At 36.1% G+C, this 107,516-nt stretch overlaps 5 protein-coding genes across 12 annotated transcripts; 2 read left to right on the top strand and 3 right to left on the bottom strand.

Annotated features, from left to right (window-relative positions):
* Positions 1-389: 389 nt before the first annotated feature.
* LOC110374003 (GTPase-activating protein skywalker) lies at positions 390-80,683 on the top strand. Of its 8 annotated transcripts, none has more exons than XM_049852167.2 (14): positions 390-911; positions 1,287-1,582; positions 19,733-19,935; positions 36,506-36,710; positions 63,298-63,422; positions 68,465-68,608; positions 69,047-69,231; positions 70,204-70,369; positions 71,504-71,590; positions 73,760-73,795; positions 74,955-75,113; positions 75,467-75,570; positions 76,689-76,823; positions 77,751-80,683. In XM_049852167.2, exons 2-14 carry the CDS (start codon positions 1,471-1,473, stop codon positions 77,890-77,892), a joined length of 1,803 nt encoding a protein of 600 aa, XP_049708124.1. In that variant the 5' UTR covers positions 390-911; positions 1,287-1,470; the 3' UTR covers positions 77,893-80,683. The 8 variants fall into 8 exon arrangements, with proteins under 8 accessions (XP_049708124.1, XP_049708122.2, XP_049708121.1 ...); XM_049852165.2 differs by lacking the exon at positions 76,689-76,823 and adding an exon at positions 76,858-76,992 and having other exon boundaries at positions 68,462-68,608; XM_049852164.2 differs by having other exon boundaries at positions 68,462-68,608.
* Positions 80,684-81,088: 405 nt separating this feature from the next.
* LOC110374002 (uncharacterized) lies at positions 81,089-82,541 on the bottom strand. Its single transcript, XM_049852178.2, has one exon. The coding sequence runs from the start codon at positions 82,374-82,376 to the stop codon at positions 81,108-81,110; it is 1,269 nt and encodes a 422-aa protein (XP_049708135.2). The 5' UTR covers positions 82,377-82,541; the 3' UTR covers positions 81,089-81,107.
* Positions 82,542-87,458: 4,917 nt separating this feature from the next.
* On the bottom strand, positions 87,459-90,798 carry LOC110374001 (la protein homolog). Its single transcript, XM_021331514.3, has 7 exons — positions 90,638-90,798; positions 90,397-90,530; positions 89,643-89,809; positions 89,089-89,349; positions 88,559-88,708; positions 88,124-88,229; positions 87,459-87,983 (listed from the first exon to the last, which is right to left on the bottom strand). The coding sequence occupies exons 2-7, from the start codon at positions 90,518-90,520 to the stop codon at positions 87,649-87,651; spliced, it is 1,143 nt and encodes a 380-aa protein (XP_021187189.3). The 5' UTR covers positions 90,521-90,530; positions 90,638-90,798; the 3' UTR covers positions 87,459-87,648.
* Positions 90,799-92,314: 1,516 nt separating this feature from the next.
* On the top strand, positions 92,315-94,731 carry LOC110373994 (protein asteroid). Its single transcript, XM_021331506.3, has one exon. The coding sequence runs from the start codon at positions 92,462-92,464 to the stop codon at positions 94,703-94,705; it is 2,244 nt and encodes a 747-aa protein (XP_021187181.3). The 5' UTR covers positions 92,315-92,461; the 3' UTR covers positions 94,706-94,731.
* A 567-nt stretch (positions 94,732-95,298) lies between these two features.
* On the bottom strand, positions 95,299-96,000 carry LOC110373995 (androgen-dependent TFPI-regulating protein). The gene is made up of 2 exons (XM_064035081.1): positions 95,995-96,000; positions 95,299-95,853 (listed from the first exon to the last, which is right to left on the bottom strand). Exons 1-2 carry the CDS (start codon positions 95,998-96,000, stop codon positions 95,299-95,301), a joined length of 561 nt encoding a protein of 186 aa, XP_063891151.1.
* Positions 96,001-107,516: the final 11,516 nt, after the last annotated feature.

Raw genomic sequence — 107,516 nt, 5'->3', positions numbered from 1 at the left:
CCAAGCTAAATGAAAAATAATATGAAAACAAAGACTACGAATTATTGCCAAATCCAACTATATTATTCAGAAGCGGTATTAGGTACAATATAAAATTACAAGGAATAACTGGATCATAGTTGTTTTCGTCTTGATAGTACTAACGTATGAAAATTTTCCATAATGAAATTTGAGTAAGATACCTACTCCAAACCGTTGTAAATAAAATATTATTATTAAAATTATCAAATCAAACATGAACATTAAATAAACCTGTTATGTGCCACTATACTACCAATCGTCAATTGGCTAGATGTTTCACAACAAATAAATAATTTCTAAACAGAATCCAATCATGATAAATAAATAGGCAGCATATATCCGCCTGAAACGTGCAGTTCTATCTGTTTGTAACACGGCTATATAGTCTATGCTCTTCCTGTTCGACGGTCCGACGGGCGTGCGACGACAAGAGAATCGCGTTCTCAACTTCTCGCAAATCGTGGATATCGCAGTCGTGCGATCTCATTCTACGAACGGGATTTATTCCCACTGAACGAAAATTAAACTCGTAACACACCATTTTCAACACAATCGTGTATTACCGCATAAAAACGAAAACGACTTTCACCGGATACATCGATAATTTGATTAACGAAAGCAAGGGGGGCTCGCAAATTATCCCACATATCATTGAATTTATATGACAATGTATCCGTGCGTTTGTTCAGTTACCGATATATCTGTGTGATGTACTGTGTTGTTCGTTTAAGTGACAAAGCAAAAGCGTTGGCTCCCATTCGAGACTATTATCCTATTCGTGATTACGTTGGGCCGGGAACTGGCCACTTGGTTTAGTCGCCGCGGGGACTCCAAAGCGGTAAATACGGAGGCGCAGATCCTGCTTCGCATCATTTATCGTCAGGATTGCGGTGAGTACGGTGCCGACGCGGTGCGGTCACCTTTTCATACAATTATTGCGAGTAGACATCGAGGCGAGTTTTGAATTTTCGTACTTGGCATCTGACATTGAAGGCAGCCCGATCAGGTGCCTGTAAGTCTTAAAATAGCTATAAAATGTCAAGTCTGGCCTGGCACCGTAGCAATCAGCTGATCTGTAGCGTTTTAATTATAACGAATTAGGTAACTAATAGTTTGTTGAGACTCGCTAAGATGTCGTTATCGCCGCGTGCATAATCGTTTGATTATTATATTGTTGATAGTCTTATCTTGGAGATAAAGTGTTACATTACATAGATTGGCAGTCTTGACACATTTCCAGTGATTTGAACTTTGTCCTTTTTCAGATTTAAAAATGGTGCAGCAAGATTTGACTTAGGCAAGTCAGACTAATTGTTTAAGTGGTAGTCGGGAATGGCTCGGGGCGGCTCACGGGTGTGAGCTCCGAGAGAGCTAGGGACACGGGCCAGTCAAGTGTAGTGTTGTGCTGTGTCTAGTCATAGTGTGTGTGTGAGTGACGGTGGAGCCGGGATGCCCTCCGTGATGTTGTCGGCAGTGCTTGAAGAGGAGCCCGATTTGTACGAGGCGTTCCCACCTCATGTAGACCCCACCGGCATTACTATCCTGACTGATAGTCCTCCAGGTGAGTTATTATTATTTACTTTCATCATACAAATTATATATTCATCTGTTAAGGATTCTGCAATAATACTTTTAAAATAAATAGTCTCCTTTCAACATATCACGGTTGTTATTATCCATGAACAAATATTCTTATGAGATCTATGAATAAGAACATCTTATATAATTTGTATGAAGGTCACAATTACAGTTGTTATCATAGTTTTTAATTGAAAATGATTACTTGATTAATTCAATTTAATGTTGTTTGTTTAATTTAATTGAAGAAAAAAGTCTTGTACTATCATTACTACTATAGAATTGTAATAATCAGATGTTTGTAATTACCTAGTATCTTTATCAATTGATATGATTCTTACTGAATATCACTGATTAATTGAAAGTGTGGAATTTTACAATTAGATTATTGTAAAAACAGTCATATGACTGGCTAGTAAAGTATTATTACAAATTATTTAATCTGCATTATGCACAAAATACCTCTTGTTGTGCAATGATAAGGAAAAATACTGGAGGATTTTGAGTTCTAGAACATAATAAATAATGCTAATGATTATTTCTTAAAAACAACACTAATTAGAACCAATCAATGCTATATTATTTATGCCTATTACAAGTCCTTTTTGCACAACAATGTTAATTTATGATACATGAAATATTGTCTATGTGTTACAGTAATAAATCCTTTGTGGTCATAATCTACTTTATGATTGTTTATCAAAGACCAGACTAACTTTTAATAAATGAATGGGCATTGAATAAAATTGCGTTCTATTTTCGAATTGAACTGTAATTTTATTGTTTTCTTATCTGAGTCATGGTGTATCGTTTTTTTTTTTCATTTTACAAATGAGTCAGCTTACCAAAATAGTATACACCTTGACTTTTGGATGTTACTTCTCGTAAATAAGATAGTTCCGTTGTTTCGGGCAATAGCTCCGCCGTCCCGGCGCATTCCGGGAATGATTTTAACCGACGTTTTCACGGGAATCCTAGAGGCCAGCCGACGGTTTCTTTAAAAAAACTCACTTTAAAATATCATTCGTTTTTATAAACCTTGGACAATTGTATTGTCCTTATACACCCACACGAGAAGCTCTTCCGTTTTTTAAAACGAAGTAAATGGTTCTGATGTGACCATGTAGCTGTCCTATTATAGAGATCCAAAAGCGGCCATACGGAACAACGAATCCTATGAAAACTAACCAACAATATTAAAACAAAAGAAACAACAGCTCGAACATCGCCCGACGGCATTTTCGCTTGCGAAAAAAAATCCACAATATACGATTGCTTTTACAGAAAAAAATCTATCAAACATGAATGATGGCCTAGAAAATTCACCGCAGCTCTGAAATCAGGCAATAGATCAGCAAAACTCCTCACGTCCGTGTTTTTACAACCACCACATATTGTTGCGTGATAAACCATTATAATTTCAATTGCTATTAATTATGTGCTTAAAGAAATTTTCAAGGAATAGAAACTGGTGCGTAAAAGGCAAATTAACTCATTGAAGTAAAAGAAACGAAGTTTTTGTTGCTCCAGTTAGTTACGTGTGCAACGGATAAAAAAGTTTTTAGGATACAAGGAGCTTAATCAAAAAAGATGCACAATGCAGTTGGAAAGCTCTAGTAATTAAAAGGTTGGGAGTTTGGGACGTATAAGACGTCCATCTGACTTCCAAACTGTACCTTTGTACTAAAATCTAGTAACTTATAATAGCACCTTACGTCTGTAGTCTTTATTCAAATCAAGTCAGAAAATGAAGAACCACACCAATTTATTTAAACGTGTTGAATGATATCGGCCCAATAGATCTGATAAAGATCACGCATCTTGGATACTTCAAACTCCTGTCCTAGATGAACCAATAAAGCCTCGGTCTGCAAACTTTAAGACAGCAAAGAATTTTTATTGCATTGTAGTCCGAAGCTAAAAGCGAACCCATCGTTTGCCAAATTCTAAAGAAGTCAAGAGCCCTTTATGGTCATTCTTGAAGATGATACGTGAATAGAATTTTCCGCTCAGCGTGAAAGATACCCCGTTTTGGGGAGCACTTACTCGGGTTTCAAAGTGCCAGTAAAGGATAATTGTTACCACATAATGAGACTCTTGGGTCCCTTTAAATAGTCTATTTAGATAGCGGCTTGTAACTCGAGTTTATTACAGGCTGGGTCCATTCGTATCACAAATCTTTCCGCTTCCGTATCGATCACTCATGTTCTTTTGAATGAGATAACATAATCGATATGTAGTGACAGGTTACTTCGTTGCCAACCAGCCATTTATCAGGGATCGATTTAGATCGATTATAATTACTGCCGTACTTGCAGGATGAAAGCGAATGATAAAACTCATTTGAACGATTACATCCAAGTTGATTAGCGAATGGCAATTACTTTAGCAATCTGCCGATATCCCTTCATTATGTCTAAGTACGATTTGAAGCTGGGAAAGTGAAATGAGAACTGGTGTTCAACATTCGTACCACGATCGATTTCGCAAATGGTTCTTAAATGGGTAAAACTGCCGGAGCGAGTTAAAATACTCGTAGATTACAAATGGATAAAATACAACAGAACTTGCAATTGCTTATATTGATGTGAAATTAATATAAGCAATTGAAATTCCTGCCGCAGAACCACGAAGGGTCTTACACTGAAAACCAACGAACCTGTTCGATCCGCTTCCATATCTAGTCCTTTCGCCATTGACGATGTTCATTGACTTCATGTTTCTGGCCAACCGTCGAGTTTCCCTGAATGAGTGTAATGCTCGGATCATTGTTTGTGAAACAGACGCTTGTTGTGCATTGCGTTGTCTAAACACTCTTAACGTGACAATAGTGACTTAACATTAGCGAAGTAAGTTCATGTTAGCAACTCTGTTCTATGTATTGTCGACGTTTATTTGTGGGCGTGTTGAGGTAGGGTAAGGATTTGCCTGAGCTACGGTCTGTGCATTGAATTTTTGAAGCTTGAGTTTAAGAAGCGGCTGTCGTTATTTAAAGGAAGTTATCTATGGGTTAGTACCTAGTTAAAATTCTGAATATTATCACATTGTAAATATACTTACTGATTTACGTATTTACGTCGTTCTTCGTGAGCGATTCCCAGCCATTATACAAATGTCTGAGCAGGCTGGTTATGTCAAAAACGATCTCGATCTTACAACGTACGTTAGCAGAATGATGCTTATCGCCAAAAACCGGATACTAACCCGTGCACCTGATTAACGAGAGCGTTTGCACCGAAATCAGTTTAAAAAAGTATAGTACTGACTCAGTGCTGAGCAAGTGAAATGTTAGTCATTGGACTTGTACTCCTTGGAATAACTGAAGGGTTGTGCCATCGATAACGACAAACAGAATTAGAACATCGAGGTTTCGCAAATGGAAAAGTTGAAAATAACCCATTTTCTCAGAACTTTTCTATCACAGGTGCTCTCCGTCTGCAAAGTTTAAGACGACAGATGGGAGCATTTCGTCTGAAAGACTTTCACAATATATTTTAAGGTTCAAAGTTACTTCAGAGAGCTTGTTGATAATGTCTATCATAATATTGACGACATTTTCTTCGTGGGATAAAGTTGTCATTTTAAGGTCTGTTTACAGCCTATAAAGGAGAGAATGGCCAGTATATTATGGCAATAATATCCAAAATGGTCGCGCCTCTTTATTCGTGTTTGCTATCTCATTTTATTACGGTGAATTTAATGTAGGACAATGTTTCGAAGTATCCTTATCATTTTTTTAAACTTCGCGAACGTAAACCTTGTAAATATTTTTTACCAGATAGGTCTGATTAAATCTAGTTTCCTGGATATCTGTTGATCATTAATTTGGAGCAACTGGCTAATCATGTTCTCGTGTATTGTCAACTAACGCACTCTTAGTAAAATCAATTTGATATCGAATGTTATGTCAATATTTTTGTGAACGCTATCAATTTGCTCTATCATAGAAACTTCCGTATGTTCTGGTTGAATATTACTCATACACGGGTTCTTTTAAGCAAAATTTTGCAGACAAGTAAATTGATGATTGGAAAGCGTTAAGTTACTTTGTCTAATACATTTTCTTCTTTGTCTAAAGGCAGTACTGCTACATTTTCCAAAATACATGAACTGCTAAAATCTCTTTTTCGACAGAAATCTGATAAGAAACTGTCCCTCCAAAATCCATCTTAAACCTTCATAAAAAAACAGCTGATTTTGAGAACAACTCAACAGATTTTGCACAAACCCGTCAGATGTTAGGAGAAAGTTCTTTCTAATGAATAATAAGTGTTTAATGTCTGTAATTTATTCCAACCTCAGATTGAGAATGGTTGCAACTGTTTATAAGAGTGTTGCCAATACTAAAAATAAGTGCAGACAAACTACTCGTCTATTCAAGCTAATTAGGCGTGAGGTGTTTAGAAAAACATAATAAAGCTCTCACAATGTCGTACACAAGTCCGTTTCTTATTTTAATTTGGTTTTATTGCTCCATATTTACAGTTTTCTCCAATTCTTGTGATTTTTTACCCTTTGGTCTACACATAAGTCTTCGTCAGGTTCTTTTATCTATTTTCCGACCCCCCTTCCTGTTTGCCGTCCTATGCATCATTCTTTTTCATTACATTTCATCCAATCTTATATCACCTCTTATCCAAACAGTCACCGTCCAGACTCTGTTTTGCTTCTCTCATAGGCGCCACTTTCATGATGCTCCCTATCTTTGCTTATACTATCCATAAATTACACAATATTCTTGTATAATCACTCCCCAGAATCAACAAGTGAACCGGACCTTTGCATATGCAGATATTACTAGAATATTCTACTCAAAACAATAAACGCTATTAATATTCTAGTCCCATCTAGGTCACAGCACAATGTTTGTTATCAATGTAGGAGGCAAACAATTCTCATCTCAGTAATAAGCGTTATCAATGAAGAAATCTGAGCTAGTGATAACAGTATCTAAAGTACTGGTGATAAGACTGTGTGAATTTATAGTTCTCTTAGTCATTGTAAGCAGGATTATCTCTCGGAAAGAAAAAGTAATGCGCTTTTTTTAATGCGTTCGATTCGATGACGTATAACACTGTCATGAGTGAATCATCGAGATAAAAATCCCTTTTAAGGGGTTTCCTATAAAATGAGTGTGAAATGTGTGAATGTTTACTCAAGTACCTAAATTGGTGTGTGCGGTTAGAGGTTCAAATCGGTTAAATTGTTATTGGGATTTCCCATATACAATTAGAGGCCAGACGTACGTATCATGCTGTTGAAGTCTTCAATTACACAAACTTTTCTCTAAGGAGAATTATCAAAAAATCGGACCTCAAATTACTTTTACAGTTAAGTCTTTTTACCAAGCTTGCAAAGGTTCTATTGACCACGGTATCAATTTTCATTCGGCATGATAGGAACCACAATACAATGGCTTTTTATGTCCTTTCCCGGGTCTCGTGTTAGCTCAGTCTCAAATTTCATATGGTCAATCAACTGCTTTTGTTCCGCAGTTTGATCGTGAAAACGTCTCAATTAGATATCATTTACTTTACCGTAAATATCTTTAGTTGGACTTATAAGTCCAACTAAAGATATTTACCTCTATTATAGGTATTTCAGTTCTTTACTCAATTAGTAATTATTGCTTTTTTATCTTCCAATGTAATCATCTTTAACTTGTAATAATAAAATATGACCATATCCTCTTGTTTACCAAGATTTCCTATAGCTAGACTTAAGTACTTAAATCCTAGGAACGTGGCGACTGAGTAATAAGACACATCTTTTATTACACCTCATTGCGTATTGTTATGTTAAGACTAGTCTTCGTTATTTACCTTCCTATAAAATTGACATGACATAACGCACGTATGCTTCCTCATCTTATAGCTCATCTTAGCTACGTATCTATAATTATCTGTAGGTCTGAAAAACAATGTAAATAAACACGAAATAACAAACTAGGTGAGGTTGCATCGCAATCACGTGATTACGCTTTGTAAGATCAGCAAAGCGGTCCAGCGATGGTCCGATGCCATGCGCTCGCGCATAGTGGGGGTAACACGCCACCTGGCGAAAGTACAGACCCTAATCGACATGATTTAGCGAATAGAATCTTCACACCTGCTCATTTTGGATCGATAGCCATCTGTAACGTATGGAACTATAAGATAAGAGGGGTACAAATATTGGTTATACGGATGGACTATTATACCCATTTGAGTCAAACGTAAAGATTGGGCCATACACTTGTACTTCCTTAAATTATTGCGAGTTCTGGGGTTCTCATTCGTGTTTGGCGGTTGTGCGTGCCATCTCAAGGCCACTGAAGAAGGCGGGCCGATGCCATGCGCTTGCGCAGTTAGAGGGGGTAACACGCCACCTGGCGAAAGTGTAGACCCTAATTGCGATGTTTTTGTATTCATGAAATAATAACTGCGTTTGAATGGATTTTAGAAGGGGCAAATAGAGGGGTATCATTTAAATATTTTTACATAGCGAAAACTGCTGTATAATACAACTTTAAGTATTATAGATTTCGCGGATATAAGATAGCAGTACGTTGAGTGCTTATTAGAATCCAACCGGTGTTAGTGCGCCATACAAATTAGAAATCTTAATCTCAATAGGGCTTACAATGATTAAGATAGTATTATAAAATCTGTATCCTATTATTAAATATTTTGATGACAACACCATATTTAATAATAGGATACAGATTTTATCTATTTGTTTATAATAATAAAATGATTAGATACAAATTTCTCAAAAACATGTGGGAAATGGAATATTTTTGTTACAGTAGGTTAAACACCTGTCGTGACATTCAGTGTAAACTTTGAACTTGTTATAATGTTTCTTAATACTGAAGGTGTTATTAGTCTACAATGCCTATTGAAACAACAACCCCTTGGGGATACTGCTATCTCTAAAAATCCCTTAAAAATAAGTTACCAAATTAACAATCTCCATCAACAACTATTTTTATTGTCCGTACAATCATTGAGTACAATTAAGGATAACAAAGAAACAAAAGCGAACAGCGTAATCATATAAAATACAAAGAAAGTAAAATATATGGATACAGTCATTATATTTCCTGCTATTGCAGTTACACATTATACGCTAAAAAGATTTATCTCATGATTTCCGTTAAGAGATTCATCTGCTGTGGTCTACGTGACTCGAGGCACTGAGGTATAACTGGCTCCAACGACCTTTATAATTAGTATCTTCAATAGTTCAGCTACAAACTCATGTTTGTCAACTATTTAGCAGGTTCAAGGAAAGACAGGACTTTTGATCAATTTCACGTTCAAGAGAAAGGGCTCTTTAGTGTCCTGATAGAAAATGTGACGTAAGAAGTGATTATATTTTGCAACACTGCATGAGAAAAGTTGCTACATTGTGTTGCATAACTAGTTGAAACACCTAAGTGTAATTGCTTAGAGTTATGCTGTGATAATCTTTGTGAAGATTATGACAGTAAACTCTTTTGTAGTTATTTTTCTCCAGGTATTCTAACAAAGGTTGTATGTTAGACCAGAAAAGTATAATATAAAATAGAGGACAAAATTTGCAATCGGCTTAGTCACGATTCAGCATAAGAACCTACCAGTCAAGCTCGTGTTGCATTTTACCTCATAATTTGAAGTGAATTGTTTAATTAATTGCTCTAAAGACCTAATTTGGAGACCCAGTTTTATATCAATATTGGCAAATCTATGTTTTTTACTGCCTCGATTATCTTAAGTGTCGTCAGTCTCGAAGGAGAGAACTATTATAGTTTGAAGAGTGATTAAGTGACAAGATAAATGTGATTTATTATGGTGCCTCTTACGAGTTTGAGTCATACTTTGCAAGATAAAGTGGTTCATTCACGGTGTAACTGAATACAATGCGAGATCTTAGACTGTGCCTTTATGATGGCGTTGGTTGTACAAAAGATTCGCAAGTCACCTACGATGGAGGGGGTCTTGGTGTGGCCTAAGCGTAAGTCTTGTTTGATGTTGTAAATGGATTAACATTCTTCGTATCTTTTATATTCATGTTTTTCGGTCATAAAACAATATTTTTGTCGAAGAAGATTTTAAGTATCCTTTTAGTTTTACGCCCCAACTTCCGAAGTTCTCAGAATGCCAAACGCACAAAATGTAAACAATTAGTAGTCAGAAATATGAAAGGCCGCAATGCCAGGTCATAGAAGCAATACAATAAATCTTAATTTCGTTCGTTTGTGATGCATCGAGATCGCTATTCCGAGTATGCGCATGAGTTGGTGTTGCCGTGAATTTTGGACGCTTTTCAAAATGCAGGAACTTCCTTCCTGATTTCTGAGAATCTGAAGATAGTTGCCTTGAACTATAGAGCTGTTTATTTATAAACTTCGTTGATACATTTCTAGTTTGGTATCTCTTTACGTTAGCACCTTTTAATTTGTGATTTCATTCTCAGGTAGTTTTGCATTTCAAGGAACTACTCGTGTGTACCTAGGAGTAGGGGTTTTACCCACTTAAACTTTGAACACATTTATTTTCTATAATGTCATCCACTGTTATACCTACAATATTAAGGAAGATTAACCATTCCAAGAGTTATTTTAGCAGTATTAAGAATGCCGTGTGAATTCGCACGTACAGCAGATATAACGACCGCAATTAACAGCTCCTATTATGTCACCCATAATATTACAAGCTGAATAACTCATGGGAACAGCACGATCATCCAACGTCATGAGTGACGTCACAAACCCATAATAGTATTGCCCTGTTCCTCAAATTCATTACGTATAAGGAAGATCCTTTTCGTGTTGTGAATAAACGGTGTTCCTATGCAAAAAGAAAAGGGAAAATTATTAAGGAAAGGAAGGTTATACATAGTTGGTGAATCTTCGTGAAAGGCAATCTTTCTTTCTGTGAGTGAGGTCTTTTGATTAAGCTTGAGGCTTTCATCAAATAAATAATGAAGAAGATTATTTTTATTGCGTAGTTTTCGTGACTTTCATGTGTATGTTGATGATTGTGTTGTGCTTAGGGCCCCCTTGTCGTAGGTAAAACTATTTAAGGGTTCTTTTCCTTTCGACGTGTGTTCGATTCAGCACAAGGACATATCATACCACACCCCTTGTCTATTTCAACCTGTCCCACTGTTCAGTGTTGTATTGGCTTCTCTATTTATATCGGCCGTGTCCATACTGATGGCTTTGACGTCATTAACTGCCATAAGCACAGCTTTATGCCTTTCATGCAGGATTATTGCGTTCTAGAAAATTCTATTGAGGTCCGACTGTCCGACTGAATGAACAGGAAAACATTAGTAGTACATTTTCTTGGTTACCATACATGAAAGGTATGTCTGTTGATAGATTAGTTATAATAATCCCCGACCGTTTTTTGGTGTACTTGACAGCTGTCAATCAGTACAAAAACGGTATTTTCCCTAGAACACAGTCAGCTGTCTACTAAAAGTCGTGGTGGCCTAGTGGGCAAAGAACCTCTCGAGCAACCTCTCGAGTATGAGGGCGCGGGTTCGATTCCAGGTCAGGCAAGTACCAATGCAACTTTTCTAAGTTTGTATGTACTTTCTAAGTATATCTTAGACGCCAATGACTGTGTTTCGGATGGCACGTTAAACTGTAGGTCCCGGCTGTCATTGAACATCCTTGGCAGTCGTTACGGGTAGTCAGAAGCCAGGAAGTCTGACACCAGTCTAACCAAGGGGTATTGGGTTGCCCGGGTAACTGGGTTGAAGAGGTCAGGCAGGGCAGTCGCTCCTTGTAAAGCACTGGTACTCAGCTACATCCGGTTAGACTGGAAGCCGACCCCAACGTAGTTTGGGAAAAAGGCTCGGAGAATGATGACAGTCAGCTGTCTACTGCACAAAACATTCGGTACCCGATATTTATCTTTTCCGTAAAAGTGACAACACTTATCAGTCATTTCTCTTAAAAATTCGTATGCTAAGCTTACTAATTAATGTAATATTATTTTTAGGTAGGCAAGGTTTGTGACGATCGGTATAATCTAATCTATGCCTGACGTTTGTCAATGACGTTCGGTTTAATATTTTCGCATCATCTAGGATGTGATCTATATTTACCTACTAATATTATTAAGTTGATGAGTTGGTATCTTTGCTATCACGTCATAATCTCAGAAACGAAGTATATTATACCGGTACGATTTACAAAAATATGTCAGTGCTGGAGCAAGGCTTTAAGCCACTATTTTATAAAAAAAGAGAGATCAATAATGGCCTAAACGTTTACACAGATAATAATAGATTGATAGATTTAATTGCATAATAGTACTCATTAAGTTCAAATACAAAACAGCAACAAAATAAACGCCAATAGATAAAAACATTAAGAAACAACGTTGAATGCGCGTGAGCATAACAAAACAAAACAAAACAATAAACAAGATTAAAGTAAGTAGTGCCATCTGTCAATGGTGATGCCAACTCACAGTAAACATCTGATAGATTTAATTGCATTGAATCTTATCCGACCTCTGTAGATGTCAGTCGTGACTTCGTGAGATTCTTACCAGCGTGTGTTTATTTTTAAAGTAGGGTTGACGCCTTTTGAAAATTGAACAACGTTCTTTTTTTTAGGTTATCTAATAATGATTAGTGAGATTGTAATTAGAAGTAAAATTATTAATACTAAAATGTCTTTTTGCCTGGTTTAAAATTAATATTTTCTATACCAAAATAAGACTTTTTGATATGTTTAGCAACAAATCAACGCGAATTTAAACCGCATTCCTACACGTATTTCATAAATGTTACCATGTAACAAAATAAATTACTGAATTTGTAAATAGCAACATAATATACGATGGAAGTTGCCAAGTTTGTTAACAAAGGAGATCATTCATTTCGTACCCAAAACTGAAAGTGCCGGCCAGAGTAAAAAAATTCTTGATTCTTGTAGAGAATAATGCCCTGAACATTTTTTACTATTACAAGAATCGTCTACAATTAACCCCCCGGCTGCTATTTGACTTTGAAAATACCAAAAAATCCCACAATGTTTGGAGCATTACATTACGGCCACAAACTGAGGAAGGAAGCTGCTGCCTTCAAAGGACTCCTGCCCAACCTGGGAAGTAATCAAACGACCCCCGTCCAGACTCTTACTGACTAAAACCCATCATGGGGAAACCAGGGCCGGTGTAATTCATTCGAACAATCCTGCAGCCCCGATAGGCTTTGTCCCGAAAAAAATATCGTACGATTCTTGTCGAGGATGCCCTGAAGATTTTTTACAATTATAAGGAACCTCTTCGGTTAACCCCCAGGCTGCTGTTTGAGTTTAAAGTGGGAGAACCGTGAATAAAAAACCTATACTTGAATGTTATGGCAAATAACGTCCACAGTATTTTTTTAACCAACTTCCCAAAAAGGAGGAGGTTCTCAATTCGTCGGGATCTTTTTTTTAATGTATGTTCACCGATTACTCGAAGACGCCTGAACCGATTTGCATTTTGTTTTTTTTTTGGATAGGTTATACTTTCCAGGTAGTCCCATAATCACCAGGTCAGGATCTGATGATGGAAACTCTGAGAAATCGAGGGTAACTTTCGAAAATTGTAGGCGTGCATAGGTTAAAAACTTGACAATGAGGTGTACGTCTGATAACACTATGCAACAGTGAAGGTTTGGAGCTGACCTGATGATGGAGACGAGAGAAGGTCGAGGGAACTCGACAACTGAATATGTAAACTACCTCGTGTTTGGGCTTATATTATTCGTATTAATGAGAACTTTCCACAAATGTGGATAGTGACAACTATGCTTGTCACTGAAAAGCCAAAAATAAAAAACTTTTTACAAAAAAACACAGTGTCTAATGGATGTTCCTGAGTTTATACGCCACCGACTTCTAGGCCGATGCCTAGTTTTTTTTTTTTAGCCGAAGAATAGTTTTTTTTTTTCAGTGTTTTTGGGAGTCGGTTTTATTTTTTTTTGTTTACTGACCGAACGTCTACGATTACGGCCCCTACTACACTGATTAGCTCCGATTAGCCTCTTACTGATTAAAACCCACCATGTTCCTTCTGACCATGTAGCCAGGCCGCGGTAACTCTTTCGAACAATCCCGCAGCCCCGGCAGGTTTTGGCCCTGGTGGGCCACCTGGGTTTGCTAACTCTCTGAGGGGGGCGTAAACAATGCATGCCGACGACACATGTTGTCTCCAAGGAGACAGAGGGACTATGACCCACTCGAAATTCTATAGGGGCGAAGGGGATGGGATGCCTTCGTCTCCTTCTGTGTAGCATGCCAGAGAAGGAGGCGGTGGAATAACTGAGAGTTCGCGCATCTCATCCCAGCCGCTGCCGTGGACGTGGAAGACACCACGCGCATCGTTTGTCGAGAAGACTCCCGGCACCATAGATGTCGGTCTGTGGATGGTGAGTTTAGGGAGGCTCATCGTCCCTCCGCCTCCTTGGAAACAACAGGCCTGTGTCGGCGGCGAGCGTTGATCCAAGCCCTCCTCAGACAGTCAGCAAACCCCAGTGGGGCCCGCCAGGGCTGCGGGATTGTTCGAAAGAGTTACCGCGGCCCTGGTACATTATCAGAAGGAACATGATGGGTTTAAATCAGTAAGTCTCCTCGGTGTGCAGCAGGGGGGGGAGGGCATATCGTAGACGTTCAATTAGTTTAAAAAATACTATGGACGTATTTGTCGTAACATTTAAGTATAGATTTTATATTCACTTTAAACTCCAATAGCAGTCTGGGGGTTAACGAAGACGTTCCTTATAAAAGTGAAAAAATGTCAGGGCATCCTCGACAAGAATCCTACGATATTTTTAGCGGGGACAAAGCCTATCGAGGCTGCAGGATTGTTCGAAAGAATTACCACGGCCCTGGTTTCCCCATGATGGGTTTTAGTCAGTAAGAGTCTGGAGGGGGGTCGTTTGATGACTTCCCAGGTTGGGCAGGAGTCATTTGAAGGCAGCAGCTTCCTTCCTCAGTTTGTGGCCGTAATGTAATGCTCCAGATATTGTGGTTTTTTTTTGCTATTTTCAAAGTCAAATAGCAGCCGGGGGGTTAATTGTAGACAATTCTTGTAGTAGTAAAAAATGTTCAGGGCATTATTCTCTACAAGAATCTACAATTTTTTTCTTCTGGCCGGCACTTTCATTTTTGGGTACAAAATGTTCGAGACTTGAATGATCTCCTTAACCCTATTTGATGCGCAAGCGACGCTGTGCCTTTGACGTTGCTCTGACGTCACGAAGATATTAGTTGTGATATTAAGAAGTAGATTATTAAAAATGTCAGAGATATTTTTGATATTTAGAACTGTGAAACGGCCCACGAATATAAAGTAAGAGTAAAAATAGGTAGGCTAAATAGGATATTTTTAGTAGGTGGGTATATTTTTAAAGGATCTAATTAGGTTTCTTTTTATATAGCTATACATTGCGTTTATATACGTGATTGCCAAGAATTTTGAGAACCATTAAATAGATTCGTTTTTGGTTCAGATTCAGTTCTCAGTAATAAAAATGGTTACATGAAAATGAAACATTTATTTCAAGAAGTTAATTCATTTTGTAAATTGACACCCCTGCTATAGTTTGCACGCACAGTGGGTTCACACAATCTCAAAAGATAAAAATGTACGCTGACTTGTACTGCACTTACACTAAGAAAATACAGTTTATTTTCTTACTAAAATCAATGAACGGATAAGGCAACATTTTTTCATAACTTAATTAAATAATACTCCGGTAACTCGTCTTTTTTTACCTTTATTTTATTTATACCAACAAACAATTTACATTAGTGAAATGGATTAATTTGATAGGACAAAACATAGGGTTGGTTTTACAATATTTACTGTGCGATAAAAAAACACGATGTTCATATCGAGCAATTAATTCTAACATAATTAACAATGCACTCGTTGGATGCACGCCACGTCATATGAAATTAAAATACAAAGATAGCTTTTTGTACGCAGCTTTTAATGTTAAAAATACATCAGAAAGTACGGAAAGGTATTTTTTCTTGTTTTTGGTCATGATTCACAAAGCAGTGTGTAATTTCATGTCTGACATATTGTATGCAAAAGTAAAAACCGGTGTGCTACCAAATTCATGTAAAATTAAAAGGTTTTGATTGTCTCCCATGGTAACTGGTGTTATGAAGCGATCTGTCATCATAATTTGCCCCAAAATTTCTAAGAACACTAGCCAAAAAACTTTCACTTGCTTTTTGGACCAATTGCTAATATACGTGTGTAATATATATATTATGTATTTGCGCATTAAGATAAGCAGAAACAACGCAGTTTTCTTTCTAAACACAATAAAAAACAACTTAGGTACCTACTACATCCCATTACCAAATTACCGTGGAATATTGCTAAGAAAAACATTGTCGTATATCAGTGACTTGGTACATTCCAATCTGGTTGAATGCAAAAACTTTATAGAAATCACTGATAACGTACTAACAGTACTTTCTTTATATTCATAAAATACTTGTAAATATATGTCCCATAGTATTTTCTGCATCTTAATTCCGTAGGCATGGAACGAAGCGTAATTTAATAAATCCAGGGTTGTAAAAAAATGCGGATTTTGCGATAAAACTACGAGATAGGATGAAGAATAAAGCCCAATCTGGAAAATTATAGCTGATTGGATCTCCTTCTTCGATGGGACCCATATAGAAATAAAGCCTTCTTTCTGGGGCATTTATTTTCTTTTCATTCCACGGCAAAGATGTCCTGGATACGGCAACAGTAATGAACAAAATGAAATTATCTGCAAATTCTCAGCTTTCCGCCCGACCTTGGAAAAGTCAAATTGATGTGACATTCACATTATAACTCAATAGTATAGCCAGATGAAGTGAAAATAGCAGATTATCTCGATAAAAACAAACCTAAAATAGCCGTAAGTTTACTCCATCTGATAAAACAAACGGTATCTTAAACCCAATAATAAACTCTGTATGCTTACGTACTTGCATGGCTGACGTCATAATCTCCATATCAGTTCTTCGTAAATTATAATCAATACGAAAATCTGAGAGAAACTTGTTGTACTTACTGAATTTGGTTTGTCTAGATTTTAAGACATACCTAGTTCATGTTATAAAACACTTCTTGGAAAACATTGGTACACAGCTACATCCGGTTAGACTGGAAGCCGACCCTAACATAGTTGGGAAAAAGGCTCGGAAGAAGAAGACCTAGTTCATGTTATATTGAGCTGTCCTAATTTGACCACTATCTCAGTTGATGAAAAGCATTGACTTGGAAAGGTGGAAAATCCTTGTCAAGAAGTCACCTATTCACTGGATCCAAGATCCCAATATGTTGCTAAGTCCAGGAAACTGACTCTTTACGGAATCTTACTGCCTAGCTTTTCGCTCAATGCAAGTATTCCTATAACGTTTTGTACGTACGGGGGATGAAAGTCAATATAAAATTATTTTTATATTATCCTGTTTTTTGCTCATCTGTAGTTAATGTCAGCCGTATATCATTATATTTATCCTTTATCCTCCTTTCCACACGTAACCTGGTTTGATTGATGTGGTTTTCTATCAATCAAACGATCAATTATTTTTATACGGGTTAGGATTACATTGGATTTGGCAATGCTCCTCAATCATGTCTAATCGAAAGGCTTAATCACATTACCGGCCTCACAAAAAAACAAGTGAATATGTTTTTTTAATTGCGCTTAAATGGAAATTATATCACGAATTTCTTATAAATGAGCAATGTTCTCATTAAAATGATCATCCGCTTCTAAAGAAATTTACGTAGGTGTTTTTATTAGTTTCCATTTTTTCGTTCTATTGTTAAGACCACAGAGAAGCATCCTAAAAAAAATAATCCTAAAGCTATTTGCTTGAACTAGTAAAATTGTTTTTCACACTTTGAAGAGCAAACTAAAGAAACTATTATTTCTTCAAAGACGATTAAACGTGTAAATTGGCTGTTAATATAGAAAGAAGAAAAGTTTTATTTGTACAACATCGGAAGTGAACCCACACGCGATCGTTGGGCCGGAAATTAACTAACCGGCTAGACAAACAGTCTTCTCTGGAACATGACAGGCCAATTTATTATCTATCTATAAGAGGATTTTTTGAAGATGGCGATAAGAAATATGATATTTTTTATATAATTTCCGGAATTAATCAACGAACTGAGATTAAAAAGAGGTGAAAAACGTCCTAACACACTTTCCGAGAAGAAAGAAAAATACGTGTTTTCTTTGCCTTATAATAATTATAATATAACATTTATAGATTTTTCTACTATTACTCATTTACACAGTTTTAATCTGCAATTAGTAATCTTTTTTTAAAATGAAAACTTCATCTGGAACCACTACAGTCTATCTACAGTTAACTGTGGAAATACATCGGAAAATATCAGCATAATAATCAGGTATATCTACAATAGACTGCACATAAGTTAAACTTAACAATAACTAAACTAAGTAATAACTTGAAATAAATCGTCTACGGTCTATCAATCGCAGCGGCTGGTCGGCGACTGCATTGTAGATAACCTCGGCTTATCACTTGTTTACTTAACACTCAAATGCAGCTTGCAGGTATAAGCGGCCATGTTGGTGTGTTAGTTAGAATTGTGACGTCACTATTTTTTTTAGTTTATTTTTTGAAGAGTTCTTGGGTGGAAATGCGTCTTGGATTTTTTAGTGACGTCACGTTATTTTTTCTTAATAATTCTTGTTATCTTCTTTTTAAATAATTCTTGATAAGAAATGCGTTTGGGTTTTATAGTATTTTATTATATTTTTATTAGTATTTTTTTGTATTCCTATATTTATATATTTTTTTGTGTCTGTAAAATAGCGCAGTTTAAAAGATGTTTCTGGGTTCTTTATTTTGTTTGCAAATCGAACGTTTTATTTTTATAGATAGAGTGTATTCGTTATGGTTTACTTGACATTTTCACAGCGTACAAAGTGGTTAAAATGTTCTCGTTCAATCCTCAATTTATCAACGTCAGTGCGGGGTACAGAAGAAAATTGACTCCCATCTACCGAATTTAACCTCCTAAAAGCTTTTCTATTGCCTACGCGACACACAAAATTGTGTAGAAATGGGCCCTAAATTGATTTCTTTAGTACTTGTCGCTTCTGTACTTACAAATAATTTTGGAATAATAATTTCATAAACAGTTCCTAAAATTTTTTCAACTTCTAGTCTTGCCATATCTCCGTTATGAACACATGTTACACCATTAATCAATTTACCTGAACATAGTGGTTACACGGCACGCGGTGGTTTACGTTAAATGGAGTTATACAGAGCTATTTCAATGCCTGATGGATAATCAATACTCGTACATTTTTAATTTCGTGTCATTGCCCTCTTAACGATTCAGGTATACAGTAATTTTGATTTATTTACTTCAACGGAACACGTGAGGTATTTAGATCGTATGCCAGGTCGAGCAAAGGGCGTATCCTCAGATGTTCATTTATTTCGTTCAGCTCACAATCTCAACCTGCGATTACGTATGCAATACGAAAATTTCGTTTTATTGGCTCCCGGCCAAAACGTTGCGTTTTGCTTTGATTCTGTTACTATTTATACGACTGTTCATGCTGTTATCGTGTGATATCTACGTGTTGTTTACTTGACGTATGTAGCTACTTAGTTTTCATGAAAGTTTCAGTCTGTTCCTACGTTATGATAGTACAAGATTTCCAAAGCAGGAATTTATAATACAACTCATAGACACTGCACATAAATGCAGGTAAACCACAAATGTATTAATTGAAGTTCAACAGCCTGAATTAATCAAGTAACACTGTCCTTGAGAGTAAACATTTGTTTTAATTGAAAAACTAATTAAGTTAGGTTTGGTCTATTGTACCGGGTCGCACGTCACACGGTCAAATAAACAATGGAAGTGTGACAGTGTTGGGGCGCGCTATCGCATTTTCCGGAGGCTGGCGAGCTTGCGGCGGCGGGCGGCAGTGCCGGCGGCGCGCGCGCACCGAAAGCATGTGCCCCGCGCCAACAGTGCGATGTACATAGAACCCGCCGCGTTTCGCGCACCCAGCGCGGAGTCCCTCGCCGTCTCCGACCCGCCTATCTGGACGCAGTGCTTACCCTCTCCGTTATTCGCAGGCAAGAAAGCGCCCCTCAAAACATTCGAGGAGATCCAGCCCCTCATCCAACAGGGCCGCAAGCGCGAGCTCAAGCTACTCATCAGAGAGAACTCCTGGCCGATCAACAGCCCCGTCCGCGCCTCCCTGTGGCCCGCGCTCTGCAGACAACATCAACATGGAAAGTCTATGCTCGACGGATTCTACTGGGACATGGTTACACAGGTCAGTGCTCTTTCAAATTACGCAACGCCACGGCGATAGGTTTTTTTCCAAGGTGTGCGACCAACTTCACTAACTTGTTTTGCACGTAAAGAAATTCTTTTGAACTCGCAAGGTAACGCGCGGTGCGCTGCCGAGAGCGTTATCTCGCGAAACCGGCGAGCGCTTAATATTTCCAAGGTCATGTCTATTTACTTTACACAATACCGCCAAATGTTAGGTAGATATCGCGCCCCCCAGATAAGAAGGCGTCGTCCCCTGCAAGGTCTCGTGAGTTTTCGGCGCGTTTTATTCAGGTGCTCTCTTTGGCAACAAGTAACACTCGCGAGCGCTTCGTTATTCAAGTCAGGTGCCCGTTGTTGACCACAAAACCCACTCACACAGGCGCAACTTGTCCTTGTAACTGAAATGTGCGTGAAGTTGTCAATAAAAAGTCAATCTTGCCGCCGAGGCTACGTATTAGTGTCATGTGGAATATCACGTACTTAAACGTCTATTTAGTTAAAATTTGTTCGAGTCATAGGCCTGTCTATCAGAGCGCGGGTCCTTGTGTACGGCATCAACGTGCGCTCGCGCATCCTCGCGTCACAATGGGAGCTCTCGCGCATCTTAATTAGCCGCGGCGGCCTAACAATGGCAGACTAATTATACGACAGGTGGCTGTGGCTAACAAATACAAGTAGCGTGAATTTATTGTTTTTAACTTGTTGCGACGTTTATTAGGTCTATGTTTGATGACTTGATAAAAATAAGAAAACATATTGTTGTTTTGACAAAAAGTTGTGATTTTTTGGGTACTGAATGCACGGCATCATTAATATGCACGTAAGAGATTGGCACAGCGTCAAGTTAGCTTGCTCACCTTCGTTGCGCGCGCGCCGGTACCTCACATGCACGGCACGCGTATGTGGGCGTGTTTAACGATTGCATTGTAAGAGCTTTCCACGGTGGATGACTGCTTTTTAGTGTTTTACCGAGTAGGTTTACTTTAGTATTTGGTTTAATTGCTTTCTGAACGTCTAGCTTAGTCATAACCTGTATATAGAGTTATGGTAATTTTTACTCCAATGGTCAGCAAAGGCTCTATTTTCCCAGCACGTCCATTATTCTGACTAAAATATATTTGGAAATTATACGTGTCAAAAAATCCTGAACAGATTCATAAGCTATTGTAGTTTTTAATATTTTTTTCATTTTCATCTCGCACACTAAAATTCAATGTCTAAAAGTTACATGGGACCGTAACGTTTATCTAATTACTTTTTAAGTAATGTCAAAGTAATCATTGACACGATAATACAAGCAGTTAGTCCGTTATTCAATACGACAACAATTTTTCTACCAAAAATATATCTTAAGATTCTTTTAAAGTAACTTGTTGCTTTGGTTTGACAAGCCTTTTAGCTCAGCTTAATCCAATATCTTTCTTTTCGCAACAAGTGTCAGCAACCGGATTTATTTTATCTCCTAAAATAGAGCTCTCCGAAAAATCTTGCTTCGTTCATCCATGTTGGATCTAATCGAAGACGTGTGCCCAACTTGGAAAGGCGCCACATATTTACATAATTACTGGTGTTTATATTCTTGTAAACAAATGAAACACTATAGAAAAATTCTTCTAAGAAAGTGCAAGTGAAAATCTCATACAAAACAACTTGACAATTTCTCCGAAATCCCCATTGTTTAATGTTGGCCCAATTTATTCCCGTGACAAATGTGGTGGTATCAAAACGAGTTTCAATGTAAGCAGGATGAGTCAGAAGGATCCACGTGCTGGTCAAGGTAACAAGCGAACTGTTCCGGTTTTCTCAGTTACGGAGGAAGCATTCCATGACCAAGATCTTGTGTTGTTTCCGATTACAAAGATTTGGTAGCTGTGTGATGATAGAAAAGTTTCTAGTTTTTACAAGTAACTTATTTACCTCGAATAAGTAACTTATAAGGATTTGAAGTTCATGTATCAGTCAACCGAAGTAATCATTGCACCAAAATACAGCGTCGCCCATTTTTATTAGTTTGATTTTCCTTTTAGCAGTGTCAATTCCTTGAAGTCATATCGTTCACAATCAATCGTTTTATTAAAAGTCTAAATCATCCTTTACAGTCTTAAACGTTTGAAAGGATCGTATTCTATTGAAATGTTTTGGGAATCCCGATATATTCTGGGAACGACCATGAAAGCGAATTTTCTGGAGTACTACATGTGCCGTGCTCAGTGAGTGAAATGATGCAATGGACTGTCCACGTGCCACCTAAGGTAGCAAGCCAAATGTTCCGGTTTTCTCCGAATCGTAGGAGGCATTACATACCCCACATCTTAGTGTATGTTTTGTTGTTATCGTCAAATGCGAATATTTGGCAACAGTTCCAGTGTTGTTTATTCCCAGTAGGAAAATTTTCGCAGTGCCTTGGTCGAACATTTAAGTTTAATGAATGTGTTAGGTCAAGACTTCAAAGTCTTCTATGTAATTCGCGTATTTATGATGTCGTATGGTGAGTCAGATACTTCCACGTGCCGTGCAAGGCAAGGATCCAAGTGATCTAGTTTTTCAATAACATCATAGCGAAAAACTTGGAACTGTTCAAATCGTTATCTCCGATTTTTTGGCAATGTTTATGTATTGACATTGCAGTGTTATTCATGTTTCGGGTATTTTGTTAGTAATTTTTCTGAGATTTTCAGCAGTTTTTAATAAATATTTTTCTTATTCTTACGTTCGTTTGGAAGTACATAAAATATAGTCAATAACAGTACCTTACAGTAGTCTAGTATTGCGCAATATTCTCATACATCATTCATGGCACATTATGTATCTTCCTAGACTGAGAACTGAAAATCATGACTCATAAAGCCACCCATACAATTCACAAAAGGAACACCATTGCAGTATAGGCTTTGTATTGTAAAACTGTCTGCGGTTACAGTACGGTTACTATTCAATCCCCTTGACCGCAGTTTGACTGCTGGTCGTCTATCGACAAGTTCAGGCATTTGAAGCATCCAATTCTGTTCGATTTCGTCTTAAGGTTGAGCCACAACGTAGCTACAAGTGCAATAGTCACACAACCATTACATTAGCAATTGAGATTAACATTTATTCTAGGATTCATGAAGCACTTTGGCAATGTTCGTAAGACTCCATTAACCACTTCCAAGTGACGTTATATTCAATTAGCGCAACATTTCTCAGGCAGAGCAGCTTCTTGAAGGGACACAATGTAATTAGGCATTACGACATCATTACGGTGTGCGAGACTTTAGGTATCCGTGAAATTCGCTCGAGGGTCGTTTGCAAGAACTCGTCATGTGAACTCTGGTGCAGTGCCAACGACATACGCGCCTTGACCTCGCAATCCGTCACACGCTGTCACTTACCGATAACGGTGGATTTACAACGATATCGCTATCCGTCATTACCACACGTGCGAGTAGGACGGAGAAAGCCGACGAAAGTGTCCGAATGTCTCGCGTTGTGGTCTTCATGACCTAGACATTACGCCTTGATGTGACTATCTGATTGTAAACACGAGATATTTATGGACTCGATGAATAGATGGGAATAGAAACTAACGATCACAATCTTTTCATTTACAATAATATTCTCTCGAATCCGATAACTACAAATGCTTGGGTTGTTCTATTCTGCCCTCGGGTCTAATTGCTAAACGATCTCTTTGTCGAAATTGTTCGTTATGGAGCTTTGTTTCTACCCTCGGGTTTGCATTTACTGGTTGCCTATTTAGCTTCATTAATTTAACTTGTTACGTAGTCTGGCAACAGAACTCTGGAGTCTGAATACAAGCGCTAGTCAGTCGTCTCGCGTCAGACCATAATCTCATTACACCCAATCCGATTATGACGGACGAAAGCCCAACGTTCCGCTATTTCATATTAAAATACGACTCTAATTAAATCTCAGAGGGTAGAGCTTTACATATTTAGTCAAATAGAATCCTTGATTTAGGAAAACTCCGTAATAAGTTTAGGGGATCATCCCTTCTTATTTTCGCATCTTTCAGGCTCAACAAAAACAGTTTTCTCTAATGAGGAAAAATTACTCAGGTAACCCACTTTTTGAAAGAGGCTTTGCTTAATGAATTTTCATTGTTCATATCTTAATTACTTTTATTATGACTAAATGTCGGATTAGAGCCAACATTGTGATTAATATCACTTAGTATCGGTGCAGTATTAATTGGAATTATTTTTATCTGGGGATATTTGGAAACGCACCAATTCTTAATTAGTCCTCTTTAATCAAGTTTGCGGGAGTACCTATCCGCTTCGTCAGCGTTGCGGTTTGAGCGCTTGCGTATAAGTCGTGCGCCTGATTAATAACCGCTGATAAGACGTCAGAGGCGTGTCAAAACCATCCAAGAATTCTACTACGCGTTGTCAACGTCGTGTTTATGGAGTTTTATTGAGCCTGTTTTCATCTTTATTCTTGTTGTAAATGCTTATCCTTGTCGTTCGCGGAAACACCTTATTACGAGTGACTTTTATATTGATAATAATTATATGAGTTGTTATATGAATACTTAAGATCACCGTCAGTTGACGGCCAACATTGATTTTATGTGACATAAAATCATATCGTACCGATAATTGATATACTTACATAGGTAAAGCCGCACGCGCGATGGACGAGAGCCAAGTCTTAAAATAGACAAGCACCATTTTGTTTTTCTCACCTTCTGCTACTTGCATTGTGGTCACGTGAGCAGAACATCAATATTTTATTTAATATAACTGATGTATGTATTTCCATTCTGAGCTCATGTTTTAAAGAACAATGACTTAGGAAAAAATCCGAGACCTGCATACTTAAGTACAGTTACGGATGTTGTTGCGTATAAAGAGAATCATTCTTTTGTGTCGCGCAAATAACATACAATTTGGGACCTAGAATAACAAAGGTTTGGAAGAAAGACAAACTATGTTGAGCAAAAAGTTGAATCGAAAACATGTGAAAACAACTTGCATTACACGCTCGAGGAGGCACGTCCTTGTGGGCGTCGAGTCAGCTGATCTAACCGGCGGACCAGAGAATATTAATGACTAAGCCGAACGGCGACCACAGGAAGTACACAAAGATACAGACAGACGGACAGAGCCTATTTCCTGCACTTACAAGAGTTCGCACGCACTCCCTGCCGACCTTGAACGTTTATCGAGTTAATTCACTCATCTAGTTAGAACAAATGGTATTTAAAACGATCGTAGTATTATTGATTTGCGCAACGCCCATTGTTCCGATGTTAACACAGAAAAACAGGTTTATTTGCATATGGAATTTATGTCTGCGCTCAAAATAGAAATTGCAGGAGTCAGAGCAGAAACTGTTGAGTAACTGTGTAAAGTACTAATTTAATAACTACTCGTGGAGACGAAAATACGAAAACGAAATATCGGTTGCGTTTCTAAAGAAAATAATCGATGGGAATAGAAATGAATGAAAATGTGAATAGTTCATGCATGGCGGTGTTTGTGGATACGGATTGAAGCGATATACCTACGTACAGCGCGATAAGATAACGTTATTAGAGATTATTATTGTTTACTCTGAAACTTTAAACGGATAACGTTAAAGTGATCCAGACTCTGCTCACTCAACAATATAACCAAGAAGTCAGTAAACTCGGCAAAAAATTGTATTCTAAAAACTTTTTGCATCAAAAATTCTCCAAGCGCCTTTTAAGTCTTAAAACTAGTTAAGCAACTCTCGCATATTAAACCTCGTTTCTAGATTCGAACGGAAATGTCTATGGCATTTTACAGGCACGCCTAAAGTGCCACCAATGCTAGAGCCACATTGATCGTAGAATTATTCGAATGCGCGAAACCACAGCATCTGCATCATCCTGTCCGCCTAATCGAGTTTGTGCAATTCCTACTAATTAGTGCTGCGACCTGCTATTCACTTGGGATTCGATTATAGCTTGGCGATGTATTGATAATTGCTTTCACATCTTCCCCTATTTCTGAGCTACTGTGGGCTTTTCATCTTGACAAATACTGTTGAATATTTGTTTTGCACGAGCGGTTCCCGTTTTATCTCCTTGTGTTCTAATTGCTTCTTAATCCACTAGACCTTTGTTAGCTTTCAATTTCACTTGTTCATTCTTTTCTTCATCTTCAACCTTGAGTTTTAGACTTAAAACGGAAATTAGACTGTTGTTTTGTTCACTGAAAGGTGGTTATTCGGCCTCGTGTTCTGTACTTGTTATTTGGTCTTATTAACTAAATACATCTGTGTTATAGATAACAATGTTTTTCCTTCGTTGTATCTGATAAATTGGCTCACTGAACACCAAACTGGAAAATGTTAGAAGCAATATGTTTCACGAGGCTTGTTAATATGAGAGTTTTTCTTCAATATATATGGTAATAGCCATTTAATTAATATTTTCTTTTTATATTTAGACTTGTTATACAATCTAATGACCTGTATCACATCTAGGTGGATTTCTTCTATTAATAAAGATACATGGAAATGTTTTATTAACAACTGATTCAGCATCTTTAGTACCGAAATTGAGTCATTTGACTTGAGTGTCACGTTCTGCGGCTAGAATAGGCGCTCATTAATAATTGTCAGAGCAATTTAAAATTCATTATTCTTAAACGATGGGTGTTAATTAAATTATCTTTCGATATAGTTATACTGTGACAAAGAATGGAACAGTGACAGTCTGTTAAATTGTTTTTTTTTGTGACTTATTAACCTGATTAACCCATTGTAGAAACTAACGGAAACCTTTGAATTTTAACGATGGATTATTTTCGTAAGATCCGAAAAAAAGTCGTGGTGGCCTAGTGGGCAAAGAACCAACCTCTCGAGTATGAGGGCGCGGGTTCGATTCCAGGGCAGGCAAGTACCAATGCATCTTTTCTAAGATTGTATGTACTTTCTAAGTATATCTTAGACACCAATGACTGTGTTTCGGATGGCACGTTAAACTGTAGGTCCCGGCTGTCATTGAACATCCTTGGCAGTCGTTACGGGTAGTCAGAAGCCAGTAAGTCTGACACCAGTCTAGCCAAGGGGTGTCGGGTTGCCCAGGTAACTAGGTTGAGGAGGTCAGATAGGCAGTCGCTTCTTGTAAAGCACTGGTACTCAGCTGAATCCGGTTAGACTGGAAGCCGACCCCAACAGAGTTTGGGAAAAAGGCTCGGAGGAGAGATTTTCGTAAGATCCGATCATCAACTCATTTCACGTTCTGAGTATTTTTCTCGTAAAATGTACGGAAACTAGTAAGTAAATAAATTCAATTGGAACAGGGCATGATGAATAATAAATACAACATAGGTAAAAATGCAGTACTACTAAAATTGAGGACACCAATATAATGGCGATGCGTCTTCTTATCCTTTTACATATTTACTTGCAAGTCCGCAACAATATAATGCTTCACATAAAACTGTAGGAACAACACATTTTTTATTCATATTTCGCTTTACTTGTAGAAAACTTGAAACGGTTTGTTTAACCTGTCAGCAAGATAGCTGATACTATGTATGTATCTTCATACAAAACTGCATTATGCTGAAATGCATACTCGTTGTTACCGACCTAACCCAAGTGCATTTTTCTAAGGCACGTTCTTTCTTATCGCATGCAGTTTTATCGTATAATGTATGCATCGCATGAGTGATCGTTAAAGTGCATACTTAAATAATAATGTTGACTTTATTATGTAAGAAATGCATTTGTAAATTGTTTTTGTAGAACCCTGGATTAATTGCTGCGTAAATGTTGTTTTTCTACAGTTTTTTGCTTTGCAGTTGATGAATAATAAATATCTAGTACCTTAAAATGTTCTTGTGATTTGGTTAATGATCGTAGAAAATAAAGACATTGGCTATTGCAAAGAAATCCTAAGCCACCTTATTATAAAACGTGGTCTTAAGAAGTACCCACTTTAGTAATAGGTTTAGTCCACTAATTTTGTTCGGGACTGTGGTTTAAAGTTGGTACAAAAGCTGGTACTTTTTTAAAACCACGATTTATAATAAGGTGGAAGGAGTTTTGCTCATTAAAAAAAACAAGACATAAATAGTAATGATTGGTACCGTGTTGAAAATAACATCTTTAGATACAATTCGATGAATCATGATTTGTCATAATTATTCATATAAAAAATTCTAGATCTTTACTTGTTTATGCCCTTTTTTTTTATCGACGTAAAATCATCAAATGACCCCTCCCGCTGTGGGTTAGCAGCGGTGAGGGAGTGTCAGACTCTTACTGACTAAAATCGTCGTGTTCCGTCATAGGCCTTTTATGTACCAGGGCCGCGGTATCTCTTTCGAACAACCCGCAGCCCCGGCAGGCCAGCCTGCTGGGCCCGCTGGGGTTGCTGACGTCTCTTTGAGGAGCGCGTGGAACAACGCGCGCCGTCGACACGGGTCTGTCGTCTAGGAAGACAGAGGGACGATGAGCCACCCGAACTCACCGCCCACAGACCCACGCCTACGGTGGCCGGGAGTCATCTCGCGACACCCGGCGCACTTGTTTATGCCCTTCATTACGGTTCTAGTTAATAAACAAAGTCAATACAAAAGTTCGTCAGCAATCTATCAATGAGACAAACTTTGTAGTCGAAGTTGACAACCTGGCACCAATAGAGAATTAAGTAAAAGATTCTGTATTCGAAGACATCTAACAAGTAAAATCTATTGAATAACAGGTAAAACTAATATTCAATTAACTTAGTATGCACTAACTATAAAAGAACAATCTTCGGTATTGTTAACTAACGTAACAAATGACTCAATAATAGAAGATCGGGTAAAAACCCGAAGCTACCTTTGAACCCAGTAATTATTCAAAACTGACAGCTACTGTACTCGTAAATCTTACTATATCTGACGAAGGAACGTGAACAATTGCACTTAAACATACGAAATATGATGTGATAACTTTGTAATTGTTGAAATCGAACTTTGTTCCTATCATTGTATCATTATCACCTACACTGTCTGTCACCAAGATGTTTACTGCTGCTATAGTTAATAAATTAATACTATCTTTTGCCTTTAAGGTCTCCGAACCCTCGGTCGCAATGTTTTGAATATTATCAAGACTTATGCGTTTCTCTCCTTTGTTATGCTCCTCTTTATTAATATCGTTAATTACGCATACATTTTCACTTGATTTCGCAATATTTCTTTTCGTTTTGATTGTTGATGCTGCTTTCTTTTTGCATGTAATTATTTTGTGTTGCGTTTTTATCTAGTTTACTTTCTTTGGTGATGTTTAGCACACTTCCTTTTAAGATTGTTTTAATTTATCTATATGTTGAATAGTAATATACACTATTCAGCTTATTCCTTTGATTATGTTCACGAACATAAGTTGATGGATCACTAGAAATCGAGTTTCTAGAATATTTTTCGTAATTTCGTATGCATTAACATATGCATTGACTGTACAAATATGGTTAGTTCAATATCATAAAAATGTGCGAATTACTCCCAAGCTTTTGGTAAAAGGATGTGTGGTTTATAAATAAATTAAAATTTGTTTGCAATGCCAAATTGAAGTCGCTTTTTTAATATCATACCTTCCGACATTGCTTAATTTGGATTCAGAAGCGTCCAAGTGGCAGTCATATCTTCTTTGTTCACAACAATGTCTTCTATTTACACATCAATATTTTGGATGCGGAAATATTTAGTAAACAAAACACTAACAGGTGCACTATCAGTTGATTCCAACATGCGTTGTGCAACAATCTGGGCACATTCACATCCGTGTCAGAACTAATGTTGCGCAATGGAGCCGCACACACTCGTTTCCTATTTATTAGGTCGATCTATTTCAGTACGTTATCGTATGAACACTGCCAATATTTATATCATAAGCAAAGAGTTAGAATAACAATGTTCTGTTTAGTATGGATTTGTAAAGTTTGATGTTTTAGGATTATTTGCGTAGGCTTTTTCCCTTTAATTTTGTTTATCTTTCCTATCAGGTACAGTAACAATTGTCATTGTATGATTTTCATATTAAGTTTTCGAGGAATTTGCCCAATGAGCCGAAAGTGCCCTATCTCGGCTAGCGTATAAATTATTGGAAACTTGGCGAAAAGTTAAGCGGCCACAGTGATCTGATTACAACACTTTCCGCCAAACCCGCTTCAGTAATAGGCAATTTTGGTCAAACTTTGGCTGTTTCTCTAGTATTAGTTATTTCCAGAAATAGTCGTCTCAAAGCTCGTTATATTTATACAAAACAACAATTCTTTAGCTTATGATAACGCCTGACATTGAAAGGTTATCACAAGTCACATTCAAACCTTTCCCATGTATCATCATACTAAAAATACTATGTAAGTCAACACCGATGACCTACACAAATTGATTGATACGTAAAAATAATTCTTCTCTAACTATACTTACATATTTGAGCATTATATTCGTCAGATAACCCCGGGTCGTTTGTTCGTATCACATTATCAATCAAACTAGGTACTGTAAACAAGGCTTGACATGAGGTTATCAAATCAACACTGTTTACAGCAGTTGCAAACTATGTAGATACGGAAATTGTCTTCTGTTATGACACATTCGTTTCTAATTGTCGTTATGTGATCTATCGAAATAGGCCAATGGAATATACATTACCAGACTCATGTTTGTGTTTAAAACATTATCTCTAGAGTGCCACTCGTCTGATTTAAAATGTTTTGTATAATTGTGATATGGCTAAGTATACGAAAGTGAAACACTCTTTCCTTATCTGCCGTATAAATAACGTTGTTATTCTGGTAGCTACGTTTTCATTTTTAATTATATTTGCGCTCCGCTAAATAAGCAGATATAAAAGACTGGTCGTGATATTGAAACATCATGGCGTCTGTGTATTGTACCAGATGTTACTTTTTGTATTTATGTAAATCAATCTCTTCAACCCTAGTCCATTCATGTGTCATTTAGATGCCGGCGCGCAGCTCGAATGTTACGCCAGTATCTCTGCTTCTCAATAGTTTATGCGTTCACAACTGGCACGTCTGTCTTATATCTCTTTACTTTAGTCTTTAAACTACATTTTAAATTATACCACCGGCCCCTAAGTGCTTTATTGTCGTATCTACTCTATGCTTATAACTAGCCTCGAAGATAACAGGAGTGTTTTTCACAATCGACTTATAGCCAAGAAAGATTTACAGTCGCGCACAGTACGATGGTAAAACACGGAGTTATTTCCGACGGAATCCGCCTTGTGGATTTGCTCCGCCGAAAATAGTATCATCGATCTTATTCGCAAGAGAGAATAACAGTGGCCGCGTATTTATTTATACAGTGGCATATAGGAAAAGTTCTGCCTTATCCTCTGAGTTCATTTACATATTTATGCCACTGTGGCATGTTGACGGCAGCCCTTTGTCCCTTTAAACTTATGCATGAATTTACTACCATTATATTGTTAGTTGTACAGAATACGGTGTTATGAATGGCCTTTTGATATAATCATGTAATGTTAGTAGAGCCGTCATCAAACGCCTTACATAAAGCGCATCAAATTCGCAATTTGGCTCATGTCGGCCCACTTTATTCAATTAAGCGTTGATTGCCGGTGGCAAGAGGTCGCGTCGGGTTGTGGCTGTACTAATTAGGGCCTTAACGCTTCGCCCACGCACGTGCCCATTGTCGCACATGTACCTATAATCCGTGTTCAGATACAATACACCTTATGATTCGTGTCAAGCTAACAATTGACCAATTGTCTTCTCATTCATCTTGAGCAATAGTTTCTCGGAATACTTAATGCCATATTACTTATGCATCATTTTGTGTCCTTTTTGAAAATTGTAAGCTGCAATTGAAAAACAAGCATATTTGCAATTATCTGTTACAAAGATGACACAAATCCAGGCAGGATTGATATCAGTTATGAAAACAATACTTAGCACAGTGCGTCAGAACGCGATGGCTATATCAGTGGACTCGTTGAAAGCACTCAATAATTCATTACATTATTCATGTCAAACATCAAGGTTGAATGCAAATGTGCATGTTGAAACTGAACACAACAGATATAGAGTTGGATTCCGTTGGATTTAGTACGATTCAGTGTAAAACCCGAGCCATGGGCCCACGTGCGCCACGACCTCAATACTATCAGCTCATTGGCAATTCAAACATACTGTTTATATTTACCTTCTTGTTATTATTACAAGCCGCGAGTAAATGCCAAGAAACAAATTCATTTAGTTCAATTTCAATATCAGCAATGCCAACCATTTTGTTTTCCACGGTTCGTTGTTCAAAACCTAATTTCTAAGATTATCGTTATCGAGTACGTGACTGCATACAAATTGACTCTCCTACTTGGTTTACGTCTTTGCATAATTATCAATATAATACGCTACATATTTCATAATTATGTAATCATTTTCCGTCATCAACAAGAAAATTAATGCTTGTAGCAACGGTTATGCTTAATGTTTTACACGGGAGATCACGTGCAAAAAGTTGCAGAACCTGTTTTGAGGCTTCGTTTATAAACAAAACAGGCTGGGATCAGGTTTTGGCGTATTCGTTCTAAGCGCGTGGGCGGCCTTGACTGAGCGAAGGACGGCGGCGCGCGCGCACACTCGCCGCCGGTGGGGGCGTGGCACTCACGCGAACCGCGTATGGATGACTGCCGTTTTTCTTAAGCTAGTTTTTTTCTTTATCTAAGGGGAAACGTGAGCTTGTATGAAATTAATAATACGTTTCACAGCTATTAATTGACGCGATGCGGCGCAACATGATAATCTTAAAAAAACTTGACGTCGTACGATCTAATAAAAGATTGAGGATAAATGTAATGTTTGTTGAATTAAATAACAAGTGACGTCGAAATCAAAATACAAATAGTTGTAAATAAGATCAGTAGACAAAACAAAGCATTAAGTGCAATTATAGAAGATATTAAACTGCACATTTATTTTATCACTGCAACTAGCATTTGTTTTCACAAGTTAATTTTGCTATGGCGCCGACAATTTTCACCGTCCTCGTGACAAACAGATTAACTGACTAGTCCTGTGGACAAAAACTGGCGAACGACATTCATTATTCAAGATCCCCGGACGTGGAGTACGCGACACTAATATTAAATACCCCATTCATACGTTAGCGGACTTGTCCACAGGCTTTTCAGAAACCCCTATTGTCCAATTTCATGGTTGAATCTGGCTAAGCATTTTATCCTTGCAGTACTGTGATCTGGATTTAAAATCGCCGTCTAGAATGTGAAATATTCTAAAATTAAGTGTGTATTTTTGCAGTAGCTACCTCAGTTATATTTAGTCTTTGTGTTATTTCTGTAATGAGCTACATTATAACCTCATTTAAATTTTCTCTGAAATTCCATTTATATTTGAATTTAAACTGAGCTGAAGCATAATGTATCATTTCATCATTATAAGGTTATTTGATTCAGATAATGAGGGTATTGTAACCGAAAATAATTTGCTGCGCGTGAAACAAAATATCATGACTGCCATTTTTTGTAGCAATTTTAATAATTTCGCCTCCACTCTCTTGATTAGTCAAACATATCTCGTGGCTTATTTAATTTTATCCTCTTCACCAACAAACATTTCCTCGGAATACATCTTACTATTCAACGATTTAATACTTAATCGATTATTATTCATGTAATTGAAAAACTAAACAATGAGGTGCATTATTCATAGGATTTATAGTCATTACTATGTCGTTAAACCATCGTTCCTAGTAGTTATGTATGGCTTCTTCGATGTAACTAATAGTTTTGCTTGCAACAATATATTGCATTATGGCTTTAATAATGTTGGAACTGAAGGCTTAATATATGTGTGAAAGTTGTTGAGGCTCTTTAAATACTTTGTCTCGTATACTTTCTAAGATATAATGTGCTTGTTTGTCTTGTCTCGTGTGTATTTTATTATCATCATCTTCTCTTAGCCTATAGTATCTTCTTTGTATCGCCTGTAAAACAATACCATTATCAATTTATAATTTCTATCAGATTAGTAAATGTAACTTTTCCTTCGCTCTTTAGCAATAATATTTTCAATAAGACTTTCGGCTTTTCCTCTTGCGATACCTTGATTTAACGTGATGCAAATCAAATCCCTTCGGTATACATTGTATAGAACCGGCTTACTGTTTGAGCGGACAGCTTTGAGCGGCTTGAGCTATAAAGCCAGCATTTAAAACTCCACTTTGCATAGTTTGGCGCAGTTTCCAACTATGAAAACAGCTACCGATACTTATAATCCATGCCAGAACCGTATCTATACTTCTAGGCGTATGTACTCTTATTTATTTAGGACACAATCTAAAAATTTCGTCTCAACAAACGAATAACATTCTTCAGAGAAACTATGAAACGGAATATTATTGCACTAAAATTATCACCGTCCGGAGAGGCTACTATTATTTTTGTCGCGAATATTATCTGAATCTTGCCGAATTTTCCTTTGGGTGAGCTTTGTTGATAGTCTAATTATAGCCCGTTGGCGTCACGTTGCTGGGACCGGCTGTTGGTCCGGTGACAAATGTTTATAGCATGTATTTATTTTATCGTAACGTCCGATTTACAAACATTGGGTTCGTTGCCTTCTCCGAATTTACGCAATGGTCAGACCTAGTTTTTATTTTCTATCGTTATCGCACCTGAGAATGGTATCGTTCGGTGAACTACTTTTAACTGTTCTTACATTGTGTTTAACGTTATACTTGGTTATGGTTTTATCATTAGCAAGCTGATTAAACCTGCTTTTAAAATGTACTTTCCAAAATTGATTTCCATTAATTTAATGTGCTATCTGCTTTTATGCAAGGGGGATCACTCCACTAGGGCACAAACAATATTTCAATTTTTTTGTAGAAAGTATAAAAATATCAACGAAACTCATTACCAAACTAAGCCGATGGATGCTCTTATCTTTTGTACAAAAATATTGATCCAAGAGTGTTTGTACGAGTCATGATAATGAGAATACGTTGTTTTGTTTATAATTAAGTAGTCAGGAAACGTGACATGGGGATTACTACTTTACAACGATGATTAAGACAGTGTATACCGACGCAAAGAAATTAACAATATTACCGTATCTCGACATGACTATGTATTCTAGTTTTTGCTTATAAAGCAGATTTAGTTACTCTTGTTCAAGGAGTTCTACCGTAAAGTAAACTTCTACGCGTCTATCCAATACTTAACGACATCCGATCACGAAACCTCAAAATATTGAAGCGTCACTAATAAAACTTACTTCACGTAATCCTTTTTGAATATTTATCTTATTATTTAACATATCAACTCCATTAGCACAAATATCATCGTCTATGCCTTTGCATTTATTTGCGATGGACGGGTCACGCCCAGTTTTTGAATTTAGCTCATCGTCTATCCAAGCACTAGTCTCGCTATTCCCTTCAGTATGAATTCGAATCATTAACTTAGAATCCTCCATTACAATGTCATTCTCATCTATCCTCGCTATAATAACGTAGGTAGCATGTATCTAAGCCATCATGCAAGCTTCAAATATATAATTTGTGCCTCGGCTCATCTCGTCCTTGCCACAAAGTGGATAATCATGCATACACTGAACATGGCGGCGACAGATTGGATAACAAATTCATACGACGACACTAATTTGCGAATCTCTAACGTCGCCTATTTTAAAAACATCCTTTACCAGTGTTTGGTGTTACAATTTAAGCCCAACACGCTTTTAGAATCACTAATTGAATATAAATAATTTATCATGCATCCATTTAGAATGCTGCCAACGTATTGCGTATGCATGTATATTTCCATAGTAATTAAATCGTTACCGATAAGCAAATTATTAAAGAGGTTGTTAACTCGTAGTTTAAAATAGCAACAGAATATTTTCCCATTAACAAAGTCAGACCCGAATAACAGCTGGGTCTGCGAACGATCTCAAACGAGTTACCAGATCAATCGGACATAGAAATTGGAACATCTATATTTGATAACTTCAATAACGTTCCGTACACCTAGTACGGATCGACATGCTAAACAAATTCACTATTTCCTTTGATATCAAGAGCTTGAAAGCTTTTCTTTTGTGTTGTTGTATAAAACTTCTTGATACTACGACCCTCTATAAAGTGTTCTATTATGTTGATAGCCTGTTATCTTGTAACAATAAGCAGACTTATAAAAATAAACTCGCGTCTGGGATCTTTCTTAGAATTCACATTGTTCTTTTGATTCGATATAAAATCTAAATTCTGTACTCGATTGGCGCAAGAATGCGTATTTGTTGGATCTGGGAAACATTATGGACAGCGTTACATAATAATCGATTCGCTGCAATTGGCAGTGTTGTGTTATTTTGGGCTTTCATGAAAGTGTACACTGTTGCCAATATGAGGATTTATTCATGACGTTATGTTACCTATCATTAATATTCCTCATGGCCGTAAAAGACGAGGTTTGATTTTGAGCTTACACATAGGATCTTGGAAATATTCAACGTACTTTGCCTTCTGTATCTTCTATGTATTCTCAGTAGATTTAACAGCTTATTCTTAATACTTTCTTCTCTTTTGCAGGTGTTCGGCACAGTTGAGTTGCCGGACAAGCCGATCATGTTGCCGCCTTTCGTGGAGGCGACCCACTGTTTGGGCTACCATCTGACTCGCAAGGGTCGGGCGGTCGCAGACAGGGTGGTCTCAGTCCTCGGCTATGCTTGCCCGGACATCACGTACAGCCCCAGTCTGTACCCCATCACAGCTGCATTACTGCACTTCATGCCTGGTAAGTTCTCCATCAATACTTTAACCTAGGTCTTTGTTCTTTATACGAAGATTCAATTCTCTTCTTTTACCAACTATCCTTTTAACCGGTTATATTTAGATGACTACTTCTATATCGGTGTACGTTTAAGGAAAATCCGCTTCATTTCTCTAATATAGAAGTTTACTGTGAATTGAATCTGCAAATACTGTGACGTACTTCGTTTACTTAAGGAGTTTAGTTACATATTTACTTCTGAAAACTTATTATTCTTGTCCTAATCTGTTCGCAAAACGGCAGCCAAAAGTATTTGTGTAACAATTGAAAACAGTTTTAAAGATTTTGGGACAGATAGACGATTCTAAACCAGAAGGAAGATCATTAGCAGTTCCGAAGTTTTTCTCGACATTAGAATCATAATGTGGATGGCTAATTGCTACGGCCGATGCGGAGGCGGTTTTATTAATTAGTATTAAAGCTATCTCTTGAATGGAAGCTGTTAAATTTATTACATCACCACGCTCCGTTTATGATACCGCCGCAGCTTTATTGAATGTCATTACTACCATTATGACGAAATTTATTAGAATACCAATATATAGTTTATTAATTGGTTCCCTTTCATCAGCGTCAACTTTGTTCAGGATTAGAGACAAATTAATAGTTTTATCTTCAATTTGAATACGATTTATACAAAGAAAATATTCTATCATCAAATCCCTGTTATTTCATAGATACCTCTCATTGTAGTCAGGTAACAACCGGTCACATAAAGTACTCTCAATTCTAGAGCAGAGGCGTCACAAAATTTACTGTCGCTCTCGCCTTAATTCAGTAATGAGTGCGGGGGGCGATAATTGAACTCGGCAATAGGCAAATTGCCGGACCAGTCTCCCGTCTATACCGCGATTACCCTTCCACTCTTCAAAAATGAATACCAACTCTACATCTTGGCATTAAGACCTACTATTCCTTGCGTCTAATGCGTATCCCTGATCTGTCTTATCAACATCTAAATTGAACTCTTCGTTCTGGGCAGCAGAGTCTGGAATGTGTTCGATATGGATCTTACTGGGTTGACGTGATCAAAACGATAAATGGACGTCGCCGGCACGCCACAGATTTGCATTGCGTCCGTCGTGCTGTCAGTTCCATACGATTCACTTCCTCCGTAGCACGTTTTCATATAATTGGTTGGAATGCGAACATGCGTGTACGATCAATATGGGGTGTGCGTGGTTTCATGTCAAAATTATAAAACATTCATCATGTTGTAACTAATGTAAACATGAGAAACTGAGTACATAATGGACGTACTAGTCATTTATCACAGGTCGGATGATTTAAGTCGCGAGGAGGCGTAGTTGCGGTGTCAATTTAGCCACCGGATGACTCCAAAAGTGACAATTTCCTTCATTGTCATCGCTAGCTTTATTATGTAATGTACCTCTTGTATTTATAGATGCGACATAGATTCTATTCTCGCATTGATTTATTGAAAACATCGGTTGGTGAGGCAACAGACAATTCTCAGAAGAAATCCTAAAACGGTAGTAAAACAATGCAGTTTCTAGGGACTTATTTGTGTTTTGTTTCCTTTAGTCATTTGGGAGTTTAGTTACGTACAATTTGTCGAGTTAACCTGGCGGTCACGTTTGTGGCGACGGCATGTTATTAAACTGAAATAGTTCATGACGCCCATAGTCACATGTACCGCTGTAGTCAAACGTACCAAACAGTTTCGTGTCCAGCGCTGTTTTTATTGTTGTCCATCGCGCCGCTCGTGTGTCAATGTCGTTCACTTTATTAATTTGAATAGACATTACGTCCGTGACACTGGTGGCTCTCACCGTTATCACTGCTCGCTCTGGTTTTATCCAGATATCGCTCGAGTGCTCCACGTCATCAGCATTATCCATGTTGTTTTTGCACTAATAAATAAAGTTAGCGTTTGTAATTTGCTGTAAAGCGTCGACGTAAACTCTGGCTTACCGTGTTTTAGTGGTTGGCTCCCCGCCAGTGCCTGCTCCCCTCATATCGATCGGAAAACTGGCAACGTTCGCCACCAGCCTGTTCTGAACAATACGGCCGTTAAGGAATCTGCCCCAACGATCTTCTTATCTTTACGCGTTTACTTTATCAACTGTTAATTCGAGATAAGCCAGCTTACGTCAAGATCGATCAAAGAAGATTTATTCAAAGATTTGAGTGGAAAGTGTTTGCCTTGTTCCTCGGCTGTTCAATTAAATTCTTATTGTAACCCCATTCAGAAGTCCACAATGCCTACACAAAGGTCGAAAGGGCCGCACAAAAAGCTTGAATAAACTCTCATTACATGTTGTTTGTTCGTTTTCTGTAAGCATTCGAGCGCGAAGGGGCTTCCTGTTCCGTTCTTGCATTGTACAAACTGTTTATATTACCCGCGACACGTAGATAACACTTAATAAACTTTTCCTGCTTCAGTTACAGACACACAAACTAAGTGAGATGTCGTCTCCGCTAACAATATCTCGTTTTGATAACTTTCAGAGTTCCACAAGTTATCATAATTTTGTTCTTATACAGTTTGAACTTGATAGCAAAGTTGGTAATAAGCTTACCTTTGTCAAAGTGAAAGACTTGAAGCATTTTCACTTTATAAACAACTTCGAAGTAACGAAGTTCTGCCATGTTTGTTCAATACTTTAAAGTGTGGAATCTTGTGGAAAAGCTTTGAAATTCGATGTGTGCACCACACACGCCTTGTCTCCGACACGAGGAACCTCTATTACATTTTTCAATTACGCCGGTTGAAAGGAACATCCAATCTCAATTTGCTGCGAAACGGAACCCCCTTTCGCACCCCCACTGCGACAAACAGGATTGTTTATCGGTACCTAACGATATACGAGGACATTTGATATGGGTACCGACGATAAAATTGCCTACTTCGTGCCCATCAACAAACATTTTATTTCTGAAACTTTGTGTGACCATTTTATTGCTGAATTAACGGCGCCCGTATTTTTGTTTTATAACGAGATTTATTGCGTGAGATCTAATCACAACGTTATAGTCCACCAAGGCCGCTACGATTTCCATACGAGCTAAGGTCCACACAATGTCATGAGTTAGTCAGACAAATCACAGATGATATCATAGCAATACTGCGGAGTAGGTGAATGATAACAAAATTAATTCTGTTTTATATTTAGAATAAAAATCTGGTGCAGGGAAAGAACACAATGCAATAAAAGACCTGAGCCAAATGGCATGCATTCTGTAGACATTGAATGCTGAATAACGAGACATTGTCCCAATTTTTCCGCTGATTCTAATAATACATACTTTCTCTGTTGAACTGTTCAATTTGACTTAAAAGTTTTGCAAGAAAACTATTCAAATAAATAAGGACATAACTAAATGCGTTGGTGCTGGCTACTTCAGAGTAATGTTGGCACTAATACCCTCATATTTCTGCCTACGAGTAGTCTTTACTACATTGCTAATATTGTTAGCAATAGGTACCTACTGCTGTTTTATCGTGATTATACAGAATCTTTTAATGATTATACAGATCCCGATTAGGTTTAGTCACGAGCTTTGATTTGTATTTTTTTTTTTTCATGATTTTCGACAAAATTGTATCGTTATTTCTACAAGTACATGAAACAGTTATAGTCGGTTTAAAATGGAACAGACACCACTCTGGCAAAACTTTCTATTTCTGGAATACACAGACGATCAATATACTACCCGGGTTAGGTATAACTCTCTTACTATCTTGTTTCTTTTATCTTTTACAAACCTTTTCCTGACACATTTTTATTTCTAAAATCAAATAAATTGAGTTCCAAATTGGAATGTAGTCAGTCAGTTTCTCTGTTTTTAATCTTGTCCCAAAAAGCTTTACCTAAAAAATAAGTTTGTCTTGTGGGATCCTATTTGTATCCCGGTGTCGCTTTAAGCGAAATTACTTTTGCTCCATTTGGACCCAAAAGCCTTTTAGCGTTTATATTTGTCTCTAGAGCATTTAAAACTTCTGAATACTCTAGCGTTCGTTCACTTAGTCTGAATGTAGGTCAAGCTATTGTGTAGCCAGACATGTACAGCCTTTACAGATTTTCACAGTCAGCTATTCTCAATGGAGTCAGAGTTTCATTGCTGAATCATTCATAGATCCCTTTTATTATAGTTATGACTGCTGTTGTTTTGTCTTCATCTGTCGTTTCAATCTCTTCGTTGTTTTAATTTTGTTTATTTGAGTTCTGAAGCTCGAATGGACCTGTGGCAGTTTGCACTCTATAGGCTCAGAATAGTGCATCAGTGGGGCAATATGCTGCTCGTCGACAATAGACTTTCAAGCGATCACTTCTTATGCACAATGCAACTCAAGCTCTCCTGACATCTCGACATACTTTTGCTTGCTGAATCCATACTCTGGAAGATACTCGTATTTTTAGAATGCCTCTGACTCCAAGGAGTAAAAACAATATCTATCTGCTTCCCATGCATAACTGCAATTTTCCTAAATGTTAATTTGTTGTTCTCTACACTTCAATTTATTTTCGTAGCAGCTTTTGCATTAAGTGTTTCACTCAAAATTCAATATTTAACAGACACAGTTTCGGTCGACAAACTTTTCATGCATGTATTCACATCAAAGGATTTTCTAAAACGTAGCGTTGCATTTCAGCTCATGAGTGTTTGACCCGAATCCATGCCGACCCTCCTGAAAGGAATATAGGTCACGATCTTTGTTAAGCTCTCTCTTTCCCTTCTATTTTATGCGCTATCCGTACCACTTACGGAGTAAGGCTTTTGTGAGTAAATAAATCCTGTCATGGTGAACCTCCTTTTTATTGACATTACCTTTATAGAGAAGGATTTGGAAAATCAGGAAATTGGTAGTGTTTTGGTTCGTACTCGTTTGTAATTTGTTCTCCGATTCAATGGTTGGCTGGATTTTGATTTTATTTGACCGAATTAGATCGTTTATCAAATATCTCGGTCCCGGTCGGTTGATCATGTTCTGCAGTTTGTGAAAGATGAATGGAGTGGTAATATCGAATGTTGAGAGAAAAAGAAAAGATATTTCTTTATCCAAAATGTAGATAAAAAGTGACTAATAAGTTAACTGACTAAGATCAGCATGGTAAAGTTAGTCATATCATATACTTAAAACATTACATGATATGCAATATTTTTATTTTAATGCCTCTTCAAATATTTTCGAAGGCATTTCAACTCTGTTGCTAGCGTCCAAAATTATTAAACCAAACATACCTTGATATCATATACACACACACATATATACATACGTATAGCAATTTGGTGTAAACAACATTTTCGTTCGCGACGGCCAACAGCCGTATATCAAAGTTTTACGACCATCAGTCGAACCACAGATTGCAACCACCGACTCTAACCGTACGGCTGGCTCATTTCTTATATTAAATATGACTATGAATACTACATATAAATAATCATTCTCATTAAATAAACCTTCAATGACTTATTGATAATGATAACCAGCTTCCTATTCTATTTCCTGTACAGATCTATGATCTATGATATGAATGTTCGTTTTATCTAACACATTTCTCTAGCCTGATCTATAATTCAAGTTTTAATAAACGTTAGAAACCGGTTTCCAATTGCAAATTAATTTAGCCATAAAAATATCATTTGTGGTATCGTAAAGATAAAACTGCACTAAAGCCACAGATGTGAACCGGATTAATAATAAGAACATTTATTATAACAAACTATAATAAACTTAGTTATTATTACTGTATATGAATTACGCCATGTGGTTCCATTGAAAGAGTTTACAGAACGATAAAAACTGGAAAAACGTTAGATCAAAACGCAATACTAGTAATAAAAATTAAATATTTTTTATTTCCAACTGAGTTGGGATTGCAGTCTTATAACATGTAGCTCACCTTTGAAGATATAATATCTGCAATCTCTACTAGAGCAATGTAACAAGATTACCTACAATGTTTCTAATATCGATCAGACTGGTATTTACACAATGAATCATAGAAACTCATGTGATATCGTTACACCAGCATAGGTGGTTGGCCTCTATTACCAGTCGCTATAGTGCAAGGACTTTTACTTATAATGTCCGTTTATTATTGAAATGCTATCTACAATTGTGTCAATGCTAATGTTTCTTTTGTTGCACGGTTATATCACTGTAATTGCTTATGTCTATAATCTTGCGAATATGACAGATAAACGATTCCATATTTCCTTGCATGACGGAACACTGTTATGCAGAATAATTTCCTCATAAAATAGCTGCAAGGACATTGACCGGTTCCAAAAATGAGTCTAGCTATTCTCTACTGATTTAGTCATTTAGCAGATCTTTGAGGACTATTTGTTTAACAGCACAAGCCACGTGATAATAGCGAGGGCATACACAAAACAACTGTATGCTCCTAACTGACAGGTCGTTGCCTGTAACACAATACATTTGTCATTGCTTTTGGCAGATGTCAATGTTAGGCTTTTGAGCACGTTTACGACCACATATTAAAACGGTATTGTGTTTTCTTTTCCTGTTAACGTGTTGTCATATTGGTAACAAGGCTTGGACGTGTTTATATAGAATGTTTGTGGTCTGTACACATTTGATGATGTAAACAGAATTTGGAAAATAATAGGTGTCCCGCAGGGGTCTATATGAGGTCCCATATATTAAACAGCGAATAGTATAACTGACTCAAAAGAAAGCAGCCAAAAGTATGAACCACGGTTGATATTGTTATTTTGATCGAATAACACAGCCCGGAAATGGAGTGGAACATTTTATCATTATCTACAACACGCATTTATTTTTTGAACGGATTAATATAAATGTTATGTCTAATCTGCTAGGTCAATTGTGCTTTGAATTGCCAAATTGCATGACTATTGTACGACAGTCCTTAGCTACGCCGTTGCAATTGTATTTGCCATTGAATTCATTGATATTTTATAGGTCATTTGTATGCGGTAACATTTAACTATTATTATTTTAGTTAATTACAATTGTTGTTTACCTTTTTTTACTCAACATGTCAAAAATATAAACAGGTATGGTTTTAAACATATTAACAGGGCTTAGAGTAATAACGTTCTATCTACTTAACGTTCCATGTTCTCCAAAATGTATCCAATTTCGACGCCTGTACACAAATTCAACCCAGCCTTAGGTACATCTACTTAATGAGATTTCAAATTCAATCAAGAAGTTTAACTTAGCTCCTAGGTGACGACGGTAACTGCCTTCACTGATGAAGTACTAACTTCCAAGTTCAGTTTCGAGTTTATTCGACTTCTCGTGTGAAGCTTTGATTAACCTTGCCTTACTGGATAAGTGGGATTATAAGTTTTAATTAGATTCTCTGCTTTTATCGTCGTTGGCACGTCTTTATTTTATGTTGTTAGGTTATTTGTTTTAACAGGATTATTGTGTCTGACAATGGCATCGTGTTTTCTTTTTTCATGTGACGTTGCTTTGGTATCATATATTTTATCCTTTTTGAATGGTCTTTGTGGAAAAACTGTGTGTAATGCCGCAGGCATTTTTAGCGGATTTCAGAACACACAGCTGTCATATGATTAAAACTAGCTTTTGCCCGCGACTTCGTTCGCGTGGAATAGTGACTTGCGGCAGATTTATGGTTTGACCAATAGATGGCGGTATATGTCCGGAATAAATTTTATTTTTATTTTTGTATTTCTTTGTAATAAAAACTATCCTATGTCCTTTCTCAAGTTCCAGACTATGTCTGTACCAAATTTCACACAAATCAGTCCATTAGTTTAGGCGTGAAGAAAAGACAGACAGACAGAAAGACAGACAGACAGAGTTACTTTCACATTTATAATATTAGTTAGGATTACGGTACGCTTACGCCTGATATTTTTTTTCATTTAAACAGTTCATAAAAAATTTACCGACTTAGAATCAAAACGAAAATAGCTCTGGTCTTCCAAAATAAATAATAAATATTTCAACCTTACGATTGAACTGAAATAGCGTTGGTGTCTGGTGGGCTTGTTTCAGAATTTGTTGATAGAAAAGTGACATTACTATTAAACAGTCCGTTTGAACAAATCGCTTCTGTCTTACTCCCTCTCATATTAGATTCCGACGTAAGAAACCCTGTCTTTCAGTACACCTCTTCAACTTTTGTGAGTGATGTAAATATAAATATTGAAACATTTCAGACACAAGAACGTCTGTGGAAACTGAAATCTTTGGATTTTCCTTGTTTTATTACTTTTCCCCTAGCAATCACAATTTCTATAAAACAATTTCATCATCCTCCGAGCCTTTTCCCAATCATGTTGGGGTCGGCTTCCAGTCTAACCGGATTCAGCTGAGTACCAGTGCTTTACAAGAAGCGACTGCCTATCTGACCTCCTCAACCCAGTAACCTGGGCAACCCGATACCCCTTGGTTAGACTGATGTCAGACTTTCTGGCTTCTGACTACCCGTAACGACTGCCAAGGATGTTCAATGACAGCCGGGACCTACAGTTTAACGTGCCATCCGAAACACAGTCAATGGTGTATAAGATATACTTAGAAAGTACATACAAACTTAGAAAAGTTGCATTGGTACTTGCCTGAACCTGGGATCGAACCCGTGCCCTCGTACTTGAGGTTGGTCTTTTACCCACTAGGCCACCACGACTCATATTCTATAAAACAATTTGAGCCCAAAAAATATTTTCGGCCCTTGACCAATACAACAACTTTAATTGAATTAATGCCAGCAAAACGTTATCGGAAAATGTCATAGAATTTTGCACAAAAATTCCGAAGCGGTCTAAATATAAATTCCCATCAAATTCATCCTGTTCTCGAAGCCCAAAATCCTATAGTTCACGAGTCAAGTGCGGGTCACTTGATATCAACCGACCCTCCAGTTAGAGAGGTAGCTATTTCCCTAAGGTTTTCAGCGGAAATAATTTGCGGGCCGCGGTGACAGGTCTTTTAGATGTTCAAACCCATGTCAGTTTTGTATTAGGTTAATATTAGATTTGTGTGAAGTCTGAGGTGAGTTCATTTACGTAGTAAATAAAAGGATTAATATAACCATATTTTATTCGTCTAAATGAATTCTTTGAATCCTGTAATTAATTCAATTGCGTTTTAATTGAAACTTGAAGAGAATTTCACGAGTACACCGCAGACTAATTACATGAACCTAAGTTAACCTAACATGAAAGCTCCATTTAACCCTTCACAAGTTCAACTATTGCCTAGAAAATCCAATTACCACTCCATTGATCTTCAAAGCGTTAACGATATTCAATTTAATTCAGTTATCTGAAGTTAGATTCAATTAACTGGTAGGAGCAAGAGATCCCCTCTAGTCGAAGCAGGTTCGTAGATAAACGGCATAGATGCATCCGTTGGGGCGTCTGTTTGTCACTTCCCGTCGATTTAGCAAGTCTATTCGAGAAAAAGGTTAGACAATAGCCCGATGTGGACTTATCCGGATCTTTCTGCATTCGGATTTTCTTACGTGTAAGCGGATTTCTTGGGATTTCGCCATTGAAGGCAACATGTTGTTACAAAGTGTAAGAAAATGTCTAAGTAATACCTACGATGACTTTCGTTTATCAAATTACAATCTGAACAAAGATATCTGTAACATCATAACTTTTACAGGAAAACAAACACTTAAAGTCATAAAAACGCAAATAACAAAGGGGATCCATAATACTTTCGTTTATTTACTTTTGAGCGTTTATCAGCACGCAGCTTGCGTCAAAGAGGCTGTATAAAAGGATCAAATCGTAAATGACGGATATTGAACTGCCTACGTCGGTACGCACGCACAGAGTATTACCAATGCGCTTTACGTTGCGAAGTAACGTCATATCTTGCTGTATCTATGTCGATAAAGTTACGTAGACGTAAAAACAATGACTTATGTCTGCTGATAGCGGGTCTGATCTATTTGTTTGTGGATTTCTCTGGCGTGAACAGATTATAGTTAGACTATTATCATCAAGAAAACATAATTGCGATGATTTCAGTAAAAGTTGAAGATAAAACTACAACTGAAACAAGAACAAAAGTAAATAATTCGCAACACATACAATAAAACGTTGACAGAGAGCAAACATTTGCACGCTGCTTAATCCTATTAAAATATTTTTGCATAACAGTATGAAAATTTACATGTGGACTGGCTGATGTGCTGTAGAATAATACTGTTAGCATCCTTTATAGCTGCAAACGACAGTTACGTCCATTATAACAAGCTTTCAAAGCGTTTGCCCCTCTAGTTTTTATTTTTTATTCGTTGTTAGCTGAAAACAGAAAAGCTGAAAGCCCAATTACAGCAGCGTTGACAGTTTTTTCAGAAAGACCCGTTTGGCAACTTCGCTCTAATTCCGGGATAAAGTGTTTCGCAAGTTTTAGTTTGTTGACTGGTCTTGTGACGTTGTATCTATCTGCTTTTTTTTTCAGTTTGTTACGTGTTTTAGTTTCTTTAGGATTATAAGTTTTAGATCTACTTAAAATTGCCTTCATGTGACAAAATTTTGTATTATTGGCATTGTCTTATCACTGTCATAAATTCATTTTCACGCTTTCAATGTTACACGTCTTTCAAAATGTGATGTGTATTAATCATTGAAATATCAACACCTCGTCTTTCCCTCACTCTTCAATTAACATAAATACAATTTAAATCAATATTCGTTCAAATTGCATAATTTTATATCGATAACGACGCTCATCCTTCATCATGAGCCGTTTAAATAATTTCAGCATGCGTTCACTAATCTATAAGTTCTATAACTGTTGCAATCTCTGATATCATATCACAATACTTATTTCCGAGTGGTGGGAACGTGTTTTCTATACTTGAAAATGTTCAGCTATACATATTATCATAACTGGTATGTTCAAAGCTTATGTAGTTGTTATTTTGTAACAGACAAATGCCTTGAACACTTTCTTACACATGATTTAGGCGTAACTTTCGACGTTTGGATTGTGAAGGAGTGACATCAGAGGTTTTCTAAATCCAATCTCAGTGAACTGAGGATTTGTTGAACTGTTGAATATCATGATCAGGAAAAATATTACCGATGGAAAATTTATTTGAAAATTTTGCGGTTTATAATGACGTATACAAAGGTCTTACTCTGCTTAATCCAAGTTCATTATTATCATAGACATGCTCGTTACGGCTCTTAATGAGGCGATTGTTCTAACAGTAACTATATCCCTTTCTAGGTAAATAAATGCTTAATCGAGTGGAAACATCGCGATAAATCCTTGAAAATCATGCGTAACATTGTGTGTGGCGTTAAATGTCACTTTATACGGGTTTTGCACATAATGTTGTACATTATTGTAGATTAGTTTGATTTACTGAAGGAGATAGGTTTCAATGACTTGGATATTCATGACTTTTGGGGACTGAGATTGTCCTAAAGTTAAATTTAGTTTTAAGAATGATAAGCAGAGTAACTTCAGTGTCTGAAGATGCTATTTTCTAAAAAAACAGTGAGCTATTAATTATAACTTGTACTATGAATTCAAACAAAACCAAAATTAAATAAGTGTTTGACTATGACGCTCGTAGTAACAAAATAAATATGACAAAAATTACACTAAATCATACGTCACAGAATCAGCAGATGAAGTTTATGCAAGCAGAGTTCTAGCAAACAAAATTGCTATTCTTGCTGCGAACGTATGCAAATTAACGTTAGACCAACTAGCAGTATTTGACGATAATATGACGAAGTTTATATGGACAACATTGTCATGACAGACGTAGGTTTGACAAAAAATTTAAAGACGTTTACAAGGTAACAGAAATATACTTTGTTTCTTATCATCAGTAAGATGAAAAACAAGAGATCAAATCGACGATTTGTCAATCTTACAGATTGAATAGTAGGTATAGAAATTGATAAAATCGACCGGCAAAAATTTTCGCCTGTATATAAGACCGATATTCTATCATGAAAACCGTTTAGTTAATTTATGTTAATTGACGTCTAAAAATCATGGGATCCTAAATTAAGTTTAGTTTTCATATTAAAAGATCCCTTACTGGTTAATCTATAGAGATTCTTTTTAGTATGATATTCATACCTGCATTTACTATTCCCCGCATAATTTCAAATTCATCGTAGTTTTTAGGTCTCTCATTTATTATTCCATCTTTCGCTACTAATAAATTCAGTTTTATACACTTTTCTGCTTCAGGGATTTACCTTGTTTGTTCGTTTACGTAAAACCTGCGATTTACAAAATAACATGAGGATCTTATCAGATGTTATGTTCTTTCATCATTCTGGCATTTACCTGATGCGACTGAATATCGGCATTTTATCTCTTACCTGTCAATGTCGCCATAAAACTATATTTATCATATTATTTATCAGTAATCCCAACCGATTTATATGCAATAAATATTTTATTACGTTATTGCATTTTGTGAATTATCTAACCCAGTGGGGATCGTGTGGTCGTTTTATAGTATTTATTAGCAAAAAGCAATTTATCTTAAACTTTATGGATTCATTATTTTCTAAAATCTCATTCCTGAAATGCTTGCGTCTCGTTTAGCTATTAAAGCTTTGACCTTTGGAATGTAACTGTTAATTTAATAAACCATATATGGCAGTAAAGGTTGCAGTAATGCACTAAATTGGCTCAGTATAGTGTTGGCGTGACTGACAATTTGCACGCTCATTAAGTTCCATAATTATCGATGACTAACTCTGATTGTACAAATACGGTACTTGGTGGATCATTACACCTGCACCATGTATTTATGGTTAATCCATGATTGTGATGGAATTAAAAACAAAATGTTTAATGAGATCTTGAAGGTGCTTGATAAAGGGTTGCTACGTCAACGGATAGGTACTCCATCTAAAGTCCTCTCAGCTTCATCTATTCGATGAATGAGATAAGGGGTGTCTCCATATTTTGCAATATCATGTCTGGGTTGGCAAATACTTGATATTATCCTTTCATTTTTTACCTGCCAGACTTTATTGTTTTCCAATATTTAGAACAAGCTCTCGATTGATTTTTATGACTACTGTTTAAGGGTTTATCTATGACTCAAACCAATTTTCGGAAGTAATTTCTATAGCTCATATATTTTGCCTAGTCATGGTGAAACCTTATTTTATATGTTGCTGATCAAAGGACAGAATGCGTATGACTAATTCTGATGTCCAGTTTATGATGAAATACCCCTAGCTTGTATTTTCTGATGAAATTACTGTGTTATTTTAATTTTACTTTATCTTTAGTTGGTTTAATTATACCTTGTGAAATACATCATTTTGTACATTTAGGTCATCCACAATCATCTACATTAACGCGTTCGTTAAACCTAGGTTTTTACGTGTTTTGAGACATGTAGTCTGCATTACTTTACTCTGTCATAAAAATACCAGCACTTATCTTGCACGTAATTGATAACAGTTTGTAATACTTTTTGTTCAGCTCTGACTGTCTGCCCAATGATTCTGTTGAAAATATCTTGTTATTTTTCCTTATCTCTATTGCTTCATTCAATCGTCATGTGTCATATAAAATCTATTTTAACACCGAGATGACTAATTTGTTAAACTGCATGACACACCTTTCAATAATCTTAAGTTTAATTGTCACCTTTATCCTTTTCGATCTTTGAACGTTCTCTACATTCGATGAATTATTATAATCGTCACCAACTGATCTGCCTAGCCTTTTTCCAACTATGTTGGGGTCGGCTTCCAGTCTAGCAGGATGTAGTGGAGTGACTGCATATCTGACCTCCTCAACCCAGTTACCCGATCTTTTAATATTCTCTCCATTCGATTCATAATCATCGTCATCATTTATTGCTGACGTAGATACAGATTGATTCCTCTCAACAACTTCAACATTCCAGTCGGTTTTAGCATTCTAATTTCGTAAACCGTTACTAAAATATATAGCGAGGTCACTTTTATTCATAAACTAGTTTACTAGCCTCTGAGAAAATGTGACATTCGACACATGGAAAGGTTATCGGTCAAAGGCCGATATCGTTTGTGAATGAACATCGTTTGGGTTCAAAGTTCGGATATATTGGTAGCAGTGGCTTTAAGCTTGACTGATCTGTTTAACAATGCATGAATTTTCTTATACAGGTTAGGCCTTTTTTGATCCGTTTTATCCTTACAATCTTATATCATTTAGTCTTGGGTTTTTGCAATCAAAATCTAAGAACATTTGGATTTCTATAAAAGCTAAAAATTTATTTATGTTTAATTGAGAACGATACCATCCCCCCGGTACCATAATGAAAAAGTATGCGTTCAACTTTGAATTTTGCTCCCGAAACTTGGTTTTTCTGGTCGCATTTTTTTTTCATTCCATTCATCTCGGCTGGTATATTGCATGAATATTTCACATTTTCCCTGAGTTATATTACTATTTTATTATAACTAAGACCGCTCGTTGCCTTAGGGAATGTATGAGAAGGCTTTTAAAGTATTTTGTGCGGGTTTGCGTTGAATTTGTGCGATTTTTTTCTTTTTATTTAACGTCTGTAACTGATTCCGCCATTTTGTTGTTATTACTGATTTTGTGTGGAGATATTTATCTGTAATTAAAAGTAATATCGTCTGCCTTTGATGTTTAAGTATTAATAAAAGTTAGTTTTCCAATTATATTTTCTTTGTGAAGGAATTCGTGTGATCGTTGCTACAAATGAAACAACTTTTTTAATTACTCGCGAAGTACTCTTAAAGCAATTTGATCTATTATCTTGTTACAGTGAATAAATTAAGTAAACAAAGGAATTGTTTTCTCAATTTAATTTAAGTTTTAATTAGAAAAAAATACCTAACTTCATCGTACTTGTCGGCTATCAAAGATTCGTTGCTAAGAACACATAGTCGTTAATGAAGAAATTATTAGCAAAAGTTCAGGTGCTTAACTAAAAGTACACGGTATTGCTTTCCGAGGGTTTTTCCAACGGTGGAAAGTTTTTATTTACGTCTTCAAATGTTTATAGACTTAAAGGTTGATGTGTAGGTAGGACACCCTTTGTTTGCGTCGGGAATGTAGTAAACAGTTTTTTCTTTGGTAATGCAAAAGTGTTGTTTTCGTAGTGTATAAGTTTTGGCATAAAATTCGAAAATTGAACGATATTTTTGTGAGGAATTAAAAAACCTTTTACAAACAATAAGCTTTGAGGATTTATTCTCATTTATTTTTAAGCAATAGATAATAATATGCATAGTATAGAAAACAGTGTCAAATATCCGTTGGTGTACAACGGGTACAGGAAACCTTTATATGACCAAAAGCATAATATACATTGTGCCTTGATTTAGAGCCACTAAATCTTCAAAATGTTTGTACTTAATTTATTTAACTACCCCCAAGTACTTAACCAAAATAAAAATCCCTTAGCTATTCCATTTCCTCATCTCTCACGTTGTTCAAAGAAAATATATCGTGATCCAAGAATTTAGTGCTTCGTAAACATTTTACGATTGTCATCAAGTTGAGTAATACCTAGACCGTTCGTTCGTACTGTAGCCTGCGGGTCAATGACCCTGGAATCTTCTAGAATGACCTGGATATGCTTTTAGAAGGCTACGTGTAATGAATCAGGTGGGAAAGTTATTTGAATGATTTGAATGTTCAAGTATGCCCACGCAAAATTGTTGTCTATAAAGAGAGTCTATGATAGTTTCTCTTGAAAGAAACTTGTTCTTCTGAATTTATCATTTTTAGTGTCATCCTATTTTCCCTAGCCTTTTTTGTTTTTGGGGTCGGCTTCCAGTCTAACTAGATGCAGCTGGGTACCAGTGTTTAACAAGGAACGACTGATCTTGTCTTTTGCATGTTTTTTTAGAATTTTTAGACTATGTAATATCATCCTAAGTTCAATCACTCCAAAGTCGTCTACAAAGAATGTCTAGAAATACCTATCCCACCAAAAACATTGAATGTAAAAAAAAAGCCAATCCTCTACGCAATTCCTCCACCGTAAAAAGTTTTGAGATCGCATAGAAGCCAAGTCCTGTTCAACATTATTTGTGATAATAAATCAATATTTTGTGACTATAATATCAATAGTTTCGTTCACTTTACAATAATATTGACTTGGCCATGAGCACAATAAACTATAAATATAATACAGCATATCTTGGAGAGGTGAAAGTCAAACATGAAGTTTAAAATCAAATAATTAAATACTTTTAGTTTATTCGATTGTTACTAAATGACCGACAGTGAGTATCATCCAACATCAATGAACTGCACATGTACTATGGCGCATGTTTAGTCCATGGTGATCTCAAATTCCAATCAGTCCAATCGTAAAATCATGTCCATAATATATATTTATCAATTCAACACATTATTTCAAGGAGCGACTTTTAACTTGTGCTCATGGCCAAGACAATATTATTGTAATGTGAACAAAACTATTGATATTATAGTCACAAAATATTGATTTATTATCACAAATAATGTTGAACAGGACTTGGCTTCTATGCGATCTCAAAACTTTTTACGGTGGAGGAATTGCGTAGAGGATTGGCTTTTTTTTACATTCAATGTTTTTGGTGGGATCTAATTTATTTTTTGTAGGTCTCTTTCTTCTCTAAGTATATAACAAATTAAATTAACTTACATGCAAGTAACTAAATATGTAACAAACTAAATATTTACACCTAAAGTAGCACGTAAACAACATTTTTTTTAACTAAAACATTTCGAATTCTTGAATCGAATATCTTTTAGAATAAAAGAGATATATTTCAGAGGTAAATGGCGCTATCACATGAAATTATTTGTTTTTTTTTTAAGTACTACTTATACTAAGCTGTGTAACGAAACCATAGCGCGATTTAGACCAGAACAACGCCATCTATCGAGCGAGCATGCAGTATTTATTGCACTGCATTAATATGAAAGATTTTATCTGGATTTTATGATTATTCATTTCATTTTAACCTAGCTTTTTTATTCATATGTATGTATATTTAATACATAATAACAATAGTGGTATATTTTATTACGTAACAATAAAACAAATAGTAAAATTTTGTACATAAATAAATAACAAAGTTATCAATGCAGTCAAAATACATACACAATGTTCTTGAAAAACCGCAAATATAAATTTGTTTCCTATTTTTTTTTAAATTTTAAGGTTTTTATAATTTTCCCTTTATATGTAGCTAATAACCTATCTTGGTGCCAAATTTGAAGGTTCTAAGTTTGCTAGAAGTACCTTAGACTTTTGATGATCGGTCAGTGAGTGAGTCAGTGACAAAATGGTGTAACTTTGATCGCTCATAACTCGTAAACTATTTATTCAAATGTCTTGTAATTTCGAGACTGAGCTTGTTTTAATACTTACTCTTGGTCATCGAAAACTTAAACTCTTAGCTTTGTTCACATGGAAGATACAGGGGGCTGAAATAGCCGCGAAACGCTTCGAGAAAAGATAGTTCGGCCGTGCCCGTTTTGCTCGAGTCTTGGCTGGGGCACTGCCGTGCCCTCAGATAAAAGGCTAAGTAGTGACGTCACAAATTGCATAGGAATGTCAATGTCGAAAAAAGTTCTTGACAGCATAAATAGTGTAATAGTTAGATTAGGGCAATGGACTTAGAACGACCGTCGACCGTTGATCATAAAATATTCAGGTAGTGATTATTTTCACCTTCACCATGCCACAGGTAACGACATCTACCGGCAGTACATATAAACTAAATGTTTCGTAGTTATTTGTTTATTGTTAAAAGTTCCAGTTTCCGTGCGATGTTTTCCTTAGCTCGGAACTGGTGATAAATCTAAATATAACCTTAGTTTGTGTTACGTAGGGTTTTTTTTACATTTGTATACGTTTCGTGTCCCTGCGGAGATTCATTGATATTTTTCAGCTCTGCTGGTAGGATGACTTCATGACCTTTATATGTTTTATAGTCGCTCCAAATAAATGTGGTTAAACTGGATACTTGGTTAATTAATGGAGAAAGTAAAACTCTTGAGTATCAACCCACAGAAATATTTTTATTGTTACCAAACATATTTTCATAACAAAAATATTAGAACCCAAACCAGGTTCTCCGTTACCTAAAATTCTTACATTTAAATAAAATATAGAGGTACATCCACTTAGAAAGGCACGTGAGCCAGTTGGAGCACGCACGAATAGGCAAGACGATTGTACAAAGGCGGAGGGCAATATATTCGGCCGGGCTTAGGTATACTTCCTCGCAAAAGGGGCCAATTTACGGAAAACTGTATATTGCCACACTGCAACGAATACCCGTCACGTTTTACGTCTTGGCTTTCTTTATTTTGGAAGAAATGTAGGGTGCGAGGACATTTTTGCTATGGCGACAATAGAGTCAACTTATTGTGTTAGGTTTGCTTGAAACTGAGATTGGTGTCAAATGTTCGTAAGGGACAGTAAATTGGATTTATTTATGTCTTCGCTATCTCTGGCAATAATAAAGAGCAGATTGAGACGGATATCTTGATATCTTTAAACAGTGGCTACGGTTGTGATAGAGACATAAGATGATGAAGATGATGATGAACAATAATATAACATACTAAGGTAATGCAATTGCAACAAAAGCGGGACCGCATTGAAACAAATACTGAAGACTACAGATAAAAAGAACTACACAGCATTAAAACTACAGAACAACATGACAGGTCATCTATTACACATATACCTGATTAAGTCAGCCATACTACTAATATGGTTAAAATTGTATGTAATAAACTTCATCTCACTGCAAAAGGTGGCGTAGTTGACAGCAAAATGAGAGCCAACGTGATTTATGGAAACTTTTAATTAGTGCAAAATGTGACAGCTCATTATATCAACGTGTCTTTTGTGTGCGGTAGTGATGTCAGAGTTAGTTTTGCAGGAGAGACTAGTTAGTAGTGAAATTATAAAGTTGTTTTCTTTTTTAATTTTGTGCTGTTCAGTCTGTGTTCTTAAATTTTCGCTTGTTACGTTTTTATTAAGACTTGTGTCGTTAGTTTGTGTGTGTGTTGTTAGTTTTTATTTTTATTTTGGCAAGTGTTAATCAATGGTTCCCTCTTTTTTCTTCATCCATATTTTAAAATCGATCCGCCGACTAAACTAGATATGCCTGCAATAAATCAGTTTCTGTTACCTATCAGTTTCTGTATTCATGCAAGTGTATTAGTTTTTAATTTAACTTTGCCTCAACTTTCCTTCCAAGATGTCACCTCTTTACCCCTTAACCGTACGGCAATAATAACTTTATGAATATACATGTCCAGGGTAACAAGCAATATGTGGGTGAGGCAGTCGTAAAGTCCAGCTGTGTTATACACCGCAATGAATACAATAAGAACTTTTATCTGTCCAATATAACGTTTATCGTTTCTTGCGCACCAATGGATGGATCTGTTTGTATCGTCAGGTCGTAAAAAAAGTAATTTCTTGTAACCTATCTTATTGCAGTCAATGTTACATTTGAAATGCAGGAGTATATATGGGTTGGCAACGGTTTCGGTGTTTGGAGGCCAGGCTTTGTCAATGCCGATCATAATAATAATTGCTGCAGTGTTTTCTAGTGTTGGTTTCAAAGTCATGTCTCTAGTTGTTATAACTGAAGTAGATTCAGGAGTTTCGATTTATAAAATATCGGGTACCCTAACTCACAATTCGGAAATTATATACTAATTCTAGTATGCTAAGGAGACTAAAATTATCATTAATGTTGTTCTAAAAAAAATCTTAAACATATCTTTATTTGCACCTAAACGATTTATTAATCTACAATCATCAAAACAACTATTCCAATTTATTAACTCAATAAAATGATTCGTTCAACATTTTTGGCGACATATCTTAGTCAATTTGTTTTGACGGTGTTTGTTTCCACGTAGAATCCCGATGGGTTTTTGGCACGTAGCTTACGCGCGTTCGTGGGCGAAGTCTCACTATAAAATAACGAAACTCGCTGAAAAAAGGTCCGAATACATTCTGACCGTGGCAGTGACGTATCGTCTGACATACATTTACTTGAGTTCAAAATGTGAACAAGTTATAGGAGAGAACGTGGCTCCTTTATCGCCGTAATGGTCTTCGAGAGTTGGTAATGGTCCATTCGATGCCGTTTTGGTGTCCAAAATGGTGCCAAAATGTTTGTTTATTTCATCCAACGTCTTCCTTGGTTCGTTGCTGATTGGACAAAGTGTGATGCGTTTTAAATTGGCTGTTGTTTTCCTAAAGTATTGGCTAATAACTGAAAGGTTTGGTGCATCGTTGCCAGGACATTGTCACAATCTTGGCGCATACTGGTGTGACGTATGTTTTCTCGCTTTCAATCAATTGTTTTGAAGGGATTCCCAAGCCAAATATTTTTGTTAGACACATTTTCCTTTTCAATATTAGAATAACAATTACGATTTATAGTTTGTAGAGTATTAAATTCTTAAACTATATCAAAGAGCTCGTCGTAGACTTTTAGAACCAATGGTTTATTGGCATCCACTCCGCAATTTACTATTTCTGTCTACTAAACTAATAAACTTTTAGTTTTGTTGTATCGTGAGAGTGACTCGTCGAGTATGTTTTTGTTCCGCGAATAAACATTACTACATGCTGTTGTAATGAAATCGAATCGAATCTGTCTGTAAGTTTCTATATTATGGTATCTGCATCAATTTGGGTAGTTCTAAAATTAGACCGTTTTACATTATCATTGTACCCTTCGCATATGGGAACGATTGCTGCCTCCGATTTTTGCACGTGGTCAAATATTGCATCTACATTAATAAATAGCTGAAATGTTACGTAAAGTTTTTATGTTATTTAATGGTTATTTAGGAATATTTGGCTTTCACAAAGTAATAGAATCAATGCAATAATAAATCAGTATACTGTTTGGCGTATTCTCACGGACACATCTGAGTACGGACTGATTGTTGGCAAATAACTCAGAAACAATATGTTGTCTACCTGACGTTATGTCTGTTATGATGCACGCAGAACTTACTTCATGATGAAAACACTTCCCTTCTAAATCCTGAAATAATACAAACCACGTGCAATAAACCTTCACTTGAAGACAAAGTTCAACAAACAGAACCATATGGTTTCTCTCAGACATAGAACTTGATATAGTCGTAAATTACGTAAGTGTCGGGGTGAATGTTCTAGAAGGAGTTAATTTGTTCAGCGCTCACTTATTCATGAATCATGAACTTACAGTTGGGTTTAGCTTGGATGGGAGATCGATAGTTCAGTATGGATTCTAGGGCAGTGTTTGGTTCAATGAAGTCGATGACTCTGGTGAATAGAAGGGTAGGTACTACTGTAGGCTGTTGAATGAAAGTGCCAAAATATTCTGCTCTTTCTTTCTGCCTATCTTCTGAGAGTGTTCTTGCATCAGCAACCGGGCGAACATTGGAGCGTGGGGTCCTACAAAATTGTCGTCTATATTCTCTGTTAATTCGAAATTCTTGTCACTTATTATGGTGGGTGAACGTTCTCAGTTAGAAAAATATTAATTGATCGTAATTTATTCCAGACAGGCATGTTGTGAGGATTACTTTAAGTTTTTCTTCTTATGTAGGCACGTGTTTCGATTAAGGATCACCGAATTTAATTATAATATAAACTAGACATGAATATTCGTGTTTTGAAACGTTATTAAAATACTTGTACTTAGTCTTTATTCAAACAAGACATGTGTGAGCATCTCACGCAACTGAAACTTGCAAAGCTTGTAATTAAACTTGTGTATTCAGTAGTTTATGAAACTCGAAGGAAACGTTTCATGCTCGTGTGAATAAATCTCATCCTGCTATTATAAACGTGAAAGTTTCAGGGATGTTTGTTACTGCTCCACTGGAAAACACAGAAATGCTTACTCAATGTCTACTATTTTGTAGATAAGCACCATCTTTCTGACCCTATCATAATTTTTATTCTGGGTGGTTGCAACATGTCCTCTTCTTCTATACTTCTGTGTAGGAAGCCATCTCTCAAGTAACATTCGTTTCATTGATTTCCTAGTCCAGATTATATAATAAAGGATAATTTTATCTCATCATGGACACAATTTCTCAACTTAAACTGAAGCATATTTCCATATTTACCTATAAAGTTTAATCGCGGAAAATTGTATTAACAAAGTTTAATTTCTAATAACATTATCGTCACTCCGTCGTTTGCCTGACCTTTTGCTTTCGCTATTTCCTCAAAGAAAATTATTAAACTTGTTTATGACAGCCAATTAATCTGGCTCAGCCAAGTGCCCTCGTAAACATGCCAAGAAAACTGCTTATTAAGCACTCTTGCTATATCTTATTGGTCGTCTATTTTGATATACGGAATCTTAGGTAAAGAGAATAATATTTACCAAAATATTATGTATTGGCAAGTAAGTAGCTATTACCCAAAGTAACATAGAGAGAAGAAAGAAAGAAAGAAAAAAAAAATGTATTGGTACAACACAAGGAAAACATAGCAAACGACATATTTAGAAAGTACCTGAAAAAAGAAATGTGTTTGTCAAATAGGTCCAGTTCAGTATTATGACTTACAAAAAGTGCCTGACGCTGGTTTTCAACTGGACCTAAAAGGAGTTGCGGGTGGAATGCGTGCGTATATGAATGAATATCATGAATCACTGTTGACTTGGCAGTATTACTTACTTACTGGCTTAACACCAGCGAAAGCTATAATTTGAAATATCTCTGTGGATACTACTAATTGATCTGTTGCTTTATCAATTTACTACAAAGAAAATTATGTAATTGATTAAATAATAAAATAACGTAAGCGTGTTGTCATTTTGCTATTACGTTAATAGTTGTTTTTTTTACGTCAAACGCTTAAAATTATCACGCTAGAAGAAAGGGTTCTGATTGCAATAGTTCCTATTGACGGACAAAAAATAACTACCAATCTATCAAATAAAGCAATAAGCAGTAATGATCCATTGTTTTTATGAAAGTTTGTATTAACAATGGCTGATAAAACAAATACAACAATACAAATTTAGTGACTAGCTACACAAATTACCATAATTAATTGCCCATTTTTACTAAAGGTACAAAATTCGTCACTTTCCTTTACGTAATCCCCATTTATGTAAATCGTAGTTTAGATTACGTCAAATTCATTTATTCGTTAAAACCACAAAAAAAAATCGAAGAATAAGATAAGTATAAGATGTAATAACAGTAAGATGTTACGAAACTACATAGTTTTAATAAAGCTCAAGTTACTCGTAAATCTTACCTTGATAAGAGAAACACATTTCTAATTACGTTTGAAGAGTGTGTCTGCTCGGTAACTCCCGTAATTCAATTGTGAAAATTAAATTAGTAATATAGAACCATAACCACCCTTATCACTCTTTCTTTCAATTTCACGAGCCATCGCCACTTCGGCAGCTTCCCTTTCATCATAACCCAATTATATTCCTTTTTCCATCAGTTCAGCTAATGCACTTATCCTTGAGTACGGAACCACTTACGACTGGCGTCCCAGGGATCTGTAATTGTGTTACTTGGTCCGGTATTAAAAGCTTTCTTATGTAGCCTAAGTAATCCCTTCATATTCTCTAAATATGCGGGCTTAGAGATTTTGATGGATAGATGGGATGGGAGTCTAGACTGATGTTGAGACCTTGGTAAATATTATTGTTGTAGCGTCTATATTTTTCTTGATTTAATATCAACCTTGGTGAGCCACATTGTGAAGAATGTCTTGAAGATACAATATGATTGAAAAAGATACACAGAAAGTAAAGTTAGGATGTTAATCATAACAGTCAAGTTCAAGTTTAAATAAGACATTTAAAACATACACAACCAAGACCACAGTAAAACGATATCTTCATTAGAAACAAGCCACACTAATTACAATCATCAATCAAGGCACACCATTACCAAACCATGACGCGAAGACGATTTACAATCCACATTATCACATGCACTAAGGTCTTTCTCAGGGAACGGTTAATTAGATTAATTAGTCGACCGCAACGATGCAGAACTGAACACCTGTGGTTTATATGGTGTGCGTACTATAGATGATGAAGATAGATATGCAGAAGGTATACAATGCCTTGTTGATGTTGCAGGATAAGCAGATAATGTAAGAAGGGTATAAGATGATGAAAATGTAATACCAACTGATAATGAAAATTACTCGTATTGTTAAGAATTTCGCGATCACCGGCTTTCACCAAGCTACTCAGACATTTTTCATTTATTTGCTGCACTTTCGCTTAATCCTCATCTGTTATTATTTCTAGGTTTATATATAACTACACTATTAACAAGTGTATACGCTTAGAGGCTGCAATTTAATTCAGAAACAATCTTAAGAGAAGACGCATCTAAGCACACATTATTTATTCTGTTGCAAAACGCATCTCATTTAAACCCCATATGAATATAAATTCTATTCCTTTGACCTCCTTAATGAGGAATGGTTAAAAGCAAGCAATATGAGGCGTTCCCACAATAAACTTGAAATAAACCCTAACTATAAAACTGAACGTTTTCATCTCGATAAATAATTCAAAGCGTTTGGTTCAGACGCTATTAATTATCGCTGGTCGTTAGTGAAACGATTCGCTTTGGGGCGTGCTCTAACCGTTTTATATTTAGGTTTCACAACTTAATCTGGCTATCGGTAACTGAATGTTTAATAGTGTAATGAATTGCTAAGCGGAGAAAGAAAACGTGAATTGTAATTCTGGATAATCATATTCTATCCCCCGATGTAGACCCTCTGATGGATGGACCTCTTCTGAAGTCATGACTTGGTAATTTTTGAATGAGTCAAATGAATATAATTCAAGCTGAAGACGAGATTCCGATAATCAATAATCAAGCTCCAACTACGGCCAAGAACAACAACACAGAAAACACAAACAAAATTAATTCCCGCCTTACATAACCATGTTTTTATCTACCACAACACATGCATCAATATATTCATCATATACATGAGTTATTGGAAACCGATGCTGGTCTCTAGGGGCCTCGTGTATTCCGGGAGCGTCGATTGCAAATTGGACGTCTCACTCCAATTTGTCATGTTCAACAGTAGTGACGGGGAAATCGCAGGACGTAGCGTGTATCCCGTCGTCAGTTCTGGCTCGTTATTAAATTTTATTTTATGGGTCAGCCGGATGGTAGTTGGGATTGCAAAAATGAGTCGCATTTTGTCTTGCATTGTGACTTCATCTTTATACAAGTCTATATTCTCAATTTTGGTATGGAATTTTTCATTGATACAAGAAAATATTCTCGTAATTGTTGTGACTGCCTTTATGCAACAAACGTCTCAATTATGAAGTCGGTTACGATGGGAACAATTTATGATGTATCATACTGTAGCAGTCTGTATAATTACATTTTGGCATAACACAATTTTTCACATTTGACCTTTCCAAGCTTCATCGTTCATGCTCTCAACAGTACATTAATTATAACCGCAATTCCCCGTTTAATTTCGACACTGACCTTTTCATATCACACATAAAGTATTCACTCTAAAATAATTTCGCGGGATTACTTTCAATTCCCGGTTTTACAAACAGCACTAGAGCTAACGTTTTCGCTTCCCAATGGGATTGTCGGAGTGCGGAGTTTCCATCGCTTTGTTTTATTTCCATTTCGTAGTAACAGCGGTGGGCATTAATCGAGTTTGTGTGCTTGCGGTCTGTGACGCCGCAATTATACTGGACGCTTTTAAAATTCCGTTTTTATTTTTCCATGCGAAGTTTTTATAGTGATGTTGTTTTGTTTTAATTATTGTGGTTTTCGCACCTACTTTTCATGTTGATGGCATCAGCATTAAGACTGGTGCTAATAATTTAGTTATTGGGATACCGGATATCAATGCTTCTGCGTTCTCTGATGATAAGTTCAAACACTAACAATCCATGAGGGTAGGAAATCCTGGATGGACTAAATCACCGATATCATTTTACACATACTTTCAAATGTCCATATTTCATCATAATTTCCAAAACAATCATGACACATTTAACCCTTACCTTGCAGCTACAACAAAACTACCATAACTGCTTTTAGATTCGTTACAGCCATTTGGCTTCTCACCAAATTCTACTACATATATTGTTCAACGCCGTACATTATATACTTCCACTAGTAGATTTCGAACAAAGAGCTTATTTGCTTTGCGTGGGCGCATTAAATGTACCTTGAAATGGATTGTAGGATCATTTTGCCTATGTATCAGCGATGGGTTAAACTTTCAGCGGGTTTTATGTATTAGTTCGGTATTTATTTATTGTGTGATGTAAGAGGGTTTCTGTAATCAGGATTAGGGTTGTATTTGTATGTGCTGATGGATTCTGTTCTTCATTTTAATCAGTGTTGACAGACTTCGCATATCTATCCTTTGTTGAGACTCAGTTGTAGTATTTTTACTACACTTTACTTCTAAGAAAAGGAGGAGGTTCTCATTTCGGGTGCTTGTATTTTTTTCCTTAAAAACTTTTATATCTTGTAGCCTAATCTCCATTTTTTAAGTTTTCTCTTTAACCAGTTACGTTGTGACTTGTATTAATGTTAATTTCTTCTTGTCCACAGAAGAGGAATGCTACCACTGCATGGCGAGCCTGGTGGCGTCCAAGGAGAAGATGTTCATCACGCAAACGAAACTACTCAACGAAGTCACATGGAAGACGGTCATGCAGATCGCTAAGAAACATGCCGTAAGTTTACATTTCACATAGTCTTTAAAGCTTTAAAACTCAAATAAGTTTGCCGGTATGAAGTTGGTCACTAGTGTAGTAAAATTATCCAGTATGCGGTAGGCGCAAGGTATCAAAAATTGTCTTCGTACATTTTTGTCGTGTACTCACCTCAGCTAACTGCGGAATGGCAGAATTTCAATGAGCCTCGTGTGACGTCCGCCTCCGATTTGAACTATTTTTAACTTTAATTCGATAAAACAGGACAACCTCGTTCTCGACAATGCCTTAAATTATAACTCTGGTACTAGTCCTACGAAGATGCTTGTAAAATTTTGCTGTCGACAAGAATTTTAAACGAAGTTATTACATTTTAAAAATGTCTCTTTCAACGCAAAGAATCTATGTATTTACTCCACTTTACATTTTATGCAGCTATAAAGTTCCCATAAATCAATAAATTACGCAAATAAGATAATGACTAGCATATCGTTTAATTAAGTTTTTCCTTATTATAAATGCAGTTATGCGTAACCAAGTTAATAGCAGGACATTAAACTTTGATATTAATAGCAACGGGTTGTGTTGTGAAGTTAAATACTTGGGTACCTAACATAATAGCAGTTTCTTGACCTAAAGGCGGTTTATAGTTCAAGAAATTCTGTATTTCTACTAATTATTCTCCTTTCTGCTCTGTTGTGTATTATGTATTTGTATTTTTCTTCAATTCATATTTTAGGCAATCAAGCTATATTTTCTTTCTTTATTCTACTTCTCCCTACGACTCCACATTCATACTCTTTCAGTTCTACTAAAGTTTAACAACATTCTTGCGTTAAGTCTCTAGATTTGACGGACTTGTCTGATCGGACTTGGGGTTGTTCCAATAAGATTCCGCGTTGCTGTAACTATGTAGTTATGTAAGTGAGTTCCAGATCCCATACTATATTTTTACCCCATCTTACTTTTCTACAAGTATAACGACGTCAAAATAAGGAGTATTTTTAAGGTTCCGTACCCAAAGGGTAAAACGGGACCCTATTGTTTTCGCTCCTCTATCCGTCCGTCCGTCCGACAGTCAGTCACCGTGATAATTAGAGGGTTGAAATTTTCACAGATGATGTGTTTCTGTTACCACTATAACAACAAATACTGAAAACTAGAATTAAATAAATATTTTGGGGGGCTCCCATACAACAAACGTGATTTTTTTTGCTAATTTTCTAAACAATGTTACGGAACCCTTCGTGCGCGAGTCCGATTCGCACTTGACCGGTTTTTACAAGTATAACGACGTCAAAATAGTGAGTATTTTTTATAACAACACAGTCGTTATGTAAACTAAATAACATCAATTGTGACATTTTATTTTCGTATCCGAGGTATTGCGTGCGCGTTTATACAATCAAACGAATAAATCTGACTTTTAAATTATAGTTTTGAGGTCCTTACATTGTGTAACTGCGTTATTTTATTGGAATGTTTATTAAGACCATTGTTTTTATAGACACGACAAAATAATCATATTAATGTAGTGGGGAAGGTTATGAGCATGAAAGAGGAAAGGGGCGATCAAAGAAACGATGGACGGATTTTGTGAAAGGCTGTGCTTGGAAAGAATGTCACTTGTAAGATGACTTCTGACAGAAATCTATGGGAAAAAAACACATGCTGCGCTGACCCTATAGATATAAAATAGGGATAAAGGCAGGAGGATAATAAAGAAAATAATCAATGAAAGTTGATCGCTTTCGCACTAAATCCCTGAAGTAATTTAAAAAAGATTTGCACGAAGCTTAAACATTTTCCTCAACCGTTGTTTCCGAGAAAATGTTACTTTGTAATCGAATAAAATCGTGGGAAAATCCTAATATCTACTTAAGTATGCTACTCGCTATCGTGTCTCAAACAATGTTTCGTTTATTTTTCCTGAAAAATTTAATTTTCCTTGACAAATATTCTTTCAGTGGGACTTATTGAACAGAAGGGTCTCGCTCCCATTACGTATGCTTAAATGTGTAAGTTTCATGTATAGAGGTTTGTTACTCTTTCACACAAAATCTACAAAATGGATTTTAATGAAACTTATCAATAAGTATCCGTTTTCGCGTTGCTCGCATCCCGAGGTAACTTCTTCGCTTATCGGGATAAAATATAGTCTGTGTAACTCGGAAATAGAGTAGCTTTCCAACAGTAAAATATTTTTTCAAATCGGTTCAGTAGTTTCGAAGCCTTAAGAGTACAAACAAACAATGTTTGCTATTTATTTTATATTAAACATAGTATAGACGCAGCTGATACATTAGTACACCAAACACGCTACACTAAATTATCGTTTTATATATTAATGCATATTAATACATACGCGTTATAATGTATTTTATTAAGTACCTTATTGAAGGGTTACGTAGAAGGAAGACTGACTAATTTCTCTCCACTTTGAAGTGTGATTGACATTCAGACCTTGATTGAAACTTAATTAGTTTAACCGTTAAACATGCCCTTTGAAGTTATAGAAGGGTGGTTCGTGGCTACGTTTTATATACCGTGAATACTAGTTAGATAAGAATTTGTTAGTATTACGAAGAAATTCAGTAACAAATATGTATTCACTTTGAAAAAAAATTACCCAATTGTAGTCTGCAAAATGTTCAAACTAAAGTACACAATTTTCCTTTCTTGCTACTGTCACAAAGTCAAAAAGAAGAGTATAAAAGTTCATAGCAATGCCAAATTCGTTGAATATTCTCGAAAAGAAATTCCCAAAGGACATTGCAATACATTTTATTCGGGTCAAACTTTCCAGGGAAAACATAGCAACCCCATTACTATAATGAAATCCTTTGCATCCCAAAAGTTTCCTCTACTAAAAACTAAAGCAGTTTCCTTTGCATTTTCCTTGAATTTAAACCCCGAAAGGAAGATGCGCGGAGATGCCATAATACAGGTAGGTCAGGTAAAATTCTTCTAGGTAAAATTCGTACGGCGGTCATGACCAAAACAAAAAGTTACTAAAGAACTAACTAGGCGTTTGGGTTGTTTGAGACATCTCTCAACGATTTTTTGCTATTTAAAAAATCGTTCGTCTCCAAAGAAAGCATATAAGGGCGAAAACAGTAACCTTCCTCTTTGCCCGCTTACTCGCATTTAGGCGCGCTACTTTCTTAGGCGATTTTCCGTTATGGCACCTCCGCTAGTCATTTGTTCTCCATGATTCAAACTGCTGGATTTCCAGTTTGTGTAATTTTCCCCCTTTATACATAGGCCATTGCGTGCCAACCCCTCCCCCCCCCCTTCCCAGAAGTGGCGCTTATCGAAACCATTACTGCGCCATAACTCTAGGACACGCAATGGGGGACACTAACTCCTTAAACTATTCCCTTTTGTTTTTATCGTGTAAATATATTATGGCGTCGTGGAGCCTTGGGACGGTGAGTTCTAGTATTTTACACACGATCGTTTTTTGTTTTCATTTTAATAGTGACGTGCAATATCGATTATAACCTGACCGTTTTTTGGTGCAATTGTCAGTTTCTGTCAGTCAGTACAAACGTTTTCGTATTCATAACGTATTCTCCTTTAAAACTGACAGGTTTCGGTACCCGTACATATCATTATTAGGGTATCAGCAAACACATGAACGTTACTCAAATTATAATAAATAAGGAATAATTAAACACGTGCTTATATTTTGTTGTATTCCCATAAGTTTTTAAGTTCGAGTACAATGACCTGAATAACTGTACCTTAAACTGGCCCTGAAATATAGTCACGAAAACCTCACAAAGTTTTGACAATATTGGTTTAACTGCAACTGAATACTTCAATAGATTCTAAGCCTTCAGTGATTCTGCATTTCGGATATTTATTTATTTTACTGATTGAATTTAACAATGTGTAAGGTCGATGTAGCTCAAATATTGTCCAAAAATGATCTTGAGGATAAATCAAACCTGGGTCAGGTAAGGACTCACATAATTCACAGACAAAATCAATCAACCAAATTGTCGATGATGTAAAAGATCTTTTAATTTTACTCCCACGGTAAAGCCGTATTACTTACTGTTTCAACGGCCTCTCCGAATATTCTAGTCAAAGGCAAGGGACTTAACAGCCGACCTCACAGATCAAGAGCTAACCTCCTTTTCCAATCTCGGTCACCTGACTGCTGACAATCGCAAAAAAGTCGCTTCATTGAGTATTACTATCAAGCGGGTTGATAACCTAATTAAATCACTCTTTATAATATTATCGATAAAAATCCACAGACTGATTTAAAATGAATCAGCACGTGTAGAACTACTTTATTATGTAAGCGTATAATTATCGCATCTAATTCACATATCACGTGTGTTCGCACCTACGTGATCTCACAATAAACTATCGATAACATTATCACGGAGGGCACAACACTATTTATCGACTATGAATAATAAACGGAGGGCAACGACCATTGAGGTAAAAATCGAGTGAACTTTAATCGATTTATTCGATAAAAATAAATGTTAATTGTGAATCGAGATTTGTGCCAAGGGTTGCATCTATGTTGTCATTGGTTGTAAAACACTCGTAATTTGTATTTTCTTTGTATTACCAAATGGAGGAGTGTCTACTTTCTTTCTTCCTATATTAGTTAAAATAATTTTATTTACTTTGATTTTTTTTTATACCGGTATCTATTTAGGTTCTATGAACAAATGGTTTTGAAAACAAACGTAGTTAACCGAATTAGGTAAACTACGTCGAAATAAGAATAAGAAAAGCTGCAAATCAGGTCAAGCAAGAGACCTATGTTCATCAGCAGAATTACATAGGGTTATGATAATGTAGGAAAAGTAAAGCAGCTGAATACGGTTAGACTGGAAGCCGACCACGACACAGTTGGGAAAAGGCTCAGAGGCTGATGATGACAATGTAGGTTTTTTTTTACAAAATGCGAGTGAGAGGGAAGAACCTAAGAATAGAAGAAGAATGCTCATAACTGATGCATTTATGTACTTACTAGTTGTGTTGTGTTTGCTTCCATACAGTTTCCGTACAGTGCTATGAATTGTTTGCAGAAGTCGGCGGCGCAGCACCTGTCGCGGCTGTCGGGAGCGATCGGGCCCGAGCGGATCTACGCCGACTGGCAGTGGTGGATCCTCGCCGCGTTGCCCTTCCCGCACCTCGTGCGAGTGCTCGACTGCTTCTTCCATGAGGGCATTAAGGTAATACATCGTTTACTGTTGAAGGAAATGTGCTCTTGGACCGTAAAGATCGTTGAGGTGCCGTGGATGTAACTGGTCCGTAATCGAAACACCAGCCACTTCTAAAGTGAAGTTGATTTACTGAAGTAAAATATTCAGCATTTTAGAACTGCGCTGAAATGAATTTTAACTGACCGTAGCTTTAATGACTGCGTGAATTTATTGTGGTTCTGACTACATGCCAAGTACGCGTTTTAGGAAGACTTCGGGTCCATTTTTAAATGTAACATCATCAAATGACCCCGCTTTGAGTTTGCAGCGTGGGGGAGTGATCATGTTCCTTCTTAAGCCCTTTATGAACCAGGGCCGCGGTATCTCGTTCAACCAATCTCAATAAGCAATTAAAATGTGTATAATGTTGTTTTCTAAATTCTAATACATTCTCTGAACTTCCCTCAGGTATTCTACAGGGTGGCGCTATCGATCCTCATCCTGTTCAACAAGCACGCATCGAACCAGAGCTCGGAGTGGTACGCCGAAGCCACGAAGAACGGCGTCGACCACGCCATTGACAAGTTTTGTAGGAACATGCCCGCCTCGCCCACCAAGCTGCTCAGGACTGCTTTCAGTATAAGGGCATTAAGGTAAGATAAATGATAAATAATAGGACTTTGGCATTGAAGATTTTTTGGTGTGTAGACTGCGGGTGTAAAGGAAATAGTGAAGGGACCGTGGTCACCATATCGATATCGATAATATTTTTAATGAAAATCATGTTCGATATTATGTAAACGAAAATGTTAGGTGCTTTTAGTTAGGATCCGAACTAAACATAACATTAACAAACATAAAAGCTTTTTGACATTATTTAGGTGGAGCTTGTATACTTTTGACCCAAATTAGAAACTAATTTACAAGTTCTTGCAAAATCTTTTGCTTTAAACTTTTTTCGGTGTCGTATACGACCGACATATTTTATGTAAATGTTTTTGCCTGAAATTGTATTAATTACTTTTTTCTACGCCCCGAAAGTAATGTCAACTTTTTAGCTCATGAATTAAACATGTCTTGTTATTAATTACGTTGGCAACGCGAAATTTTCGAAATATTTCATTCTTCGTCGCCTTTTCGGTGTTCGTAATTCTTGTATAAAAAGTTGTTCCTTTACAAAATTTCGTTCATTAGGCGGGTGTGTGAGACGAATGCATAATTAATTCGTCTCAATCAGAGTATGCAAATTAGATGAATCCCGAACGTCGCTTTATTAGATTTTGTATGGTAATGCAGGAATTTTGCCGTTTGTAAGATTATTTATGCTTTGTTTTCGTATTTAATGAAAATATGTGTGAAGTTTGCGGTGTAAAGCTTAGGATTATATAAAGCTGGGTTTAGCAGAAATGTGGGCACACGTTCCATTTTGTGATTAATAAAGTTGAATAATGGTGGAGAGTCGTGAGGGATTGAAGGATTTACTACGTGACTTGTTTTTCTGATTTATACGGTCACTGGAAGCCTGAACATTTCTCTCACCACATTGGGGAAACTATAAAACTTTACAGTAACACGTTTTTTTGTTAATTGTTCCTGTTGTCGAAGCTAATTTTCCTGTTTGACAGTTCACAGTACATATCGCGGGTGTTCATCAAGACGGAGATGACGCTCAAGTCCAAGCAAGTGATCACCGGGTCCCGGCTCGTCCGCTCCCGGTCTTCAGACAACCTCCCCACCAGCCAGTCACAAGTCAACATCCAGATGATGTCACACACTCTCACTATCCGCGAGGTATGTTACCACCTTTACAACACACCTCCCCAACTCTATGACATTTTGTTGACAGGTGTCAAATCATTTGACGTTTACGATATTCATGTTTGACATTGACAGCTTTGGTTTTTAAAAGTCTGCTAATTTATGGGAATGGTAAAAGTTTTTATGTGATTCGAGTTTTGGGCAGGGATTTATTATATCGATATTTTTAATGTACTAATATCATATGATATTATTTTTATTAATATATATTTTTTGCAGCAGATTTATGTATCAATATTATATGTATGTGGAATTTATATAAAAGAGATTTATTTACCATTGTGAAGAATGAAAATGATGGTAAAATTTCCCATAGAACGATAGCCACGTGTAGGTTTATGTTCTGCTTACGGGTAGCTTTGATGCTAACAGTCACGATGATATATCCTAACTACACACTGCACATTCACAAATATATACAAGAATATATTTGTATATCGGTTTATTTTACTTGGTTCGCAGAGAATGTCTGAGGAAACGTGCAAACAAATGGTATTGTACTACGACGACTTAGGCGTGGCTTTGGCTTTTATTTATCATTAAATTCATTCGATTGCAACCCTAACACGACTAACTATAAATCGAATTGTTGTACAAATTCGATAGTCCAGTCTAATATATCTAAGATACATATTGTTTCGTTTGTCGAACCACCGTTATGTTATGTTCGGTCTGTGTAGCCAACATCTGTGAATGACTATATTGTTGTGTCCGTCGATGTTATCATACGATTCGATTTTAATTCTCATTAGTTAAATATTTGAACCGAATGAACGATATCGAACATTCATATTATCATTCGCTTTGAATGTCTGATTTATTCATGTTTCTCTCATTGTTTTAAGTGTGACTATACTCTGTGTACAAAATATTTTCTCCTTAGAATAATTTATTGAACATAATTTTGTGTCAAAGCGTGCAGTTGGCATGTGTGTGGAGTTTCAGGACTCTCAGGAGTCGGAGACAAATGTATAAATACAAAATGCCATAACAAGTGGACAAAGCTTGACGAATTAACAAATGTTGAGAGAAATCGATAATAGTGATGTGAAGGCATGTATCGATTGTTTTGTGTGAGTGCTAACTGTGTGTCGATTTTCCCGTTAGGGCTCACATTCGCCGGGCCCGCGCGCCCTATCGATGGGCGTATTCCCAATCCAAGCCATAAGGTCGCAGATTCTAGACCAGAGCGAAGTAAGATACAAGTATTAAGTCACCAAATATAAGTGTCGCCCCTATTGAGAGCTTGCGACATTATATCGATGTTTAGATGCACCGCTTGTCACTAGGTGTTTTATTTATTTTGTTCTTTTGAAGCGATATAGCTTTGGAAGGATCGACTTTATGATAAGCTTGTTTTTGATTTGAACATTTTATTTTGCGTTTTTATGGTAAGTAAGTGTAAGCTAGTGTGCATGACGGCTGATGTGCGTCCTGTTTTTTTTCTCTGTTGTATTACATGTTTTATTTTGTACAGTGCCAATACTATAACTCAACCAAGCAACACAAAAAACCGTCTAAAATCAAATCAGATCGTAACTAAACCTCTTCAATATCATACTACCCTAGTTACCATAGTACCATTATCCCACCGTGACATCGGTGTTCACAGAGCCCCCGGTCTGCGCACTTGGCTCTTTGGTTCCCATTTCCTAACGCTGTTTTCAAGGATCAGCAACACCACGCGTCCGACCTCAGACAAAAGGTTTGACAGACGACTGTTATTACCTTACCTATACGTAATCGTAACTAAAGGGAGTTGTCGTGGTGGCACTCGTAATAGTAGATTTTTTAAATTTTTATTTTATTTCAGCACTTGGTAGCTATTCGGTTTTTTTAATATTGGAAGGTTCCGTAGGTATTTTTGAGGATTTTAGAGTCTTATAGTGTTAGGGTTGAGATCATAAGTACTTTTTATAGTCTGATTTTTAATTCGAGTCAGTAAAATGACATTTCCAGTGTTGCACAGTTTTAAAAAAATAGGGTCCCAAATAAATAGTCATGTGGCAAATCGAGATTTTTAAATCGAGAATTAAAAGTTAGTCTAGATTACATTCATTTATTTATTTGTACATACATTAATTTTTTTTATTAATATCAAATTGGCTTTATATTAACATAAATATGTAATTTACGGAAATTAAACTGAAAACATGTAATTAAATATTACATAAAATACTGTTGTTATATTTTTTTTTGTTATTGGCAGGACTAAAATCATGACTAAACTTCTAAGTCGATCGATTGTGGAACATCACTATTGTAGTGGGTCACCCTTTTTTGTGAAAGTGACAGTTGCCCCTGTCATTTTACTGACTCGAATTAAAAATCAGACTATAGGTGTAATTTGCTGTGGTAAAATGATCATTCTGTGATTAAGCCTTTGCCAACATAATTTATTTGTTAGATAGATTTTAGATGGCGGATTTGATTACATTATATGACATAAATTTACATAAATTTTATTAGATTTCAGTTATTCCTGATATCCATTATGTAACTATACGTAGATTTGAGATTTTTTTATATTTAATTAGTTGGCCCCTAGGTGACATATTTTATATCTTCTATTTATTGAATGTTTTAGATTTTAGACATTAAAGTACGGAATGTGATGTGGTATTTGTATTTAAAAATATAGCAGTATTTAGTAAGTAGTAGATAGATGGATAGATTATTCTTTATTGTACTTACACCAAGATAATTATTGTAGATTAGTGTCCCCCAATTTTGTAGAGGTAACCAAATCTTTTGGTAAGTTTAGTCAACCTACGGAACCCCAATTAGTTATGCATGTGTCTATAAAATCCACATTGTCACTGTATCTAGTTGCACCTTTATAGTGCCTGCGATCACATCTAGGAAAATTCTTTTCAAATTATAGTTTGAAGTAGCCACCGATTTTAGAGGTAGTCATAGTTTGATGTGGGTTTGTACTGAACAAGATATTAACTAAATAAATTAATTTTAGATTAGGCATCTTTTTAGTTAGTATTTATTGTTAATAGGGATATTAATAATGATAAATATCGACTCTTGCTATCCTGATCTCATTAGGTAATGTTATAATTTTGTGGGAATTAAGTATATGCCCATGTCAAAGACTTATTTTTTTTTTAATCTAGCTAGTCCATCACCAAGTTTTGTAGCATAAGACCTTATTCGTTATATGGATATTGTTGTCAATCAGTATTGTTTTCGGTGTTGTAGGATACTTTATACATAAACGTCACATTATTTTCGTATTTAATAACTCAGTATGTTAAATCGAATTTTAGATCTTAGAAAACGTAAATAAATGTAGATTTACCTACAATAACATTCGTGATGTCTATTTCTCCATGAAATTAATCATTTTTAAAGGTACGAACAGAATTGCGAGAAAAAGCTATAGAAACTGTAAGTTTTATAGAATGGGGCACACGAGATACGCGTCCAAAGTAGTTTTTAAATACCTTAGTGAAAAAAAAAATACTTAGTATAACTTAAAAGTCCCTAGTAAAGTCAAAGTATACATTGCACGCGTTTCTAATGTGCCCCACCCTTTACAAAAAATCTAGACGTTTTTCATAAATAATAATTTGTCTCTAGAACCCCATTATTAATTTAATAATTCCGAATGTGATTTTTAGATGTTAGATAAACCTGTAAAAAATAGCTTTTTTTTATAAAATCGTTGTTGTGTACTTAGCTCTAACTCGAGCTGTTTATTTTGTTGTTTATTTTAATATTAAATATTTAATGTTGCATGACATGTCATATCATTTGTATTTGTTCACGTAAATCATCCGTGATATTGCAATATGAACTTTAATTCAGTAACATAAGCATGAAAATCATCTGTAGCTTCACAAAGTCATGGTAAAATTGACCATTTTGTGGGAAATCATACAATGACCCCCTCCGCTGTGGGTGCAGCATGAGGCAGTGTCAGACTCTTACTGACTACAACCCACCATGTTCCTTCTTAAGCATGTTCTTTCATGTACCAGGGCCGCGGTAACTCTTTCGAACAATCCCGCAGCCCCGGCAGGTAGTAAAATAGATATAATAGAGTAAGGTATTGCAGTATCACTTTACTAGTACTGTGTTTATATCGTTCTTACGCACTTAAGCACAAGTCACTTTCACACGTTTACTAATACAACACCACTAACTGTGACGTCATTAAGATGTTGCCAGCTGAAATATAAAACTTCCAAAATAGTATTAAATTGGATAATTTTGGTAATTGGTTTTAAATTCATATTTTATTTACAGAATGCAAAGTACAGTTTATTTCTTTATTACATTAATTTATTGAGTGTATTAATTACATTGGTAAGAAGCGTGAATGATATTAATATATTATCTTCACCAGTGAGACAAAAAAAAAACTACACATTCTATCTCAAATATAATTTAATTTATTTTAATTACAATCCATTTAGTAAATTTTAAATAGCTATTTTTTAGCTAGTTATCAGTAGACCATATTTAGATAGCAGAGCAACCATCAACTACGAACAACCGCCTAAAAATCAAAAATATATTCTAACATTTTCAAAAATCGTTGCAGCTATTCACGCTATGGTCGTGGTTGCCCGTGCGGATCACGATGTACCAACCAGTGCTGCTATACACTACGGAAGAGCATGGTTGCTCGTTAACCACATTCTACGTGCGGGTTGAGCACCATGAACCAACGTTGCTCATGATCAAGACATGTAATAACGAGGTGAGGTTTATTTTATTATTTTTTAATTCTCTGAAGTATTTGCTTGTTCGTTAACCATATGCTTCCACGACTAGGTTTTTTTTATTATTCTTTGTTTCTGTTATGCTGCTGATAGCCATCCACGATAAATAAGCTATGTAGAACTGAAAGAATTTTCCAAATCAGACCAGTAGTTCCTCAAATTATCTGAATCAAACTAACTACTAACAACAATATAGGGAACTCCATTTATACTAGAGCAACGCAAACAAACCGTCTATACAAATAATCGGTTTGCCATAACTAGAAGCGTAAATTACCGACCACAATGTTTGCCTATAAAAAAATATCAAAATTTCCTAATTACATTCCAGGTATTCGGAGCATATTGTTCAACGAGATGGTTCGAGCGCAACCAGAAAGACGAGCGCGGCAACCGACAGGCTTACTTCGGCACCGGAGAGACATTCCTCTTTAGGTAACCATTCACTACGCGAGTTTTGATAGCAACCAACAACTTCTTGGTTGATCTGCTGCCTAGACGACATTAAATTGCGCAATATAACTAATTAATATTGAAGATTGCGTAATTTAATTGATCTTGTAGGTGTTATCAAAATAAGAAAAAAATTTTACAATGAAAAATTAAAGGGGTTATAAGTTTTTACTAATATTTTGTTATGATTTTTATTTATTTGTATTTTACAATATAGCAATTTATTTATTATATTGGAGCTCTTCGGGTAAATGCCAGAATATTTTTTGTGTCCGCTAATCCTTTACTGTAGCAACCTAACGCTTCGTTTTTTATGTACAGTCCCTTAGATGTAGCTAACACGTAATAATGAGTTAACCCTATTTATAATATCGATATTGTATCATTAAATATAGAAAATCCTATTAACTTCATCAAAATAATTTAGCTAGTACCTACATTAACCCATTTACAAAACATCGATTATAAACGTTCAGATAATTCGTATTATAGTCGATAAAAGCTGCATTCGGTTATCGATATTTCTGAAATGGATATCGATAAAGCCCTTTTGTATTTATTTATTTGCTTGCTCTACATATTTAATATTTATGTGTAAATATCAATATGTATTTATATTAAATAATATAAATTACCGTTTACATAACATAATATGTAATGTGATCCTAACGTTAGGCTCTTAGTTCCCTTACAGTTCCCACTACAGCAATAACCTAACGTTTTTTTTAAAATAGAGCAGTTCCTCTTAAATATACCCAGACAAAAGTATGTTATGTCATACTCTGGTCCATGTTTCATCATGATCTTTGTTTATTAAAATGAGTTTTTGACCTCACCTGATAATTTTGTATCTCAGAAACATTGTGCTTAAGTGGTCCAAACAATATCTATATTTTTACTAATACTTTCTAATACAAGGTAAAATTCGGACTTTTTAAAAGAGAAAGATAATCTAGTCCTGACCTCAATAAAACCATCTACTTTATTCACCGAAAAATGGGCCATTTTTGCACACCCCCTACCAAAACTTAAACCCCCATTCGTAATAACCAGACCTGTATATACCATAGCATGTTTGCATCAACCCTAATTTCTTCCAGCCTTTACCCGGAGCGGGCCAAGTACCCCTGGGTGGGTTGTACCACCGGAGCCGACGGGAAAGGCGAAGAGCGAGTCGCCCATGGCTCCGAACTCTTCATGGCAGCCGACTCCAAAATGATCACCATTGGCGGAGGGTAAATTTTTCAAAAATAATAATAATAATTCCAGTTTGCATCCGTTACGAGCGAAGTACCCCTGGGTGGGGTGTTTGGAGGAAAAAGTGGAGGGGCCCACAGAGAGGACTCCTCATGCCAACTCGCTGTTCATGGCGGCTGATAATACTATGATTACGATCGGTGGAGGGTATGTCGTTGTTGTGTGTGAATGGTTCGAGTGAGTGTTTGTGAGTTGGGAGTTGGGAGTCTGTTCTGATGCTAATCTCAATTTTAAAGATAGTTTACATGATAGTCTGGGACTTTTTAAAAGACTAATTGTAGCCGCAAGCCGCATTAATAGTATCTAGTATTTTGACTTCGCAGAGAACGCGTCGAATTCTTACTATCTGTTGCCAAAATGAATGATTTTCTTCCTTAAGGTCTTATGTTAATTACAAAAAGCTACAAGATAATTGCATTAATGTGATGTCCTTCCTTTTGAAGTATTCAAGATACTTATTGATTATATTATGACCTTTTAAGAACCTAGGGCTTATATTGTAAGATTGAGATTAGATTGGAATTAGATTTGAACGTTGTCCAATCACGAGACTAAACCCTCCATGGTATGATTGTTTGATAAGCATGATCCATTTGCAAATGTCCTCCCAATGTAATTTACAATAAAACCCCCAAGTTTCAGTGTTGTCAGTTTTTATATTTGTAAGTGGAGTGTTGTGTTTTTTTTGTCACATCACTAAATAACTTTATGCTACATTATCATATTATCCCTTCAAGGCCTGTTAAAGAACCGAGGCTTCTTTTCACTTCACATATTTTTGCACTTAACAAACACTTCAATAGATCATATCTCCATTTTTGTGTAAGATTACTTACTCCTTTTAACTTAAGCAAGCAGAACTCATATTGAGTGTTACTTTAATATATCTTTTTATATATTTGCAGTGACGGACAAGCGATATGGATGGACGAGAACATTCGGTTCGGCAAGACGGATCGCTGTTCCACATTCAACAACCCGCCTCTCTGTCCCAGTGGCGACTTCGAAATCCGCGTCCTCGAAGTCTACGGCTTCTCCGGCGCGTAGATCGAAGTCGGAGTCACTTCGAAGTCGGAAGTCCCTCGTCTCATATCCCCGAGTGATAAATGTTGTGATCGTCGCTTCATGTACGCGAATCGGCGAATAAATACATTGACAATGTATTGACCCTTTGCCGTTTAACAGACTGTGTAGTTGTATTCCTAATATTTATTCTACAATATCTCTGTGTGGCCCCGTAGCTATCCTATACGATTCAAGCTGTCCGTTCAAGACAACGAAGACGGGGAAATGTAGGTTGTTTAAAAAAAATATTTACTCGTGTTTAGATTGTGTAAGTACAAATAAAATTTTGAATGTATCGTACCTACTCTTGATGGATTAAAATAATACGCTTATTATGAAAGCAATATGTATTTGTGGGGTTCGGCCGTGCGGTGGACTATGTTCGGGGTTTCGGACATTCCACATTCCACAACAGCGTTATCTCATTGTGAGGAACTTTTAGTTTGTACGACACAGATTCGGTCCAAACAACAGTATTTTGGTATCGTATAGTATCTAATTGCTTAAGAATCTATACTCACAGTGATTTTGTCGTTGCTCACAAAAATGTACCAAAGAGTTTATATGTAGAGCGTATGCGATGCCAAGTCATAGAAACATGGCGATATGTTTTGCACTTCAGTTGAATTACAAGAGAAATAATCACAACCGCTCTCCTTGGTTCTATGAGAAAACATCGCGAACAAATATATTGCATCGGAAACTAGAGAACGATAGCCATTCAATTGTCGCTCTTATCACGAAGAGAAAAGGTTCAACTCCCACTGCCATCGTTCGCAGTCAAAATAGTATTATTTATTATGTATTTTCAAAGGTTATGTGCCAAAATCGGACCATTAAACGAATTGGCTTGATTCTAAACTTCAGATATTAATCTGGATGTATTTGTTTTCTACATAAAATTTATGTAAAAGTATTTTTACACTTATTGATTGTATTTTTTATCGACGAAACGTAAGTGAATTAGTTTTTATCGAAGATGAATTGTGTCGAAAAATATTTTAGTTGTTTTTTTTAGTATGGCATTTGAGTTCGTTTGTCGTTATATAGTTTGATGTGGTATGAAGCAACATTGTTTAAGATAGAATTGAGAAGACGCGGTGCGTATAAATCTTTATCAATGAACTCTGAGTAATGACAAACGAACGTCAGATGTTAGCGCAATGCAGGTAACGTGTAGGTGCAGACGACAGCACATCAACCTGCCTCAATCTGTCAAATTTCTTCAAAAGTTACTCAACCTTATTACAATAGCGGAAGGTTTATGTTCGATTGGTAAAATTTGACAGATGTCAGATTCGTGTGGTTGACGTGCTGACATTTGCACAGTGACGTCATCGTGTACACAAACACATCCCTCAGGGTACAACGGGGAACAACCTGCGTTCGTATCACCCGCGGCATATTCCGCTACGATTTATTTGTAAATATTATTTCTATACAGTCTCCTAACTACCTGACCATGAAACTCAAACCCTTTACAATTTAATCACCACTAGAAACGAGGCCCAAACGGATTGTTATCTATGTAAAAATGTTCACATGTACCTGAGTAATGTTTTTATATATATTATGTGAAGTTGTGAATGTCGTTAAGTATTGTAGCCCATACACAAATATTATATCGTTCGGTTAATATAGACATTCTAACTTTTTGAATATTTATAAGGTATTTGATTTAGAGGAGGTTAGTTTAAGATAGCGAAGGATCATTCAATGTTTTGTGGTCTGTTCGATTTGAAATGCGCGAAGTTGCCTCTTGAGCATAATACGGCTCTATAGTCTTTAAGAAGAAAGAAATAAACATTACAACATTAAATTACGGTTGGATTGAATTGTAAAGGTATCCTACCATGGTCGCTACTTAGCGGACTGTTCGTAGCGTCACTAGGTTTTGTCATGGTACTACATGCTATAATTATGTTATTCAGAAGCCTAAGACTCGTTTTAAATTCAAATTATTTATGTAACTTATTGAGTAGGTAACATGTAACGTTTTATATGTATGTTATGATGCGTGTGTGTGCGGCCGACAGATTACGGTCACATGTTTTTTTTTGTTTTAAGTTTATGAAACGATTACTTTTAGCGGCCGGAGCAGTCGGGGTCGCTACTAATCTTTGACGAAGCATGAGAACTTGTGAACAAGATATAATACGTTTTGGTCACGGGTGGTAGCTGTTTTTGACAGAAGCCTCATACAATATACGTCAAAACGTTACCGTCCGAAAGCAAAACGAATCGTTTGTTGTTTAGGATCCAGGATTAGTGGTTGGCCCCGAGTGTCCGGGCTATGTCACGATATGTTATGTAGCGGGTGGCGCCCGCACACACACGCTCTCGCGATATGTTGCTGTTAGCCAATTTGTCGTTGATCAGTGTAAAGTCTAGTCTTTATCCTGTTTTTATTATCTCTAACGATATAATACTATGTAAACTATATACAAATTGATATTTAAAAAGTTCGTGCGTTTTTGCCCTGTCAGGGCGCGTAGGCTCGTGGTTAGTTAGTGTATAAGTACATTTAATATATGTAAATTTATTAATCTCCTTTTTCCTTTTCAGTATTGTGTCGTTTTTTTATGTGAGGAGCATATCATTGTGTGAGGTATGTGAGGCGTGGATGTAGAGAGCTTTGTTCTGTTACTGTGTACTTGTGTACTGTTACATTCGAATAGTTTTAGTCCGCCGCGCACGCGACGGTGTAAAACTCGTTTATGGTAATGTAAATGTTGCTTCATAATGTGTAAAAAAATATATAATCCTATATACATATTGTCGTTTTCTTTCTGCACCTTAATGGAATAGGTAAAAGGGCGAAATAAAGGTACCTATGTCTTTAATATAACGTCATAACAACCAAGAAACCTGGCTTCCAGAATCCTAGGTCCAAATGAAAGCCTTTATATACTCACGTTATCTACTATTAATCTATGAAATATCAAAATTATCAGCAACAAATGAAACAACTGCAATACTATCATCATTTGAATTTTTAAGTTTTGGGAGATGTGGTCATCAAGTATAGCGTAGGTTAGAATCTTCTAAGATTCCAATAAGATCTTTGATATTAGTAGAGCACTGACTATTAGAAGAATGCTAAAAATCAGTCTGCTAAGTTTTGTGCCATGGCTATGTATGTAAAGAGAAGCTCACAGTTTAAAAATTAAACACATAGTAGGGAGAAATATTTTTTATTATGAATCTACATTATCTTTCAACCTAGTCCTATAATTAGTTGCTCTGTTACGCACATTAGTTTGCAACTCTTTATCCTTAACCCAACATAGAATATCTTCATAATCCGCTCCAATTAGATCTAATACTTTTATCAAATTTTCATCTGTACATTTTGATAAGTAGTTACAAATCAATATAGCCAATGATGGTTTTACTTTAGCTACAAATTCTTTAAGTTCCTCTTTATCATTTTCCTCAAACGAAGAACCATTTTTATCCGATTGTATGATAGAAGAAGCTGCCTTCCAAATGCTGTAACTGAGTTCCAAGTACTTATCAGGGTCTGTATTAATTTTAAGCACATTAATAATTGTATTTGTCGACTCAACAATATCAACCAAATCTGAATCAATCTCTTTGTTTATTACCAACTTGTCTTCATAATATTTCAGGATAACATTTATCATTGTTATAACATTCTCTGTACTCTGACTGTATATTTCTTGTGACTTATCAAAACCAACTAAGTTTAAAGCTATCTGGAGACTTACAACTAACACTCTTTCCAAGTCATCTTTAATACACAACTCTTTCTGATTGACTGTAATCTCAGTAAAACCTGAGATGAGAGAATCTAAGGCCTCTGGTACGACAAAGTGTGTGAAAAATTTAGTTCGAAACTTTTCAGTGTTACAGTATGAACACAATGTATTTAAATTTTCTAGTGCAGTGACTATTAGTAATTTGTGTGAAGAGTTTTTTAATATAAAGTATAAGGCAGAAGAGTACTCTATTTTGACGAATAAGTCCATCCAAATGTTGATTTCGTCGTCACTCGCGAGGAAGAGACATGCGCTCACCAGTCGCAGCAGCTGAACCAACACTAGACTATCATCAGTGTTAATGTAATCTATGAGAATAGTCAACAAGCCGTCCATCGTCATCAAGACATTCACCACTTCCTTTTGACAACACATATTCCCAATAATACCGACGATTATTTCAATAATCCTCGGTATTTCAATGACCGGCAATGCGAAATTGAACAGCTTCAAAACATCGTGTTTTTGAAGAAATAGCACGACGTCTCTCTCGGCGGTCATGTCCCATAACGTGCAGACGTCGTCTTCAAATGCTTTTTCCTTAATTTCCTCTTTCAGCGTATCTAAATTGGCGAGTTTCAATAAAATTTTAAGAACAAATCGTTCGCTGTATGCCGTATCGCCGATAACATCTCCGGCTACTTGGGCCGAATTCTCTGTATCTTCAACCGTTTCTGGCTTCATTTTGTTTATGAAGTACAGGAGGCTTCACTAATAATTTAATTTATCGCCAACAATATGTTTTTACAACAAACACTTCTTCATTGCAAACCAAATCAAAAACTTACTATGTTTTGACAGTGACAATGACATAATGAAGCGAGGTCATTGACTGCTTGACAATGACTGAACTGAAGAATGAATATAGTTTTCTGTAAGATTGTATTTATGAAGGTTGCTAATGTATACGTGGATGTAGGATTATCTCCAAATTATTGAATTTGATTTTGAGCAAAGTTCTCTTTTTTCAGTATCATCCTCCGAGCCTTTTTCCCAATCATGTTGGGGTCGGCTTCCAGTCTAACCTGATTCAGCTGAGTATACCAGTGCTTTACAAGAAGCGATTGCCTATCTGACTTGCTCAACCCAGTTACCCGGGCAACCCGATACCCCTTGGTTAGACTGGTATCGAACTTACTGGCTTCTGACTACCCGTAAAGACTGCTAAGGATGTTCAATGACAGCCGGGATCTACAGTTTAACGTGCCATCCGAAACACAGTCAATGATGTCTAAGATATATTATACTTAGAAAGTACATACAAACTTAGAAAAGTTGCATTGGTACTTGCCTGACCTGGGATCGAACCCGCGCCCTCATACTTGAGAGGTTGGTCCTTTACCCACTGGGCCACCACGACTCTTTCGGGTTATTCCCGCTCGGTAACACCCTTTCATCAACACTGTTGACGATCGGGAAAAAAAAGTTTCGATCGTACACAGTGTTGACGAACGCTACTTATTATTTTAGTGTAAAATGGTTATTATGCACATGATAAGGCCACTTTTATTTTCTAGTTAATTGTGTTATAAAAGATCTAACATAATCCATAAAAACATTTTATTTCCATATTTTAAAAACCAGCATTCATGGACACTGCGAACGAACGAAATTTTTTTCCCGATCGTCAACAGTGTTGACGAAAGTGTTACCGAGCGGGAATAACCCACCCTTTCTCTCTATTCTTATTTCTAAAACTGTATAATCGGGTCATATAAAAAACGTACAAACGAAAGTTTTTTACCTATATTGTAAACATGTAAATATCTTTGTAAAGAAAAGTATTAATACTTTTATCTGGTTTAAGAAAAAGCATATCAGAATTTGAATTCAATCGAAGCCAAGAAGAAAGTAATCAAATTAAAATGTAGAATTAAAAGAAAACAACAATAGTGCGTAAGTAGTAAATGTTTAATAGTATTGTTGAGTAAGTAAAAATTCAAATGATTACAATTTTATTAAGTTGATTCAGACTTTTCAGACTGGTCTGTCTCTCCTTTGCATTGTGAGGTTATAGATGGGTCTTTCTCTCCTTTGCTTTCTGAGGTTTTAGTCTGTCTTTCCTCTCCTTTGCATTGCAGTGTTTCAGACTCAATTTCTTCTCGGCAAGGTGAGGTTTCGAGCGGTCCTATCTCTCCTTTGCATTGTGATTTAGTAGACGCTTCTTTCTCTCCATCACCTTGTGGGGTTTCAGACTCTTTCTTTTCTTGGCAAGCTGAGGTTTGTAGCTGTCCTAAGTCTCCTTTGCATTGTGAGTTATTAGACAGTTCTTTCTCTCCTTCCCATCGTGGTGTTTCAGACTCTTTCTCTCCTTCACACTGTGAGTTATAAGATGGTTCTTTCTCTCCTTCACATTGTGGGGTTTCAGACTCTTTCTCTTCTTGGCAAGGTAAGGTTTGGGGCTGTCCTATGTCTCCTTTGCATTGTGGTGTATTAGACTGTTCTTTCTCTTCTTCACATTGTGGGGTTTCAGACTCTTTCTCTTCTTGGCAAGGTAAGGTTTGGGGCTGTCCTATGTCTCCTTTGCATTGTGGTGTATTAGACTGTTCTTTCTCTTCTTCACATTGTGGGGTTTCAGACTCTTTCTCTTCTTGGCAAGGTGAGGTTTGAGTCTGTCCTATCTCTCCTTTGTTTTGTGAGGTTTTACAAGGCTGTCCTTTCTCTCCTTTGTTTTTTGACGTTTTACAAGGCTTTCCTTTCTTTTGTTTGCTTTTTGAGGCTTTAGATGAATCTTTCTTTCCTTCGCTTTGTAATTTATCAGACTGCCCTTCCTCTCCTGTGCATTTATAGGTTGTAGATTGGTTATTCTTGCCATTACTTTCTGAGGTTTCAGACTGTACTTTGTCTCCTACAGATTCTGAGGTTTTAGACTGCCCTGTGCCTCCTTTGCTTCCGGAGGTTTCGGTCTGTCTTTCCTCTCCTTTGTATTGCAATGTTTCAGAATCAATTTCTTCTTCGCAAGGAGAGGGTTGGAGCTGTTCTATCTCTCTTCCGCATTGTGAGTTATTAGACGGTTCTTTCTCTCCTTCAGATTCTAAGGTTTTACAAGGCTGTCTTTTTTTCTTTCCTTTCCTTTGTGAGGTTTTAGACAGGCCTTTCTCTCTTTTGCAAAGCGAGGCTTCAGTCTGCCCTATCTCTCCTTCACATTGTGAGTTTTGAGTCTGTCCTTCCTTTCCTTTTCTTTGTGAGGTTTCACAAGGCTGTCCTGTGTCTCCTTTGTTTATTGCGGTTTTACAAGATTTTCCTTTCTTTCGTTTGCGTTTTGAGGTTTTAGATGGATCTTTCTTAACTTCGCTTTGTAATTTATCAGACTGCCCTTCCTCTCCTATGCATTGTGAGGTTGTAGATTGATTTTTCTTGCCATTGCTTTCAGAGGTTTCAGACTGTACTTTGTCTCCTACATATTCTGAGGTTTTAGACTGTCCTGTATCTCCTTTGTCTTTTGAGGTATTACAAGGCTTTCCTTTCTTTCGTTTGCGTTTTGAGGTTTTAGATGGAGCTTTCTGTCCTTCGCATTGTGATTTATCAGACTGCTCTTCACCTTCTATGCATTGTGAGGTTGAAGATTGGTTTTTCTCTTCCTCGCATTGTGGGGCTTGGGGCTGTTCTTTCTTTCCTTCTTCGTATTGTGACTTTTGTGTGTCGTCATAACGATCTAAACTTAGATTTCCTTTTGGTTTTGATCTCGGTTTTTTCTTTTTATTTTCAAGATTGTAATATGTATTAAAATATTGGAAACCAGCTTTGTGCAACTGATTTTTCAGTTTTCTACTCTGTGCCTTTTTATGTATATGAAATATACTTCTATTACATATTCTAAGTACCTCTTTTCTTCTTTTCCTGATATAACTCTGAAGGTTAATTCGGCATTAGCTATAATAAGTTTCTTATTTTTCATTCTCCTGATGATAATTCTGGCTTCATGGGGAAAACTGAGGCGCACCCATCCTTCTTTATGACCTTTTTGATAGTCCACAAATTCCACTTTTGCACCTGAAAACAAGAATCCTTTTTATTTATAATTGCATTATTTGAAAATCTGAACACCATGTAGCATTTTAATTTTGTTATTTTATTCTCATTTCTTTTCTGTGATTGTACATGATCTTCGCATGATATTATATAAAGAGTAACCATGGAGTCTCTTGCCTGTTCTTCTCCATAGGAAGCTACTTTTGGAATGGGCAACTAGAATCAATCCTATTTATAATTTTTGACGTTTATAAGTGCTTGTAAAGGCCTAAAAGAAATAATTGATTTGACTTTGAAATTATGCCACAAACATAAATAGTTGTAATGTATGAATTAAAAATTATTTCTCAAGGGATCTTACCTAAGCGTAAAAACTCGTTTTTAATATTCTCCCTCAACAACGCAGGCGCATCAATATTTACAGTGAAATGTAATACAGCTCCCACGGGCAACACAGCTCGGCCTCTTGGATACATTGTATGGATTTCCTGTTCTTGTGTCTCTAAGAAATAATCGTAATATTGTCTTCCCTGCATTCTTCGGCATTTGCACATACCCTTCTCGCCACACTCTACCTGAAAGTTTCAGAAATTTCAATATTTTATTTTATTGTTTGCGTTAGAATGGGTAAAATACGTATTTACTACGAAATTATACAACTTTTTATATGGTTCAATACAGGTGTGTAAAAAAATTGTGCAGAATTAAAATTTTGAAAGGAATACTTACAAAATTATCACATGTGTCTTCAGAGTCATAAGAAGGTTGGTCTGATGCACCATCAGAGTCTGATTGCAGGACAAATAAGGAACAAGCATCATCATCCTGTCTCCTTTTTTTCTTTTTTCTGGACAGAACTGGTGGAAAAGGATAGTCAGCTTTATTTCCTTCAAATTCTGGAATTTCATCGCTCTGTTGGTCTCTAGAAATTATTTCACGTGAGGGAACATAATCTTCAAAATTCTCAACTCTGTCTTTTTCAAGCTTCATGTCCATTTCATCATTTTCGTCCCAGTGAGAGATTTTTAGGTCTTCAAACTTCATCGTTTCTGGTATTAGCGGATGGTTAGCATTTGTAACGATTTCTGGCATTACTTTCGTTTCAGATGGAGCAAGATTTCCTTCAATATTCATGTTTCGAGACATGTGGTTTTAAGTCAACCACGATGTTTTTAAAGTCTACGAGATAAAATTTTAGACTACGATAAGATTTATCGCTAACGAGGTTAAGGTTTAGACTACTCTAAGAGCGAACGCTTATCTTAACTAACACAATAAATATTGTAAAACAAAACACTGTTCATCTCGATCGATAATAAAAACAAACGAAACAGAGTTCCAAAATTTATTTTGACTTTACGAGCCTGTCAAAAAGAACGAATGGAAACATGATGGAAACTTGACTTGACATGCGTTTACGAAGGAAGATTTTGCTTAGCCCCAGCAAACCATTATGCTAAGATTAATGATATCGTATTCGTTTGTATAACTTATTTCAAATAAGCTATGCAGAAAAGTACCCGTGAGATGGAAACATGAATATTGTATTTATTTATTAATATAAACCCACTCGACATACGAAGCATGCCAAGATCGATAAATTCTCATTCATTTTATGAGGGGACATGGTATCTTTTGACTGTACTCTGTATATTTTGTATCCTGTTTACTTTAGTTAGGGATTGTTTATTTCGACTTGAATTTTGTTAATGACTTATGGTCACTTGTATTAACTGTGCAGTCTATAGAAACGGGTTGCATGCAAGCCAGTTGCGTAATAATAAAAAATACATATCCTTATAAGATAAAATTTAATAGTAAATATTTGACGTAACAAATGAAACTCTAGATTAACACAGTTCCGGTTTATCAACAAACAGTTTATACTTGTATTAAAGATTATCTTTAATATTATACTTAGAAGCGAACATGAAAGTCTATGTTCAAGCATAGAGTCGTCCCTACACGGTGGCGCCATCTATAACTAACTGTCGGAGGCCATTATTTTCTTTGGAGGTCCACTGTCATCGTTGTCATGTCGCCTTTTCTTGCCGTGGTACTTGTTACCACCTTTTCTGCCCTTATTACTTTTGAAGTTCTTCATATTTTTTCGTCTCTTAGCCATTTCTTCGACAGTTTTCTGTAAATATAAGGTCTCTTCCTCTCCCTCTAGAACTTTGAATACTACATCAGCTTCAGCTATCTTCATTTTGTTGTCAGTCATTTTCTCTGCAATACCCTTAGCGGTGTTCTCTTTCGTGAGACGCACCCATCCCTCCTTGTCGCCAATATTGAAGTCTATGTAAGCTATATCTGCACCTGTGAGCAAAAACCACATTCAACCATTAGGCACTTGAAGAAATGAAGTAATATAATTGTCATGACAGCAGCTGCATCTAGCTTATGAAGAATTTTTCTATTGTGTTTTGTGTTGACACAAAGTTTGGTGAGAACATTACCTATAGTAGAGAGTGCTTCCTTGATATCCTCCCTCTTCATCTGGGCGGTACCCTCGCTGAAGTGCAGCACTGTTCCTGTAGGGAGCTTCAGTTCCTCTTTTTCAACCTGTAAATCATTTATGTTTTTTATAGCGATTTTAAATACAACATACTAAACTTCACTAATATTATTATAAGTTAAAGAGATTTTTTATTTCAACATGCTAACGTAGGAAGTTGTGGTCGTAAAATTATGCCTTAGATTGCATAGTGATAAAAAACAAAAAACTTTCAGAATCCAGTAAAAGAAAAACTAATTCAGTAAACATAAATTCAAGCAATCACAATTTCGACCTTATATCTATTCCTACAAGGTTGAGTTTATTTTATCACTTTTCCTGAAAATAAAAATGAATAAAAGTAAAAATACATAAGTACAAATGTATAAATACATACATGTTGCTCCTTATCCTTATTCTTCTTATCCTTCTGCTCCTTCTTGCTGGCATATTCTTCTTGCTTCTTCACAATATAGTCGTCCTGCCAGAGGATCAACAGTTCTGTGTCTTGGTAGCTATGAGGTTTGCCTTCCATGAACTTTTCTGCCTGAAATTATATAGAGGAACCATTAAGTAATTTGATATTTTGGTGAGGGAACTTTATAAGGACTTATAAGTCTCTTTATAAGTACTTATAAGTCACTTTATAAGGCAACAACTCTAGACTGTTGTGCTTGGATGCAAAATCTACTGAAGTGATTTAATTGATGTTTTGTTCAGCCAAGCCTGAAAAGCCTAAAACATAGGCTGCTATTTATCCAGGTGAGGGAAATATGTCCCTTAGGATGCAAAGAAACCATGGGAAACAACAAGTTCATGAATTTGTTGTAAAATGTGTTGAAAACAGAAAAGAAACATCTTTTTATCACATATTTCAGGTAAATTTTTGATAAAGGAAAAGAATGAAACCGTTAATTTTCAAATTACCTGTTCTCTAGTCTTGAACGTAACAAAAATGGATCCTTTGAAAAGTCTCTTCTTAGAGGACCTATCCTGATATTTCCTCATAATAATATTCTCGACTGTTTCGAACTGTCTGAAATGTTTCAATAGTTCATCCAATGAAGAGTCTTTGGGGAATCCTTTAGCATAAATAGTCCGGTTGCTGAGTTCCTTCCTGCGTTCTTCATTCATCTCCGGTATCGGTACCTCAGGGCTGCGTCTGACTTTTTTGTTGTCATCTGAGATCTGAAAAGTAATCAACAGTAAAGTAATGGATGGTTATATAAACTATTTTGAAAAGTGGAATTCATATTCTGCGTTAAAAGGTTTAAATTTTTTTATGAAGATTTTTTTCACAATTTACATTTATCTATCTTTTGAGAGATTTATGGCTATATGGAAGACATTCACGCATTTGGTCACTTTTACAACGAAAGAGTGAAAAAGTGACAGTTTTGGGGAGTGACATACATAGATTCTACACAATTATATTAATTCAAATATTTTCTACACCTATACTGATCATCATCTGTGCATACCTCTAATAGCCCACTAGTAGACTTGGCAAGAGCTTTAGCAATGATTTCAGTGTCCTTCGTCAGTTTGGCGAGTCGGTTGAATCTGGTGAGGATTTCCAGTGGTACCCATCCATCGTCAAGCTGCACTTGTTCATGGAGGAACTTGTCACGGGGAAGGTTCAGATCACCTGGAAAATGAAGAAATTATTTTGTATGAAGAGCGGTATGGTTTTAGTAATTTTTTATGTTGTTTGTGGTATGGTACAAGTCAAATAAATAAGGTTGCTATTTTGAGGTCAGCTATCTAAACACATATTTAACTTCGAAACGGTTAGGTAATTTCACAAGAACTGTAGGTATGTGGTTACAATTGATTAGTAATCGTAAGATTTTAAGTGAAATGAAGAATTTATAGAGTAACATTGTTTTCATAATAGTTTACATTGTGATAAGAACTTTGTTATGTACAATGTATAATTCATGAATAAGTACTTTCATTGATATGTCTTGAATACAGGCATTGTTTAATTTGGGTACCTACCTATTTCAGGGAATTCCAAAAAGTGATTTGTTTATGAAAACACACCTAACCTCGTTAGCACTAAATTGGCGGAATACCAGATGTTGAATGTTATGAAGTTACAGAGAAAATGAGTGCAATATTTATAGTTAGGTGCATCACAAACTATGCTTATACGCATGCAAGACCTTGGTCGTACCGCGTATTCTTTATTTAAACTCGACGTCAGATCCAAATTATTCACTATGCACTTACCGAAATAGTACTCCACTTGACGAATGATTGCAGATTCCAACTCAGTTTCTTCCTCCACATTGTCCTCAACCTTCTTATTCTCCTCTCCATTAGTCTCAGCAACAACTTCTTTAGCTTCAGTCATGTTTATCAGACTGAAAAACAAGCATATTGTGTAAAAATATAAGCCTAAACTCCGAACCAACGTATCGGCGCGACGCATCTCTAAAATGGCGCTATCGATTTTAATTCCAACACTTACCTTTTTTCACTGGGAATTAACTCACAGAAATGATGATACTGACAATAAAATCAGAATAACACGTAGAATCAATGGATTCAAGTAATTTCTTTTCGAAAACACGTGTTTCGAGTTTTACCACACGCGGCCGGCTTACAAATTGGCGGGGGAGGGGAGAAGAATATGTGTATTGACATGTAATGCTACGTTCTGAAAGTTGCGATGAGAATAATGTATTGATTTTGTTTTTTAGTATAGGGTTATTTATTGCAATAGCGCTTTTTTGATCACAAGCCATATAAAATTAGATTGAAGATTTAAAAAACTATTCTTTTCGTGGCCCAACTCCGAGCACATAGAAACAAATTGCACGCAAACTTTGAAACCAGTGAGCTTGGTCTAAAGCTACGTATATTTATGAATTTACTTTAAATGCGGTTCTTTTAAAAGTATGACTAAAAATTCAGGGACAAACCGGCGATGAGTTTATGTACATGCAAACAATAAAGGAACATACGATAACGATATTAATAATTCTCTTTCAACAATAATTAAGTGGCTAAACAATAACAATTTGAAAATTAACCTTAATAAAACAAATGCAATGCACTTTAAACAACGTACACGCAGTGATAATAACCCTGAAGTAGTTTATAACAACAAAACTATAGAAGAAGTCACCACTACAAAATTTCTTGGTATCACAATTGACGCTAAATTAAACTGGAAAGACCAGGTAGAAATACTTAGCAAAAAAATCTGTAGCTCAGCATATGCATTGTATAAATTAGCACCTTTAATCAATATTAAATCACTTCTTCTAGCATACCACGGCTTAGTTTCATCGCAGTTGAGATATGGTATAATCTTCTGGGGCAATTCGACTGACAGGGAAGCACCATTCAAAGCTCAAAAAAGATGTGTTCGATCCATGTTTAGACTTAAGCCAACAGATTCATGTAAACCTTATTTTGTAAAGTATAAGATATTAACGATGCCATCATTATACATATTAGAAGTTGCTATGTTTGTAAAACAGAATAAACATTTATTTTTAAGCTTCAAAGAATTATCTAACCGTAGTAGACGTGATAATACTGTCCTCAGCTCACAAAGTTCGAACACAGCATTAATGAGAAAAAGCGTATTCTGTATGGCACCCATTGTATACAATAAACTGCCAAAAAGTTGGAAGGAAGAAAATTCTAAAATATTTAAAAAACGACTGCAGAAATTCCTAGAAAAGAAAGCATACTACAATATCTCAGAATTCTTAAATGATAAAATAATTGCTTGAAACTTAGGACTGTTTTGCTAGTAGCTTATTTATTATATTTTTAACCTAATTTTAAGTAAAATTTCAAGAATGTTCCTTATTTTAAATTTTGCTAGTAGCTTTTTTTAATATTTGCTGATTTTAATATTTTTTAACCTAATTTTAAGTAAAAATTTAAGAATGTTCCTTATTTTAAATTTTATTTTTTTTAATATTTGTACGCCTAAGAGGCCAAACATGAATGGTAACGTTTATTTTCTTATCTAACAACCTGCATAACTGTATGTACACCCATGTTTTTTACAAATAAAGTATCTTGTATCTTGTATCTTGTATCTTGTATCAAAGAGCTTTCTAAACGAACGTTTTAAATGAACATGCATGACAATAGTTGACACTTGACTGACATTTACAAATAAAACTTGACATTCAACATAAACATAACCTCTATAGACTATTTTGTAAAAATAAAATGTATTTATAGAAAAGATAGACAACATAAAAAGCAGAAGTACCTTATGTAATCAGATTTAAATGGAATACACGACAAATGAAGTGAAAGAATAATCATGGGAGTACGAGGTTTGACTACTTATATTAATCATAAGGAGCATGCTTTTCTTCAAGATTTTTTGCTCCACGACTGCTGTTTGATCATCGATGGGCACAGTTTATGTGCTCAGTTATACAGACTACTCAACTGCTTTTCTGCCTTCGGCGGAGATTACGACAAATTCTTTAATTATGTCCGGAATTTCTTTAAAAATCTGAGAAAATGCAACATTACCCCGTACGTTTTATTTGACGGGAGCTACGAGCACAGGAAACTCAGAACTGCCTATAGTAGATTAAGGTCTAAAATCTATGGTGCGTCGAAGCTTGACCCGGTTACTCAGGGAAGCTTACAGATTTTCCCGCTTATGATAAGGGATGTTTTTATAGAGGCACTAGTAGATATGAATGTGCCATACACTGTTTGTGAGTTTGAGGCTGATGATGAGATTGCAGCAATGGCGCGTCACCTCAATTGCCCAGTTCTAAGCTACGACTCAGACTTCTTCATCTACAATGTTCTATACATCCCTTTCAATACTTTAGACTTCAAAGCTAAACCCATAGAGATAGAAGGTAATAAAACCTTTGTACTAACATGTAAAATCTACAAAGTAGAATACATGGTCAAGAATTTTGGAGGTCTAAAAGAAGAATTGCTACCCTTATTAGCAACATTACTTGGCAATGACTTTGTGCAGAAGAAAGTTTTCAAAAAGTTCTTCTCGCAGCTCAAATTGCCAAAGACAAAGAAGAAGAGCAATGATCAACAGAAATGTATTCATGGGTTATTCCAATGGCTTCAGAATGAAACTTTAGAGACGGCCATAGCTAAAATATTGGGCAGGCTGAAAAAAAGTCAGAAGCAAAGAGTTCTTTATGTAATAAAGAAAAGTATAGATGGGTACCACAGTAAGCAGTGTAGATCTTTGCAGTTCTTTGATATATCTCAGGATAACACCATTGAAGAAGACTGGCAACTGTCTAAGGACTTTGAAGAAAATATTTTAGCTGAAGAAAATGACACAGAAAATGGTGAAGATGACAAATCTTCGGAGAATGAAGAAGCTTCTTCAGATGATGAAGTTGAAGAGCCTGGAGAAGATGGAGAAGAAGGAGACGAAGTAGAAGAAGAAATAACTGATATTGAAGAAGATCAACTAGTTTTAGGTGTTCCCGAATGGTTTGCAGATGGTATACGCCACAACTGTATCCCAAAAGCATACATCAATCTTTATACTCACCATCTTTATTTCTGTTCACCACAAGCAGAAGATTATTATGAAGAAGACTCATTTCTATGTTGCTTACCAATATTGAGATATGCCTTTGATTTGCTCACAGACTTTTCCGAGGAAAAATGCATATACGTCAGCCGGGAGAGAAATACTAGTTACAAAAGGCTGTTTTTAGAAAAAGACATTGCCACAGCAAGACCTTTTGAGATACCATTTTCTGAATTAACAGAGGATCAACTGAAATCATGTTTCTATCATTTTATAAAAGAACATATGAAAGATTTAGATTTGAGCTTAGTAGAATGTCTTCCATGTAATTTTAAACTATTTTTTATCTCTATTCTCTGGTGGGTTGCAAAATGCAATGTCCCATTGGGCAATATTCACAGTCTTATAATAGGATTTGTAATTTTAGATGCCATTGACGAAAAAACTGGCACATTTAGAGGGAACTTCCAATTCAATAACAAATACTCCAAAAAGGTTGAAGAATTAAAAAAGAATGCAACTGCATACTCCTTTGATGAGAGCGATCTATTCATGAATAAAAACAAAGTGCAATATGAAGACAGTTTGATAGCTGCCCATGTTTTATTAAAACATTTTGAGTTAGATGACAAGATTAAGAAAAAACCTAAAAGTTATGATACCAAGAAAATGCACTCATTTGCTCAATTTCAATGCTGTTTGATGCAAATTAACAGCCTTAACACTTTATGTAGGAATCCTTTTGAAAGTACAAAGTACTCAAAAACATTTAATGGAACATTTGTATATAATTTAGCAGTCAAATTAGAGACTCAGGTTGACCCAAAGAACTTTCTAGACCAGTATCTGAGAGGTGCAAATTCAGTACTTTTGTACTATAAAAGTTTATGTAGTATTTATGAGAAATGTTCTGAGCAAATGGGTTTAAGAACTGCTCAATGGCAAGGAAAAAAGAAAAGGCGAAGAAAGAAAAATACGGAAGATGATGAAATCAATTTTATTGTGAAAGGATTTGAATCAGAGGTTTTTATTTAAAAAATAAAACATATTTTTTATAACAATTTTGGTTTTTATTTCAATAATTTATTTACAAACTGAGTACCTACATCTATTTAGAATAATAAAGATTGTATAAAAATATATCTTTACTACAGCACCATACATAGCCTACACTAGAATAATATAAATTGAGAAAGGAAACACCTAAGTGTTTCAAGTAGCTATCTAAAATTATCTACTACATTATGAACTGTAGTTATGTAGGTAAGTAGTGTGAACTATTTAAGACATTTCTCCAAAAATTAAGTATGCTACTTTTACAATTTAAATTATTTATAAACAATTAAGGTTTGAAAATTATGGCTTTATTTGAGTACCTATGCAATAAATGCCTCCTAAGCCCGTCTCGATAGCAGGTTTTTTTGCATGCTCTTATCAAAGAGCAGTCAACAAACTCTGCGGGGCCCAAGGCCGATACCTGCCGGGCCTAGGGTACACAAAGGGCTCCAGAAGGATTAAAAAGGCCACTTGCATATACTACGTACCTAGGTACCTACACAATTTAGGTTTCCAAAAAAATCTCTTACAAAATAAAATAACTTAAATCCTTATTTCTAAAATAATATTAATCAGTGTATTTTCTTAGTTCCATTAGTGTAAGTTACTTTACTATTTTTATCAGAGACCATGGCGTCTAACTTTTCACCGAACGAATAGAAAGCCATGCCCAGTGCAGCGCTACCTAGGAAATATATGCCTTTTGTCGTCCAACTAACAACATACAGGAATGGGTAAGGCCAGATACCGTATTTAAAGTAAATAACATGAATGTAAACGGCATAAATAGCAGTCAAGAAGATGGCTACAGAGAACCCAGTTTTCCTTGAAGGATAGTTTCTCTTAGTGAGGTATAATTCTACTAAAATAATTGGTAGAATTAGTGTGTGCATGATAAGGTTGAGCCACATGGGGAAGATTTTTTCGATTTCATCGTTAGGGAAGATGGCCCGCTTGTCGATGATGTAGAAGGTCCAGAATACTAGGACCACATAAAGAGCAGCACTGAGCGTAATGCTGAATAGGATGTCCTTGAATTGCCGGATTAGTGGCGGCTTTTTCGTGGCCGAGTTGGTCCCGAAGATGTCATTCAGAAGTGCTACGATGAAGTACACATTTTGCAGTACCTGGAAAGAAGAAAATGCTTTTGTTAGTTTTAGAAGTTTTGAGACAGTCATTGCTTCCTTGGTAAGAAGTTTAGGTGTAGGCCGCCCGGCCGTCGTCGGTTATGTTGCATAGGCATATTATATTACAGCACATTTCCTCACTCTCATAGTCTAATGTTAGCTACGGATAGGAGCAGGACCGACAGCTTAAGCTGCATTTCTCAGAACCATTCGGGCCCGATCCGGGAATCGAACCCGAAATCCTATGCTTGGCGGTCGTGCTTGCGACCACTACGTAACTATTATATAATCTGATAATCTGTGCCACGGGGTGCATGAAAGGAGCCTCCACGAGCGGTGTATCATATCCATCTCCATACGCCCGGCGCACCCTGGGCAACCTGCGAGGACAGCGAGCCGGTAACGCAGGTTGGCTGATCCTTTCACCACGATGGCAACAACGACATCTAACCGGTCCTTTTCAGGACCACAAAGGCCCTTTTCAGGGCCAAATACTAGGCAATTGTTAGAGCCCGCTCTGACCGTAATCTCTATAAGCGTAGCGAAATATTGGGCCTCAAAAATTTAAGTTTGCCATCGACTCGCGAAGAAGAAGAAGATCTGTGCCACTACACCAAAGGGGCAGTCAAAGTGTTTTGTATTATCCAGGTAGGTATGTTATATTTTACTTTTATAATCAGTCTTTTTCCTACACTGCGCAACTCGGTCACCTAATTATCTGCTTAATTTAAGTAGTTAATTAATGATTGTTAAGTAACTATATACCTATAGATATAGAGCTATAGATAACAGTTTATGAATTAATTTTATCGAATCGAACGATACTATTCTTTTATCGATTTACGTAAAAATATCTCTAAAGATGTCTACCTGATGTTGAGTCACGGCATTGAGGTAAATATAACCTTTGATAGTATGGATTTAAAAGGAAGATACATAGGTGCCTAATTATAATTTCCGCTTTTCACGAAGATAAAGAGAGACAATAAAATAAACGCATTAAGAAAATAATCACAATCACACCTACTTAGGTCCTGTAGAACAGTTACAAACTTTTTAGTCCATAGGTTTTTTTTTATATTTAATACTAAACTATGTAAATATGTTCGATGTAAATAGAATAGGTTTTTGATACTGAAGTTGTCACTTCCCTTACAATCCAAAATAAAACAAAGTTAAAGTTATTAAATGTTTCAATTATAAAATATCCCAAAGATCCCGAGCGATCCCGGTCCCAAGCGCGCTAGGCGCTGCAGTAGGTACATAGGTAGGGTCCTACTTTTTTTTTTTAGTATGTAAAAGAAGTATGGTTAATCAATGCATATCAATTGAGTGCATTCCCATAGATTGGCGTGATTAAGTCTGTCTGCATATTGACCATATCTACTGATAGGCAGCAGCAGATTGGTTTCAATTGAAGATGCATTAAAGTCACCTAACAACTAGCAAGTAGGTATGTGAGATCGAGAGATATCGGGGCGTAGTCAAATAAAGTAGCATAGGTATGTAATACATAACACTAAATACATACTATGTATTTAGTTATAGTTGCATTCTCTACTGGATTTATTAGGTACATAATATTAAAAAGCTGAAGAGTTTTCTTCTATGCCTTAACGCGCTAATCAACTGCTCCAATTTGGAAAAATATTTCCCCTAATAGATAGGTAATTAATTTATTGGGGAAGGTTACTTTTATCCGGGTGCGCGAAGTAACTAGTTCCCATGGGACGCAGTTGAAAGCCTTGGTGGAGACTTGTTTAAAAATAAGGATACCTACCTACTCTTGGTCTTTATTTTTGTTAGGTAAATACATATTGGGATTAATTTAACGTGTACGATTTTAGTGGCGATCGTGGAAAAGGTTAGGCAGATAATGAAGATGCCTTAAGCCTAATCTAAGCCAGCAACAATAAAATAGGAACTAGAAATAATAAAATTATTAAAATTATTTCCCTTCGAATAAAGTCAGGGTTTAAAATTTTAATTTTGCCATTAAATTGAAGTTTTAGAAGTTCAAATGTAGTTTAATTAAGAAATAGAGGTCGGTGTCTAGGTACTTAGGTAATTGTAAAGTACCTCTAATTTATGCCCAATTTAATTTTAGAGCTACGTGGTAAAACTAAGCACAATTTAAAAAAAACTAATAGGTTCTGAATAAATGGTCAACAGCAATTAATTTTGCTAAATAAATTAAATGTAAAGAAATACTTACAACAGTCCAAAATGTGAAAAATATAGCTCGAGCGTTGAATGGTACATTTTCAAATTCTTTCGCCGGGTATGGTATATGCACGTACTTTTGATCGTACCATAGTGCAAACGTATATAAACTTACAATCGAAATATGGTATAGAAGCGCCATATTTATTTATAAATTAATTATTTTAATATAATTTAATGCTCGCAACACTTTATAAGACGTCTGTATTGATCAACGTCGATCGAATCACTGATACAATTTGAATTTGGGACCACGCTTATTTATTTATATTTTTTTCAGTATCTACCCTTATCGCGCCGGCCGATAGTGAGACAAATGTCCGCTATTGGTTATTGTCGTTAGGTTAAATTAAATTATGTCTGCCCTTTTAGTCAATCCATTGCTTATTTTGTGTGGAACTTTTGAAGTTGTCCAGTTCTCAAAGTAGGATTTTCCTAAAGATATATATCTCGATAATTACCAAATTGATATTGACATATTATAAGAGGGTTGTATTTAGGTATTTTACTTGTATTTGTGAAGTTGTAGGGGTAACAGTTAAAGGATTTTCGGTAATCATCATCATCATCATCATCTCAGCCATAGGACGTCCACTGCTGAACATAGGCCTCCCCTTAGATCTCCTACTATTTCGGTAATACTAAACTATTATTATTAAACAAAGTAAGAAGTAGTTTACCGCGTGTTTGTTCGGAATAAATGTACCTAGTTCAAGGGCGGATCCAGCTTCGGCGCCAGGGGGGGGGGGTCACATAGTCGTGGTCAAGTCACACAAAAAAAAATATACTGTAGCGTATACTTCTTTCGATATTAAAAGTAGTAGTATAAATAAAATAAGTACATACGTAGCGAGAACGAAATTTTTACGAATTTGAAGAGAAGTGTTTTCATGTAGAAAATGGCCCGAGCAGAGTGAGCGCAATTTCTTGGACACAATCACAGACACGAAACTGAAAAAGCGCGAGCGAAGCGAGCGCGAAAATTTATATTCAGTTCGAGGACTAAAAGTAGATGAAAACGCTTTCTTGCTGTATAACAAATATACAGCACAAATACAAGAAAGCGCGATCATAGCAAGCGCGAGAATTTTTTCAGGTTGAAGACTAAACGTTTGAAAAGTATTGTGTACGCAGAAAAGGGCGCGTACATTTTTTATTGCAGCAACAGTAAAACATTTTCTGTGAAAACTTCAATTGTCTTACTATTGGTAATGGTTCATGAGATCAGGGCCGTCTCTAGCTCATGTAGCGCCTGGGTGCAATCATCACCCAAGCGCCACCCATGTATCTATTGAAAGATTTTGAGGATCGAAGTACAAGGAATATAAATAAGAACGTTCGAACGAAAGTCACTTTTTTGGTAGGTAAAGGACTTAAATAATGTTTCCAAATCATTGTAGGCTCAAACTGTTGGGCAGATTTAAGTTATGAAAGTCGAGACAGGACAATGTAATTGTAAAAATTAGCGCGAGCGAAGCGAGCGCGAAAATTTTTGAATTTTGGGACACAAAAAGTTCATAAGTTTTAAAAAGCACTGTTAAGTAACAAGCAGTCGGAAGCGCAAACTGTTTTGTTTTGAGGACTCTATCAATAATATTCTTAAAAATATATAAAATATTGCGCGAGCGAAGCGAGCGCGAAATTTTTTGAGACTACGATACAAAAGCATCTGATTATGTACATTGTAAAGCAACTTTTTTTAATTATTTGTTTGAAGACTCAGAAATCAGACTGGGAATTACGTACAAATAAAAAGGAACCGTGATTAGAGCGAGTGCCATTTGTGTTCGTTGATTCGGTGCGTCAATAAAAATAATAAACAATCAGAAATACAGTACAGGCAGAAATAGTCATTTACTCGCGAGCGTAGCGAGCTAGAATTTTTTCACTTAGTAGAGGGATGTTTAAAGTTAAAAATAATCAAAATGATCAATCCAACAAAGCGAAGGCGACTTTTTTGTCAGTATCATGATACAATGTGGAACTTCCTTATCGAAATCTGATATCGAGGCGCCCGGGTTATTCGCACACCCTGCACCATAGGTTAAGACGGCCCTGCATGAGATACAGCATGTAATGTAGACAACCCGGACAGCGGATTTTTAGTAACGGGGTCCCGTTTCCTCCTTTTGGGTACGGATAAAGAGTAAATGAAGAATAGAGAGCGAGCGTTGCGAGCACGAATTCTTCAGCAAAACTACTCTACCTGTAACTATGTAGGTATCTACCTATTCACTCGGAATAAAAATTATCTTATACTTATAACAAAAACATAAAACATCGTGTTTAACCATTTCAATTATTGGTCCTCTTAGGTCCTGAACCTGGCCCAGGGGGGGGTCATGACCTTGTGACCTACCCCCTGGATCCGCCGTTGACCTAGTTTGGTTTGGATTTTCACGCGGTTTTTTTAATAAGTTTAATAAGTAATTAACTCATTAGGAGTTTAAGAGCTTCCCTACAGCGGAGATTTTACTTACAGAAGAAAGTTAGCTCTTCAATGGTTGTGTGAAATTTATTTTTAAGGTAGTTGTGAATCAAATCAAAGTTTTTAGTCAGTATGATACTGGCCGGATACCAGATCTTTGTAATTTTGTTGTTATTTATTATTATATTTACTTATGAGCCCGGAAAAGTATCGACCGACAAAAAGTTTGCAATGTCGCGGGCAGGAACATAATATTATACCCATTTAACGGAGAGCTAAAGTTACTACAATAAAATTAATTTCAATAGTCCTCTCAAACACAAAAATGCCGCATGTTTTTTCGAGTCACAGATAACCAAATTCAGAGATAATGCCTGCACCTCCGGTTTCTGGATAAAAAGGTTCAATAAGTCATAGATAGTGATAGTTAAACGATATTATTAATGTTTTTAAAATAAAAAATAAAGCGATAAAGATAGCCGGATGTGTCTGACGGCCTATAGTCTGTCTCGAAGTGATATTAGTTTTATAATATTTACGTGATTTTGGAGTTTATGTAATACTTGGGTATCTAATTAGATGTTCTCAGTCGGCAGTGTTATACTCCCGTGCCTGGGAGTAAAGCCGCGTTCCCGAATGCTACTCAGTAGCAGTCGTTGCTAAAATTCCACGTTAGAGGCCGTCAGGTGGATTTGAGGAAATTCTGACATGAAGGCTTGGTAGGTGATTAAAAACCTGCACTCCACTCGATAAGAAGAAAAGGAAGTTGTTTCCCGCAGTTAAACCCAAGTGAGGGAACTACTTCACGGAACCTGATGAAAAGGGGTGTATGTGCTTTCTCAGGCTCTAGACTGTTTGTGTACCAATGTGGTTTAGTAGTTTTGGTGTGTAAGCCTGACAGACTGATTAAGTGACAAAGTTATGTTGGCATTTATAGTATTAGTACCTAGGGTAAGAGTTAAAGATGTAGACTTTTTTACGTTGCTGCGGGTTTACCTACACACCGCGGCTTTTTTCACAATTTTTTTCAGAAGGAACCTGTGTTATGTTACCTGTGTATGAGTAGTTATTTAGTCTGGCACTCCAGCTGTATGGCTGCCACAGCGGTAATTTCATGTATTCCCATTTAAAAAGGCTTCCTTTCTCATAGAAAAAAGGTTTGTTCTATCATTGTTTACCTGCATGATCACCACGCGTGCTCAGATCATATCGACACCTTCAACTCTTCCCAATGTCTCTCATCTCTAGTCCAGCGACCTATGTACTTTAAACACACTTAATATTCAAAACAGGATTATTACACTAGACTTTGTACTGTTTCCGATTGTTATTTATTTATAGAAGAATGTTCGATAAGAAACCTTTGGACTCAGACGTCCTAAGTGACCGTTATCTGGGACAAAATAACATTTCGATAATAAATTGCAAGGATTTTATAGTCCAAAGGTTGAGTTTTGTGATAATTTTGTACTGAAAATAGGGGAGATAATGGCTGTACTTAGCGAGTACTTAACAGATAAATATTATGTCAAGGAAAATGTTTCTTAAAAACGCGATGTTGTCTGGTTTTCTGTTAGTCATTCTTATCTTTGATTAGTATCAGAACATCACCCGTTGCCTGAAAATATGTATTAGGTATTTATATATTTATAGTGATAATAGCTTCCGCCAGCTGTTTCTCTCGTATCCCGCACCTGGTTAAGTAGCCCATATGCAGTTCTGATTTATTATAAGCTGTCATGTTTCGTCGAAATACCTTCCGTCGTTTGCGCGTGAAGTAGTTACAAATACCTATAGGTTTGTGTGTTTCCAAAAACAAACTTTCACTTTTATAATATTAGCTGATACTGCTTAACTTTTAGTTCTGTTGCCATGACAACCCTTTATTTAAAGTAACTCTCTGCCTGCTCTTCAATGTATTAAGTATCAGGGTTTTTTACAGATTATTTTATAGAATTCAGCGCAAAAATATTTTTATTATTCCGCCTACAAAACCAAGAACTAACAATACAATATTATAGTTCAATTCAAACACAATCTCAGTTAATACAATCTCCAAATACCAAATTGTCAATTTACGCCATCTTTATTTACTTACCTTATTTTTCTTGTCTATGAATCAGAAACAATATTATAGACTAAAGTAAGCCGTGACGGTGTTCCGATGTGGTTAACGTGTAGGTTTATCTTGGGCCCATACGGGGCCCGGGGTCCTAAGCTGGGTGCATCACGGCTCAGCACGATGGAGTAGGGTGACCATGTTGGGGGAGATTTAATAAAGGATTTTATACTGTATTTTATTTGCGACCGATGTTTCTATGATAAGTTTCATCTTATACAAATACAGAAAATAATTGGTTAATTAAATAACGTTATTGTTTTGTAAAAATATTGAAGGAAAAGCTGACAAGTAAAATGTTTGACCTACAATAGTCTGGTCAAGTTTGATTAATTGATTTGTCCAATCTGGGGAAAGTTTATTTGCCTAGCCCTGTGTCAATAAAGCAAAAATAACCTTTAAGATTAAAGGTTGAAACGGATGTACATACTTTCATTATATCAACCAACATTACTAACAGGCTACATACATGTAGTCTCAAGAAATATCTCAAGTCCTGTATCCCAACTTCCTAGAATAATTCTTCCTAATCATGGTCACCCTTACAACCTACTAAACTGAAGCTAAGAAAACAAAGGTATTAAGTTTTCTATTAACCCTCGGCCGCTGGATATTATTGGCAATAATGTCAATCCGGGCTTTAGCGCCGCTGTAAATACATTCGGCTCTTATATTTTGACAGTTTCCATTACAGGGTTATAATGGAAAATTTCTTATATTGTTTAACTATTTGGTTTTGTTGTTTGAAGATAGTTTTATGTGTTAGAAATAGCGGTAATAGTGTTTGCTTTGATTTTTGTGACTTTTGTATTACTAGAGAAATGTGGGCCTTTATTATCAGGCAGACAACTTTATTGTCTTTAAACCTTTATTATCAGGCAACTATTGTCCATAGATATTCTGTGGCCATAGGATTTACTTCTAATATATCAAGAATATGGAGGACAATAGAAGACTGTTGGCTCGAACAAGGTACAGGAAACCTCAATTCCTAAGCCAGCTGACAGTCTGCTAATCAAGTCAATAGCTTACAAGACAATATTACAATATTATAGTAGCTGAATTTCCTACGTAAAATATCTGGTCTAAATATAAAATACCCAGATAAGTGAGGCAACCAGACAAAAAGCGCACTTTGATCGATAGACACACCGACCAAGTAAAGAAAAAAAATCTAAAAATAGCCCAAAAATCTTCACAATCATCCATTATCTTCGAACTGCGGTGGATATTTATAGCCTGGGCTAGTTATTTTATATGATTTGCTGAAATGAGTGAGCTTATAGATTTCCCTTGAGCGATTGAAGCTTAGATTCCGAAGACTAGGTATAGCATTTTTTATGACATGAAGTTATTATGCGGATATAGTGTATTTATTGTTGTGAGAACTATTATGGCGTGGGATATTTTATTGTCAATTCTTATGATAGTTGAAAATTGAATATGAAAATAGGTAAAAGTAGTTGAGGTGTTTCTTAGGTCATATCATCCTTTAATAGCGCCTCGTATCCAAGGGGTAAAACGGGAGCCTATTACTAAGACTTCCCTGTGCGTCTGTCTCCAGGCTGTAGATTATGAACGGTGATGAAAGCTAGACAATTGAAATGTTCATAAATGAAGAACTAGAATGAAAATAAATCTTTTGGGGACTTACTTAAAGTCCTTGAATTCCGTGGTATAGTTTTACAAAAAGGCATCTGAATAACTGACTTTTTATTCTACATAAATACACCTACATTTTACAAAACTAAATCTCTCACAAACCCACACGCTCAGACTATAAAATTAATTAATGAACGATTAAAATAACCATGAATACTTAAGCGCTGAACAATTACAGTCGCGTATTAAACATTACTCTTACTTATACGGCTGTGGTGTCGCAGCCTACAGATTACTATTAATATTAAATTTTATGGCGGTGCATCGCTGGAGATTAAAGAGCTCCCCACAGTCTGCAACATGGAACTATGAAGAAGTTAAAAATAAAATAGGACAATTATTTTAAACACTTGACAAATCTTAGGTAGCCGTTCCCAATAGAAAAGCCAACTGAGACAGTTGTGATAGAGTCGCCTAAAAGACCAAAAACATCGGTGATCGAAGATTTGTGTATCCTAGTGGATATAAGGGCAACAACTAGGTACTGTTACTGTAACTGTTACAGCCTTTTTATCGAACAGATTACGAAGAAGGCTGCGAAGTATCTTTTTAAGATTTTTTATTAGTACTTAGCTCATTTAATCAGCTTTTTGTGTGCCTCACTGTATCAATCTTCGTTGCTTTCTTGAGCTCTATCCAAGAATCCATTCATGACTTGCTGCCTTGCTACTCTACCCTAAAAGAAGATAACCGGAGAAGGTACGTTTAAAACGGAAAGCCGTTTTAAACTTACCTTCTCCACAAAACTCTTCCCACATTCCTGTGGTCAATAATGAAGCACTCGCCACTTTTTATTTAGCCGCGTTAGACTCGGCTCGGTGCCACTTTTTACCGAATCTCCCACTTTGCGGGAGTTTCAACGTGAATGTGACACTTTTTGTGCCCAAAATTAGGTCTTGTCTGCCACTAAAATTAGGCTATAGCTGGGTATAACTTTGCTTTTAAAGCTGACGACAGTGATTTTGGTTTTTCACATAGCACATCTTTATTTTTAAAGATGTGCTATAGGCCTCCTATTTTTCTTTCGAAGTATATATTCGTTTCAGTTAGGCTTCGTTTTATTGTTGTATTTATGATACGCTATTGCCAAATGACCGTGTTGAACTAGTTTATAAACAATAGGTAGCTACACTATCAATTGCTTTTTTATTATTTATTATTTAAATTGTCTCTTTTTCAAAGTTTTTACATTTTGTAACACACTGTTCATTTTGGTGGGAAAGGGATGGTACGAGATACGATAACTTATCTTGTTCTTCTCGAGATACGATAACTTACTCCTGAATAATTACTGATAGCAAAATCACCTTATAGACTTTAAATACATATTACGTACGACATAATCAAGGTCCACGACGAGTTCGTTTACCTCAGTACGGCAATAGTGTCGCACTATAAGTATCATGTCGGTATCAACTGTACATACTTGTAAATATTCACCCTTCAGTAGAGGGACTATGATTTCAGAAAACATTGTAAACCGGCTTGAGAAAACTTCATGAAAGGCTAGTAAACAGAGATTGTAATTAACAACGGATAAAAATATGAACATCCAAATCAACATTCTTCTCCTTTCTGAAGAGTTTTAACTGAATTCGGCAAATACTGGTGCGTTATATACATGTTTAATAGGGGTGAACAATTGCTCTCGTTTCAATGTCTATATTTTCACATGATACGTCAGAAAAACGCATTCATTCACTGATCATTAAAAAATACTACTTATACAATAATCGAGGATCGTTTTTTTTTTTATAATTGAGCTAACGTATTTTTTTTCATAAAATTAACAAATCTGTATTTAGTGCGATATGTATCTGTCCTATAAGACACACAAAACATGGTGTTCCCACAGTAAATTCTAAGCATTCGTCTCCTAGCTAAAGCCACGCATTTCTTTGGTTGGTTTAAGTAAAAAAGACGTCATTAGGCTTGGGTTAATGAGAGGAATTTCTATTTGTGGGTAAATTTGCATCGCTCCCTTTTTGAACATTAATAACGAGGCTTTTAGGGGCCTATAGGTTATTTTCTTTTAGGTCTTTTCATGCGGCTGCTACCTATGTTGGTTCGTAGTTTGATATGTTTAAAAAATTGCATTTGCTACTTTACCTAGATTCCAATTGTTTCTCAAGTGTCAACTCAAGCCGTCAAGTTCTGCTGTACCTATTCAAGTTTGTATCTTGTAATTATAAAAATAGAAGAGTTCTAAGTGTAAAATGTCTTTCATTTTCATTATAGAAGTTAGCATTTTATAATATTTTTTTCTTCCTCCCATTTCGTAAAAGGTATTTTTAATCTTGATATCCTAGTTCAAAAACCTTTTTAAGAACAACAAAGCAAAATAATGTTATGTGGACTTAGTTTGTGAATACCATGGTTTGCACTCTTGTACAACAAATTATCTATTTTTTCTATGTAACAACAGCTTGTATTAGGTCTCCTTGTAAAAATCATCACGTATACGGAACCACGCTCTGTAAGTTAATTTCGGGCCCTGCATAATTATATTTACAGCGGTATTAGTGGGCTTTTCGTGGTATTTTTAACGAAAGTGACCCCAGGACTCAGGGGATTTATTCATTTGCAAAGGAATCTGTTTACGGGTTAAGAACCCCGTGTATTTTTGGGGTAAATATAATATTATTTTGTTAATTATTTAATTCCGGTCCATATTTTTGACATGTGAGATGGAAGAAACTTCTATTCTAGAGGAATAGGTATCATTTCTACTTTCATAAGTACGTCTACATAAGTAGATCTAAACGTGTGCCTTGAAGGTATAATATTCTAGCATACAGATCTTATAAAGGGGCATATTTTAGATGATGTACTTCTATCCTTAAAATCGGTGGTAGGTAACTAACTACTAACTAAGTCACTTACCCAAAGAAAGGTCCCATTGTTCAAACGATTACTAGGGCAGGCCAAACTTGGTCCGTGGTCGGTAACTAATCTAGTGGAATGCCGACAATTTGCCCACCCCCAATTAATATAAACTTTAGGGTATCTAATTTGAGAACCATTTTGTATTGTTATGGATTACGTAGGTTTTTGAAGTGTGTGTAAGAAGTTCTGATGGATGGTTTCGGATTTCATTGTAAAATGGTTTGAGGATCTTTGCAATCTGTTTAGCTTTTTACCAACTGTGTTGGGGTCGGCTTCCAGTGAAATCGGATGCAGCTAAGTACCAGTGTTTTACAAGAAGCGACTGGCCTAACCGACCTCCTCAGC

The sequence above is a fragment of the Helicoverpa armigera genome, chromosome 6 (assembly GCF_030705265.1).
Source record: "Helicoverpa armigera isolate CAAS_96S chromosome 6, ASM3070526v1, whole genome shotgun sequence".
Taxonomy (NCBI): Eukaryota; Metazoa; Arthropoda; class Insecta; order Lepidoptera; family Noctuidae; genus Helicoverpa; species Helicoverpa armigera.
This window is presented reverse-complemented; position numbering and strand designations above follow the sequence as displayed.

Coding starts and splice junctions, on each gene's coding strand:
- LOC110374003 (XM_049852165.2), top strand. CDS start 1,471: ATGCCCTCCGTGATGTTGTCGGCAGTGCTTGAAGAGGAGCCCGATTTG. Junction 19,936..36,505: donor ACTGGGACATGGTTACACAG/GTCAGTGCTCTT, acceptor TCTCTTTTGCAG/GTGTTCGGCACAGTTGAGTT. Junction 75,571..76,857: donor GGAGAGACATTCCTCTTTAG/GTAACCATTCAC, acceptor TAATAATTCCAG/TTTGCATCCGTTACGAGCGA.
- LOC110374002 (XM_049852178.2), bottom strand. CDS start 82,376: ATGAAGCCAGAAACGGTTGAAGATACAGAGAATTCGGCCCAAGTAGCC.
- LOC110374001 (XM_021331514.3), bottom strand. CDS start 90,520: ATGACTGAAGCTAAAGAAGTTGTTGCTGAGACTAATGGAGAGGAGAAT. Junction 89,350..89,642: donor CTACTAGTGGGCTATTAGAG/GTATGCACAGAT, acceptor ATTACTTTTCAG/ATCTCAGATGACAACAAAAA. Junction 88,230..88,558: donor ATAAGGATAAGGAGCAACAT/GTATGTATTTAT, acceptor AATGATTTACAG/GTTGAAAAAGAGGAACTGAA.
- LOC110373994 (XM_021331506.3), top strand. CDS start 92,462: ATGGGAGTACGAGGTTTGACTACTTATATTAATCATAAGGAGCATGCT.